Source organism: Microcebus murinus, chromosome 5 (genome assembly GCF_040939455.1).
Source record: "Microcebus murinus isolate Inina chromosome 5, M.murinus_Inina_mat1.0, whole genome shotgun sequence".
Taxonomy (NCBI): domain Eukaryota; kingdom Metazoa; phylum Chordata; class Mammalia; order Primates; family Cheirogaleidae; genus Microcebus; species Microcebus murinus.
The window spans coordinates 7,411,655-7,553,759 of NC_134108.1; the positions used below are offsets into that span (position 1 = coordinate 7,411,655).

Genomic DNA, 142,105 nt, shown 5'->3' on the forward strand with positions numbered 1-142,105 from the left:
AAAAAAAAAAAAAAAAAAAAAAAATTATGCTTTTTAGAAATGGCCAAAGGTCTTGAACAAATATTTTATAAGAGAAGATATACAAAAGAAATATAAGCTCAGGAAAAAATCATTAATCATCAGAGGAATGTAATTAAAACCCTAATGGTGAGGCCGGGTACAGTGGCTCATGCCTGTAATCCTAGCATTCTGGGAGGCCGAGGTGGGAGGATCACTTGAGCTCAGGAGCTCAAGACCAGCCTGAGCAAGAGTGAGACCCCATCTCTGCTAAAAATAGAAAATAATAAAAATAAAACCTTAATGAGATACCATTTCAAACTTAGTAAAACATGGGTACAAAAGATTGTTCACACCAAATGTTGGTGAGTATGTGGAATAATTAGAACTCTAGCATAGCTCTAGTGGGAGAGTAAATAGCACAGCCACTCTGGAAAACTGAGTGGACGTTCCCAAGGCATTAAACATACATATACATTATGACCTAGAAGTTTCACTCTTAGGTATTTATCCATCAGAAATTAAAACCTATGTCCACGGCCAGGCATGGTGGTGGCTCACACCTGTAATCCTAGCACTCTGGGAGGCCGAGGCAGGAGGATCATTTGAGCTCAGGAGTTAGAGACCAGCCTGAGCAAGAGCGAGACTGCATTTCTACTAAAAAAATAAAAAGAAATTAGCTGGACAACTGAGGGAAAAAAAAAAAGATATATATATCTTTTATATATAAATATATATATATAAAAGTAGCTGGGCATGGTGGCTGGCATCTGTAGTCCCAGCTACTTGGGAGGCTGAGGCAGGAGGATTGCTTGAGCCGAGGAGTTTGAGGTTGCTGTGAGCTAGGCTGATGCCACGGCACTCTAGCAACAGAGTGAGAGGTCATGTAAGAATGTTCATAGCAGCCAGGCGCGGTGGCTCACATCTGTAATCCTAGCACTCTGGGAGACTGACACGGGTGGATCGCTTAAGGTCAAGAGTTTGAAACCAGCCTGAGCAAGAGTGAGACCCTGTCTCTACTAAAAATAGAAAGAAATTAATTGGCCAACTACAGGAGTTCAAAACCAGCCTGAGCAAGAGTAAGACCCCACCTCTACTAAAAATAGAAAGAAATTAATTGGAAAACTAAAAATATATAGAAAAGGCTGGGCGCGGTGGCTCACGCCTATAATCCTAGCACTCTGGGAGGCCGAGGCAGGTGGATTACTTCAAGTCAGGAGTTCGAAACCAGCCTGAGCAAGAGCGAAACCCCGTCTCTACTATAAATAGAAAGAAATTAATTGGCCAACTAATACATATAGAAAAAATTAGCCGGGCATGGTGGTGCATGCCTGTAGTCCCAGCTACTTGGGAGGCTGAGGCAGCAGGATTGCTTGAGTCCAGGAGTTTGAGGTTGCTGTGAGCTAGGCTGACGCCATGGCACTCACTCTAGCCTGGGCAACAAAGCGAGACTCTGTCTCAAAAAAAACAAAACAAAACAAAACAAACAAACAAAAATATATATATAATTAGCCAGGCATTGTGGAGCATGCCTATAGTCCCAGCTACTCTGGAGGCTGAGGCAGGAGGAACCCTTGAGCCCAGGAGTTTGAGGTTGCCGTGAGCTAGGCTGATGCCATGGCACTCTAGCCTGGGCAACAGAGTGAGACTCTGACTCAAAAATAAAATAATAATTAGTAAAAAAAAGAATGTTCATAGCCATTTTATTTATACAAACCCAAAACTGGTTATAGCCCAGGTGCCCATCAGTAGGAAACTGGATCAACAAACTATATTCATATAATGAAATATTATTTGTTAATAAAAGGGAGAAAAACCTATGGATAAATCTCAAAAACACAATGCTGATTGGAAAAGGCCAGGCACTGGAAGACTACACACTGTGAATACATATATATATATATATATATATATATATATATATATATATATATATATATATATATAGTTCTGGAAGAGGCAAAACTTGCCTATGGTGATGAAAATCTTTTCATTTTTTCCTGGAATTTAAAAGATTCCAATAAAATTTAAGATTTGTGCATTTCACTATATATAAATTTTACATGAATAAAAGTACTTCTTAGTTAAAAAAAAAGTTTCATAGCTGAGCTTAGTTGTTGAAATCGTCACATATTTTTTCCTTAGTGGCTAAGGAAAGTGATTTGTTAATTAAGCTGTAAAATATGCGTACACACACTCATGCAAAAGCACACACTATAATATCAAATTGAAGTGCCTTCTGTACAAACTATGAGAAGAAATAAAACTCTAGGTTTATTTTCCCCGCAATTTCAAATTATGTGCTAAAATTACATGCTGTTTCCCAGCCTCCAATTTTTTCTCTCCACACTGTCCCACACCCAAATTGTGACTAAAGTAGCTTATATGTTATCTTCTGCAAGTCTTTTGGGGAATAAGATGGGTTAAAAAGTTAATTACAAATAAGAGATTTGGTATCAGCCTAACACATCATAGCATTATGGTACTTTAAACCAACTAAACCCCATCACACTTTCCAAAACTGCTCCTGGATATTGCTGGCCCATTTATATTTCCACTGGGGAGGGTCTCAAATAAATATGCTTACCGGCCAGGCGCAGTGGCTCACGCCTGTAATCCTAGCACTCTGGGAGGCCGAGGCAGGTGGATTGCTCGAGGTCAGGAGTTCGAAACCAGCCTGAGCAAGAGCGAGACCCCGTCTCTACTATAAATAGAAAGAAATTAATTGGACAACTAATACATATAGAAAAAATTAGCCGGGCATGGTGGCACATGCCTGTAGTCCCAGCTACTTGGGAGGCTGAGGCAGCAGGATTGCTTGAGCCCAGGAGTTTGAGGTTGCTGTGAGCTAGGCTGACGCCATGGCACTCACTCTAGCCTGGGCAACAAAGTGAGATTCTGTCTCAAAAAATATATATATATGCTTACCATATGGAGAACTCATGCAAATTGATGAGGAAAAAACCACTAAGACCCCAAATATAAAAATAGACAAAGGACATGGAAAATATCCAACCTCATTATTAGCCAAAGAAATGCAAATTTTAAAAATACATTTACCTTTTACACCTACCAGGTTGGCAAACATTTAAAAATTAAAATAGTGCTTGTAAGGGTGCTATGAGGCAGGCATTCACATATGTTGCTACTAAAAATATTAATAAAAATTCCTGGCAAGCAAGTTGGCCCTTCCTGGGCCATAGTGAGGTGGCCATCCACATAGACACAGGTATTGGGCAGGTGTTGCAATTTTAATAATTGAAAGTTTCCTTCTCCTCTGAATTAGTCCTTAATCTGCTACCCAGACACTTTGCCTTATAGATTCCTACCTAGATTGTAAACATGTGCTCTTCCTTGTCCAAACACCATGAAAGAAATACAGTTTATGAGAAAGAATATTTTTGGAGTATTGCCTTGGGTCATGCAGTCTATCCCTTCCTCTAGCTGTTCTAAATATTACCCTGAGTTCAGCCCTGCATGCTTGGCCAGCGTTGTTTTGGCTCTTTACAGAACTATAACCTCTCAATTATCCTTTGGAGAGATTTACCAGCTCAGCTCTACAAAAGACAGACACAAAAAGATCAAAACTGTGTTCACAGCCGTTGGCTAACACTCTTCCCTCTTTACCTGCAAAGTTCCCTCTTTGCGATGTCTGTATCTGGAGTGGCTGAGCTTCCCCTGGGCAGCTGCTCAGTTGTTTGTATTGACAGAACACTATAAATTGGGTAATTGGGATGTTTGTTTTTCTCTTCCTACTAGGAAGCCTGAGATACATATCTGACCTACCTTTGCAAATGCACCATATGGCTACTTACCGAAAAAAGTATTTGAAATTACTAATTTAGTCAAAGGTCAAATCAGGGTACCATAAATTTGTACTTGTTGTCCTTTTTCTGCCAATAACTGTGTTTTTTCACCTGTAATGCCTGTAAGGATACAGGGAAAAAAATGTGACCTCCAAATGATAACAACTTGCATATTGGGACTACTACAAGCAGTATTAAATAGCAGTGACTCTGAATCCTTGCAGAACGGAGTCTTGTGGCCTCGCTCCTAGAGACATCACGGACATGCTGGTGCCCAGCGTCTTGAGGAAGTCCAATTCCTTCTCTCCAGTTGAGGCTTCCAGTCAAAGAAGTGACTGGACAGCTCTGGATTTGTGCCGTACCCAGCTCAGAAACGTTCCATGTGCATTGCCCGGGGTGAGAGGGTTCTAGCAGGGAGCCACGGGCTGCAGTGTTGGGATTCGGGAGGTTGACTGTGCACTGAGGGTGGTCTGGCCAGTGAGTGCCAAGGCGCACACTCCCAAAGTCCAAGGACAAGCAGTCTGAGGATGTGCACGCCTGTGATCTGCTGTCTGAAGAGCAAAGTCGTCCCAGAGGTCAATCACCTTCCTCTAGATACAGCGGGGCCCAAAGCTCTCAAACAGGACTGCCATATTCTGCCACCGTGGACCAAAAATTGGCCCTCCCAGAAGTCCAAAATCGTCATTTGATGCCTCTAGCACCAGTGCACATTTCTCAAGAGGCAAGACCTGTCATTTGCCACTACCCGGGAGCGTGGCTCTGAAGCTCTCCGGGCAACAACACTCATTACACTCCAGCTCCACAGTAAAGGCCGAGGCCCTGGGAAACAAAGCATCAGCTCTTCCTGTCTGTAACTCCCTCCCCCAGGCCACCCCACCGTGTCTTCCTTCTCGTCCTCCCTTAACTGAGAGGCCCAGAGCCCCCGAGTGCCGTGGAGCTCTAGGGAGTGGGGGCTCCCACCACGCAGCCTCGGCCTGGCCTCCTCCAGGACCATCTCCCGACCTGGGCGAGTCCGAACTCCCCCAAGCCCGTCCTGGGGGAGACCGAGTGTTCTGCGCACGGGGCCCGCAGGAACGAACATCCACCCCTCTGTTGCTGCAGCCGGATCCCCAAGGAACCCTGAAATCATAGTGATGGACGCCCGCCTGGGACCCCAGCATCTGTGCAGCCCCAGCGAGGGGTCACGGGAGGACAATGCTGTCAGACCTCACCACAGAGGCGATTCCACTCCAAACTCTGGAGCCCAGTTTATAAGGACCAACCCGAGGACTAGGAGGAAATCTGCTGTGATATCGGGCTCAAGGCTCACTCTCACACAGACTTTGACACACCACACCTTCTCTTTGGAGCGTCTCTCTTCCTCTTGCATGTATTTGTTTTTACTGTGGTCAAACGTACCACAGTGAAATTAACCATCTTAACCACTAGATAAAACCGTAAGATAAAATTAACCATTTTTAAGTGTACAGTTCAGTGGCGTTAAGTACGCTCACACTGTTGTGCAACCTCCCTCACCATCCATCTTTTGTATCTTCCCAAACTGAAATTCTGTACCCATTAAACAATATCTCCCTCCCCAGGCCCAGGTGACCACCCTTGCACCTCCCTGTTTTCTGTCTCTATGACTCTGACTACTCAGTGTTTGTCCTTTTGTGTCTGGTTCATTTCACTTAGCATGATGTCTTCTAAGATCATCCATGTTGTAGAATATATCAGAATTTCCCTCTTTCTCACCAGCAAATTGGTATTGACTGATCAACACCTAACTGGACATATAGGAATAACATCTATCGGGTGTCGGGCAGGTGGGGGAGGGGATGGGTATATACATACATGAGTGTGATGCGCACCATCTGGGGGATGGACAGGCTTGAAGCTCTGACTTGAGGGGGGAGGGGGGCAAGGGAAATGTATGTAACCTTAACATTTGTACCCTCATAATATGCTGGGGAAAAAAAAAGATATAAAAAAACAAGAAAACAAATTACCCAATTAAAAATGGGTAAAAGATCTGAACAGACACCTTACCAAAGAACATACATAGATGGCAAATAAACAGGTGAAAAGAAAAATAAAAAATAAAAAAATAAAGTTCTATGTGAAGTGAGAATCACTGGCTTAGTATCCTATTTACAAATATGATGTTGAGTAGTTTCTGTGTGATTTCTTGTAATTTGAACTGTTGTATTTTCCATCATAAGTAATTCATGTGATGAATTTTATTCAAACAGAACAGAATCTGCAAAAAAAAAAGAATTTCTCTCCTTTTTAAGTTAAATAATATTCCGTTGTCTGTGTAAACCACATTTTGTTTACCATTCGTGTGTGGATGGGCACTTGGGTGGTTGGAGGGCGTCCCTTTACAGAGTGCTGCATTGAGGGATGTGCTTATAGATTATTTCCCGAATACCCTTCTTTCCATCCAGTTCTCAGGAGCCCTCTTGCAATCAATAGACTGGTAGACTTTACTGCAACTACATAGACAGTACTTTGCAGATACTTCCGCTGGCCCTAAACTGCACCTGTGCCAAGGGCCTTATGTCAGTCGGGGCTCTTAACTGCAAGCAACAGAAACAGACACCAACTAAGACAAGCAGAAAAGAGGATTTATTAAAAGGATATTATCTAGCTCACAGAATCTCCACGCGGACAAAAAAATCCAGGCTGTTCAGTTAGAATTCCAAAAACAACTGCATGAGCTAAAATTGTGCAGCATAATTAGCTCCACCAAGACGCTGCTGCTGCCTCTGCCAAACCGCGATGACTCAGTGGCACCCTGACTACCGCTGGTCCCTGCACCAATGCGCTGCCAGCACGGTCCTGCTGCATTGGGGCCCAGAGCTCCTGCCGTCACAGCCCAACCAGAGAGAGTGCTCTCCACGTCCCTGCTCCTTCTTGGAAGCAGCGGCCGAGGCAAAGTCGGGACCAGATACGTCTGGGTGGCTGTGCCAAGGCCAAATGCCCACGGCCCCCAGGAAGGGCAGCTGAGCAACTGGGACTCTCATAAGATGGGGAATTCCCTCAACATAGAAAGGGCTCAGACTCTGGGTGGCCACAAGGACAGGTGAAGATCTACTCCAGGTTTTCATGACCTCTCCAGCCCCATCCCAGTCCTCATCACGGATAGTAAGTGTCCCAAACTCGCCAGGATTCCCTTAGCCTGATGAAGTGGGGCCCCTGCCGTGAGCCCACACTTTAAAGGCCCCCAGTGGCCTCCCCTTCATCATGTCCTCCCACTGGGTCAAAGTCCTGGGGGCCCAGGTCTTGTGCCTACCTGCAGCCTATGACCCTCCCCCTTTAGGTCGCACTCTGGGTGCCCAGGCCCCTGGTGCTTAGGGAGAAACAGCTCTGAAACCCTGGCTCTGCCCTCCTGAGGGCAAAGCATGCTGCCCGTGGGTAGCCTCCGGGCTGCGGGGTGGCCGAGTTGGGGCCGTCTGCAATGGTGTGCATGGAACTTGGATGTGTTCCCAGGGGTACGCACACATGTGCACGTGAGGCCCCCGCAGTGAGGGACAGAGCCAAAGTCAGGAAGAGAAGAGGGCTGGGCCATAGGCCAGGGGCCAGCTCCATGGCTAGGTTCTGGCAGAGAACTCCAAGGAGTCCAAGAATTCTAAACATGAACCTGGCCTTCCAATCATTGCAAAGGCATATTTGTCAAAAAAATAAAATATCTAAAAATAAATTTAACTAAGGAGATGAAAGATCTCTACAAGGAAAACTATAAACACTGATAAAAAAATTTGAGGACACAAACAAATGGAAAGACATGGATTAGAAGAATTAATATTACAAAAATGACTATACTACCAAAAATGATCTACAGATTCAATATGATCCCTGTCAGAATAGCAATGACATTCTTCACAGAAATAGAAAAAACAATCCTAAAATCCTGTGGAATCACAAAAGACCTCAAATAGCCAAAGTAATCTTTAGCAAAAATAACAAAGCTGGAGGCAACACACTACCAGACTTCAAAATATACTACAAAGCTATAGTCACCAAAACAGCATGGGAAATATCTTCCATAAGGTCACATTAAAACAAAACAAAACAAAACAAAACAAAACACCAACAGCATGGTTCTTGCATAAAAGCAGACCAACAGAACAGAATAGAGAACACAGAAATAAATTCATTTATTTACAGCCAACTGATTTTTTTTTTTTTTTTTTTTTTTTTTTTGAGACAGAGTCTCACTTTGTTGCCCAGGCTAGAGTGAGTGCCGTGGCGTCAGCCTAGCTCACAGCAACCTCAAACTCCTGGGCTCCAGTGATCCTTCTGCCTCAGCCTCCCGGGTAGCTGGGACTACAGGCATGCGCCACCATGCCCGGCTAATTTTTTTTTTTTATATATATATATCAGTTGGCCAATTAATTTCTTTCTATTTATAGTAGAGACGGGGTCTCGCTCTTGCTCAGGCTGGTTTTGAACTCCTGACCTTGAGCAATCCGCCCGCCTCGGCCTCCCAAGAGCTAGGATTACAGGCGTGAGCCACAGCGCCCGGCCAGCCAACTGATTTTTTAACCAAGGCACCAGGAATATTCATTGCAGAAAAAATATTCTCTTCAATAAATAAATGCAGAAAAATAAAACTAGACACTGGGCGTGGTGGCTCATGCCTGTAATCCTAGCACCCTGGGAGGCCGAGGCAGGAGGATTACTTGAGTTCAGGAGTTTAAGACCAGCCTGGGCAAAAGAGTGAGACCCCTGTCTCTATAAAAAAAATAAGAAAAATTAGCCAGGCACAGTGATGCATGCCTGTAGTCCCAGGTACTGGAGAGGCTGAGGCAGGAGGATAGCTTGAGCCCAGGTTGGAGGTGGCAGTAAGCCATAATGTCGCCACTGCACTCTGGCCTGGGGATAGAGGGAAACCCTGGTTCTTAAAAAAGGGAAAACTCTGTACCCCCATAATATGCTGAAATTAAAAAAATAAAAATAAAAAAAGGGAAAACTGACAGGTGCATTATTTGGTTGGTGAAAGGAGGAGCATCTTTTGTTACTTAGAAGGATCGCCCTTGCAGCCATACCTGAGTATATGTTAATGAGGTAGCTTTTGGAAAGCCCTAAGGATGGGAGCTGTTTGCCAGAAAAGCCAACTGGGGCCAGGCGCAGTGGCTCACGCCTGTAATCCTAGCACTCTGGGAGGCCGAGGCAGGAGGATTGCTTCAGGTTAGGAGTTTGAGACCAGCCTGAGCAAGAGCAAGACCCTCCTCTCTACTAAAAATAGAAAAATTAGCCCAGTAAGGTGGCATGCACCTGTAGTCCCACCTATTCGGGAGGCTGAGGCAAGAGCATCGCTTAAGCCCGGGAGTTTGAGGTTGCTGTGAGCTATGATGATGCCACAGCACTCTAGCCTGGGTGACAGAGCGAGACTCTGTCTCAAAATAAATAAACAAACAAACAAAGCCAACTGGGTGATTAGAAGGTTGGAACTTTCAGCCCCTCCCCAACCTCTGGGAGGACAGAGGAGCTGGAGGTTGGGTTCCTCACCAGCGGCAGTGACGGGACCAGTCGCGCCTTCCTGATGAGACGGGATCCCTCGTGCCTTCCTGACGAGGCCTCCGTAAAATCCCGAAAGGAAGGAGGTCCGAGAGCTTCTGGGCTGGCGAACACACAGAGGCGCTGGCAGTTTCGTGCCCCTTCCCCCACGCCCGCCCCTGCGCGTTTCTTCCGTTGGGCCGTTCTGAGCAGCATCCTTTATAATAAATGGGTGAACCTAAGTCCGGCGCTCCCCTGCGCTCCGTCGGCCATTCTAGCAAACCCTCAGACCCGAGGAGGAGGGCGTGGGGAGCCCGGTTCTCAGCCGGCCAGTCAGAGGTCAGCGGGGAGGCCCCCTTGCCCGTAGCATCTGAAGCGGGACAGTCCCGACCCTGGACTCCGGGACTGAGCCCTCACGCGGGGGGATCTGCCGCTGCCTCCAGGTAGACAGTGGCAGAGCTGGGTCCCACTGCAGGACGCCCAGCTGGCGTCCACACAGAAATGGAGAATTGGTGTGTGAAGGCTGTCAGAATCGAAACACAAGCCACTAATGGTAAAAAAAAAACAAACAACCCTGACAAACAGCGCCAGGGAAGGCCAAGAAGGCAGGGTTCCTTCCTATTCTCCTGTGCCTGGTGACAGAAACTACGACAAGAGCCTGCAAAACCACAACCGTGCGCAAAGGCCACCACAACCTTACACAAAAAATACTTCTGCGAGGACGTCGGCCCAGCAGTGCCTGTCCAACCTCAGACGGGTGTCACCTTGTCGTGGATCCCTGCAGCTGCCTCCGTCTGTTTAGGGTTGCCGTAAGGGAACGACGGAGGCTGAGCACGCACAAGGAGGAGAGGTCTGTGTGGCCCATGGTCCTCCAGTATCTACGAGAAATGTGGCGCCAAATCTGCTCCTGGCGAGGGCATCAGGCTGCGTCCGCTCGTGGCGGGAGGGGCGCAGAGCCGGCGTGTGCAGAAATCTTGCGGCAGGAGCGGCAGCGGCAAAGGCGGGGAGACACCAGCTCCTTTTGACAAGCATGTGGCAGGAAGTAACAGGGGGCACCCTCTCGTTACCAGGAGGATGCACCAGGCCATTCATGAGGGATCTGCTCCCATGACCCCAAAAGCCCCCATAAGACCCACCTCCAACACCGAGGATCAAATTTCAACGTGAGGTTTGGAGGGACCAACATCCAAACGATAGCAGCAGCCGAGGATAATTATTTCAAAACAATTATGTAAGCCTCCTCGTTTTTCCCTTTAAAAACCTTTGTCTTCCTTTACCTTCCTGAACATGCACTTAGTTTACTAGGGCATGCGTATTCCATGGCAACGCTTTATTCTTAAAGAAACGTCTTTTCTTTTAAAGAGCCTGTCTCTATTTGCTATTGATGTTGAGAGGTTGGGGTCAGATGTGAAGTGTGGGGGACAGAAGGGAACACAGTTTCCCCATTCTGGGGCTCACCCCCCCTCCCCCGTCATCCCCAAGTCTCTCGTCTGTCTTACAATAAAATAAACAGTCCCTGCCTTAGTCCTTCAGGCTAGACCCATCGCTACTGACAGCCCAGCCTTAGACTAAGTTGCCCGGACACCTGTCCTTCGACTGTCCCTGCAGCTAGCCGCCAAACTCTGTCACACGCAGCTGCCAGCGGCGTCCGTCCAAGCCCCGCGCCCCCTGCTCAGGCCACAGCCTCAGCCGCGGGTGGAGAGCCTCGAAACAAGCTCTTCTGAGAGTAAAAATATCAAAACGTGTTTCAAAAAACAGCATCGCTCCCTCACATTTGGGAAAACGGAGTTTTGCCTGGTGCCACCAGAGGGCCCTCGAGAAGCCCCTTTGAGTTCCTTATTTTTTGGTGCCATCAAGTGGTGAATCAAGGTTTTTTCCTCAGGTGGGTTTTGCATAAAAGCTGCTTGGAAGGCTGCTCAGGGATAAAGAGACAAGAGTTTGTGGCGCTAAAACAGCTGCATTGCCAATTAAGAACAACTTCCAAAGTTTACTGCTCTAGAACTCGGAGTTAAACACTGTAAACTGGCCGCACACAGTCATGCCCCCCAAGACCGCACTAAGATGAAGTAAAACGACAGGAATAATGGGAGAGGTACCATTAGTGGACAAGTAGGAACAAAACGTGGTGACAGCTGACTCGCGAGGGGGAACAAGGGGCCGTAATCACAGGTGCGTGCAGAGGACAGGAGAGTGCCGTGGGCTGTGAGAGGCAGAACTGTAAGGTGGCCCCAGATGCGTGCCCCCTAGTGTACACACCTTGCAGAATTCCCTCCCCCCTGGAACGTGGTCCCTAATCAGATGACTTTGAACTAGTAAAAAGAGACCTTATCCTGGCGGGTGCAGAGGTGAGAGACGAGGGCACAGCAGATGTTCCCTTCCCTTCCCCGCCGGCCTTGGGGAAGCAAAGAACTGCGCAGAGGGCTACGTGCCAGGAAGTAGAGGGCGGCCCCTGGGAGCTGAGGACCTCAGCCCACAACTGTAAGAACCTGAATTCTGCCAACAACCTGAATGAACTTGGAAAAGGACCTGGAGCCTCAGAGAAGACCCCAAGCCCAGCCCCAGTCGATGCCTTGGTGTCAGCTTGGTGAGCCCAGACCAGAGCCCATGCGCCCCTCCGCCCCCAGCCGTGCGGCAGCCCTCTCCCCCAGCCCGCCGTGCGGCCCGAGCCACACTTCCAGCATCAGTGTCAGGCCGTGTCTCTCCCCACTCCAAGCCCTCCGATGGCTCGCACCTCTGCCAGGTGGAGTCGTAACGGTCATGAGTGCTTTCTGCATCCCACCTGACCACCTGACCCGCCTCTGCATGCCTGAGCCCCTGTGAGCAATGGCACCCTTCCCCAGGCCGGTGCACCCCCAGCCCTGCGCACCCCTGGGGCTGTGCCACCCAGAGCTCTGCCCACACCGGGCAGGCGGCTCGGCTCCTAGCCTCCGCCGGGCCTCCGCTCAGACCGCACCTCCTCTGGGCGCCCACCCTGAACACTCAAAGACTGGGACAGACGGCTCCTGCTCCGAGTTTCTCCACAACTAGCATCCAGTCACCTAGGAGGCTCTTCCGTCTTGCTCGTTGTCTGGTTTCGCCACTCCGCCGTGAACTCCTGCATCCGCGTGTCTCATGGCTGCAGCCCCAGCACCTGGAGCCCAGCCTGGTGCACAGCAGGTGCACTCGCTGGGGAACGGAGGACACTGCGCTCCAGGGGCCTTGCAGGGGGTAAAACAAACGCGTATTCTAGAGAAGGAACAAGTCCAAAATGACAAATTAGTGGGAGAATGGGTGTTTCCCTTCCTTTCCTCCGGTTTTCTACAACATGCTATTCCTTTTTTATCTTTTAAAAAAGTATAACCTCTGGCTTCCAAGAGTTCAAAGCATCCATTTGACCATGAACGCAGGTCTCAGCAGGGTCACAGGGACAGTGGCTGGGGACGGGGGCTGGGCAGCTCCGTGGGATGGGAAAAGCAGCATCGTTAAAATTCACACACAAAACAAAACAGCCAGAGCTAAGTTGAGAACAACTTTGGGCTTGTGGTGTCCAGAGAATACTTATTTTTGGTTCTCTACTTTCTCCGGTCTTTGGCAGAGCGTGGCACTCACTGGGGGGTGGGGAGCAAAGTCTACAGCAGGCGTGCCCTCCCAGGGAGACCAAGGTCAGAGCGGCCAGTGGTGCAGGAGAGTCCCCTGTGGCCCCACACCTGCAGCAGCTGAGCCCCGGGCTCCCCTCCACGTCCCTTTCCCAGGAGTGCTCCCGCTGCAGGCAAACGTTAGGATCCCGTACTCCTCTGTAGGAAAAACGATAAAGGCAAACAGCAGCAAGAGCTGGGACACTGGAGAGGAAAGAATGAGGGAACTGAGTGTGTGTGTGTTCGCACGCATGATTCTGAGTGCGAAATCGAGCACCGTGGCAGAGCTTTAGGAACAGTGTCCCAGAAGACCGCGCCCACGGCCGTGCTGGGCCACAGCCATGGCCCTGGCGTCTGCAAGTCTGCACGCGGCTCAGCCTGCCTCAGCCTCTGCCTCGTAGACAGGGACAACAGCACTTACCTGAGAAGTATCTGGCAATACCTGACAGGACTGCAAAGAGGACCAACCTCTGCAGGGGCTTTGCAAACATGCTCCTGGAGAATGCAGTACACAGAGCAAGGGCTCCCCAAAATGCCCATTTCCGATTCCAGAACCTGTGAATATGGCACCTACATGACAAGAGGGGCTTTGCAGATTCGATTAAGGGCCCTGCGAAGGGGAGATGATCCTGGGTCCCCCAGTGAGCCCCACCTAATTACACGGGTCCTTAAAAGTGGAGAACCATTCTGTGCTGTCAGGAAGAGACCAGCTGCAGGAGGTCAGACAGGGTCATTGTTGCTCCCTTGATGACAGAGGAACAGCCACGATCCAGGGAACGTGGTGACCTCTAGAAGCTGGAAGAGGGAGGACAGCGGATTCTCCCGTAGGCCTCCCGGAACCACGACTCCGAGCCACCTTTCAGTTCTTTCACCCGAGCAGCAAAGGACTCAAACGTCTTTCTAAAAGCGCAGCACCCGGGTTCCAGCCCCAGGAAGGGCTGGTCTGTAAGGACGCTGAGAACCCCTGCAGTCTCCAAGGCCAGAGCTCCAGTGCCTGGGGCACGCAGCCGTAAGAGCTCCAGTAGGGGCAGGTGAGAGGCAGCCAGAGGCAGGACCAGCCCCTGACACCTGACAGGTGCAGCAGGATGATGACCTAGAACCTAGAGGTGTCGATTGAGCTGCATCTCCGGGTTAGTGGAGTGAGGCAGGCAGAGGCAAGAGGAAGAAAAACCATGAGCCCAAGGACAGGCAGCCACTGGGGACAAGGCAGCAGGAGCCCAGCCTGAGGGCAAGGACTTGGGATCTGGTGCAGAAGGGCTGTGGGCAGGACAGGGACAGCCAGATTCGTCTCCCAGACCCTGCTCGAGTCTGTGCGGGCCACAGCTTGTGGGGACAGGCAGGCAGGGCTCCGCCAGAACCACAGCAGTGTTGGTGCTGTGCAGACGGGGTGGAAGGGGCTGGACGGGGAGGAAGGCAAAAGTGTAGGCGGGTGACCGGCCAGAGGCAGGGGAGAGTCTGGGCTGGAGGCTCCAACTGCAGTGAAGGTCACTGCGTTCATCCAGCGGGTGGTCTGGGAGGAAAGACGTTCTGTCCCGCCTGTGTGGAATTTGTCACATTTGTGGGGTGATTGGAAAGGCTCGGTGGGTGGCCTGGGACCCAGGAGAGACCTCAGCTGGAGAACAGATTTGAGTCGCACTAGCCCAGAGCTGAGTGCGCCGAGACCTTGAACATGAAGGTCTGAAGGACGGAGGGGCAGCAGAGGGAGAAGCAGAGCGAGGCCAGGAGCAGCCTGCAGTGGCAGCTCAGGGCGCAGGCATGAGGGAGCCTGAGGGAGCCCAGCGCACAGACGCCCGCCCACTGGGGCGGCCACCGAGGGCAGGGGAGGAGGAAGAGCGGCTGGCTTCTCCACTTGTTTTGGTTTTAGTCATTTAGCGACACAAGCGAGAACAGGGGCACAAGAGCTAGGCAAGGTGGGGGGCAGGATGTCTGGGGAGCGCAGGGAGGGGCCGAGGGCAGGAGCCCAGGCAGAGCCCTGTATCATTTGGACACCCACAGACCCACCACGCCAAGGTGAACTTGATCAGAACCGCTCCGTCCCGAGTGCCTCCAATGGCATGGCCCCCGTCACCGTCCCTGGGGCAGCCGCAGCAGGTCACTGCAGGCGCAGGACCTGCCCCCAGCGCCGTGGGCCCACTAAGGCATGCAGCAGATGCCCAATAAAGGTGTGCTGAGCGGAGAGGTCTTCGAAGGAGGTCTCTCAAAGCTGCAGGGCACCCGCCTCACGGCGGCACGGTGCAAAGCCATCACAGCACTCGGGCTGCTCCTCCCTGGGAAGCCAGGACAGTCCCTCTTGCCCTGGGCCGAGAAGCATATTCACTTTGCGGCTGGCCTGCCTTACTGCAGGGCTTACCCAAATGGGACCAGGCCCAGAGCTCACGAAAGAAGAAAATTCTCAGCTTATTCAAAGTTACGTTCAGCGAAATAACGCCAAAGCAAACAACCCGACGGGGCCCCGCGACGCCGTGTGAGCAGATGAGCAGAACACCTGCTGCCGCCCGAGAGCCCAGCGTGGTTCACGGCTCTGGAGCCGCCCTGGGTCTCGAAGGGTTCCCGTGTCCCTCACCCCTCCGGACAGGCATGTGACCTCTAGAAAAGCAGCTCTGAAACTCGGTCTGGTAGGGTTCTGACAGGAGCAAAGAGCCCAGTCAAGTTCAGACCCTTACAGAGAAAAGCTACTGAGAAAGCCGAGTGCGGTGTAGACAGCTGCAGAGGAAACGGAACCTGATCACACCTTGGTGCTGTGGGTGACTTTGTTTCTAAAGTGAGCGCTTTATGGCTTATAACACACTTACCAAAAACATCACTGTCCCTCCCTCTTCCCAGAGGCACTTCTTTCCTTTATAAGCCAAAGGCCATTTCTCAGGCCTGAGTCACCAGCCTACTGCCCATTTGTTTTTCTCCGAAAAGTTATGTCACCTTTTGTTCGTTTGACGTCCAGCTCCTGTCACAGTGATTGGTTCGTGAGACACTCTGAAGCATTTACTTAAATCCCTGGAGGTGGTGACTGCTCACTAGTCGTTTATATTAATAGAAAGAAAAGTTCCAGCCACACACAGAGGTACCATAGCCCAGGATTTCTTTATCATTGATAGTGTTTACAGAATTTCACGTTCAAAACACAGAATTTCCAGTAAGGACCACAGAGATCCATCCGCAAACTGAATATGATTTACACAAACAGAATCCAGGACGCTGTCCCGGGGGCACGGACGAGGGGCGGCTGCAGGCGGCCTCGCTGCGCTCAGGGGCCGGATCTTCCCAGGATAAAGGCAAGGAGGGCCCAGGTGGTAACTATGCCGCAGACTCTGCAAGACAACGACACCGGTCAGGCGGACAGGGCCTGCGTGTGAGCCCGGCAAGTGTAGAAACCACCGACACAGGTTCGTCCTGCTTCCCCCCCCAACGCTCCCCCCCGACTTAGTTCACTTAGGTGTTATTTCTTTCAATCATTCTCCTGGTGCCAACACTGAACGTCTGCCTGTCAAGGCCAGACTGGCTCTGGGGTATAAATCAGAGGCTGACAGAAGAAAATAGGGGGGCCTAGGAATGAAACATTTTTCTTCAACAATGTCGTTTTCTAATTGACATGGCTCCTAGCCAGCAAGCCAAATCTTCACAAAGCTTAAGTGATGGCTCCATCTTTCCAGCTGCTCAGGCCAAGAACCCTGGACTCACTTGAACCTGCTCCAGTCTGTCAGCGCCACCGGGCTGGGCCGCTCTGTGCCCTGGCTGGTGCACCTGCCTCCCGATGCTCTCCCTGCCCTGCCTCCTCCACAGTCCATCTCAACACAGAATGGAGCAATGCTTTGAAAACACGAGTTGCAGCATGTCCCTCCTCTGCTAAAACCTCCAGCGATCTGACTGCTCCTGGGAGTGACGCCCACAGTCCTCACCTGCGTGCCCGCCCACCTGAGGCAGGACCAGCTCCTTCTCTCGCCTCGTCCCCTCCTTGTTGGCTCCGCTCACAGTGGCCGTCTCACTGGCCCCTGACAGGCCAGGCACCACCCAGGGCTCAGCCCTGCTGCCCCCTGCCTCAACCCTGTCACCCAGGTTGCCTTTCTGGGCTCACTGAGTCTTTAATGGGCCCCCATCATCTCCTTTCAACTACAACCTCCCCCTGCCCGCACCCCACCCCCTTCTCTCGTTTTTAGTACAAACTTGTCACCTGATATACTACACCGCCCACTTGTTTGCTATGTGTTTGTCATTTGTCACCTCCCATTAGCATGTGGCTCCACAAGAGCAGGGATCTCTGTCTTATTCGCTGACGCTGACGAATCCCCAGAACCTACACGGCAGGCGCTGGGCAAGCCCGTGAGGAATGCCCTGCAGACGCAGCGGCCCGCGCCAGCCCAGTCACTTACTGCAGCAGGCAGTTGATGTTCGGGGAGTGTTTCCAGTACCGATACAGGGACACCCGCAGCGTCGGGTGGCTCCGGTACTCCTTCAGGATACTCCTCGCGCTGCCGAGAGAAGTTTGCCCGGGTGAGCCACGCGACGCGACGTGGCGGCGCACGCGGGCGAAGGCGCGGAGAGGAGGCGGGCTCGGGCCGAGGCACCTACTCCTTGAACTTGTTGGTCAGGAGCAGGAACTGGCTCCGCGTGAGGCGCCTGACGTCGAACTTGCACAAGTTCTGGAACTCGCGGTACACCTGCTGCTCGTTGACCCCAGGCCACTTGCTGACGCTGAGGATGAGGATGGGAGGCCGGATACTGGGATAATCTGGACCAGAAAAATTCTAGAAAACATGGAGAACAAAAGAGACTTTCCACAATTCTTACTGACATCTTCCCTGATTTGAAAGTCCTACAAGGAACCAGGAAAGGCTGTTTGGGGCCGGGAGGGCGGAGAAGAGAAGGAAGGAACACGTCTGTGTTGGTGTTGGCAAAGACACATGAGAGGAAACAAGCAGCCTAGCGGGGTGTGAACACCCTCTGCGACTCCCGTCTCGGTTGCTATCGGAATCTCTCACCCAGCCCAGAGGATCACACCGGGCCGCTTCCCACATAAGCCTCCAAGCAGCGTGAAGGAGCAAGATGAAATCCACTCACGATTTTAGGGACCCCAGCTCGGATAAGATTCACTTGGTTCACATAAGGGGCCAGCACGTCAAGGTACTGCGGAAAGGTGGACTCTGGTATGGGATAGATGCTACACGGACAGAGAAAAGCCCAAAGCATATTCAGGCACACGGAATCTTATTCACCTGTCCTCAGTCATAGCTAAGGATCTGGCGACAGAACAGGGGAAGGACACTGCCTCATACAACTCTCCCGCCCACCCCTCACAAGTCTCAGGGCTGGTGTTGGTGTGCTCCCCTCAGAGGCCCAACTCTGAAGAGCTTTCTCCTTGGCCCAAGCAAAGGCAAGCCTGCACATGGTCACCATCTGCCGGTGACGGTTTGGTGAAGATCCCTCTGCTGACAGATGTTAGCAATAGGCTCGGAGAACTAGCGGGAGGCCACCATGCAGAGGAAGCCCCACTCGATCGTCCCCATGGAGGGGCGTGGTGGTGCATGCCTGCAGTCCATCTACTGGGGAGGCTGAGGCAGGAGGATCGCTTGAGCCATTGACCTGAATGCTCTAACCTTCTACCGCACTGTTATTTCCATGGCTATGAGACTACGAGTAGAAAACAGACCAAACACACCAGGCAGCGAAGAACTGAGGAAGGTAGCAGAACCTAAGCCTAACCCCACTGTCTTAGTCTCCTGACATATGTAAATTAACCCAACGCCAAGACAGGGGGCAAAGGGGCCAGGACCCCCAGCCACCAAGGCAAGAGGTGGGCGAGGTAAGAAAGGGCTGTTCCCACGGGGGGAGGCCATCTGTCTGCACCCACCACGGTGGCCACTGCCCAGCCAGGGTGAGACAGCTGCACCAGTGACATTCTATGTTCTCCCTCTGGTAGGGCCCTGGACTGCGGGGTCTTGGCTTATAGCAAGGGCCGGTAAGTCCTGACCACCGACTGACCGACAGGATGAAAGGAAAGAACACTTACCCGTGCACCTTCTCTAGGAGCAAGTGTGCCACTTTCAAAAGAACTGGGGGGAAAAAGTTAGAAATGTAACAGATCTTATCAAAAAATGCAAGCTTATGCTTTATTTCCATTATGTGCAACCTATCTGGAAATACATGGAAAACCCAGGGAGGGCAGGGGCTTGCCACCAACAAAAAAGAGTTTCCTTTAAGAAAACAGGAACTCTTACCTGATCCACAAAGGAAGGCATCATACGCAGCCTCGTGGGGGTACTTTGTCTCGACTGAAGCATTTTTCCCCAAGTGGAGGATTTCGAGCAGCCATTAGAAACACAGCCTGGGAAGGGAAGCACCCTCACCCCTGGCGCCACCCCCACCGCACGGCAGCTGTGGCTCAGACAGCCTCCAGCTGTCCCACTCTCACGGCATCTTCACTGAGGTTCTCCCCTCGGTGGGGAAACCGAGAGCTCAGGGCTGCCTGGCAGACCAACCCCACAGCAAGGGGGAAAGGGACAGCCCCCAGGGCCTGGGATGCAGCCCGGGCTCACTTGTCCTGGGCAGCAGTCACATGAGGGGAAAACCTGCACAAACCCGTCCCCTGCCAAGTGGGGGCCAGGGCCAAGAAGAGCCCCAGCCACGCTCTCCGTGCTCTGCCACCCGTGCCAGGAGCCCGGGCTCGCGGAAACGTACCATATTTTTCACACTCGTTTGAGTGAATAATCTCTGGTCCAGAATTCTTGGTGGGATTCAAGTCACTGTTAGAGAAGAAAAACAGAATAAAGAACAATTCACTGAAAATAATCCCTTCTTGCTCTACCCTCAGTCCCTTAAATTAACATAATTTAAAAAAACACAGAGGATACAGATGTAAGAGGCGCACATCTGGGCACGGGCAGATGGGATCCTGGGGGCTCCAGCTGGAGCACGCTGAGCATTCGAAGCCCTGAGACAAGCAAGACGCCATCTCTGCCCTCTGGAGCCTACTGTCCCTTGGCCTGAGTGACAAGTGCAGAGACTCAAGCCTGTATCCTGCAAATGCAACACCTGGAGCATGAACAGTGCACCCGCGTCCTGCGGGCAGGGGAAGCCAGGTTCCCGAAGCAGGTGAACACAGGAACTGACTAGGCTGAAGAGACGAGGTGACATCGGGCATGTCAAGCATAGATGGCCAGGGAAGCCAGCTCTGACTCCGGGCCCTTGTGGGAAGTGCGGCTGGAGCCCCTGTGCGGAGGGCAGGGCCGCTGGCCAGGAGCCCCTGCGGTAGGCGGAGCCACAGGAAGACTTTGGCCAGAAAAAAACGGCCCAGTGGAACTCACTAAGTCATCACTCAGGGGCAGCGTGGGGAATGGAGAGAGACAGGCCACGAGGCCAGGACACCAGGAAGGGGCCGCTGCCATGCCGAATGAAACATAAAGGCTGAACACAGGCACCGATCCCAAGAACACAGCGAGAGGGAGAGATTTTAAAGAGTAAAATCAACAGGACTCGACTAGACACGCTGACAACTAGACTCGACACGCCGTCCACTCAGCTCCTGGGCCACTTCCAGGTTATGGGTCTGGGACTCGGCTGAATGGTGGTGGCATTTAACAAAGAAACCTTTATTTTACCTGTTTTCCAACAAAATTTTTTAGAGCCCCATGTGTTTAACCTATCTGACCCTCATTTTCTCACTTGGAAAGCAAGCAAGATAATCGTGCCCCTGCCACACGACGGCTGTTAGGATCGGGAGAGGGGCAACGACGGCCACTGATATAGGGCACAGTCCCAAGCCCTGCCACACGATGCATGTGTTTAATCCTCACAAAACCTTGGTGAGTTGCACATTATTATTGTCTCATTTCAAAGACGGTGAAACTGAGGCACAGAGAGATTAATTCTCTTAAGGTTACTCACAAAGCCCGTGAGTAGCAAACCTGGGATTAAAACCCAGGATTGAAGCCTCGAATCGGAGCCTGTGCATTTAAACGAAAGAAAACCAGGTTCTGGTGTCATGCCTGGCCCCATGAAGACGTTACAGGCTTTCCAGGCACCAGAGTGGGTGTGAGGGACAAAGACGAACACCAAATTGAAGGCGCCTGTGATCACGCAGGGTAGAGGACCGAAAAGACAGCCGGTAAACGGGGCATCCTGGCGCTGCGGAGCTCCGGACCACGGCTGCACACAGCAGTGGCAGCGAAACCCCAGGCGTGGATAAGGCCACTGGGGACACGGTGACAAGCAAGACAGGGGCTGAGGAGGGACCTTGCATAGAAAACTTGAGACAAGCAGAGGAACAAGAACCACACACACCAGAAAAGAGGAATCCAGGAGAGAGCAGGACGCAGGACAAGGGGGGAGACAGAGGCCAAGGGTACGAACATCTGCGCAGGCCTGCGCCTGCACGCCCCTTCACCCCATTCACACGCCTGTTCGGAGGGGCACATGACCGGTGACGCTGGGCGGGTAACGCGTGCAGGGGACTGAGTCCAGACTGCAGGAGGCAGCAGAGGGAGGCCTGCGAGGAGACCTGCTGCAAAGAGCAGAAGGAACTCGGCGGCAGTGGAGAGTGAAAGGGGTGCCTGGGCTTGTTAAGCGAGAGGAACAAAAGGGGACAGTGACTGCAAGACTGTTGGGGGGCTGAGAGATCTCCGGCTTCCGGCCTCTTACTTTCTGCTCAGAAATGGGGGCCAGGAATGTCATCAGAGGAAGGAGGGGAATCAGCACGGGGGCCAGAGGAGACATCGGGGCCCGAGTGAACAGGGAGGGCACCCAGGGGCCCCGCAGGCCTGGCGCACGCGGGGAGGCCGCAGGGCTGCAGACCACGCTCCAGAATTGTAGCTCCGGGAGACGCCTCCTTACCTGTTCAGGACTTCATACACCTCTGAAAGGTTGGAAACCCTTGGGAAGTTCAGTTCCTACAATTATGGAAAACAAGTCAGGGAGAGTAAAACATCTGCGCTTTCATTTATTCTGTGCTTCAGGTGTTGTTAGCAAGTGGCCATTAAAATGAAATGGAGGCCGGGCGCGGTGGCTCATGCCTGTAATCCTAGCTCTCTGGGAGGCTGAGGCAGGTGGATTGCTCAAGGTCAGGAGTTCGAAACCAGCCTGAGCAAGAGCGAGACCCCGTCTCTACTATAAATAGAAAGAAATTAATTGGCCAACTAATATATACAAAAAATTAGCCGGGCATGGTGGCGAATGCCTGTAGTCCCAGCTACTCGGGAGGCTGAGGCAGGAGGATTGCTTGAGCCCAGGAGTTTGAGGTTGCTGTGAGCTAGGCTGACGCCACGGCACTCACTCTAGCCTGGGCAACAAAGCGAGACTCTGTCTCAAAAAAAAAAAAAAATGAAATGGAATATACTAACTCCAACCTCCTCTTTCTCTTCAGAGACAGTGTAACCACCTTATTCCTTGACGACAATGTCAGGGTACCTCATACCCTTGGGTTTCCTGGAGGGGCTCCCCATAACCCAGGCTGAGAAGAAACTCTGCACCCAAACCCACACGCGGCGTCTCCCCTAGCAGACATGTGTTCCAGGGAGTCTATGAACAGGCATCCGAGGCGCTAGGACAGGAGCCAAGCACACACGCAGAATACAGGCATTCTAAGGACCAGAGGGCCGTGGGGGCAACGCCAGGTTACTAAATCCCAAGAGTTCATAGAAGCTAGAAACTGGTACAAACAATACAAGCCTGTCTGGGCAGAGATGTGCCAAGTAACCCATCCCGTTTCTGGCTCCCTTCTTGAGTAATTGCTCTCAGTGACTGCCTGAGGCTCTACAGCATTGATCCGATTCTTTCTCCCTTCCTCAGTTCAATTTCTAAGCAGCACTTAGACCACTTAGGTCCTTCCCCCCTCCACATGGAGGGAACAGCCCAGACAGGACAACAGAACCTCCTGGGGAGCTCTAGAAATACACGTGCCCCGCTCCGGGCCAGAGCAGGTGCTGCCAGCGGGGCCGGCTGTCGGGATTCAGCTTCCCGAGTGACTCTAGCATGCCGTCAGGGTTGGGAACCCACGACCTCAGTAAAGATGCTTAAGATTTTTGAACAGGGGATCCTCCCTACCCTGGTGCTCTTTATGCAAGTTGCAAATACTTATGAGGTACGTTATCAAGCTCTGAAATAAGTTGTTCTTTTGCATGATCTAAATAAGCACATGAGCTATATGCAAATCAAAACATGGGGACTTGAATGAGAGAGAAAAAAATAAAACAACACATGAGTTAATACAATGACCCAAAAAACAGAAGGAAACTAATATTGGTTTTTAGAAGAGAAAGGAGTTCAATAATTGCAAAAAAAAACAAAAAACAAAAACAAAAACCAAACACCACAAAAGAAAGCTCAGTGCTACAGGTATGGACAAAGCAGTCCTTAACCCGAAGCAACTCCATTCCATACCTTCCAGATATCCTTTGTTACGTTCTTGGTGTCAATGATAACAGGAAACAGGTTGTGGATGTTCTGCTTAAATTGATCGTAGCTTTCTGAGGGGAAAGACACAAATAGTCAAAAGTTAGTTGGTTCACAGAAATGGAAAGGAACATTCCCTAACTAACGCTGATGAGTAAAGCAAACTAAAACAAAATAGGACTTGAAAACAAATCCCAGCCATTAAGGGATTCTAATCTCAAACCCACCTTCCATCACCACCTTAAACAGTAAAGGCCAAATGGTTTTCCATTAAATCCAGGGTGCTTTCTGTTGCCAACATTAGTTAATGCAGTTTTCGAGGCTCTCTAGCCAAGGGGATAAGAATGGCAGTGGTATTGGCAAGGCAGGCACGAAAGTCATTTGTAAGTGACTGTGCAGAGAAAAATCCAAGAAAAAAAAAATCAACTGAATTATTATAAGAGGAAAGTACCCTGATAAAAGAAATTTAAGAAGAACTATTAGTTGATGGATTTATCAAAGTTATACCTGCATATAAAGAGGTTTATTACAAAACACACACACACACTCTGGGGGAAAAGAAAAAAAAAAAAAAAAGATCTGCAACCCTCTTCCCACTACCCTTCCGTTTCCTACTCCCCCAATGCAAGTATTTTCCATTCTTTCCCTTGTGGTATCTATTCCCAGATCTAGCATGTGCATGTGGCGGTTTTAGGCACTTCACTGCGGACCTGAGGTGACAACCCCCTTGGTCCCCCGCCACCAGCACAGACTCCCAGCGTCACAGCCACACACACGCCACCCACAAGGGGGCTCTGTGGCACTGCGAGGACTCTTCCTTTTGTTCTCCTGTCGATTATTTTGTTTTGCTGTTTTGTTCTTTGGTGAGTGTGCGTTATTAGTCTTACCTCAAGTGTTCTCCCTCAAACTCAGGTGTTTTATCATTTCATGGGGAAACTCACTCCTAAACCTTTCTTACCCTTTTTATTATAGACTGGTGATCTCTGTATGTTTATTAATTCCTTTAGTCTCACCACTCTGATACTGGTACTATTATTCCCCTCTTAGGAGTGAGATGGGGTAATGTCACTCGCTGGAGATGACACACATGGCGAGGGGAGATGGGGAAGCCACCCTGGCTCGAGTGCTGGCTTTAACCACCACGCTGCACCCCTGCCTGTGCATCCAACAGCTCAATCAGCCATGAAAAAGCAGGGTACAGCCGTAAGATGGTACCATACAATATTAAAATGACATTTATTAAGGTTATTAATGACATAAAATAATGCTTTGGTATGTCAAAAAAAGCCAAAAATAAAAATATAAACTGTGATCGAATATGTAAAAACTCAAAAAAAAAAAAAAAAAGCAAAACCCATTACGAGTATGGCTCAAAGGCGACTTTCTCTGTCACACATTTCTGATTTTGCCTAGTTTCATAAAATGAGCCCGAACAACTCCAGTGAAGGGGGAGGGGCATCCATCCAAGTTTGTTCTTCTGCCTTGGTAAAGCGTCCTGGTCTTCTACTCCAGGAAGACGGAAGCAGACAGATCAGAGTACAGCCTCTGCCTAAACACCCCAGAGACCTGCCGGTGCTGGGGAGGAACGTCCATCTTAGGGGCCGCCTCAGGGGCATGTGTCTGGACCAGCCCTTCCACCAGATGGCACATCAAGATGAGAGGAAGGGGAACGGCAGGTGTGCCCCTACCTGGGAGAGGTCTGTAGAACTTCTCGTGGAGATGCAGCAGATCCATCATCATGTTATGTCCCACTAAGGGCTACTTGGAGTAAATCAACAGGTGAGAGGAGTGAAATTTTAAAAAATGAAGACAGACATCATACACTAGTAGTTTCCTGCAAAGGATGTAGCTTTAGAACCCACTACAATTCGGTCAACTGGATAATTCCACCCTCACCCTCAGTCCACCCCCAAGAAAGGCAGCTCAACTGCTTAAATGCAAAATAAAAAAGAAAGCAGTAAGTAGGAGGAACTTAAGGCACAGTCCACTTTGGGAATCTAAACTGGAGCAGACACATGCAGTTCGCCACCCCACCCCCAAGTAATTTTAGGTCAATTAGTATTGAAATGCCTGTGTTACTGAAAAGGACAAAGAAACAGTATTATTTTCTATGGATAGTCATTCCCAAATTAATCTATCATGATTTGGTGAAAGCAGGGTTAGATCCACCAAGCCAGTTATAAATGAGAAGAAATCACTTATCTTAAGGAATCTAATTTTGTTGTTGAAGGATCCTTTATCTATGACCAGAAATACAAAATACTGCCTTTAGGCCAAGAAAAGAAATATTTTTTCCTACCTTCTGGGCTTTCACCAGCATTTGGAAAAACACAGAAAAACCCTTTGCAGAGAGAAGAATCTTGTCCCTCCAACAGCTCGCTCTGTCACAAGAGGTGTTCTCAAGATACCAGCGATGCTGTTTACTCACTTTCTTCACTATCACCTGAAATGAAAAGTACTGTAAGCTATAGTCTTGTTTAAAAGAAGAAAGGAAAAAGGAAAAGAGCAGAGGCAAGTTCCTTTAAATCCTGGGTTACTGGGAACAAAGCTTAACGAACTGGCTCTTTATCTCAAAACAAAAGTAAGGAGGGAAGAAAAGAGTGCAGGGAGAAAGCAGTCTTTCAGAGAGGCCAAATTCGGGAGAATGAGAGAGAAATAACGGAGCCACCGGTGCCCCATTCTCAGGCGAGAACTCACCCCTTCCTCTTTCAGCACCGTCCAGACGTTGGGCAGGGCCTGCCTCAGCACTAGCTCTACCTCGAAGGCCTGGAAGCCTGCGGCAGGGAAACACAAGGCACACGCAGCCCTGGAACGGCACTGTGCTTCCCTCCACAGAAGCTAAGGGGTAGATGGGTCAATCGGAAAGGCGGCTCTCAGGGGCTCAAGAGCCTGTGAGCCAGCAGCAGGGCACGGCCTTGCTTTGACGTGACCTAGGGCAGGACTCCAAGTTTTTGATCTCAGTGCCATTCTTACATTGGGGATGCCAACGAGTTTATGTGAGTTACAGCTATTCATATTAACCATATTAGAAATTAAAATTCAAAGCTTAAGTTTCTTTTAAACAAAAAACCCATTATATATTAACAAAAGTAACACTTATAAAAAAAATAACTATTTTCCGGAACAAAACAATTTAGTGAGAAGAAAAATATTGTTTCATATTTCTGCAAATCTCTTTAACATCTGGCTAGAACTTCATATCTGCATCTGCATTCCATCTGTTGTGATACATCGTAATTGCTGAAATATATGAAGAAGATCCAGCCTCAAACAGATGTGTAGATGGAAAAGGGAACAGAATATCTAAAAATCAAGTGACTGGATATTCTTAATAGTGCACCAAAATTCAACAAGCCGTAGTTTCTTAAAGAGGAGTTGTAATGTGGAATGATACCATGTTAATGAATTTTGTTTTGTTACCTTAAAATTCACTGGCCTATCTTATACCTTGAATCTTTTTTATCCATGACTTTGTAACATCATGCATTGGTTATTTGGAAAGCACCAATTGGCAGTTATGCAGATCTTTCAAATGCCCACACATTTCATTACACAACACATCAACTAGGCATTTGTGAATGTGACCACTGATTTCAAATAGGTCTTGGTACGGGAAGTTGTCAAAGCTTATGGTAGCAGGTGCAAGTTCTGCAAAATTCCAGTTTTTGATTGAAAGCTTTAATTTTATCACTAGCAAATACTATGAGTTAGTTTCCTTGAAGTGACAGGCTCACTTTATTCATTTGAGAAAATGATTGCAAAATACCCAAGTCTAAATTGATCAGTCAGTCTTTCCAGTAAGAAATCACATTTCATAAAAAACAACAAACAAAACAAAACAAAAAAAACAGGCTGGGCACAGTGGCTCACGCCTGTAATCCTAGCTCTCTGGGAGGCCGAGGCGGGCGGATTTGCTCCAGGTCAGTTCAAAACCAGCCTGAGCAAGAGCGAGACCCCTTCTCTACTATAAATAGAAAGAAATTAATTGGCCACCTAATATATATACAAAAAATTAGCCGGGCATGGTGGTGCATGCCTGTAGTCCCAGCTACTTGGGAGGCTGAGGCAGAAGGATCGCTTGAGCCCAGGAGTTTGAGGTTGCTGTGAGCTAGGCTGATGTCACGGCACTCACTCTAGCCTGAGCAACAAAGTAAGACTCTGTCTCAAAAAAAAAAAAAAAAAAAACAGCTAATTCAGCTCTCAACTCAAGAAACTGCACAAATGCTTTTATTCAACACAACCGCTGTATTTTGGTATGCAGCAGTGTTTTCTGTGTACTTATTTTTTGCATCCTTGTTGACATAATATTAAAAAGGTGCGCAACCAAAGGTTGAGATTTAATAAAACTAAGAATAATACTTCTTCACCAAGGAAGTTCTTAAGCAAAGCTGGCCTTTTTTGAACTGAGAGAGAGAGAAGCAGCAAATACAATGACTACCACCAGCACACTTTGGTGCTCCTGCCTTAATTTGTGCTGAGGTGCCAGCAGGTTTGCCCACCATTGCTTTAGCACCAGTGCAGACGGCACGATGACAACAGCAAGTGACAGCTGAGTGATACTCGGAAAATAGTTTTGACTTTGTGGACCCCTTAGGAAGAGTCTCAGACTCCCGGGATCCACAGACCAGGCTCTGAGAACTGCTAAGCTAGGGCATGTTCATCATGGTGCTGCACTGCACTGTAGGAGAAAAAACTCAGATTAACAAGAGTCAATAAAATAGGAGTACATAGGGCACTCCAGCTCAGGCACCAAAAGGATAGCTCATGAATGTAACTTGACCTCCTCGGCCTTGAAATTCAAAGTAGGTTGAAAAGTCCTCAACTTTTGGATTCAGGTCGGAGTTTTATCTAACCACAAGACCACGTATCTAGTGAACAAATGCTGCACCAGATTCAGTCATGACGCAGTTGGGACGAGGATCCACGGGAAAGAGAGGGTGGCCCATGACAGTGACCTGTCCCGATGCTCCCAGGTGGGGAGGAGCAGCCTCCTGCCTACCAGCGATACCCGGAAGAGTCATCCATTCTCCTTCCTCGGCCAGGTCCAGCCACCGCGTCACTTCATCAATCACCACCTTGATTTGGTCTTTATCGAGAGAGCTAAAAGACGGGCACATAAAAGCAGGAATGTTGGAGGAAGCCGCACCAGGTCCCTAAGACAATGTTAACACGAGTGGTTTCTGAGGTTCCTGGTTTTAATGCTGCAATCTCATGGAGAAAATGCACCAAAGACCGTTTATCCCCCTAGTCTTTCTATGCAATAGGAAGCCAAACAGCTGGCCTACATTCCTCTGTAGGCTCACAGGAATACATTCCATCCCTTTCTATGTCTCTGGGATGCGTGGAGGAGGAGATATTGGTATCTAACCATTACTAAGCATTCTACCAGAACCTGCTTCTTTATTCAGTTTTCAGAGGTGACAGAGAACTATCTGGGAAAATAAGGAAAAGACAGGGACTTTGGTAAATGCATTCTCTGTGTTAGAAATAATATTATTTTGAGATAAGACCTTCTCCAACATTTGAAAATAACAGGTTAAAAATCCAAATTTCATTTTTCCCTTATCAAAAGCTACATTTTTATATGAAAACCAGCACCAAGAATACAAAAAAAAAAAAAAAAAAAAAAAACCCACCCCAACCAACAAAAACCCCTCCAACATTACGTAACATATTTAGACCAGATAATCAATCCTCACATTTCAGAGTTAACCACTTCGGTACCAGCGTCGACTACAGTCGACAGCCACAGATGAACGCGCACAGCAACTTTAGCTGACAGCCGTGATATGACTTTTCTAATTTTTCATTTATCAAAATAAAATTGTGAACATTTAAAAATAATGCAATGAAAACATATATGTATATGTTACCTATTCTGATTTCCATTACAATTAAAGCTGCCTGTAAAGTAAGACAAGCTTTCAGTGCTTTCAAGCTTTCCTCATCACCCAAGAGCAAAACGGAGTCGTCGTCAATGCACAGCACACACTACCGTGCGGACTGTGAGTGCCGGCTGTGGGCAAGGTTTCGTGGCCAGTGAGCGCCGTACCGAAGTGGTTAAAAGCTGTCTAATTTAGTCCCCCTTCCTGATAAAGGCAAAGAATCTAAAGCCTGAAGAGCTTAAATGATTTGTTCGAACCAACCACTAGCTAATAGCGCTGGGCTCCAGGCAACAGCACTGGCTCCCTGGCCACCAGCTCGGTCTACCCACAGTGCTGCCGCTCGCACTCTGGTCACTCCTGATCCCAGCTCTATAGGGATACGAGGTTGCAGGACCTCGGACTGGCACAAGAGGCCAAAGAGGCAGAGCCTCTGCCCTTGGGGAGCACAGGCAAGTCTCATGCATGCCGGGGCAGACATGGCCAAACCAAGGCTCAAGTCTAGAGTCGGTGCCCAGCATGACCGGCACAGTCGAGGCTACCTGTGAGATACCATTGACAAATGCCTCAGGATCACACTGGGGACCAACACCTGACAGCAAGTCCAACAAAGCCATTTTAGCCCTCTAGTACTGGAATGGAATTCCTGTTTGGGTACCAAATTAAGAGTCAGTTTCTTTTTCTTTGTTTTTTTGGGTTTTTTTTTGAGAGAGAGTCTCACTCTGTGCCCTGGCTAGAGTGCTGTGGTGTAGCCTAGCTCACAGCAACCTCAAACTCCTGGGCTCAAGCAATCCTCCTGACTCAGCCTCCTGAGTAGCTGGGACTACAGGCATGCACCACCATGCCTGGCTAATTGTTTCTATATATTTTTAGTTGGCCAATTAATTTGTTTCTATTTTTAGTAGAGACAGGGTCTCACTCTTGCTCAGGCTGGTTTCAAACTCCTGACCTGGAGCCATCCAGCCACCTTGGCCTCCCAGAGTGCTAGGATTACAGGCGTGAGCCACCACGCCCGGCCTCTTTTTTTGTTTTTAGACATTAAGATCACACTCGATGCTGTGAGGTTCACACGGAAGCTGAAAGGGATGGAGGAGACTGAAGGGCATGCGCAGCTCAGGCCAGGCAGAACAGCCCCTGGGCTGTCTTGGGGCTGTCTTGTCCAGCTGAGCACAAGCAGCAGAGCCACCCAGCTAAATGTGCACAGTGAGGCTACCACACTCTGGAAACAGAACACCCACCCGTGGAAATGCAGAGAAAACAGCAAAGAAACTAAAGAAGTTCTTGGAGCAAAGGCCATACCTGCGAACTTTCCAATTCCCACACAGAATGTTGTGCTTAATTTTCTTCTCTTGTTCTTCATTCATATATGGGATTCCGTTTTTGAGAAACTAAGGACAGAAACAGAACGAGGGACTAGTCAGAGGTATCCTCTGTACCAGGCAGCAGAGGGAAGGGAAACCTTCTGTCTTACGTGGACAAGAGGAGAAGGGGAAGGGATGGGCTACACAGGCCGGTGAGACTGGAACACACTTAAGACATGCCCATTTCCCTCCTCGATGCCATACCTTGTTGTAGTTGAAGCCATAGTGATTCAAAAACTGAACACTAGAAGCCTGGAAAGAGAATTCTGAATCCAAAATCCCAAATGTTGTAGGGAAGAGAAAGAAGTTGCACGAATGGGCTACATACCTATGAAAAAAGAGACATAAGGAGAAAAAGCCAAGACCATTTTATAAACTCTGGCTCACAGAGCAGACTCCAGGGTGAGTTCTCTTACATAAGTGGTATCTGAACGTCTGCCGAGTTGCAGGTCCTAGGCCTAGCACTGGGCACCAGAGGAAAAAGGCAGACATCCCGCCCTTGGGGAAGAGGATCTGCTGCAGAGACAGGCCCGCCCTCCACAAGCCCTCTGGAGCTGTTGGCAAGTCAGGACGCCCAGCTCGGCAGCCGCAGCAGTTCACAGGTGGGGGCCACCCCACAGATCAGGCATCCTTTCTGACTGTGGGTGCCTGTGAGCTACCGTGTAGTTTAAACACCCCTGTCTCCCACCGTATTGTATTAACTGCTTTAACACAGGCACATGGCAATGGAAACGGGGAAAGGAGCCCTCAAGGTGCAGAGCGGCACTGGCGGGAGAGCCCCACAGGAACGATACTGCTACCAGAGAGGAGCAAAGGGTAAACCGCAATCTGCTGGGGCCAGTGCAGGCGGAAAAGTAGACATAAGTGAGAGCCTGAAGCACCCAAGGCAAAAGTGACCGGGACACCCCAGGCAGAATCTGAAGGGGGCAGTTGTGGAACACAGGTGAGAAGGAGCCATAGGTTTCACAGAAGCTCTTTATACATACTTGTTTGCCTCTCTTTCCATACTGGAGAACACAGACAATCCTAGAAGAATGATAGTAGATGGAATGAATACCAAAGAAAAGCTACCTGAAGTTAACTACAGAGACAAAACATTTCGAACAGTACTTTGTATCCAGAGATACTGTGCCGGCCGAGGAACAGTAAACATCTTTATTGATAAACAAAAAGGGGAAAAAAAAAAAAAAGAGAGACCAGAAGCACAAGAACTTTCAAACTGTAATTCATACTGAAATTACTATTATAAAATGTAATTGTGGCCCATTCTTCAAACACAGAATATTAAATTCACATTTTCATAGTTCTAAAACCAGAGGCATCAAAAACCACGAAATCTTATAAATTTAACTGCTTTAAAATGTGTTTTGCAAAAAAAAAAAAAAAAAAGGAAAAATCATGCAGAGTAGACGACTTCAAATTGGGGTAAAACAATAGAAACATAACTAAGCTGTTTTCCATACTTCTGAAAGAGTTCCTATAATTTAAAAAAAATCCACCACCGAAAGTCAATAGAAAAATAGCAAAACAAAAAAACAGGAGAGGAAACACACATAAACACACACACACAACACACACATATCCCATTCAGAGTAAAGGTATGGGCCAGTAAAATCTGGCCCAGGGTCTGTTTCTGTAAGTAACATTTCACTGGAATACAGCTATGCTCATTTGATTTTGTATTAACTATGGCCGATTTCAAGTTTCAAAGGCAGGATTGAGTAGATGTAACAGAAACCACATTGCCTGCAAAATCTAAAACGTTTATATCTAGCCCTTTATAGAAAAGGTTTGTTGACCCTCGTATTAAAAAAAGTAAATCAGGGCCATGCATGGTGGCTCACACCTGTAAACCTAGCACTCTGGGAGGCCAAGGCAGGAGGATCACTTGAGCTCACAAGTTCAAGATCAGCCCAAGCAAGAGCAAGACCCCATCGCTAATAAAAAAACAAAACAAAAAAACAACAAAACAGTAAATCAGAACAATTACATCGTTTTTCTTTTGCTAGGCAAACAAACATTTAGAGACTGATAGTACCCAGTGTTAATAAGGGAAACAAGCACATTCACTGGAGTTGGTATAAATCACTTTAAACTTTGTGGATAGTTGGTAGGAAGAGGAGTAATTTAGCAATATGCGTCAACACTTTAATACACATACTTTCTAACTCTGCAATTCCACTGCTGTAAGTATCCCAGATGGTTGTACTCAAAAGGACAGTAATAATATATAAATTCCAGGATGGTCAATGCAAACTTGTTTAGACACAAACGCTAACTGAAGTATGCATTGTTAGGAGACAAAGTTAATAGATACGTTCATAGTTTGGAATACTATGCAGCTGAATTGATCTGTATGAGCTGCTAAAGAAAGATCTCTAAACTCCATCAATTGGAAAAAAAAACAATTTTTTGTGTAAGTTTTCTTTAAAAAAAATACACATTTTTACTTAAGAGACAGAACAGCAACTGCTCCTTAACATTGATTTATCTAGGCACAGAAACAATACTGCTAAATATTCTGCTCGCTCCAAAGTGTTGATCCCATAAGGCATAATACAGTCAAAAACAAAACAAGCATATAAGATGATACCCAGTATCTTTGGGAAAACCTCAAAGCTGTCTCGACCAGTAGGAAACACACAGACAAAAATATCTTCCTGAATAATTCATAAAAAAAACCAAAACACCTGAATCTTAAACTCACCAATTTGACAGATTGTAAACTGCTGAACGCTCTGGCGGGTCTTTATATACCACTCCGATGGCAAATCAAAAAGACTGTGAAAAAACAAGCATCTCATTCCACGGCTGAGGAGAGCAGACGCAGGCGCTAGAATCAGCCACTGTCAATCAGAGGCAGCATTTTCCCCTTGTTGCAACAACTAGGGAACTGCGTCCAGTGGACAAAAGCCAGCCCCCAGCACACACATGGGGAAGCAATCCACATCAATCTCATCCTGCCCCCCCAGATGCCGACAGGGTGCCCGTCGAGAACCAACGCTGGCCTGGCCAGGGCCTGGCACAGAGGGGACACAGGCGAGGCGGCTCTTGCCTGGCTCGAAGACCACGTTGGCTTTACCTGATCTGCTGGGGCCCAGTCAGGTTAGAACGAAGGCCGGTGAACTCTATGTCCAGACCTGCGGGGAAGGCAAAAAAGACGAGAGTCCCCAGGCGCGGGCCACAGCCTCCTCTCTGTACACTGTAAATGCTGCAGGTGCCCAACTCGTGCTCAAGAAACCAAGTGAGGTCCAGAGGGGAAATGTGGAGAAAGCCGCGCAACCGGCCGGGCCGTCCCGGCTGTACGGGGGCCCTGGCCGACACGCCCGCGGAGCTCAGGGTGTAATTGCTGCGTAACGTCCACCGCCCACGGGCCCCAGGAGGGACCCCCGGCCCTCCCCGAGGGGCCGTCTCCGAGCCCCCGTGGCCCGGCGACCGCCTGCCGCCGCCCGCGCCCAGGCTCGCTCGGGCAAGGCCGATCCCAGGCGCCTCACCCACGAAGTCGGCGTCCAGGACGAGCTCCTGCAGCAGAGGGAGGCTCTGCTCGAACTCATTGGCGCCCACGTCCATGGCCACGCAGCTCGGGCGAGGGCGCCCAGTGCGACCACGTGCTGCCCACGCGCTTCCGCCGCGCCGCCCCGGCCTTAAAGGGCTCGCGCGTGGAACCGGCCACCCGCCCCACGTGCCCCCCGCCCCACGCGTCCCCGCCCCACGCGCCCCTCCTCCGCTTGGGGCGGCTGGCAGCGACCGCACCTGACCGCGGGTGTTTTGATTGCTCAACTTGCTGCAAAGGTGAAGTGTGCTTGCAGTCAAAGCCCCTTTACTTTGCTCTTCAGCAATTTCTTTGCAGTCCTCAGGATGAGGATGTCATTTACATGGACGTAGAATGTAAGTGGCATGGTAGGATAGCAGGAGCAAGTATAGCCTGGGAAGGGATAATCGGGGTAGGAGCAGCACCTGGCCTGGAGGAATTTCAATAGGCAGGTACTGTAGCTGCCACTCATCCTTTTTTAAATCATCACCTCTTGCCAACTTCTCTGTCAATGCCAATATTGGTGTCTTCCTGCCTTCTCCTACCCCGCCCCCCACATCTTTTTCCTCACTCTTTGTCCACCTCACCACTGTCTTGACACTTTGTATCAAACTTCCCACACAAAACTTCAAATTGCCCCTTAGATTAAAGGAATTATTGGTGTCCAGAGATTCTCTAGTGCACTCCTACTCCTTGCAGAAATTCCTGCCTACAGCATTCCTTACAGGTGAACCCAATTTTTGTTATTGTTCCCAAAGCCACTAGTCCATGGTCTTCCATACAATGTCCTCCCTTGAATTCCAGACTCCCATTTCAACAGCCTCCTAGAACCTTCGTCCTCAAAGTTAAGGTACTCAAATCAATCCTTAAGGTGAAGGAAGAAAATATTAGAACTACACATTTTTAAATGTCTCCATTGGGATATTTATTGATCAAAAGGGGCCTATCAAGCCACTGGATTCTGAAGTCCTCTCAGAACAAATGATACTTTTAAAAAATGTTGGTGCATACAGATTTGTCTTTCTAAAATAACATACTGAATACCCAAATTGGCAGTGGTAACATTTTATTTCTAAATAGATGTATAATTGGGGTATACATTTAAAAATTTGGAAGATAATGCTCTTAACTGCTTACAGGTTCTTCCTTCTCACAAGGAAGCCAGAAAGTTAACACCTTTCTTTGATTTAATCAGCTCCTTTCTGACAACTGCCGTGGTTCCCATCAAGCCAGGCTCCAATTTTAGATTAATTTGCATGCACTTCGAGCTTTATATCCTACCTAATAAATGTTCACATCATGGCAAGTTGAGCACACACTCACCTTGTTTCCACTTTTGATTTCAGCTACTCATGGCACACCTTCCCTCTTTCAAATTTTTTCTATATTAGGAACCAATAGGCCAGGCGCAATGGCTCACGGCTGTCATTCTAGCACTCTGGGAGGCCAAGGCGAGTAGATTGCTTGAGCTCAGGAGTTCAAAACCAGCCTGAGCAAGAGCGAGACCCCATCTCTACTAAAAAAAAAAAAAATAGCTGGACAACTAAAAATATATAGAAAATATTAGTCAGGCATGGTGGCGCATGCCTGTAGTCCCAGCTACTCAAGAGGCTGAAAAAAAGTTTGAGGTTGCCATGAGCTAGGCTGACACCACGGCACTCTAGCCCGGGCAACAGAGTGAGACTGTCTCAAAAATAAAAAATAGGACAGGCGCTGTGGCTCATGCCTGTAATCCTAGCACTCTGGGAGGCCGAGGCAGGATTGCTCGAGGTCAGGAGTTTGAAACCAGCCTGAACAAGAGCGAGACCCCGTCTCTATTATAAATAGAAAGAAATTAATTGGCCAACTTATATATAGAAAAAAATTAGCCAGGCATAGTGGCTCATGCCTGTAGTCTTAGCTACTCGGGAGGCTGAGGCAGCAGGATCGCTTGAGCCCAGGAGTTTGAGGTTGCTGTGAGCTAGGCTGATGCCACGGCACTCAATCTAGCCTGGGCATCAAAGTGATACTCTGTCTCAAAATAAATAAATAAATACAAATAAAATAAGGAACCAAGAGCCCAATGAGGTTAGCATTTGCCTCTTTTTTCTTCACATAGTGTTTATAATAAACTTAAACTGATATTGCCATTTCCTATTTTAGGAAAAGACCCTCAATACCCTGAGGAGCAAACTGTCATTTATTGGGATCACTAAGCATGAGCCAAACATGCTAGTAAGTGCTTTACATAAACCTCGTGTGTACTCTTGCCACAGTGAGCTCGAAGGCAAAGAAAATTTCACACAACCAGAAAATAAGAGTTCATAATATGCCTTTATTTTATAACTGATAAACAACTTTTAATTTATCTTTCAAAGTTAATTATAATTGGTGACTGCTTTTCTTAGATACTTCTCTCATATCCAAGAGAGGGGAATAATTTAGCCCTTGATTTTAAAAAAATATACACATAAGGGGAAGGGGTATGACCTTAACTACAAATAATATTCCACTGTGACATTATTGCTATAAACTTCCAATCTGGTTGTTCTTCCAGATGTTCTGGTTGTTCTTTTGGTGGCTGTAGTAGCTGACAGTTTCATCACATTCAGAACAATTAGTGCTTCTGTTTTATTCATAGATTCTCCGAGGTTCCCGTAGAACCACACCACCTTCTGTCATGGCACTCTGTAGTTGTTTCATCTAGTTTTGAAGATTAGAAAAAAGGAAGCTTAAGTCAACACGAGTAAGCTGAAAATAAAAAGTTCACTTTCCAAGAAACAGAGAAATAAGCTGATTTGTTTTTGCTAACTTCCCAGCCTACATCGTTTCTCAGACAGTGATCCTTATACTGACACAGGTAAGAAAAAAGGATATGTAGAGGTGTCAAGGATTAGCATTTAAAAATATTATACAGACAAGATATCAACATATGAACATTAAGTACAGTGGCTGACATCACAGAACAAAGAATCAGTCACCCTGGATTTGAAATCTACACAAACTGACTCCGGGCAAGTCAGCCTCCATTTGTTTATGTATAGAATGTGTATACCAGTCCCTACCCTAAGGATTGATGTGAGGATTGCATGAGGTAACGCTATCAGTACTCACCAAAGGTTCTGACACATGGGAAGCACTTGGTAAATGGAAGTTGTTATTATTATGTAAGTATCTAATGTCAAGAATTAACACAGTATCTTTAAAATAAGTACATGAAAACAAAAATACCGATTCTGAGGCTGCCTCCCAAGGGGTTGGTTGGTAGACCATGAAGTTGATCCCTGCCTCTAAGCATCTCTGTGCCAGCACTCGTCCTATACTCTCACAAGCCACCACATTTCTGGTACTATAAAGGTGCTTTTTAATAGCCCATTCACGAGTTGATGCTGAAACCACAACCTGGCCATGTCGATGCTCAACAAGCGCTTCTATATGATGCTGAGTCCTTATAACTCGCAACCTACATGGGGTGAGAAGAGGATAAAATCATAAAAGAATCTATCTATCCTAAAGTTAAGCTACTTCAGGTTAACACTTTTCACATTTGGCTAAAATTTCTCAAGAATTCAGTGTTTGGTTGATTTACTTCAACATATTTAACCTGGATTTTTCTTGGGAAAAATATTTTTCCTCTGCCTTTATGAGAATATCTTTAGTAACAATCAACCAAATATTTCCACTTAACCTCAAGTATCAAGGAGAAATTTATCATTTCTGAGGAGCTGAGTTTTATTTATTTACACATCTACTTCAAAAAAGGGCTTTAAGGAGACAGAACTAAGTTGCTGACTATATACTGGATGAGGATATACTTACTCTATGCCTTTATTTTCCAGATAACACCAAAATATAATAAATATAAGGTAGAGCAAAACTTTTAAGAGTAAAAACCGAAATCATAGGAATACTAGAAGAAAACATGGGAGAATTTTGTTATAATCTCAAAGTAAGGTAAGCCTATTTAAATATGATATCAAACCATGTCATATGGCTTTTATAAAAGATAGATACAGTTTTCTGCATGGTTAAATATTATGTGCAATTAATAGGTTTGGTGTTTCAAAAGATTTTTAGGTCAGGCACAGTGGCTCACGCCTGTAATGCTAGCCCTCTGGGAGGCTGAGGCAGGAGGATTGCTCAAAGTCAGAAGTTCGAAACCAGCCTGAGCAAGAGCAAGACCCCCGTCTCTACTATAAATAGAAAGAAATTAATTGGCCAGCTAAAAATATATAGAGAACAAATTTAGCCAGGCATGGCAGCACATGCCTGTAGTCCCAGCAACTTGGGAGGCTGAGGCAGGAGAATCGCTTGAGCCCAGGAGTTTGAGGTTGCTGTGAGCTAGGCTGATGCCACGACACTCTATCCAGGCAACAGAGTGAGACTCTGTCTCAAAAAAAAAAAAAAAAAAAAAAAAAAGATTTTTTAGACTTAAGATACAGATGATTCAAAATTGAGCTGCTTACTGCCTTTGACTCCTCCCTATATACTCTAAGTAAAAATATATCACAGCAACTGTAATACATTATTATTCCTATTCCACCTTGCACTATGAAACTGTTAAGACCTTTAGGAACAGGAATGATATCTACTTTATCTTTGTACTTTCTACATCTGGCATTATGCCTAGCAAATGATAGACAGCCAATGTTTGTTGAATAAATACATCACACAGTTATGATTTCCAACTTGCTTTATAACTTGATATAGTCCTTAACAAATCTAACAAATCTTAGAATCTAAGAATCTTAGCTCTAGCATTTATTAATTATGTCTCCCTAAGCCTCAATTTCCCTTCTGTAAAATGACAGAAATTATTGTATCTGGTTCATAGAGTAGTTTTAAGGATTAGATGAGAAAATAAATATAAAGCAAATAGCGTAATTCCTGGCAAATAGAAATAAACAATCATCTTTATAACAAATCATCTCATGTCTGTAATAACAGATTTCTAACTGGTCATCCTTCTTCTACTCTTTCCACCTTAAAAATTCTCCTAAAAAGCAGCCAGTATGATCTTTAGAAACCAGATCATTCAACAGAGTCTCACTCTGGTGCCTGGGCTAGAGTGCCATGGCATCAGCCTAGGTTCAGTTGAGCCTAGTTGAGTTGAGCAACCTCAAACTCTTGGGTTCAAGCAATCCTTCTGCCTCAGCCTCCTGAGTAGCTGCAACTACAGGCATGTGCCACCATGCTGGGCTAATTTTTCTATATATTTTTAGTTGTCCTGCTAATTTCTTTCTATTTTTAGTAGAGACCGGGTCTCCCTCTTGCTCAAGCTGGTCTTGCACTCCTGACCTTGAACAATCCTCCCACCTTGGCCTCAGAGAGTGCTAGGATTACAGGCACGAGCCACCCTGCCCAGCCTAAACTGCTTATTTTGATTTACAAAGCTATCTATCTTCTGCATGCCCCTCCTCTTTCATCTTAGGCCATTCATTCCTTTGCTTATTGAGCTTCAGATACACAGGCTTTTCAGTTCCTCAAATGCACCAAGCTCATTCCCATCCTAGCAGTTTCCTCAGCTAGGAATGCTCTTTCTGGCAGGTGACCTGCCTTCTTCCTATCTTTCAGATCTCAACTTTTCCTAGGCGCTCAGTTCCCTCCTCTAACACCATGTTTACATTTTCTCCATGACACCTATTGTTTGTTGCTGCCTCTCCGCTAACCCCACTTCTATCCACCGCATGTCAGCTTCCCAAAGAGTCTCAGACAGTGACTGGATCGTTGGCTGAATGAGTTAACCAAAACCATCTGTAGAGTACTCTGCACTATTCTGTCGGCCAAATCACAAGCGGCCTTAATTACCTGTGCCAGAACTCATGGGAGGGCCACACTGTCCCCCAACCCCGCTCTTTCCTGGCTACAGATAAGAGCTCCAGATTCCGGGGGTTCCGGTTGGTGAACTCTGGGGCAACAGCTTCATTGTCCTGAGGGTCCACTTCAGGTTTCACTGTCGGCTTGGAACTGGTTGAGAGGGCTGCGAACCTACATTCTAAGAAATGGAAACAGGAAACAACCACACGGATCTTTAAAAATGACTAAAACGGACAGAACAGGAACATGCTCTACCCTCATGCATTCCCCTGACCTTCGGGCCCTGCAAGCAGGATGAAATGTACGCTTGTCCGCAGGGTGCAGTCATCAGTGACTCTGGTCCTTGATGCCCTATTATCACAGTGCTCTTAGCGCGTTTACTTTTCGGTAGGGTTCCTCGACTATAAAATAGGACTTGCTCATCAATTTTTATCATGCAGGCCGTGGGGAGTAACCCGAGAGAAGTGGGGGAAGAGTAGTTACCCGGGTTCCTGCAAACCGGCAGTAACTCCCAGAACCGCGACCGAAGCGCCATCGCTAAGACGATCTCGGGCAAAGCCTTGCCTCCTGTTTCTCAGCGGCGGCCAGCCGCAACCATGTTAACTGAGAGAAAATGCCTTTGGCTCGCAGTCACCGAACCCTCCCGGCGAGAGCCGCTCTCGACCCGGAACTAACAAGCCTCGGGCCGCTGAGTGGCCGAGCGAGCAATCTGTTCACGCCCCCCCGCCAATCATCGCTTTCGCCAAAGCGCCTCGTAGCAGCGCCCCGGGGCATGGGGCGGGATCCCATTAGTTGTGGGCAACACCTAGCGCGACTTTCGCGTGCGCACAACTTCAGGGCACCACGTTTGGGTACTTAAGTCGTAGGGCTTAAGACATATCACTGTCAAGTATACACGCCCCAACTGGGCACCGGGAAGAAATGGGGCGTCCTGAACAGGGCGTGGTTGTCTTCTGCGGACCAAAAATTTTCCCATAAGGCCCACAGGGAAAACTGCCCCACCCCACCCCGATTCAGGCCCCTAGATTTATGCTCGTGAGCTGTGGAACAAAGCCGCTGACTTGCCTCATGCTCCCCGGACGAGCATTTAAGGAGGACAAGGAAGAGAGAACAAAGCTAAAACGTGAGGCTCGTTCGTAACTCCAGCTCGGGCTCGGCCCCTCCCACCACACTCAGTCTCCATGTTGCACCCTTCCGACCACCTTTTCTAGAAGGCGCTAGAATGTCCGAATGCGCATGCGCACCCTTGCCTGAGGCGGACGTTCAGCGGAGCACTTCCCTCATCCCAGAGGTCTCGGAATGCCTGACTTCCGTTCTCCGTTTTAGCGCTCTTCTCACCCGCTCTCTAATTGGACAAGAATACAGAGCCAGCCCTTTTCCGGTCTCCTCGGGTATATTTTCTTCCCTTCTTTTCCCCGCCTCTTCCTTTTTTCCCGCCATGCTTCGCGGTCGGGCCGGGAACCGAGCGGAGCGGTGTTACCCAGCAGCCCCCGCGGCGTCGCTCTGGTCGTCTCCACGCTGTCGCCAGCGTTGTAGTGGCCACCGCTCCGCTGAGGCACCGGGATAGTGGCTGCCCGCGGCGTGAGTAAAACTCGACGTATACCCTGCCGCGAAGATGGAGGGGCCTTTGTCCGTGTTCGGGGACCGCAGCACTGGGGAGGCAATCCGCTCCCAGAACGGTAAGGGCGGGCGAGGCCTGTGCCGGGCCTGCGGGCGGTGCGCGCCGAGCCCTCAGCCAGGCCCGCGGCCCGCGCTGCCGTCCTCGCACCTTTCCTTCTCATCCTCCGCGGAAAGGGCCCCGGGGGGACCCGCGGCCTGACCCGCCCCACCCGCTATTCTCGCGGGGCGGAGCGGAGCTGTAGCGCCCTCTCCCCATAGGGTAGACTCGTGAGAGCGCCGCACGTTTTCGAGAGCTGCTGGGGAAGGGCGTGGGCGGCCGAGGCCGGCAGTTGGAAAAGAGGTCCTGCGCCTGAAAAGCGAGCCTCCCGCACCGACGCGTGCCAGCCACGCCCCGAATCCCCTTTTGTTCCTATTCCAGCTAGGCGGAGCGTTTATCTCAACTTTAGGGCTTCGTTTTATAACCAGTAACAGGAAAAGGCCTACATTCAGCAGCTCACTTTGCAGATGAACAAATGGCAACTGAATTTAGGTGCCTATACCCTGTTGGTTATCAACTTTAGTGATGTCGGGGGCCCAGATGTCCAGATCCAATCTTTACCGCGTCTGTCCTTGTCAGTTTCTCAGGGCAATATTATGTGTTAAAATGTCAAGTGGATGTATTTACCCTAATAAAGGTTGATACTGATGTGCAAAGCATTTGTTGTTGTTGAGCCCCTTTTGAGAGCTTTTACGCTTTCTTTTTTTTCTCTGCTCTGTAATCCAGTGTGTCTGGTAGAGCATTTACACTTTAAAGTCATGGATGCCTGTCAAGCTTACTGATTTTCGACAGATTGCTGGTTTTTTTTTAATTGAACAAATATTTAAGTTAAAGCACCTTCTCGGTTCAACTGCTGTTTTTTAAATGTCACAGATAAGAGATTGTGCTAATTCAATGAAAAAACCAAGGAAGTGAAGGAAAAAGTTGACAAATGTAACTCTTTTTTGCCTGTATGAAGTAGTAGAGCATGAAATTGTGGCTATTTTATGTAGCAATGAACGTTCTCCCCCAACTAGACTTTTAATAGGCGATTTTAAGAATAGGACAGATTTGTAGATTGGGAAAATTCAGGGCTTTTTGTAGTCTTTATTTTCTTTAGGCTTAAATGATTGTCCTTTGGAGCTGTGGGTTTTTCTAATTTAATTTTTTGTTCATTGGTTATTTACAGTTATGGCTGCAGCTTCTATTGCTAACATCGTGAAAAGTTCTCTTGGTCCAGTTGGCTTGGATAAAATGTTGGTGGATGATATTGGTGTAAGTACACCTGTTGTGTTGGTTGCCTTAGGGGGAAAAAAGATATTAAATACATTGCTGTGTTAAATTTGTTTTGATCAGAATCCTGGAATTTGTTGTAAAGGTGAATGTATATCTTGATGAGCCTGTATAAGTTGTTTATTTTGTCATTTTTTTCCTGTGATTTTCTTAGGATGTAACCATTACTAATGATGGAGCAACCATCCTGAAATTACTGGAGGTGGAACATCCTGCAGCCAAAGTTCTTTGTGAGCTGGCTGATCTGCAAGACAAAGAAGTTGGAGATGGTACTACTTCAGTGGTAGGTAGTCTGGTAGAGTGGCTAAAGAATGGTCATTTTTCTTTAAAAAAAAAAAAATCAGAGTTGAAGCCATGAGTGAATCATTTAAATAGGAAAGAAACTTGAGGTCATTTAACATAAGTCCCACCATTTTAAATGTTGGTGTTCACAAGTGCTGAGGGCTTTTTTCCCCCTCAACTATGACAATATTCATGCATCACACAAGTTTTTTATGGCTTTTGTAAAGGTTTGTATTTCTCTCACCGCTTGAGACTCGGAAATTTCTAAAATTTTTATGACTATCAACAGGAAAAGATTTTACCAGTTTGGGGGAAAAGTATTCTTATATATTAAATATTGACAGTAACCTCAGGAATTCAAAATGGAAGTGTGAAAAAGTAATTCAGTTTCCCCAAAAGAAGCCGATGGGGTTTTAAAAGCCTTTTTTATTAAAAATTAGTTTTTAGGGTATATACATACATAAAGAGTGAGATGTGCACCATCTGGGGGATGGTCATGCTGGAAACTCAGACTTGTGGGGGGGGAGGGCATTTATTGAAACCTTAAAATCTGTACCCCCATAATATGCCGAAATAAAAATAAATAAATAAAATAAAATAATAAAAAAATAAAAATTAGTTTTTAGTGTTAACAGAACAGTATTTGTAATAAACCAAATAGCCTAATAAAAATCGTATGAAGAGTCAGGCTCTTAATTTTGCCTATACTGAGCACTTAATCTTTAAAGGTAATACATGTGTTATCTTCCATTGTACTGCTGAACTAGTTTCTTAGCCAGAACATTTTTCTGGCTCCTCTCCTGTTTTGGCTGTTTGCATTTAGAATGCAGTGAGTCCTTCCTTAAGTTGTTGATAGATTTCCTGGAATCTGTGACTTTAGAGATATGACATGTAACAAAACCATTTTTTTTCCATCATCAGCATAACAGTATTCAAGGACCTGCTGTATGTTGTTTCAGTTGAAGTTGCAGTTTCTAAGAATCTATTGATGAAGTTCAATGATAAGTTAATGTGCTTTTAGAGTTCTCTTTTTTCAAGTTTCCAGTAGTGACTTATTCATTTCATCGCCACCTTTTAATATCTGACCATTATAGTGTTGTTTTTACATATGCGTTGCATATATTGAACGTCAGCTGCACTTAGAGCAATGAATGTTTTCTTGACAGGTTATTATTGCAGCAGAGCTTCTAAAAAATGCAGATGAACTAGTCAAACAGAAAATTCATCCCACATCAGTTATTAGTGGCTATCGACTTGCTTGCAAGTAAGATTCTTTGTATTCAGAGAAAAATGTTTTACTTGATGTAATAGTTGTAAATAGTCTGCTCTGTTAATGTTTTCATTAATGACCAAATTTTAATTTGAAAAGGTGGTATTTTAGCATTTAAGTAGCAATATTTGAAGTAAGAACTAGGGCCAGTATCTTTTTCCCATTTGACTACCACATTTTCTCCTAATGATAGATTTTAGTGGCTATGCTTATGGGATAGATTAAAATTGCCATGATCTGAAGAGGGATGATCTTTTGGTGTCTTCCTTCTATATGAAATGGCTGAACAGAAAGTTATTGCCTATGACATTTTGATACTACATGTTAAACATGATGAAAGCAAAAGATTAGAGTAGTGAATTTATAAGTGTTTTTCTCTCCTGTACTTTAAAAAGGGAAGCAGTACGTTATATCAGTGAAAACCTGATTATTAACACAGACGAACTTGGAAGAGATTGCCTGACTAATGCTGCTAAGACATCGATGTCGTCCAAAATCATTGGAATGTATCCTTGTGTTGGTCCAATAAAGTTTAGGGTTTTTTTTTTTGTTTTTTTGAGACAGAGTCTCACTCTGTTGCCCGGGCTAGAGTGCCGTTCGGTCAACCTAGCTCACAGTAACCTCAAACTCCTGGGTTCAAGCAATTCTACTCCCTCAGCCTCCTGAATAGCTGGGACTACAGGCATGTGCCACCTTCCCTGGCTAATTTTTTCTATACATTTTTAGTTGGCCAGTGAATTTCTTTCTTTTTAGTAGAGATGGGGTCTCGCTCTTGCTCAGGCTGGTTTTGAACTCCTGACCTTGAGCTATCCTCCCGCATCGGCCTCCCAGAATGCTAGGATTACAGGCGTGAGCCACCATGCCTGGCCAAGTTTAGGCTTTTTAGAAATAAGACTTTGTGTTTTTATGCAGTAAAATTTAAAATACCAATTATATGTGAATTGATGTTGCGTAGAGATGTGATGCTGTACTGGAACTGCGTGTTGGATATCCTGGTTTTCTAGGGTGAAAAGGTAATATAAAACATGTATGAGCGTGACAAATTACAGATAGTGATACATAATACTGTAGCATTTTGATGGCATAAATAATGCTGTTTATTTGATGAATGAGATTACTAAAAGTAAGTTCCTTGAAATTACCCTTGCTTTTCAGTTGTACCCTTTTTTTTTTTTTTTTTTTTTGAGACAGAGTCTCGCTTTGTTGTCCAGGCTAGAGTGAGTGCCGTGGCATCAGCCTAGCTCACAGCAACCTCAAACTCCTGGGCTCGAGCGATCCTTCTGCCTCAGCCTCCCGAGTAGCTGGGACTACAGGCATGCGCCACCATGCCCGGCTAATTTTTTTTTTTTTATATATATATCAGTTGGCCAATTAATTTCTTTCTATTTATAGTAGAGACGGGGTCTCGCTCTTGCTCAGGCTGGTTTCGAACTCCTGACCTTGAGCAATCCGCCCGCCTCGGCCTCCCAAGAGCTAGGATTACAGGCGTGAGCCACCGCGCCCGGCCTTCAGTTGTACCCTTTATCTTTTCCATGTCTTCTTATCCTTAACTGTTGACTTAGAAATGGTGAATTCTTTGCTAATATGGTAGTAGATGCTGTACTTGCTGTTAAGTACACAGATACAAGAGGACAGCCCCGATATCCAGTCAATTCTGTTAATATTCTGAAAGCTCACGGGAGAAGTCAGACAGAGAGTATGCTGATCAGTGGCTATGCACTCAACTGTGTGGTGGGATCCCAGGGTAAGGTTGGTTCAGGATTTGATTATAAAAGGATTTCTGCAGGTTAAAACTATCTTTTGGGGGGTTGTATACAGTACATCTTTTTGAAACTGAAAGCACATATAACATGTTTGGATGTAAATTGAATAATGTATGTTTAATACCATTAAATTTTTGTAAGGTTAAATGTAATAAATTACCCTTTAAGTTTATATTATCTATGTAATTCAATATCTTTATGTTAGTCTTTTATGCTTTTAAGGCTAGTTGTGTTTTATGAAACAGAGCCTTATTAAATTTACTGTAAAGGAAGTTAATGTTATGTTCAATTATAGGTATGCCCAAGAGGATAGTTAATGCAAAAATTGCTTGCCTTGACTTCAGCCTGCAAAAAACAAAAATGAAACTTGGTGTACAGGTGGTTATTACGGATCCTGAAAAATTGGACCAAATTAGACAGAGGTATGTTGAGAGATTGATTTGGGCCTTTGAAAGGGGTGTTTGTAAGTTACCTTTCTGTTGGACCAGGTAACAGTAAAAAGAATGCATGCTAATATCTTATAGATAACAGCAAGTTATCAGAGCTACTCCGTAGCAGAATATAATGTTGATGGAACTGGAGTTTTAAGTGTGAGTGGCATTGAGGACTTTAAAAATTAACAATTTTTAGCCAAGTCAAACTATTTTACATCAACTTTCAGAGAAACTAGCATGATGGTGTTAAAAGACAGATTGAAGGTGATAAAGGTTAAATGAAAATTGGCCTAAATTTTTATTGAATTTTGGGTTTATGAGTCTGTTGTTGATATGATATAAAAGCCAGAAATCTAATTTTCTCCAAGAAGTAGTGCAGAACTCAGCAGTATAGTATTGACTGTGCCCACTGTATGCAAGGTACTAGGGGCTGCAGGTGGTGGTACTACTGAGTGACATGCTGGAAGAGCTAGTCCTCAAGATACTTTGACTACTGCTAAAGGATTTTGACTGTTTACCTGTGCTTGAACCATATCAAATATTATTTTTAACAGTTGCTTGAAACAGTAAATAGTTTTAAACAGTAGTTCAATCAAACCTACAAGAAATCTTTGCCAAGAGTCTCTCTTTCTTCCAGGTAACAAAATCTCCTTTCTTCTATCAAAAGCCAGTCTCTCTATAATAAGTGTCACACAGTATGTTGCCTTCTGCCTTAGAGACTTGCTTCATTGATTTGTTTTTCTCGTTTGCATCTTCAAATAGTTCTATCTACTCTTACCTTCCTTCTTTCCTGGATTTCACTTATAATTCTCCTGCCCTTAAATGAAAGCCTCTTCACACATCCTGCTCCACTTACTCCCTGTCCTTCCACATCTCTATAGCCAGATGGCACAACAGTGATTTACACAGAACTGTTTTCTGGGTGCTTTTCTTATCATCACCTTTTCAGCCCTGTTCTCCACTGGAGGACTGCTTGTTAAAGTCACTAGTGACCATTAGTGTGAAATTCATTAGACATTTTAGCCTCCCTTTTCATAGCAAGCCTTTTTTTTGGAGACAGTCTCACTATGTTGCCCAGGGTAGAGTGAGTGCTGTGGTGTCAGCCTGGCTCACAGCAACCTCAATCTCCGGGGCTCAGCGATCCTACTGCCTCAGCCTCCCGAGTAGCTGGGACTACAGGCATGCGCCACCATGCCCGGCTAATTTTTTGTATATATATTTTTAGTTGGTCAATTAATTTATTTCTATTTTTGGTAGAGACAGGGTCTCGCTCAGGCTGGTTTCGAACTCCTGACCTTGAGCAATCCGCCCGCCTCAGCCTCCCAAAGTGCTAGGATTACAGGCGTGAGCCACCACGCCCAGCCATAGCAAGCCTTTATTTACTTCATTCTTGAAGTGCTTTTTAGGGAGGCATACATCTGTCTAACTGAATGTTGCTTAAGCATCTTGTCAAAGTCAGTATGTCCAAAACTGAATCATGACGATACCCCAAATCTGCTTTTGGCCATAATGATAAGGACCCCTTCATTCAGGCAGAAAAACTAGGTAATTTCCTCTCTTGCCTAATACCTTTCCCATTCTAATCTCTCACCAAGACCATTTTTTTTCTGCTCCTTACCTACAAATTAAATTCACTTTCTATTTTCTTGCCCAGGCTATTGGAGAAGCACCTCAGCTCTCACAGGAGCTTTCCTTTGTTCCTCAATCTAAATTATATTCTGTTGTGACTCCTTACATGTTGTTTTCATGGGACTTACCAGTTTCTACTATTATGTTTGTGCAGCCAGTTTGTGAACGCTAAAGGTAGAGGCAATGATTTCGTTGGCTTTGTAGCCCCAGTTTTTAGTACAGTGTGTGGCACTAAGCTGTACTAAAGTGATTAACAGGGACCCTCTTAATCTCTAAGGAGTTTGAGTATGATCTTTAATTCATTTTACTTTAAAAATCCTTTGAATGATCTTATTTACTCACATGGCCTTGATTATATAATCAAATTACATAATTTGATTGTATAATCAAATCTATATATCTTTCCCATAGTTTGTTGGGGTTTTCATACTGTAAGAGACTACTTTCTGGCAGCTTCACCTGAATAAGCAACAGAGGCTTTGTGCTTAATCTTTTCCCAAATTTAACCTTGATTTCTCATGCTGCCCACAACATGCTGGTATTTATTTGACTCAAGTAGTCACTGGCTGTATTTACCATCCACCCAAGCCATCTCCTTGCCTTCAGCTATTCATCTTTCCAGTGCAGTTTCCCTATTGATCTGAGGGGATCCTTTTGAAAACAAAGATTTGCCGATATTGGTCTTGCTTAAAAATAATTAAGCTTCTTATCCATCTAGACTCTTTTTTTTTTTTTTTTTGAAACAAGAGGCTCACTTTGTTGCCCAGGCTAGAGTGAGTGCTGTGGTGTCAGCCTAGCTCACAGCAACCTCAAACTCCTGGGCTCAAGCAATCCTGCTGCCTCAGCCTCCCAAGTAGCTGGGACTACAGGCATGTGCCACCATGCCCGGCTAATTTTTTCTATATATTTTTGGAACATATAGAAAATATATTTTCTATATATTTGTTTCTATTTTTAGTAGAGATGGGGTCTCGCTCTTGCTCAGGCTGGTTTCGAACTCCTGACCTTGAGCGATCCTCCCGCCTCAGCCTCCTAGAGTGCTAGGATTACAGGCGTGAGCCATGGCGCCCATCCATATTTCTTTTTATTTTTTTTTTGAGACAGTCTTGCTTTGTTGCCCAGGCTACAGTGAGTGCCATGGCGTCAGCCTAGCTCATGGCAACCTCAAACTCGTGGGCTTAAGCAATCCTCCTGCCTCAGCCTCCCAAGTAGCTGGGACTACAGGCATGCACCACCGTGCCCAGCTAATTTTTTCTATATATATTAGTTGGCCAATTAATTTCTTTCTATTTATAGTAGAGGCGGGGTGTCACTCTTGCTCAGGCTGGTTTCGAACTCCTGACCTCAAGCAATCCGCCCACCTCGGCCTCCCAGAGTGCTAGGATTACAGGTGTGAGCCACTGCACCTGGCCAATATTTCTTTTTTTTTTTTTTTTTTTTTTTTTGGTTTTTGAGACAGAGTGTCGCTTTGTTGCCCAGGCTAGAGTGAGTGCCGTGGTGTCAGCCTGGCTCACAGCAACCTCAAACTCCTGGGCTCAAGCGATCCTACTGCCTCAGCCTCCCGAGTAGCTGGGACTACAGGCACACGCCACCATGCCCGGCTAATTTGATATATATATATATTAGTTGGCCAATTAATTTCTTTCTATTTTTATAGTAGAGACAGGGTCTCGCTCAGGCTGGTTTTGAACTCCTGACCTTGAGCAATCCGCCCGCCTTGGCCTCCCAGAGTGCTAGGATTACAAGCGTGAGCCACCACGCCCGGCCAATATTTCTTGATTATTAACTTAAACTGGGATTGAGAAAGAGCTAAGTGATTTTGTAAGGTGGTTTTTTTTTGACAGAGTCTCTCTCTCTGTCACCTGGGCCAGAGTGCTGTGGCATCAGCCTAGCTCACAGCAACCTCAAACTCATGGGCTCAAGCAGTCCTCCTGCCTCAGCCTCCCAAGTAACCAGAATATAGATGCACACCAGCACATCTGGCTTTTTCTATTTTAATAGAGATGAGAGTCTCACTCTTGCTCAAGCTGGTCTTGAACTCCTGACTTCAAGTGATCCTCCTGCCTCGGCCTCTGAGAGTGCTAGGATTATATCTGAGTGAGCCACTGTACCCAGCCCTAAGTAGTTTTAATTCCTTGAACTTTTCCATAAATTGGACTAATTTAAATTCTGGTCATAGGAAAGAAGGGTTAATATAATTTAATCTATGGTTATCTTGTGATAAATATTTAATAGAATTTATGGGTGTATTATAAAAGAAAATAGTAACTTTGGGTTACTAAAATACTTTACAGAGAATCAGATATCACCAAGGAAAGAATTCAGAAGATCCTGGCAACTGGTGCCAATGTTATTCTAACCACTGGTGGAATTGATGATATGTGTCTGAAGTATTTTGTGGAGGCTGGTGCTATGGCAGTTCGAAGAGTTTTAAAAAGGGACCTTAAACGCATTGCTAAAGCTTCTGGAGGTATGTCTTCTACCCGCTCTCACATAATTCTTGTGATACTATTACGTGACTTTGCCAAAGGTCCTTTTACATTGTATTATTGACACCAAGCAGCTTCAAAAACTTTCATACTCCCTAATGCAGGGGTCCTCAAACTTTTTAAACAGGGGGCCAGTTCACTGTCCCTCAGACCGTTGGAGGGCCGTTGGAGAGTGTGGTGCACATTCCACACATGCGCACTGTGGGCCCAGGACGAGTCGGCTGCTAACCAGGACAGGCAGCGGCGACAAAAACACCCAGCCGGCTGGATAAATGTCCTCCACAGTTTGAGGACCCCTGCCCTGATGCTTTGTGCTACAAAGCCATGAGCTTCATTTAACTCAAAAATGACATAGCTCCATCTTAAGATAAAAGGACAGTTGCTTGTCTGATGCCTAGCCAAACCTTAAACTTGTAATGTATCATTTTTGTCATAAAAGTTTCTGAATCTAAGGATATTAAAACTATCATGAAAGAACAGTATTTATAGATCCTTTTTAACTCTTAATAGCAACTATTCTGTCAACCCTGGCCAATTTGGAAGGTGAAGAAACTTTTGAAGCTGCAATGTTGGGACAAGCAGAAGAGGTGGTACAGGAGAGAATTTGTGATGATGAACTGATCTTAATCAAAAAGTAAGAGCTACTTTGTAAATTGTAAAGCTATACAGATTTTTTTGTATTAGTAAAAATAGATTTTCTTCCCATTTATTTGCTGCCATAGTCTTACAATGATATGGGCAGTTATACGCATGGGATAAAATAATACTGGTCCATCATAAATTGAGGTGAAGTAACCATTTTCATCTCTTGTACATGGACTAGACATTGTTTTTGGTGCAGTCTCAGTGTCCTATGTAAGCCTTTTTTTTGGAGACAGAGTCTCTGTTGCCCAGGCTAGAGTGCCAGGGTGTTGGCCTGGCTAACGGCAACCTGAAACTCCTGGGCTCAAGTGATCCTCTTGCCTCAGCCTCCCTAGTAGCTGGGACTACAGGCATGTGCCACCATGCCCAGCTAATTTTTTCTATATTTTTTTTTAGTTGGCCAATTTTCTATTTTTAGTAGAGACGGGGTCTCGCTCTTGCTCAGGCTGGTTTTGAACTCCTGACCTTGAGCGATCCTCCTCTGCCTTGGCCTCCCAGAGTGCTAGGATTAAAGGCATGATCCACCGCACCCAGCTGTGTGTAATCCAAATTTAATCAAGGGCACTTGCAATCAATTACTATGTACATTTGTTTTATAAAAATATCATTTAAAGGATTTTTTTTGTTTGTTTTTAATAGCACCAAAGCTCGTACGTCTGCATCAATTATCTTACGTGGGGCAAATGATTTCATGTGTGATGAAATGGAGCGCTCTTTACATGATGCTCTTTGTGTAGTGAAGAGAGTTTTGGAGTCAAAATCCGTGGTTCCAGGTGGGGGTGCTGTAGAAGCGGCCCTTTCCATATACCTTGAAAACTATGCGACCAGCATGGTAAGAAGACTTACTTATTTCAAGGACAAAGGAGATAATCTTTGGCATTTTTTTAATATACTTTGTCTGAGACCTTAGCTGCTGCTGTGGGCTTCTAATTTTTTTCCATTTATTTAGATATCTAATTGTCTTCTTAGGGGTCTCGGGAACAGCTTGCTATTGCTGAGTTTGCAAGATCTCTTCTTGTTATTCCTAATACACTGGCAGTTAATGCTGCCCAGGACTCCACAGATCTGGTTGCAAAGCTAAGAGCTTTTCATAACGAGGCTCAAGTTAACCCAGAACGTAAAAATCTAAAATGGTAAGCATACAATTTCCCTTTTTTCTTTTATATATTGTATATAGTAGTTTGGTTCTATTTAAAATGTGACAAATAACCTTTTAGCCTTTAGTCTAAACATTTGGAAAATGGTACATTGAAAAGGATAATAGTCCACTACAGGGGCTAGCAAACATAAATAACAGACTTGTCAAACACTGTATGTAAAAATACATTACAGCAAATGTTCACTCTAATTCAAGGGATGATGACTAATGATTATTAGCACTGGAGAGTCTTAGTTAACAACTCTGATTCCTAACCTCTCCCTCCTTTTCTGGATAGTCACTTATCTATAGGAAAGTCCTACAGAGACATAGGTGAGATGACTTTAGGGTGATTGATATCCATTTTCAAGCAGTCTTGTATATAAAGTTTAGAGACAGAGTTTCTTTACTACCATCTAGGCTTTTGTGCAACTCGATGCTATGTTTGCTCTTCATAACTACTTTTGTTTAACTTGCAAGGTACAAACATTTCTTAAGGTTAACATTTGAATGGAATAGCTGGAACTAATAGGCTACCTAATCAATTTGTAAATGGCCAATTAATATTTTTTTTCTTGGTTGCAGGATTGGTCTTGATTTGATCAATGGTAAACCTCGAGACAACAAACAAGCTGGTGTGTTTGAACCAACCATAGTTAAAGTTAAGAGTTTGAAATTTGCTACAGAAGCTGCAATTACCATTCTGCGAATTGATGATCTTATTAAGTTACATCCAGAAAGCAAAGATGATAAACATGGAGGTTATGAAGATGCTGTTCACTCTGGAACCCTTGATGACTAATCTGATTCTTTTATTTATAACAATGTTAGATGCAATTGTCTTGTACATTGAGTATTACACATTAAAGTACAGTAAGCTGTCAGCTTGGGTTCACATAGGAGATGGTTTCTTTCCTTGCTTTGGTCCTCTTATTTCACATTTTATAACTTAGTACTTTATTGGTTTAAAGAGAAATGAAGTTTCAAGTTTAGTTTAAGCAATTCCTCCTCTCTGAACACACATTGCTATTCCCATCCCACCCCCGATGCACAGGGCTGCAACACCACGAGTTCCGCCTGTTCTCTCCAGTGTGTGTAATAGGGTCACAAGAATTCGGCAGCCAGATGCTCCAAGAGGGTGGCCCAAGGCTATAGCCCCTCCTTGAATGTTGACCTAAGGGGAGAAAATATTTACCTTAGATTTTTTTATGGCCAATAGCTGGAAGATATTACCATTTTTGATCTTAAGATTGCATTGTGAAATTGATTGGCAAGGTCTCCTGGGGAATACTTGCTCATATTTACCTTCTCTGGGTTTAGTCCAAGTTCTTTAGCTATTGCAACAGAAAGGGCTGCAAAGGCTTCATTGATTTCGAATACATCAACATCCTCCAGTGACCAACCTGCTTTTGCAACCTAAAGGAAAGATTAAGAGGCCTCAGAAATCAGACTAAAGTTAAGCCCTTTATTTCTTCATTATAAACATAGATACTAAAAAGCCTGCTGCACAATATTAAAGGATCTCTAAAAATGGCTGCTTTGGATTCCTAGTTTAGCCCAGTGATATCTCAGGTTTCATCCAAAAGGTTAAGGATGTGCCCTAAAAGATCTTAGAAATTTTAAACTGTTGGGTGGGTATGGCGGCCCAAGCTTGTAATCCTAGCACTTCAGGATGCCAAGGCAGGAGGAGCACTCAAGCTCAGGAGTTCAAGACCAGCCTAAGTAAGAGTGAGATCCCTGTCTATATAAAATAGAAAAAAAATGATGGGCATGGTGGTGCTCACCTGTAGTCCCAGCTACTTGGGAGGCTGAGACAGGAGGATGGCTTGAGCCCAGGAGTTTTAGGTTGCTGTGAGCTAGGCTGACACCATGGTACTATAGCCTGGGCAACAGAGTGATACTGTCTCCAAAAAATAAATTTCTAAACTCTTAAATTTTGAACTAATTGTATTTGTTACTTGTATATAATCATTTCCTTTAAAAAGCATGATTTAAATGTTCTTGGCTACTCTTCCTGGTAGAGAAAGACTAGAGACACAACTAAATGAACAACCTCATTTAAAGTTTGACAAGTTTCATAAAAGAGGAACAGCAAATAAAACCTGATCGGAATAAATAAAAAACCAGCCCAGGCTGGGGCAGTAGCTCACGCCTGTATTCCTAGCACTCCGGGAGGCCAAGGCAGGCGGATTGCTCAAGGTCAGGAGTTCAAAACCAGCCTGAGCAAGAGTGAGACCTCGCCTCTACTATAAATAGAAATTAATTGGCCAACTAATATATATAGAAAAAATTAGCCAGGCATGGTGGCACATGCCTGTAGTCCCAGCTACTCGGGAGGCTGAGGCAGTAGGATTGCTTGAGCCCAGGAGTTTGAGGTTGCTGTGAGCTAGGCTGACGCCATGGCACTCACTCTAACCTGAGCAACAAAATGAGACTGTCTCAAAAAAAAACAAAAACAAGCACAGTCACAACATTTTAGAGTAGAAAGGAAATCTGAGCAAAGGTTTATGACGGGAGGACTTAATATAAAATTGCAGATTATTGCTGTGGTCCCAGAAAATTAAAAACAAAGCAAAGGATGAGATCTAACAGTTAACACTCACAGCTTGTTTTATGGCTGGGATTGGTCCTGCTCCCATAATGGAAGGGTCCACACCTGCTTGTGACCAGGAAATTATCTGTGCTAAAGACGTAAGCCCACGCTTATCAGCTTCTGATTTCTTCATAAGAACCACAGCTGCAGCTCCATCATTGATTCCTGTAAAATATCAATGACTAATTTCCATGATGCTCATTCACCTCAAGTACATATCTGTGGCTACTTTCTTTTCCACCTGAAGACATGAGTTGTATCTTGGCAAAGCTATTTGTCATAATTCAATAGACTACTGTGTAGTTAGAAATAGTTAAGTTTGGTAATATGATGATTGGCTAGAGAAAGTGGAGAGGTTATAGCAGTATGGGAGGGAAGGTTTTCAAGAAAATGTAAGAAATAAGCCCAGGCTTCCCAAAGAGGTATTGAGAGTTTCCAGTATTGGAAACGTACAAAGATATATAAAAGTTCCCTAAATTCCTTTCTCGTTTGTATGTCTAGTTGGGATGTCAAGAAACCAAATCAGTTCTTTCAGTATGGGTTTAAGTCAATGATCAAATATAGAGAAACTACGTTTTCCTTAAACTGAGCTTTAAAAATAATTTTCTATATAAAATTTTTTTTGAGACACAGTCTGACTCTGTTCCCCGGGCTAGAGTGCCATGGCATCAGCCTAGCTCACAGCAACCTCAAACTCCTGGGCTCAAGCAATCCTTCTGCCTCAGCCTCCCAAATAGCTAGGAATATAGGCATGCGCCACCATGCCCAGCTAATTTTTTCTATGTTTTTAGTTGGCCAATTAATTTCTTTCTATTTTTAGTAGAGATGGGGTCTCACTCTTGCTCAGGCTGGTTTTGAACTTCTGACCTTGAGCACTTCGGCCTCCCAGAGTGCTAGGATTACAGGCATGAGCCACTGCGGCAGGCCTATATAAATATTTAAATAAAAGAAAAAAAATGGTATTCACTTGGTAGACCTTGCAGAAGATGGAATTCCCCCAAATGCCCTTCAGAAAATCTAACCTGAAGCATTAGCTGCGGTCACTGTTCCTGTTCCATCTGTAAGAAAGTAAGGCTTTAGCTTGGACACGGCTTCCATGTTGCTCCCGTGGCGAGGAAACTCATCTGTTTTAACTTCAATAGGACCTGAAAAATGGAAAACCAAGATTAGTACAGAGATGGAAGTGAGTGTGCTGGGAATAGGGTTCTCACACATGGGACATGAGGATTCATATTTGGTAGAAAAGTTAATTTATAACTACTTTCATTCCAATAGGAGGAAAGTACACACTACCAAGAATTACTGTCTGTTAAAACATTTTATGAGAACTGAGCTAATAAGACATTTTCAATGTTATCCAAATTCCTACCCCTTCCTAAAGTAGTTAATAGGGAGCTGTTTGTGCAAAAGGTTGCTATGGTTTGGATCATAGCACTTGGTGGTTACAACTGAGTGGATTAGGGAGCCTCAAAGCCAATCTTGTAGAGGCTAAACATAAGAAATGTCTGTTATCAATAACAGAACTTGGCTAGAGCATTCATTTGTCAATTAAAATTGACAAACGACCCCAAAAGATCCACCCTCTAGAAACGTGAATGTGAGATGCACACAGAAGGAACAGGAAGTAGTGGATGTTCACTTCTGAGAAAGTTTAGCCTGTATGGGGAACAGGTCAGCTGTTGCCTCCTAGCAACCATGAGCCAATGCTCCAGTTTCTCATGAAACCTGCTGAATATACATAGCAGCCTCGGACACTCTTGGACCAAGAATTTCTCAATGCTGGCATACTTCCCCATGTTACGGCATTCCATAACCAGCCCTCCTACACATTCACGTATCCAGGACATATCTTTGCAACCTTAAAAACATAACTAAGATGTAACTTATAATTCTTTTGGATTTTACTCTGAACTTATAAATAGGCTGATGTTTAAACAATTATAATTTACATACTCACCTTTTCTAGAAGACACAAAAACTGGTACAATCTCTTTATCAAAATGACCAGCTTTCTGTGCACTCTCTGTCCTATTCTGAGACAGAACTGCAATCTTGTCCTGATCTTCTCTACTCACTTGCCATTTTTTGGCTACATTTTCAGCTGAGAAAGGGGGGAAAAAGCAAAAACCCAACATGTTAATAAACTGGCTTTTGGTAGCTCAAGTTATCCACATTTAACCAAGCACTGACTACACACACTAGCATGCTCACAGGTGGGCTAAAAGGCAATGCTCTGGGTGGAGTCGTCCTGCCTTCCACTAGCAATGGATTTAGAAATGTTACAGTGACTCTCAGGAAGCCATTTTCTTTCTTTCTCTTTCTTTCCTTTCCTTTTCTTTCTTTCCTCTTTCTTTCTTTGTCTCTATTTCTCTCTTTCTTTCTTCCTCCCTTCTCTTTCTTTCCTTTCTCTTTCTTTCTTATTTCTTTCTTTCCTTCCTTCTCTCTCTTTCCTTTCTCTTTCTCTCTTTTTCTTTCCTCTCTTTTTCTTCCTTTCTTCCTTCCTTCTCTCTTTCCTTTCTTCTTTTCTTCCTTCCTTCCTTTCTTCTTTCTTTCTTCTTCCTTCCTTCCTTCTTTCCTTCTCTCCTTCCCTTTCTATATAATTGTAAACTTTCAGAAATTTCCTTTATCCAGATTCACTGTTTTTATTTTTGCCCTTTTTGCTTTAACATTTCCTTTCTGAACCATTTGAGAGAAAGATGGAAATAGCAATGCCCTTTTGCCCCTAAATTTTAATTTCAGTATACATTTCCAAATAACAAGGTCATTTTCTTACATAAGCACACTTATAAAAATCAGGAAATTTAACATGCATTCAACTATTATCTAATCCTTGGTCCACTTCAAATTTTACCTATTGTCCCAATAATGTCCTTATAGCTCCTTTATTTGTTCAATCTAAGACGCATTTAACCATCAACCTCTTTAGTTTCCTTTTATCTATAACAGTTCTTCAGACTATGTTCGTATTTCTTAAGCTTGATATTTTTGAAGAGCCTGGGCCAGTTCTTTGGTTTATTTTTATTTTTATTTTTTTTTATTTTAAGACAAAGTCTCAAAATAAAAAAAACAACAAAGTCTCACTCTGTTGCCCAGGCTAGAGTGAGTGCTCTGGCGTCAGCCTAGCTCACAGCAACCTCAAACTCCTGGGCTCAAGCAATCCTCTGCCTCAGCCTCCCGAGTAGCTGGGACTACAGGCATGCGCCACCATGCCTAGCTAATTTTTTGTATATATATTTTTAGTTGGTCAATTAATTTCTTTCTATTTATAGTAGAGATGGGGGTCTCACTCTTGCTCAGGCTGGTTTCGAACTCCTGACCTCCAGCGATCCGCCAGCCTCGGCCTCCCAGAGTGCTAGGATGACAGGCCTAAGCCACTGCACCCAGCCAGTTCTTTGGTTTAAATGTCCCCAATTTGAGTTTGTCTGATATTTCCTCAAGATTAGATTAAGATTATTCAGAAAGAGAGGCATACCACCGAATAATTAATGGTACGATCTCAGTGAATCTTTTTTTTTCTGAGACAGGGTCTTACTCTGTCACCTAGGCTGGAGTGCAGTGGTGCGATCAGAGCTCACTGCTAACATTCTCTGAAGATCAAGGATTGACAAAGTAGAGAAAGACTACTCACTTCACTTCAGTTCATCAACAAGAAACTGTGCCTGTCAGCAGGGATACTAAAATGCTTACGACAGGGTCTCCACACACAGGAGGAAAGCAGATTATTATATAATCTTTTTCAACCTTTTTAAAGTTAATATATTTTCAGCTATGTTTGCCTTACCTGTAATACCCATATGATAGTTGTGAAATGCACAGGTAAGACCATCACAGAGTATACTGTCAGCTAGTGCCGACTCACCAAGCTTTACTCCTGTTCTCAAGTGAACCAAGTGGGGAGCCTAGAAACAAGAAATAAAAACAGATTTAGGCTTGGTTGTAATTAGTCATCTCCTTAGAATCCTACTCAAAACTAGTTTTTCCTCAGTTTTCATCCAGTCCCCTTTGCAGCCCTTCTCCCCAATTCTAGCTCCTCCACCAGGCCAGAACCTGCAGACCCCTGGAAATAGCAGACTACTCCCTCCTGCCTGCTCTTGGGAACCCATTACTCTCCTACCTACCTATTTCTCATTCTCGCTCAAACCTATTTATTCTATGTCCTATTTCATTAAGAATCCCATTTATTCTTTCCAAAGAGGCAACTAATTATCTGATAAATGAAAAACTCATCTAAGTGCTTAAGTAATGCTAACAATGTTACTTATTTTAATAGGAGATATAGTGCCTATAATGAGAATAAATCAAGTTGCCTAATTAACTAATGAGGAGGGGTTTCTGAGTAGGTGCTGTTCTTAATTCCTATCAACTCAATAGTAACTATAACAGAATAGAAAGAGTATTGGGGCCGGGCGCTGTGGCTCACGCCTGTAATCCTAGCTCTTGGGAGGCCGAGGCGGGCGGATTGCTCAAGGTCAGGAGTTCAAAACCAGCTCTGAGCAAGAGCGAGACCCCGTCTCTACTATAAATAGAAAGAAATTAATTGGCCAACTGATATATATATAAAAAATTAGCCGGGCATGGTGGCGCATGCCTGTAGTCCCAGCTACTCGGGAGGCTGAGGCAGGAGGATCACTGGAGCCCAGGAGTTTGAGGTTGCTGTGAGCTAGGCTGACGCCACGGCACTCACTCTAGCCTGGGCAACAAAGCGAGACTCTGTCTCAAAAAAAAAAAAAAAAAAAAAAAGAAAGAGTATTGGACTTAGAGTTAGAAAAGCTGCATTTGAATGATGACTCTAGGCCTGTTTCCTTACCTATAAATTGGAAATATCACCTGCCCTATATGGGCTGTTGTGAGCATGTACAAAAGTACCTGGTAAAGCACTACACTGATACTAGTATTGTTCAGTCAAAATCACTGATTGTTTTGCTGCCATCAGCTTATCTCCTCTTAAGCCTCAACAATGCCTGGGCTGATCAGCCTCTAACCAGGGAATTCCTGGGTCACACCCTGAGCTGTCTCAGTAGGAAATAGGGGATATATTATACTTTTTCCTTTTCATGGCTGTACCAATTTGAGGGATGGAATGCAGTGAAACAAATCCCACCTGGCAAACCTATTGGAGAAGGGCACTACTCAGTGGTCCTCTTTTCCATGTTTATACCTTGCAAAGGTTAACAAAGTCTGGTCCCTGGGATCTTCCTTGTCATGTACAGGAAGGTAAGTGGCAACATCTGTTTTTGCCTTTTACTCACAATGAGAAAGAAATTTAAAACCAACTGTATTAACCAACTAACATTATGGGCTTAATTCAGAAAATATTTTATGCTTCATTAACAACAGTTTAGAAAAAAATATTCTGTTCCAATCACACTGGCTGATAGGCTTTTTCATCAACCTGGATTTCCCATCCAAATTGAAGAATAATTAACGTTCAGGTAGGGCTCAAGATTGAATCTATTTTTGTTTCTTTCTTTCCTGTTTGGTTCCAGCTCTGATAGGCATCAGTTTACTTTGCTGTGGCAGACATGAGTTTCTCAGAGAGAGGTCAGTAAGAGCTATCTCTGCAGAGGCCTTACTTACCTTGCTCATATTTTCCATGCCTCCTGCAACCACAATGCTGGAGTCTCCTAACCCTATGGACTGGGCTGCAAGGCACACGGCTTTTAGGCCTGACCCACAGATCATCTGGCAGCTCCACGCTGGAACGGAGTAGGGAATTCCTGCACCCACACTGGCTTGTCTCACGGGATTCTGCCCGCAACCTGCAAGAAGGAACACAGAGGCCTGCTGGCAATCAAGGAGAAAGACAAAATGTCAGGGCGAAAGCGTGTGCAAAATTGCCACCTGGGTCACCTGCCATTTCTGAAAGTCTGCAGGCCAGCTAAGTTGCCACCAGAGGCAAGAAGCCCTGTCTACATTCTCCACCTGTCACAGTCTAGCCCTTTAAAACACACTGCCTTGTGTTGCTCTCTAGGAATTTCATAGATATTAAATATAAGCTTTCTCCTCCACAAAAGGTTATTAATACCTTAAAACAGAACTGTCATCCTCATCTTTTGAGAGGGCTTGAATAAGCCCTATCAAACTTCCTTAGGCATTATTAATGTTTCTAACTAGGGACATTTGCTCCCATGATCACGGCTTAAAACAATTGGGAAAAAAAGAGGAGTTACTTGAAGAGGAAAACCTCTGTTAATAAGTAGTTCTTTTCTTCCTTATTATTCATTACACTATGGTTAACTGGTTATGTAATAAGATATGTTACATAGTCAGAACTGACAAATACCGTTTTATGTTTTTTGAGACAGTCTCACTCTGTTGCCCGGGGCTAGAGTGCCATGGCGTCAGCCTAGCTCACAGCAACCTCAAACTCCTGGGCTCAAGCAATCCTTCTTCCTCGGCCTTCCAAATAGCTGGGACTACAGGCATGCGCCACCATGCTAAATTTTTCTCTTTTTTTTTTTTTTGGCAGAGACGGGGTCTTGCTCTTGTTCAGGCTAGTTTCGAACTCTTGAGCTCAAATGATGCGCACACCTGTTGGGGGCTGATTCTGGTGTTATGCCTTATACTAATCATTCACTATAGTCTGTAATGTACGTGTGCTGCCTGACACAGCAGTAGTCAGCATTTTCTTCAGATACGGTTGCTGCCTTGTGACATGATAAGAGGCCTGAGTTGTTGCACATAAGCAAATGCTCCCAACTCCCACACGGAGGGCCCCTGTGGTGGGAGTCTAGAGGCTATGAGAATAAAAACAAGAAACACTCTCCCCAAAACTGGCCCCTGATTGATAGTTAATAGTCAATGACGGGTAAGACTCCCCATGGAAGGGAGCAACCTAAGACAGACACAACCGTGGAGGCCAGGGAGGAGCCACCGCCTAGGAATGAGACCAAAAAGCACTTCAAATGGCTACATTGTTTTAGTTGCCTATCTCAGCCTTGGCTTTTAAGCTCTGTCTGGCACCTTAACTTTAGTAACCGTTTGAGGTCTGAGACCATGGGAAATTATTCCCTTTTCAAACAACTCCAAAATTAACTAATATCACTGCTATGCTGAAATGCTCACATACAAAAAATTAACCTTGGGTCTAGGGAGATATAAAAATAAAGCGACCAGTACATTAGTCACTCAAGTCATTGTCACGTCCATGTGAGTCTGTGTCGTTATTTTATGTTCTGTGTTCATCCCCCGTCCCAAAATCCGGCCACGTCACACACCAGCCTCCCAGAGTGTTAGGATTACAGGCGTGAGCCACCGCACCTGGCCACAAATACCTTTTGTTTTTTTTGAGACAGAGTCTCACTCTGTTGCTCAGGCTAGAGTGCTGTGGCATCAGCCTAGCTCACAGCAACCTCAAACTCCTGAGCTCAAGCAATCCTCTGCCTCAGCCTCCCAAGTAGCTGGGACCACAGGCATGCACCACCATGCCCAGCTAATTTTTTATATATATATATATTTTAGTTGGCCAATTAATTTATTTCTATTTATAGTAGAGAAGGGATCTTGCTCTTGCTCAGGCTGGTTTTAAACTCCTGACCTCGAGCGATTCTCCTGCCTCAGCCTCTCAGAGTGCTAGGATTACAGGCGTGAGCCACTGCGCCCGGCCACAAATACCTTTTTATAAGTCAACTGTGGGGACTTCCTTCAGTTGGGAAGAAATATATCACTTACTTGAAGTAGCACAGAAGGCGATGGAGTAAAAGTTTCAAATATTCTCAGTCACCACTGTCTATTATCAAATGGTCAAATGTAATGTTACAGGCACAGTGGCTCATGCCTGGAATCCTAATACTCTGGGAGGCCAAGGCAGGAGGATTGCTTGAGCTCAGGACTTTGAGACCAGCCAAAGCAAGAGCAAGATGCGGTCTCTACTAAAAATAGAAAAATAAGCCAGACGTTATGGTGCGCACGTGTAATCCAGCTACTCAGGAGGCTAAAGCAGGGGTATCGTTAGAGCCCAGGAATTCAAGGCTATGGTATGCTATGATCACACCTGTGAACAGCCACTATACTCCAGCCTGGGCAACAGAGCAATACCACATCTCTTAAACACACAAACAAACACACACACACTAAAAACAAAGTATGCCATGAACCAGCTAGCTGTTAGTGTGCACCTTTAAAGAGAAACCAATAGTACAGTACCCTATGACAACTGAACAAGTCTGAGTCAAGGGCGTGGGGAGGCAGAAAGGAGGGAGTGGCCAGCCTAACAGTATTGCATGTGTATTTTTTAAAGCCTTGGGGCATGACAAGAAAGTGGACTAGTTCATACAAAACCTTAAGACCCAGAAGGACAAGCTGAGAAAAGAGAATCAGGAATAACTACAAAACTACAAAGTAAGGCCGGGCTCGGTGGCTCACGCCTGTAATCCTAGCAATCTGGGAGGCCAAGGGGGATGGATTGTTCTAGGTCAGGAGTTCGAAAGCAGCCTGACCAAGAGCGAGACCCTGTCTCTACTATAAATAGAAAGAAATTAATTGGCCAACTAATATATATGGAAAAAATTAGCCAGGCATGGTGGCACATGCCTGTAGTCCCAGCTACTAGGGAGGCTGAGGCAGCAGGATTGCTTGAGCCCAGGAGTTTGAGGTTGCTGTGAGCTAGGCTGATGCCACGGCACTCACTCCAGCCTGGGTAACAGAGTGAGACTCTGTCTCAAAAAAAAACCAAAAAACCAAAACTACAAAGTAAATACACAGAAAAATGGGCCACATCTCAGAAAAGACAGAAGTTGGTTTTGAGTGAGCATTACCAATTAACACTACAAATAATTAGAATTTATGTTACTGAGTAAGCACAAAACTAGTTATTAATAAATAATGTAGGCTGGGCACAGTGGCTCATGCCTGTAATCCTAGCACTCTGAGAGGCTGAGGCAGGAGGATCCCTCAAGTCAGAAGTTCAAAACCAGCCTGAACAAGATCGAGACCCAGCCTCTACTAATAAATAAAAAGAAATTAATTGGCCAACTAAAAATATATGTAAAAATTAGCTGGGCAAGGTGGCACACGCCTGTAGTCCCAGCTACTTGGGAGGCTGAGGCAGGAGGATCACTTGAGCCTAGGAGTTTGAGGTTGCTGTGAGCTAGGCTGACTCCACGGCACTCACTCTAGCCTGGGCAACAAAGTGGGACTCTGTCTCAAAAAAAAAGAAAAAGAAAAAAAGAAGCTGAGTCTTGCTTGCAGAGGTTGGGTGTGCCTGTAGTCCCAGCAACTCAGGAGGCTGAGACAAAAAAATTACTTAAGCCCAGGAATTAGAGCCCAGCCCAAGTAATATAGCCAGACCTCAAAAAAATTAACTGATTATTTTGTTTGTTTTTAAAAAGAGGTTCTTCTAAGCTGCATAGAAGCTACTGACAGGGCCGGGGGGAGAGGCTGTAGGGGGAATCCTAACAGGGGGCTCTGAGCAAAAGGATGGAGGCAATAACTTAAGTGAACCTGAGTGTGCGCATCTGTGTCAATGGGCTGTTTCTGATAAACCTGACCTCTCTGGGGTCCTTGAAGAGTTACCTGCTGCCAAAACATGTCCGAATATGACCTCAGACACGTCTTCTGGAGCCACAGCGGCCCTCTTCAGGACTTCTTTGATGACAGTCGAGCCCAGGTCCTGGACAGGAACGGTAGCTAAGGCACCATTGAAGGAGCCTACAACACAACGGGAGACCGCGGACATCTGAAACCCGAGGGCAACGCAGAAGCCCCCACGCGCTGCCCAGCGCAGTCTGGAAAGATCCCCCTGCCCCGGGGCGGCGCCCTCTGCCTCCACAGGTTCCCCCGCCCGCTAGTCTGGGCCACGGGCAGGGCGTGCGACACACTCGCAGCGGCCGAGGGCCGGACAGGACACTCCCAGGGCGACCTCTTTGGACGCCGCCGGACCCCAGCTCTTTCCCCGAAGACGAGGGAATGCATGTGGCCCCATGCTTCTAAAACAAAGGGAGCCGCGGGTCAAGGGCTTTCAAAACTCTGGGGCACTGAGGGGACGGAGGTAAAGACCACAGATTGTTGTTCCAGCACCCAGACCCCTGCCCCGCGCCCAGCTCAGACCACCGAGCAGCCCCGCCCCCGCGACCGCAGGGCTGACCAATGCCGCCTGCCGGAGCTGGCCAATCATGAGCCTCGCGAGAGAGCTCCTCCGCACGCCAGCCAATGGGGCAGCCGGGCGGCACGGTGGCTCCACCCCGGGAGCCAATCCGAGCACGATGGGCGGAGCGCGCCCACCTGGCGAGAAGGGGCGGGGCTGCCGCGCCGGGCCTGAGGAGGCACAGGCGCCTGGTCCCGGGAGTTCCTGGGTCCTCGCGGCCTGGCCGGGCCGTCCTCCTCCGCGCATGCCCCTCTCCCACGCCACACAGGTCTGGCCCTCGGCACTCCTGCCGCAGTGGCGCGCGGCTCAGATCCTGCGCGGGGCCCGCCGGCCACTCACCTATGATGGTCCGAGCTGCCGAGACGATCACCACAGGGTCCGAGCCTGCACTCATCCTGTCCACAACCGCCTCTCCCGCTTCTGTCGGCCCCGCGCTGCCCGCGAGTGAGGCAAAGCCCTTGCTCTCCGCCCACAAGTCGCGCCGGTGGGCGGGACCTGGGGCCGCCCCGCCCCCCGCCTCCGTGCGGCCCGCAGGGCGCAGGCGCGAGGCCGGAGCTGGGGATGGCCTGGGGGACAGGCGCTCCCAGAGCAAAGACGGGCTAGGGGCCCGCGACGAAGGGCGGATGGCCTTTGGCTGAGGATCAGGGGTGTGCAGGCTCCAGGGGAGAGGGTCAGGGAGGATTCCGGAGGCGCAGGGCGAGGGGTGGGGGCGGAACTGCGCGCCTCGGACGCCGCCAGCCACCTCCACGCCCATTTTCTGGACACCCCAGTGTTGTAGTCTCCTGTCTTAACGTTTTGGGGAGTTTTTTGTTTTTAATCTTACGGTTTTTCAAAACAAAGGGGGAGGTGATAAAAGAATATATCGCGTTCAGCCCAGGATTTGGATCCCATGGCGAGAATCTTGAATGGGAATCCTGCCAACTGCAGGACCGAGGACAATTCTGATGTTTTTGGTTTGTTTGTTTGTTTTTTCTCTCAGGGGCTTCGAAAGTTCCTCTACAGCTCGGATGTCAGTAAGCATTCCTTACGTCAGGAGTTACCTGGGCTCGCCTCTGTGCGAGACCCCATGGGGTTGGCCACACTTGCCTTCCTTGGGGAAGATCAGCTCTTAGCCTGAACGAGTGAGGAAGCTGGGAGTATCTTTTTTTTCTTTTTTTTTGAGACAGAGTCTCGATTTGTTGCTCAGGCTAGAGTGAGTGCCGTGGCGTCAGCCTAGCTCACAGCAACCTCAAACTCCTGGGCTCAAGAGATCCTCCTGCCTCAGCCTCCCAAGTAGCTGGGACTACAGGCATGCGCCACCATGCCCAGCTGATTTTTTGTATATATTTTTAATTGGCCAATTAATTTTTTTCTATTTATAGTAGAGGCGGGGTCTCGCTCTTGCTCAGGCTGGTTTTGAACTCCTGAACTCGAGCAATCCGCCCGCCTTGGCCTCCCAGAGAGCTATGATTAACAGGCGTGAGCCACCGCGCCCGGCCTGGGAGTATCTTAATGTCCTACTAGTCAGAGTTCCTTTGGTTGAGAAGTTGACAGTTTGGTTTTTTGTTTGTTTTTAGTTTTTCAATTCTGTAACTTTTTGTTTTGAAATTATTTCAAACTTACATACAAGTTACAAGAATAGTACAAAAAAATTCCACATGTATCTTTCACCCACATTTCCCAATAAACATTTCACCAGATACATTTGATCATTCTCTCTATACACACATACATACACACAAGAATATTTTCTTCTGAAACATGTGACAACTTGCAGACATTATGCCTTTTAGCTGTAAATATTCTAATGTGATTTCCAGAACACAAGGATAATCTGTTATATAACTACTATACTGTGATCAAAATTAAGAAATTAACATCTATATAATATTATAATCTACAGACAGTATTCCATTTTACTAATTGTCCACATATGGCTTTTAAAGAGAAAAAAATCTGATTCAGATCCAATCCTGGATCACATATATTTGGTTATCATATTTCTTTTTTTTTTTTTTTATGAGACAGAGTCTTGCTCTGTTGCCCAGGCTAGAGTGAGTGCCGTGGTATCAGCCTAGCTCACAGCAACCTCAAACTCCTGGGCTCAAGCAATCCTCCTGCCTCAGCCTCCTGAGTAGCTGGGACTACAGGCATGCGCCACCATACCTAGCTAATTTTTTCTATATATATTAGTTGGCCAATTAATTTCTTTCTATTTATAGTAGAGATGGGGGTCTCGCTCTTGCTCAGGCTGGTTTCGAACTCCTGACCTTGAGCAATCCTCCTGCCTTGGCCTCCCAGAGTGCTAGGATTACTGGCATGAGCCACTGCGCCCAGCCAATTATCATTTTTCTTTAGACACATGGTTTTTTAATTTATTGAAGGCCAAGTTAGTTAAATTTAATAAATCCAAAGTAAACAGCGCCCAACAATATTGCCCTACTTCATTTCTTAGTTTTTTTTTACATGCTCCATTATGTTTTTAAAAAATAAAATTTGGAGAGTCTTACTTATTTAAGTATATGAAGCATAGTAAATTCTTTACCACCCATAATAAGATTCACAATACCATACTGGACTCTTGTTAGTTGTGTTTATTCCCATTTCTCATTTAACCTCTAATACCTTGAGAGTAGCAAGTCTCAGTCATCTTTGTATCCCTAATAATTTACACATAACTTTGAAGGGCAAAATATGTTTGATGTTTGAAAGATGTTTCAACAAGACGGAGAGAAGGGCTATTCGTTTCAGGTTAAACTTTCCATTAATATTCTCCATGGATGAGAAAAAGCAATTATACATTACAACAATTAGAGAATAATAGTGTCTGAACGTGAAACAGTATCTTTCATTGTTAAAGAAATGTTAGAGGTTAAATGATAAATGGGAATAAACACAACTAACAAGAGTCCAGTATGGTATTGTGAATCTTATTATGGGTGGTAAAGAATTTACTATGCTTTATATACTTAAATAAGTAAGCCTCTCCAAATTTTATTTTTTAAAAACATAATGGAGCATGTAAAAAAAAAACTAAGAAATGAAGTAGGGCAAGAAATACTCCATATTCCACACCTCCATTATTAACCTCTGGATAGTTATTCCTTGATCAATGTCCCTTTTACAGCTAGTGTGCTGTGCCACATCGTATTGATTCTAAGATGCACATTTGTTCACATTTTAACATCTCTGATATTGATGGCATCTTCCTGTTGCCGTGGGTCAGGTGGTAGTCATCACATAGTTCATGGCATCGTTATTTGGTTGACAGCTGGGAGGTCAGTGGATTGATTCGGAATACCTCTGCTTGCAATAGGAAAATGTACATTTGAGACTCCCTTGGCCAATTTATTTTCAGAGCTCTGGGCCATCCAGGTGGTGCCCTCAAAGTCCGAGGTACCATCAACACCGGAATACCGCGGAGACTTCGAACCAGATGGAGAGGATTTCTTCATTCGATCAATCACATTTTCTGAAAGCCGGATGCCCTTCACCACGGTGATGTTCTCACTCTCGTCCCGACGGGTGCTGGCGGTCCCGCCCGTGGCTCCCGCTCCTGCCCCCGCAGACACCTCGTGCGGACCCACGAGCGCCTCAGAGCCCCGCGAACACTCGTGGGGGCGCCGGGATTACTTCCCTGCACGGCGGGGCAAGGCCACGACCCCAGCTGCAAGGAGAACGCCGGGTCTCGAGCTCCGGCCTCCTCTGGCGAGAAGTTGACAGTTTGGACAATGAAGGAAGGCAAGCTTTTAATGAGTTGGTGGCTTCTGTTTAAGCCATTAGGACTACGTATCCCCTACTGGGCAAAGTTCTGAATCTCGCCGAGCTTTCTAGGAACCTAAAACCTGGCGCCAGTTACTTTTCTAGTCTCAGCTCTGGGTGTTCCCCCTGGACACTCCCCCAGTTAGGCTACTAGGGCTCCTGGAGAGAACACCAATCCTGTTTTCTGCAGCTTGGCCGGCTGGAGAGAACTCCGCCTACTCCCTGATGGAAAGTGGAAGCCTTCAGTCCAGCTAAAATTCCTGTCCATTGTGAAAACTTTCCCCTTTCCCCTGCCTGCAGTATCAACCCATTCCCTCCCCGTGCTCTCCCTAGCATATAGTATACAACCCTGGGTGCCAATGACCTCTCCCCCAACCCGCAGTACAGGCCTCCCCTTTCCAGAGAGAGGTCTTGCTTTCTCTTGTTCTCTTTAGCACCTAGAATTTACCACATATCAAATAAATGTTAGTGAATTTTCATGATTATCGCCCAAAAGCTTTCCTTAACCATTCCCAAGAGCTGCATGAGGCCCCATTAGAGAGGATACAGATAAGGAGACTTGCAAATATTTGAACAATAATTAACATTGAACAGAACAATCATCAACTGTCAGTATCAACTAGGTTTGTTTGAATAAAGGGTAAGGACTTGGGTAGGGTACTCAGTGATGGCTAGAATTTCATGTCTATTTTCAATGGACTCAATATATTTCACCTCTCCCCTAATTAATCTTAGCCTTGGTCAGTGAATGGTTTAAGAATGGACATGTGACTCAACCTTGGCCATAAAGATGTGAGCAAAAGCTTGGGTGGCTCTGAGAAAGGTATTCTCACTTCTAAGAAATAGAGATAGATCCTTTTCCCCTTTGGATGTTAGGGTTTTTGGTGAGGCCTCGAGGGGGGCCAGCCCAACTGCAAGGCCAACACACTGAGGACAGCAGAGTGGAGATGGAAAGAACCAAGGCCTTTAAGGACATCTTTGAGAGCAACCCTAGAGTCCACTCAACCTCTGATCTTTCAATTATGCAAGACAATTTTCCTTACTGTTTAAGCCAGCTTAAGTTAGGTAGGCTGTTCTGTCACACATAGCTGAAAGCATGCTATACATCTAGTCAGACTTTCTGGTAGGAAATTAAGAATGTTAGAAGGTATTTTGTAAATCAAAGAGAAACTAATATGCTAGGAAGGAAAGGGTTTCTAGGCAAGCAATGCAACTTATTGGAAACACTGCACAGTGGAGTGCAAGGTGCAATGTGGGGCAGGCCTCGAGGAGATCAGCCACTTCTCTCCACAAAAGCCAGGTCCCTTAGGTAGTAGTAGTCACAGAGGATAAGAAATTGATAGGACATAGAATAAAAGAATACACAGAGACGAAGGTATAGTTTTATAGGTTTATATAAAGAAAGCAGGATAAAGCAGGGGTACTCAGGAGTCTACACTACCCTCTGTCAGTAATGCAACCTTGAGGTTAGATTCACATAGGTTTTTATAATCACAGATATCAATTACCAGTTGCCATAGTAACAAATTTACATAACAGGTAATGCAGTTAGGGTCAAATGTTCTTTCAAAGGGCTTCTAACAAATTCTAATCTATCTAGGTGAACAAACAGTTACAAAGTCTTTCAAGGACTACCTTCTAAGTTCTAAGAGATAGTCATCAATTAACATAAGAATAACAAAGAGGTATAGTGGCTCTATATTTCTTTGATCTGGTTATTGTCGACTTAAGGCAGGCAGACAGGAGAGAGCAGGAAGCCCATCTCTATATTCTAAATAGCTCATAACCACAGGGGTGTGTCTCTTGCCTAGGGCACTCATTGTCTCCAGCTCCCACCCTGTGAGCCAGATATTTACCTGTCTTGTGTCTTTCAAGAACCGGAGGCTCTCAGACCTGAGATAAGCGAGAAGCCTCCAGGAAAGCATCCCCACAGGAGCTCTGAGAGCCCTCCCAAGGCGAGGCAGCCCTTGGTAGGTGAACTAATGAGTTCACATACTCCTTCAGGGCAAAACCCTGCAAACTCCTGTTTCTGTTTTTAATATAACAATATTGGGCGATACAATAAAATAATGATCTTATGAGCAACATCTCATTCATTCCTCGATCATATTTCCTCAACAGTGGAGCAAGAAAACTTTGTCACAAGGTTGTGAAGGGGAAAACTGTTGACAACCCTGGAGAAGCCTCTCGAAGAATTTTAAAGTAGATTTTAAAGTCATTAGGCCCTGGGAAACTACATTAAGACTTTGCAGGCCAGACAGGGTGGCTCACACCTGTAATCCTAGAACTTTGGGAAGGCCAAGGCGGGAAGATTGCTTGAGGCCAGGAGTTTGAGACCAGCCTGAGTAACACAGCAAGACCCCATCTCTACAAAACAATTATTTAAAAAATTAGCCAGGTGCTGTGGCACATGCCTATAGTCTCAGCTACTCAGGAGGCTGAGGCAGGAGGATCGCTTGAGTCTGGGAGTTTGAGGTTGCAGTGAGCTATCGACGTCACTGCACTCTAGCTTGGGCAACAGAGACCCTGTCAAAAAAACAAAAACCAAAAAAACCTTTACAGAGATATGTGGATGGGTCAAATAAACCAGAGATGACTAGAGTGTAGGCCCCAGAGTTAGGGCAGTAGAAAAGGAAAAAATTGGGTAACTGTTTCCTTCAGGAGAAATCCTTAGGGTCTGGGAAGGTGATGGAGTCAGCAATCCTCCCTGCTAAGAACTTAGCAGCACACTATAAATCTCTTCTTTCCAGTAATCTGGAATGTGGTTCCTATCCCCAAACATATCAGAGTCCAAGAAATTCAAGGAACTTTTCCCTTGGCTTAGCTCTATTCTATCTCATTTTCCACTTACTCTTTGGCCATTCCTCAGCCTCCTTTGTGGGCTTACTCTTGATGCCCCTTAATATATTCCCCAAGGTTCCTACTTTGTTTGCACTGGCTCCCTGGGTAATAACAGTCATTCCCATGGCTTCAGTTACCACCTATATGTGGACAACTCTGAAATCCTTACATCTAAGCTAGTTGTCTCCTGAGCAGACTGGTCCTCTCCATTTAAATTTCATATAAGCACATCAAATGTAACATATCCAAACCAAACTCTTCTAGCCTTTTTCTTTTTTTAAAATATCAGTGAGCAGCATAACTATTTTCTGTTAACCAAGTCAGAAATCTCTCTCCAAATCCACTTAGATGTCACTTCCTCTAGGATGCCTTCCTATCTCCTGCATTTGGTATCTCCTCAGCATCTCTGCTAGACTGTATCAGCTTTGTTATATATACTGCTTTATGCACAGCTCCTTGTGCATTATAGGCATCATTTATGTATGAATATATCTTTATGGCTAATGCCTAGCACATTTGAATGAATATAATATATTCTTTTAGAGACTAGGACTATATTGTTTCCTGCCTAGAGGATCTATTCTAGCCAGAGTAAGCTCAGTAAATCTCAAGACAGTAATTGCTTTTGTTGAGAGGCCACACAGTATCTGTTCTACTCAAAGCTCCGTAAAGGCCAGATGGAGACTAAGAATAACGAATGGAAGAGGAATATATATTTTTAAATTACATCTGCATCTATAATCATTTGCTACCTGGGCTGGTAAGCAAAGTGCATGGGTAGGTAGACACCAAAATTTCCAAGTGCTTATGAGGGGCCACCATTATAGCAGTGCAACAGAGCCAGTCTATCCTGAGGGGTACTTGCAGCTGTTCTTTTTTTTTTTTTGAGACAGAGTCTCGCTTTGTTGCCCAGGCTAGAGTGAGTGCCGTGGTGTCAGCGTAGTTCACAGCAACCTCAAACTCCTGGGCTCAAGCAATCCTACTGCCTCAGCCTCCTGAGTAGCTGGGACTACAGGCATGCGCCACCATGCCTGGCAAATTTTATATATATATATATATATATGTTGGCCAATTAATTTCTATTTATAGTAGAGACAGGGTCTCTCTCAGCCTGGTTTTGAACTCCTGACCTTGAGCAATCTGCCCGCCTCAACCTTGTTCTTGGTTAAGTTTCATAAACAGGTACAAGAGTCCTGGCCAGGTTTTAGCCAGAAAGTAGAATTCACCAACCTACCATGTAGCAAATTCCTTCTTTGGTCTCTGTGAGGGGAGCAATGAATCACCAAAGTGGATCTGCCATAAGCTGGAAGGAGCAGCAAACTCTATGATGGGTCCTGAGTAGAGGTAATGACATTAGCCAGGGATGAATATTTATGAAAAATACAGGGATAAGTTAACTTCCAAGACAGTGTTATCAAAGAGCAGTAGGCAATGACTGAGTACAGGGGAAAACTATTCATGAGAGAACGAACATCGTGGCTTTGCATTATGTTTTGCAGAAGTGTCTCAGGATCTAGAGTAGTCGATTGTATTAAATACAGCTGAGGGGGCCAAAGACACTGACATCTACTGAGCTCTCTGTATGACTCCCGTCAGAAACCAAATCAGTGGGCACTGTGATCTCAGGCTTCCCAGGCTCCAAACTGTGAGAGATGTGTTTAAGTCACCAAGTCTGTGTTTTTTAACACCAGCACCAGGCTCACATTGCACTGTTATAAGCACTTTACATGTATTACTAATTCATCAAATGCTCTTTCCAGGTAAAAACAAGCCACAGACAGATTCAGTAGTCTGTGCAAATCACAGATAAGTGTAATGCCAGAATTCAAAGCAATTAATTCCACAAGCCACTCTCCCAACTTGAATATATGACCCATCACCTCTCTTACCACAGTCACAAGTAAAGCATCCAACCCCAGAAATGGGAAATACTGACTAGGTACAATCATTACTCCCTATGTTACTCATCAAGGTGTATTCAACAGAACATGAAAATTGGTAACATCACATTAGCAGGTCTATATTAATTTAGTCATAAATTTATGTCATTGGTTGAAGTTTCCTATCGCACACCAATGATTACATTAATACCGACAGAGAATTCCGTTTTTGTTTGAATTGGGCAAGTTGAAAGGACATAACAATCAAAAGCCAAATAATATTTAATAAATCAAGGGACTATTTTAGTTCATATCCAAATGTTTAATCATATGCAAATTTAAAAATGTGTAGGATTTTTTATTCACTTGAGCACACTGCACAAAACGTTAATCAAAAAGTGTTATTTTTAACACACTACTGAAGACCAGATATACTTTGTCACCTAAACAAGCAGAACAGTTATTTTCAAATAACCTGTACCTCAGTTTCAAGTAGTATAACTTCAATTCTGAGGTCCTTGATTATACTATAAGTTACGTCTAAAACAACTATTTTGCTTTTAGTGAAAATGATGTTTCATCTTAACCATATATGAAAAGCTATAGATTCAAAAGCCATTCGGTATCATAGACCTTGATACTTAATGTTCAATTAACAGAGAACATGGAACAAACTTTTAAAGTCTTCTACCTTAAAAACATTTCTTTGGCCAGGCACAGTGGCTCATGCCGTGATCCCAGCACTTTGGGAGGACCCCTTGAGCCCAGGAGTTTGACAACCTGGGTAACATAGCAAGACACTTACAAAAAACTTAAAAACTGGCCAAATGTGATTGGTGTGCATCTGTAGTTCTACCTACTCAGGAGGCTAAGACAGGAGCATCACTTCAGCCCTAGAGTTCAAGGTTGTAGTGAGCTAAGATCTCACTACACTGGACTACAGACTGGGTGACAGAGTGAGACCCTGTCTCAAAAAAAATTTCTCCTACATTCTAACACCCTATAGGCTTGCTGACATAATATTAGCAGATATGTTAGTAAAAATCAGTAGTACTGGCCAGTGTTTTACAACAAACATAACTGACTACAGAGATATTCTACCTGAAACCAGGCCACAAAAAACGAACTGCTGTTCAATTAAAACCTAACACATACTGAGGTGACTTTTTACTTTTCTGCATTTCAAATATTTTATAATAATTATTTTTATAAATCAGGAAAAATTTTAAAGTGCAGTCCTAAACTCCAACTTCATTTTGCAAAACAACACATAAAGTAAATTTAGAAATTAGGTAAACTCCAACTTCATTTTGCAAAACAACGCATAAAGTAAATTTAGAAATTAGGCAAATAATAAAAGTCATTGCATGCACTGAAGTTTCACTTTTGTGGTATGTTGAAGGATAATGAATAGAAATTCAGCAATTCAATGAAAATAAGTGACAAATGCTAAGCACACACCCCAAACAAACCAAAAAAAAACAATGAAGGAGTTACAATAAAAATCTTTATTTAGGTTTGGTCAGTACAGGTAAGATATACTGGAGTCACAGAGCAATATGCATTAACAGGATACAACAGTTCATAAAAACTGAGTAACTATGCACACAAATTTCTTAAACATTCAGTCACCTAAAGAGAAAATGCACAGATGTGTGGTGGAAAAAACTGTATCTAACACTGAAACTACTATAGGACTCCATCAACAAGTCCAACTTTTAGTGATAAAAAAACTACTGTACTGGGCAAACTTGGCAGTCATAAACCCACATCTATTCTAACAAGTCTGAATGGTGCATAAGTATAATAACAGCATGAGTAAGAATGCCCTTACACAGCACAGGTTCTAGATAGACATAGATTTATACAGACATCATTGTGTTATACTTTACGGAAAGATTTCCATTTACAACTTCACATTAACTCATATAAAAATAACTTGACCCTACACAAAATGTCCTTTTAGCAACATTCAAAGTAATTAACTGTTATAATTTCCAAAGTGGCAGAGGTATTGAAGCAAAAAAAAAAAAAATAAAATAACCAAACAAACAAGAAAAAAACACACACCAACAAAAAGGCAAATTGTGACAAAAGTATGCATTAATTTTCTAGACAGTATCCTCTCCCAAATTAAATGACACTGTATAAAAATTTGCTGGAAAAATATTACAAAACTGAACCCTGTACATTTACACTTGAGTCCAAGCCATTCTGAACGTGGCGGGAACCCACAGTTCGGTTACCTTTCCCACTCACTGCTTTCTCCTCTTGAGGGTCATGATTGGAGTCTGTGTCATTTGAGTGGTGTGTGAGAGAGTTTTCACTGCCCGTGGGAGAGTCTACACTTTCATACCCCGCACTGAGTTGGTTTACGTAACTACTACCTCCTCTGCCAGTTCTCTCCTCTGAGCTGTTGGAAGCCTTATTGCCATTCCCTGGAGAAGAAGGAAAGTCATCTTCAGCTGTGTTCCCCTCCCTGTGAAATCCAGACCCAGACGTCCTCTGACGGGAGGAGCTACCATTACTTGGTCCGTTTGCCAGACGGCTGCAGTCTTTACTTGTGGCCTCTGCCTGTTCTACAGGTTCAGAAGTTGTAGTCCTGCTGGTACTTGGGGCTGAGGCTTGAGACTGCTGCTGTTGGTATTGAGCCAACTGCTGGCGTGTCTCCTTCAGTTGTTGCTGAAGAACTAGAATGGTACTCTGCATACCCTCTACTTCTTCGTCAAGCTGGATGATGAAGTCATTCAGTTCTGTGCAAAGGAGAGTCAAACCTGCTTTAATATCTCTTATAACACTGAAAAATATTTAAGTGCCTGCCACAAAGCAAGGCATTCAATAAATGCTTGTTAAGTAAATAAATACAATTCTAAAATCACAATATATTTTAAAATTTTGCTTGGAATTTTAAAATAGCCATTCAAGAATGAGTTTGTTTTGGGGGAAGCTGGATGCTTAAAATGATATGCATACCTGTGGGTCCTAGATCCATGAATTCAATCTACGGCAGATTGAAAATATTTGGGAAAAAACTGCAGCTATATTGAACATGTACAGACTTTTTTCTTGTCATCAATCCCTACACAATATGGTATAACAATAATTTACATAGCATTAACACTGTATTATGTATCATAAGTAACCCAGAGATGGTTTAAATGTTAAGATGTGCAAATACTATACCATTTTATATCAGGGACTTGAGTATCTGTACATTTTAGTATCTGTGGGAGTTCCTGGAACCAACCCTCAAGGGATGATTGTTATTAAATTGATTTGAACCATCTTGCTACACACAACTGATTATAGCACTCCAAATGTGACTCAGGTTTACCTGCGGGCCCACTATGGCCAAGCTCTATTCCTCATCCTCCTGCCCAGTGTCTTAGCTCCACAGCAGGTCTGCACCATACAGACACAGTGTGGTCCTCTACACTCCAAAGAGTCCTAGCCTCGAATCAAGGACTGTTCCACATACAAGGACAAAGTCATATAACTAATACTTGAAGATGTTAAAATACATATGTCCACTAAGTTCTATAAAAAGGTTCAAAAAGAAAAAGAAAAAAAGGCCTTCACAGCTATATAAAATCTCCTATTTACATGTTTGCAAGTAGTGCAACAGCTAAGGAATACCACTTTGAAACTTGGTTACTGATCTTTGCAATTAACCATCAGTCTTACTAATTTTCCATTTAAATTTTCAGACTGGATATTTTCCTAACTATTAATGTTCCTCACAAAGAGGAGAAACAGCACAGATGCTGCTATACTTGCACAAAAATGGATGGAGGCTGGCAATTTTTGTGTTTCTTAACAAATCTTTTTCTTTTTTTTGAGACAGGGTCTCACTCTGCCACCCAGGCACGAGTGCAGGGGCAGCATCATAACTCACTGCAATCTCAAACTCCTGGGCTTGAGGGATCTTCCTGCCTCAGTGTTCCAAGTAGGCTAGGTCTACAGACACACGCAACCACATCCAGCTAATTTTTGTATTGTTTTGTAGAGACTGTGCCTAACTATGTTACTTAGTCTGGTTTCCAACTCCTGGGCTCACATGCTCCTCCAGCCTCTACCCCCACAAAGTGCTAGGATTACAGGGGTGAGCCACGACAGTCAGTCTGTTTTAGCAAATGTAAATATTAAATCTCTCATTCACTAAATAGGACATCAACAGGTACAATTATATTATTTTCAAACCTCTACAAATTGCAAATGTTTCCAAGATTTACACTTACAAGAAACGGTCAAAGACAGTCCCTCGTTCAAACACTGAATATAAATTTGTACATCTTAGCAATACAACATCCTTTTTATATTTCACCAAACCCTAGCCCACTACAAAAAAAAAAAAAAAACTGTAAGAAATTTGCACAATAAATGAGGAGAGTGGAAAAACACACTAAGATGCCTTTGTTTAATGACTCAACTAGAAATGTATCATTCATAATTCTATATAATCATAGGCAGAGATTAGCATGTACAGAACCTAACCTATAATTTCATGCCTGGCAGCTTTTTTTGAGTAAACTTTTCAAAAAAACCCCTTACCATCCTGACTGCTTTTAAGCTCCTCACTATATTTCTTCTGTAAAGCCAACTCTGCTTCAAGTTGTGCAATACGTCCCTGGGACAGCTGCCTTCCAAGTTCTTGATTCTCCTGGATAAGCATTCGACACTTCGCCATTAACTTTTTCCCTGTTTGGCTGCAAAGGAAAGAGCCATCCATCATAAAATGAAGATAAAACTCTATATAACCTTCTTTGCTTACAATTATTACAGTGATAAATGTAGCACATACAGAATATAACTATGTCACAGCAGATGCCGCCTATAATTACCATCTTCTCTTCTGGAACATGTCCATCTTCCAAATTTCAGTATTTTGCCAATATAGCAGCATAAATAAAAACTAAAAGTGCCCAAATGGACACTCTTGTTTCTATTACATCAATAATCAATTCTGAAATCTGTTTTAATCACAAATTATCTCTTGAAACAAACAGGCCAGTTAATTCACACACACCTTGGATACACCAATATTATTACAATACTAAGGTACTTAGCGATTTATCAAACAGAAAAGTTCTTTAAGTTACATGTAACATCAATCACAAATGTATGCTTCTCTAAAATACCTAACACATGAAAATCAGTATCTAGAAATATAAATGATTGAGAGTATATTTATTCTTGCTAAAAAACATTTAATAAAAATTCTTAATAGGCAGTTCTCTAATGTATCCATCTTCCGTATCTCTTGAGAATGTATCTATTACATTAAGCGAGGCATGCTTAATTTTTTTTTGAAGCCTTAAGACTCTTTCTACTCATCAACCCCTTAACTTTTTAATGTTTTATATATTCAAACTGGGATGTAAGTTTCAAACGTGGAAATATCTCCCATATTAAGAGTGGCATACTTTCAACAAACTAGCTTCCAAATGCTAGGGCAACATATTATAGGACCTATGTGCGCACACATAGCAATGGCAAAAATTTAACCAAAAGGCCAAATAAGTTTCTCAATTAAACTTGACTGCTTTTCTTTAGCTTTGGCAATAAAAGTAGCAACTATAGCTTTTAAAGGGATCTGATTTAAGTATATAATTGCAATATTACCTTTGAAGCTTGGATAGAAAGTTTGAAAATTCTTGTCATTGGGTTAAGTCCAGACTGACTTTGTTGGTTTTTTATTTTATTTTGGTCTCTCCTTCTAGTGGGGCTTTCACTTGCCTGATCTATTACCTCAGTATGTGTTAGAACTTTAAAATGGAAGCATTTTGTAAATAACTCTCATTCTTTTAAGTAGTGCTCCAAGGTTCTTTTACCTACAGCATGTGTTCTAACCTAATATAATTCAAAACAGGTTTGTAATTGAGTTTCCTTATAGAAATCTGTAGAACAGTAAAACCTGGGTTACTACTGTTCAAGGTGCCCAAAATGAAAGCCATGAGCTACCAGGAGGTAAGGGTTTTATTCTTTTACGTGGCAATTTTATTAGCTGGTGTGCTTGTTCCTTGCTACTTTAGCTCCAGATAGTCCCCCATTTCCAATTATCGCTCTCAGGCTTTAGCCTCCAGTGAACACACACTTAGACATCAAACAACAAGGAAATAAGAGACAGACATGATTGTCAAGAACAGTGGAATCCCTTCCACCTTACTATGTTCCCACAACTTTGTTTTCCTGCAAAGTATATAATATCAGTGTTTCTAACTACCTAAAAATTCTTTTATATGAATTAAATAAAGATTAGAAAAAAAATAGACAACTGTAAAATACATTAATTTGTGACCTGGGCCAGTAGGGGTGGCTCACGCCTGTAATCCTAGCACTCTGGGAGGCCGAAGCAGGTAGATTCTTTGAGCTCAGGAGTTTGAGACCAGCCTGAGCAAGAGCCAGACCCCATCTCTACTAAAAATAGAAAGAAATTAATTGGCCAACAAAAATATAGAGAAACAATTAGCCGGGAATGGTGGCGCAAGCCTGTAGTCCCAGCTACTCGGGAGGCTGAGGCAGGAGGATCACTTGAGCCCAGGAATTTGAGGTTGCCGTGAGCTAGGCTGATGCCACGGCACTCTAGCCGGGGCAACAAGAGTGAGACTCTGTCTCCAAAAAAAAAAAAAAAAAAAAAAAAAAAAAATTGTGACCTGACTTAATCCCATATAAAAATGCCACAAATTCTCAAGCAAAAAGGTTTCATTTTAACAAGTCATATTTGTAATAAATGCCTGTGCTAAGATAATCCTATCATATCTAAAACTAGCAGTTACTAAAGTAAATCTCAACAAAACCACAGTTTTAAACATTCCATAACTTTATGTTATTTTATTAACTATGTAAAATTTGTGTTGTGCTCATCACATCACAAAAAAATGAAAATTATAAGTAACTGGTTTTGGAATGATTTTTTAAACTTACAAACAAAAATCTAACCCATTCCTAAAACCAAATAACCCATAAAGCAAATATAACAGGAAACACTTCTTCAACGAAAGGATTTATAAAAAAAATGATCATACATTGCTTTTAGAAATCAAGGGGAAGGGAGCCAGATTATTTTAGAGAGACATTCAGACAATTACTCAAATGATTAAATGCAAACCGGAAACTGCCAGAATACTGAAAGATACCCCTATAAACACTCTAAAATATATGCACAATCTCATGAATGAAATATTTTAACTAAAGTGGACATGATAATTCAAGGAATCTTTCTTCCTCAAAATTAAAACAGAAAAATAGGCAAGTGAAAACACCCACCCACACTGGCACAGAACAAAACTAGATCCATTCTATTTGAAATATTCCAGATAGGGGATTGACTGAGCATTGCTTCAAATTAATGATATATTTATAGAACTTGACATATTTTGGCTTATAGTCTAATTTTACAGAACAAAAGTCCATTTATAGATGATTAAATTGTGATTCATAAATATAATGGAAATACTATGTAACCATTAAAAATGTAGCCTATATGTACTAAAAAAATGGAAAAATGTCCAAGAGATAAAGTAGAAAAAAAACAAGCTGCAAGTCATCTATTTTTATGGCATGATCACATTTAAAACATTTTATATACATAAAATGATTGGATATGCATAGAAATTATCTTGATGATACCCAAGTAATTTAACAGTGGTTACTGCTCCTAGAGAACAGAATGGGGAAAGTCAAAGTCACATCCAGAAGTGACACTCACTTTTCAACTCCACCTTTCTCTCCAGTATTTCAATTTTATACACAAGCATGTATTATCTTATTAATTAAAAGAGAAAATTTTAACAATGACAAGAAAAATAAGCAGAGACTTCAAAATGACTGTTACCTAAGTAGCAAAGAAAGGTGCTGGCTAAATCTGAGTACATATTAATAATACATTTTATGAATTACTGCTTGACTTACTAAAAATATACTTAGGCTATTTCTAATGTGATTGTAAATGGCATAAAATATACACAAAAGCCTTAATTGCAGGCACAAGAAGCTAATTTCAAACAGATTTGGTTACTTACCCTGCAACCCCCACAAAACAGTGAGAATTTTAGAAGCAGATGTCTTGCTGAAAAATCATACAAACCACTTCTTCAACCCACCCTCTGCCCCACAATCAGTTCCCTAAAGCACAAACATACAAGATACTTACAATTGATTTGAATGATTAAGAGAGAACTTAAGTCACCCTTGTTAAAACTGCACTTAAACGTTGGGACAAGCTGGAACATTTATCTTCCACTCATCTTAGACTCCATTATCACCAAGCGAAAATTTGAACTGGTGACTTATAGAATGATCTGACGAAAAAAATTCACCTCCAGGATTGGATGGAAGCATGAAGAAATAATGCCTTTTATCTAAATGATCAAATGAAATCTGCTAGAAATGATCACTATACCTTTTTTCAATTCACAAAATGTCTCACTTAGGCCAGCCCACAGTTCCAACACATAATCTTCTGGCAGGCACCCTGTGAAGCTGTCCCACATTAATTTCTACTGCAATATCCTGGGACAAAGTGTCAAAAAGTAACAAGTGTCAAGTCTCCTTGTCTTTTATGATATCAGTTGGAATAAAGTAGGTCTTTCAAAAATGAGACACAGCGCCTTTTCCTTCACTTTGAAGAGCACAGCAACAGTATTTCCAAAAGCAATCTGCTCTCCACAGCCGCCCCCCAAATTAAAATGTTAAGAGTACAACAAAATCATCATATATTCCTTTAACTTAAAAAAAACAACTATTTCAAGGCACATTTAATTTAATATCAAGAGTGCAATACAAAAGGCCCAAATACAATGAAGGAACACATTCCCCCATTAACACCAACGACAATGCTCTTTTAACATGTGCCTGTTGAATGGAATGTGTATTTCATAGTTTGCTACTGAAAAAAATAACGCAGTGAGTCTCATCACAGCCAATACCCTTATACAATCTAGTTGTGAAATGAATGTTTATAATGCTTCAAACAGTTTAAACCTGAAGTTTGATACCACACCTTCATGTTTGTACAGTCCTCAATAAGATTATCTACAGTTTTTGCAACCATTCAAAGAACAAACCATTGATTAAAACCACATTGATATAAGGCTCAATCAAGTAACAGAGCCCCAAACTAAATGGTTAAATATATGTACTACTTGTACTGAAAGCTATCATTTGATTCTCTCATGACTATTAAAAGTTGGTTCTTAGTAAATAATCCCTTTAAGGCAAAATTCACCTCATTTGAGTTTTGACCCAGAAGTTCAACAACAATCATGAAGTCCACAGTCTTATTGGCAAAACTGATATACAGTGTCTCTAAGTCACTATGCTCAAGGTTAAGAGCGATGCATATTCCATTATTACATTTTACTGGAATTTTACATGTTCAATTCATGATTTAAAATCTCTAGGTTTTCATTCCTCCAAATTGTCTGAAGACACACTGTGCCACAGACTTAAGACTTCTGTTTCTCCCTCTATTTTCTTCAAACAGAAACAATTTCTCAAATGTCTACATGTCCTAGAAAGGGAATTTTTCGGAGGTGGCCACTTCTTCGGAATAGTCCGACGGCATCAGGCCTCTGAAGCAAGGGGAAGGGGAAGAGAAAAAAGCTGAAACACAAGGTTCATCTGGTAAGTTTTACATTAACCATTACAAGCTGGACAGTATAAGAATGTGGCTTTTTTTGGCTCAAAAAGTCTGAGTCTTGGTGTGGAAACGAGTACTTGGCTGTCCCACCACAGCTTTCTCGTAGTGGGACTGTCAGGGAAGTCTTGACTGGGGAGTATGATTTGTTTACCTATCAGGCGTAAACTTCCAGGCACTCAGTTCATTTTGGGCTTGTTCCAGTTTGTCTTTAGTCTGTTCCAGTTCACCTTTCATTTTTAGGAAAAACAAGTTGATCGCTGGGTCCACCATTGTTGATCTCAGTTGGGCAACGCTCGGCTGCTGAACTTGCTTGAGGTACTGGATTTGAGTCTGTGCAAAGCAAAGCAAACAATTACTAACAAATCAAAGAAAACATACATTAGGTGGGGTAAACTCCCTTTCATTCACTTGATTTACCAACTCAATTATTAAGCACCTTCCCCCCCTTTGATCTTAAAATTCTCTAGAGAAAGTACAAATTAAAACAACTTATTTAAGGCTATTCATGTAGGAATTAAGGCCATTTGGATTGTGTCTCCATATTTGTGGTCTTTAAATAAAAAGACTGTATCTTACTTTGTAACTAAAACAGCACACAAAAAAGTCAACATTAAAACTAAAAAATTAAAAAACAAAAATCTAAATAGGTTAATAACCCACAGGAAAAAAGCTAAGTTTAAGATATTAATTATGTAAGAGTTATTGGAGTCTCTTATAGTTTACTTTTTCTAATTTTTTGCCTATAGAAATGTAAAAGTCCCCTAAAAATATACCAGGTACAAGATTATAATTTAAAACACACATTTGCACTTCTAAACTAAAAAATGGATAGCATTTATACCTACATAAGTTACATTACAGCTTTATAAAAGCAAAACTCAATAGAACCTTAAGCCAAAATAAAACAAATTCATTTGTTCCCCTTCTGAGCAGATTTGAATTGCAGAATTGTAAAGTTAGAAGTAACTGACCTAGTCTAAACTACTTATTTTTTAGAGATAAAATAAGCCAGTTGTTAAAGCATATAGTTAGTTCAGTGGCATAGCTGAACTAGAATACTAGTTCTTAGGCCTCCTGACTCCTAGTCTAGAGCTTTTTCCACCATACCAGAACCCCTCTACTTACATATGAAACCTTCAATTTCGACTTCAGTTGTACTACTTACTAGCACACTAAAAATATATTTCTAAAATATGAAATACAGTTATTAGCATTAAAATCATCATTTTCTTCATACCCAAAACAGATCTGGTTCAAGATTTCATTCCATGTTAAGGCTTAAACAGTATCAAATTTAAAATTTCTTACTACAAATTTAGTAAAAGTCACAAATACACTAAATGGACTGAGAATACTGAGCAAACAAGTAATTTTTATTTAATTCACAAAAATTTTTAACAATCTTTTGTTTGATTCATTTTAAACAGAAAAGTACAACTGCTTATTCAATGTAAGGCCAGCTGCTGAGATAATTTAATACAGAAAGAATAAAGTATGTCTTTATACCACACACCATGTGCTGATATCACTAAACAAAATGCAATCTTACAACACTGACTGGGATTCAGTTACTATTTAGGTTTACAAAGTCCCAACAGTCAATGCTTTCAGTTATGAAAAGAGAGACAAATTTGAGTAGAATAAATTCCACGTGCTAGGAAATAGAAAACTGAGTGCAGTGTTTTAAAAGTCAGTTTTAAGGCCGGGCGCGGTGGCTCACGCCTGTAATCCTAGCACTCTGGGAGGCCGAGGCGGGCGGATCGCTCGAGGTCAGGTGTTCGAAACCAGCCTGAGCAAGAGTGAGACCCCGTCTCTACTATAAATAGAAAGAAATTAATTGGCCATCTGATATATATAGAAAAAATTAGCCGGGCATGGTGGCACATGCCTGTAGTCCCAGCTACTGGGGAGGCTGAGGCAGGAGGATTGCTTGAGCCCAGGAGTTTGAGGTTGCTGTGAGCAAGGCTGACGCCATGGCACTCACTCTAGCCTGGGCAACAAAGTGAGACTCTGTCTCAAAAAAATAAATAAATAAATAAATAAATAAAAGTCAGTTTTATTCCAAAAGCTATTTCAAGTGGACTGGCAAAAGACTAAATGAAAAATGGGAATACTAGTGAGGAGAGAAAAAAATGACAGATTTATAAACAAAATAGTTAATCAAGTATTATAAAAAGCTAACAATGGCAATGGCCGGGCGCAGTGGCTCACTCCTGTAATCCTAGCGCTCTGGGAGGCTGAGGCAGGAGGATCGCCTAAGGTCAGGAGTTCCAGACCAGCCTGAGCAAGAGGAAGACCTCATTTCTCCTAAAAATAGAAAAACTTAGCTGGGCAACTAAAAATAGAAACAAAAAATTAGCCCGGTGTGGTGGTGAACACCTGTAGTCCCAGCTACTCGGGAGCCAGCTTGAGCCCATGAGTTTGAGGTTGCTGTGAGCTAGGCTAATGCCACAGCTCTCTAGCCTGGGCAACACAGAAAGACTCCGTCTCAAAAAATAAAAAGCTAACAATAATAACTATTTCTTTGGCTAACTTATATCTTATACTCAAATTTAACTAAATAAATGGACTACTGATGAACTTAGCAAAGACTGCATGTTGACAAAGAAGAAATAACTACATAATTAAAAGATCAAAGAGATGGAGCTAGTATGCTAAGCAAAACACAAGAGTTATCAAGAAAGAACACAGGCTGGGTACGGTGGCTCACACCTGTAATCCTAGCATTTTGGGAGGCTGAGATGAGAGGGTTGCTTGACCCCAGGAGTTTCGGGTTGCAGTGAGCTATGATCACACCACTATGCTCTAGCCCAGGCAAAAAAGTGAGAGTGATAGTGACAGGGAAGAAAGCGAAGAATAAAGAAAGAAGAAAAGAAAGAAGGAAGAAAAAAGAAAGAACATATATATTGCTGAGGATGCATTTTTTCTATGCTTAGCTTAATTTGAAACACTGAGGATAAATGCAGCTAGGTTTTAAAAGGCAGATATCCAATACAATCCTTACCACTTTTATTCCATTTTCAAGAGGATAAGGAACCTCTCATCTTCAAGGTTAATCCCTCCAGCTATTTCTTTAACCTTTCCCCCCCTGCTTCCTCTGGTATCTTACTTCTATCCTTTCTATCTTTTAAATTCTATTAATGTTATCTCTAAACTTCCATTTGTCAGTTCCTCTAGAGCCTATACATTTTCCAAACTGTTTCATCTTTTAAAAAAAGCTCTCCCGGGCCGGGCGCTGTGGCTCACGCCTGTAATCCTAGCTCTTGGGAGGCCGAGGCGGGCGGATTGCTCAAGGTCAGGAGTTCAAAACCAGCCTGAGCAAGAGCGAGACCCCGTCTCTACTATAAATAGAAAGAAATTAATTGGCCAACTGATATATATATAAAAAAATTAGCCGGGCATGGTGGCGCATGCCTGTAGTCCCAGCTACTCGGGAGGCTGAGGCAGAAGGATCACTCAAGCCCAGGAGATTGAGGTTGCTGTGAGCTAGGCTGACGCCACGGCACTCACTCTAGCCTGGACAACAAAGTGAGACTCTGTCTCAAAAAAAAAAAAAAAAAAAAAAAAAAAAAGCTCTCCCAATCTTGCCTAATTATCACCCAGTAACTCCCAGTTTCAACCTAACCTCATTAAAAAAATAATCTTAGCCACGTCTACATTTGATACATCTCCTTCTACTCAAATTAATACAATCTTGCTTCTGCCCCTGAACTGAAAGAGGTTTCACTAACTGGCCAACAGCCTTCCTAACTGCCAAATCAAATGAACAATTTAAAATTCCTATTTTACTGAACCCAATGCTTGCCTTTGACATTATTAATCACTTTATTTACCTTTTGAGGGGGCAGGGGGATGTTGCATTTCATTAGTTTTCCTAAAACCACACTCTGCTCTTCTTTTTAAATTTGATCTATTTTATTAGCATTATCACTCAACACAGAAGACAAACCTGAAAGCCATCTGTGATTCCTCCCTAAATTTCTTCATTATTTCCCCAACAACATCCGACTCATCACGTCTACTGACTGTGCCTCGAAAACACTCATCCTATGTTCCCTCCTCCCTGCCACCACTGGCTTTATTATCTCATCTGGACTATTTTAAGAGCTTCCCAACTGGTTTTCTTGGTATAAGTCCTGTTCTTCTCAAATTCACCTTCCATAATCAAACCAGAGTGGTCTACCTAAAATGTAAATCCGATCAACCTTATAAATCTCTTGCTTAAAAATTCTTCAGGGTTACCCTCTCACTTAAAATAATATCCAAGATCCCTGGCCCTGACCCTCTCTTTTCACTCTCACCTGAAACTTCATCCTCATCTACCACATACAATCTTGCCCTTTCCTTGTGTTTTTACTCCTGTTGCCCTGTCCACAAAACCTTACTTTGTATTATAACTGAAAGAACATCAGCTGGCCTGAGCAGAAGAGAGCTATAAAAAAAATATGGCTGGAAAAGGTTAGGTTCTAGCTGACAGAACCTTAAAATCCAGGTTTAGAAGACAAAAAAGTGACGGAGTATTCAAAGGCTTTGACCAGGCATGATAAGATCAAAACTGCCAGTGTACACAGGACAGGTGGAGAATCAGAGGTACATGAATAGCATATACTGTCTAGGAACGTGCTAAGTAGTATTTGAACTACCATGTCAAGAGGAAGATTCAGAAAGAGAGAAAGAATTCAAGACACTCTGGTCTTATGAGATAGTACCATCAGCATTATCTATTCACACTCTATCTCCCAGGTGTTAGCACTCTGCAGAAAGATTCATTTTTTGCATAAAAGTGAAAATGGAAACTGGTAGAAAGAGAAGGAGAAAAAGTAGTGAGAAAGTAGAAAAGATAAAAGCTACTCTTTTCTTTAGCAAAGTAACAAGTGAAGAAGTTACTTTATAAAAAGTGAAGGAAGAGAGAATAGGGACTTTTGTGGAACTACAAATAATCTCTGCACAGGAAGTGTGACTGAGCCCAAAGGAACATTTTACTGGCAAGAGAAAAAATAGAAGACTGTGCCGGTGTATTTTTAGTATTTCCAGTGACCAGAATAATGGCTTACACATTAGAAGATTTAATAAATATGTACACCAAAAGAATGGAGAGGATACAAAGAAAGTGAAGAAACATTCCGATTTTAAAATTAGAAACAAGGATAGAGCTGCCTCTAATTTTTTTGTGTATTTACATATATATATATATACACAAAAGGAATAGCTGTCAAAGACAGCATACGATTCAATCTAAATTATCAGGGCTAGATAATCAAATGTCACTAGATTTCAGATCTATGTAGACATGGTAAATGGTATGAATGAAAGTTTTAACAATTAAAAAGGATATACTGTAAAAGTTGCTGTATATACAGTAGAAAAATAGTTCTACACAGAAGGATCTAGAGAGCAGACTGTAAACTAATCAGATGGCTTGCCTAGCCAGCGGAAGTAAAGCTGTAAGGAGCAAATGCCCTTTTATTGATTATGCCCTCACACATCTACCTGAAATATACCTGGAATTGACATACTAATTCTCAGAAAGCATGGAAATTTCAGAGAATAACTTAAAACTTCTGCCTTCTTAGCCACAAAAAACGTGTATCATCTAGGCTGGGCATGGTAGCTCACGCCTGTAATCCTAACACTCTGGGAGGCCAAGGCTGGTGGATTGCTCGAGGTCAGGAGTTCAAACCCAGCCTGAGCAAGAGTGAGACCCCGTCTCTACTATAAATAGAAAGAAATTAATTGGCCAACTAATATATATAGAAAAAATTAGCCGGGCATGGTGGCACATGCCTACAGTCTCAGCTATTCGGGAGGCTGAGGCAGCAGGGTTGCTTGAGCCCAGGAGTTTGAGGTTGCTGTGAGCTAGGCTAATGCCACGGCACTCACTCTAGCCTGGGCAACAAAGAGAGACTCTGTCTCAAAAAAAAAAAAAAAAAAAAAAAAAAAAGTTTATCATCTAAATGATGGATGCTATCTATCAAAATTGTATATCTAGTAAGTATATCTGCAACGTAAAGAATATGTAGGTTAACAAAATATGCTCTTCTATTTAGCATCATTTAAAATTAACATGTGATAATGTGAATTAAAAATCAATTCAATTACAGGCTTTTATAACTTTAAATACTTACAGTACACTCTTGCATCTCTTGTTCCTTGGTTGCTAGTCGCATTACAAGGATGTTTTCCCTGCGTGCAGATTCCTGCTGTTGTTGCTTTAGTTTTTCTTCAGATTCCCTTAAGCCAGTTACATCATTAGCTGATGTTTAAAAGAAAAAAATGCCAAAATATTACTATCTAATATCAGGCTGAATTGTATTTTTATAGTCTCATCTGTTCCCAAGAGAACACAAGAAACTGCATTATCTGCATTTGTTTATATCATACAGTATTCACAAAATCCCAATTGGTATTTTTTTTAACCTATTCAATATAAAAACACCAATAACTGCATGGACAATCAGTATTTTAGATGTTCATAATGTCCATAACTTCCACAGATGATAACACAGTCATGTGATTATTAGAACTTCATGGTATTGAGCTTTGTGAACTTGGAAAATAATATACATATGGTTTTAATACTCACAAACAGTATGTTATTCAAATTCCATAAAGAGTGAGACTAAAATGGCTTAAAATTATAAACTTTATTGATATTATTTTCAACAAATTTGAAAAGATCTATAAATATATAGGTATGTCCTAATGTTATAATTTAGCTCTGTATCTATTACTGGTTGCTGCTATGTATCTCTCGTCTAGACTAATAACTCATACTTCAATTCAAATTCCTACGTAGAAGGGGTTAGGGACAGACCAAGAAGAGTTTCAAGTAGTTATAAGTTATTCTATCTATACTCTCTCAGAACCTTGCACATAATTTTGCTAAAATGATATCATTATTACATGTCTGTCTTCCTCGCTGACTGAGGACTCCTCAAGAGAGACTGTCTCATTCACCCTTGTATTTTCCAGCACTCAACACAGAGCCTAGACATAGTTCTTATAAACAAAATGCTGAAGTTTAAGCATTTGCTTTGATAAAACCAATTATTCCATGTTTTTGTAACAACAATTTAAAAGGAGACTATTCATAGTCCTTAAGAAAGCTAAAATTCATACTTACAGTTAAGATCTGTGTACTTGCCCTCCAAAGCTTGTACATATGCATCATACTGCTTCCATCTAGTACAAAAATCCATACATTAGTTACATTGAAATTGCTTTTATTAAACAGATTAGAAAATCATATCCATAAACTTATACATTTAATGAGAATTCTTCTGATTTTTAAATTTGAGATAATTATAAATTTAGCATAATCAATAATAAATTTGTCCCTTCATTATTCTTTCTCAATTTATAGGAAACAGTTAAAAGGAGATATAAAGAGAAAAGTATTCTCTGCTGAGAACATGTCAAGCATGCTCCTCCGGGTGAGATTCATTCTGGTATCACTGGTCCCAAGGACCAATGCTTGGATTATAAAGGCTGAATCAAAATGCTACTACTATTTTCAAATATGCTGTCCACCTAAAACAAAAGGCATATAAAAATGTGCTTTATTGTCTGTGCGAGGTGGTTCACGCCTGTAATCCTAGTACTCTGGGAGGCTAAGGTAGGAAGATTGCTTGAGCTCAGGAGTTCGTGACCAGCCTGACAAGAGCAAGAGCCCGCCTCTACTATAAATAGAAAGAAATTAGCCAAACAACTAAAAATATAAAAAATTAGCCGGGCACAGTAGCATGTTCCTGTAGTCCCAGCTACCTGGGAGGCTGAGGCAGGAGGATCACTTGAGCCCAAGGAGTTTGAGATTGCTGTGAGCTAGGCTGACGCCACGGCACCCTAGCCCAGGCAAGAGAGTGAGATTCTGTCTTCAAAAAAAAAAGAAAGAAAAAGAAGAAAAAGAAAAAACTGCAGAGACTAATAATAAGAATCATATAAGGGATAAAAGGCAAGGAGTGTACCGTATCAGAGATACAAAAAAAAAAAAAAAAAAAAAAACAAAAACAGAAACAAACAAACCCAACATGTGAATGGTAGTATATCACAAGCAAGAGAGGATAAGAGTGTTCTAGAATACTGAGGATTTAAATTTTATGTGCAGGCCGGGCGCTGTGGCTCACGCCTGTAATCCTAGCTCTCTGGGAGGCCGAGGCGGGTGGATCGTTGGAGCTCAGAAGTTCAAGACCAGCCTGAGCAAGAGCGAGACCCCGTCTCTACTAAAAATAAATAATAATAAAAAAAAAGTTAATTGGCCACTGAAAATGGAAAAAAAAAATAAAGGAATAAAAAAAAATTTTTTTAAAAAAATTTTATGTGCAGGGAGATAAATTATGTTAATAGAAACTGTCCTATGCATGAGATTATGGCAGAGGAAGATCAAGAGCATGTCCACAATAGAACAGCTAAGTACAAGTGAAGGTGGGAAATTATCACTCTAGGAAACAAAGAAACATGTCATCTATGCCTCTTTATCTTATAAAACACCTATCTTCCACTCAGCCTATTAAATTTGCCTAATTCTTCAGATAAAAATTCCTCCAAATTTCTAGAGAAAGCAGAATGGCTGCCCTGAAAAATACTCTATTTTTATCTAAAAGTTATCAAGTATGAAATTTAATAACATACTAATAAAAAAACAGAAAAAGCATTACTTAAATTATAAAACACAACACAGCCCATTTTCTGATTTCTTACACATTTAAAAAAAAGAATACTATTATGCTGCACTTGACAATCTGCTTTTGTAAGACATTTACAAGATAATCACAGATATTTAGAATTGGAAGTAACTTTTAAAAATAATTTAACCCAATTCCTTCAACTTACAGATGAGAAAATGAAGGACATTAAATTAAATGAGCTAGCCAAGGTCACTCTCACAAAGTAACTTCACTTCATTAGTAAATAATGTTTTTTTCCCATAACCGGAAGTGCATGTTTTAGGATTAGAATTCTTTTCAAATGCTAAACACAGAAAGGAAAAACTATACAAAATAAGTCTATATATTTGTTAAACTGAAAGCTTCCCGAGAGGAGAGTCTTTCCCTATAGCAAGTTATACATTAGTAAGTACAATGCTTCCCAGGTAGCAATTTTGAACACTTTGCCTGCATGAGAAAAAAAAATTCAGATTACTTGTTACTCTAGAACAGGGGTCCTCAAACTTTTTTAAAGGGGGCCAGGTCACTGTCCCTCAGACTGTTGGAGAGTGCGGCGCACATTCCACACATGCGCACTGTGGGCCTGGGACAAATCGGCTGCTAAGCAGGACAGGCAGCTGTGGCAAAAACACCCAGCGGTGGCGGGCTGGATGGCTGGATAAATGTCCTTGGGCCACATACAGCCCTCCCTCGGCCTGTAGTTTGAGGACGCCTGCTCTAGAAGCAACTCCAGCTAGTGCTATAGGTCTTTAAGGTGCTGTTTTCCTTAGTGTTTACATAATAAAGAAATAGGCTACAAGAAGTATGTTCAAAAACTACATTAAATGATTTGAGGATTAACATTAAAAACAAAACAATATTTGGCATAAAGACAAACATATATGTTTGTCACAACATAATGTTTTACAGAGTTATATTTTGGATAAAAGAACATTTTACCTTAGACTTAACTCATCTCGTGGCATAACTTTGAAGTCTATCTCACTCAGTCGAACCTATAAAGAGAATTACAATATAAACTACTGAGTACTCTTCCAAAAGACATACAAAGTTTCTCCCAAAATGGCTCAGTACAAATTACCACTTTTTCAAAAAAAATTTTATTGCAAAGAAGTTTTAAAAAGGTGAACTATCTGGTATCTTAACAATGGGCATCATCATTAGGGAAATGCAAATTAAAACCCCAATGAGGTATCACTACACACTGATTAGAATGGCTAAAATACTAAGAATTAGTGGCAATACCAAATGCTACTGAAGTTTCAGAGAAATTGAACTTTCATACACTGCTTGGAAGAATATAAAAGGGTACTGCCACTGACAGTTCCTTTTAAAATTAAAATCCGATGTGCCAGAGGACCCAGCAGTTGCACTCAAGCATGCATCCCAAAGAAATGAAAATGTCCAAGGACTTTTATTTATAATAGGTGAATGGGTAAATTATACTACATCAACACCATGTAATATTGTTCAGTAATAAAAAGAAACATTAGGAAACTGTTGTCTTTATAAAAAAAAATAAAAAAAAAATAAAAAAAAAAAAGAAAAAAGAAAAAAAGAAACAGACATGAAATAACTTGGATAAACCTTAAGGAAATTATGCTGAGTGGGAAAAAATCTTTTCAAAAGTATACATATTACATGTTTTCATTTATACAACACTCTGAAATAACAATCACAAAAATGGAGAACAGATCAGTGGTTGCCAGGGGTTAGGGACAGAGAGTTGGTGAATGTGACTATAATAGAATAACACAAGGAAGCCTTGTAGTGAGGGCTCAGGTATGTATCTTGACTGATGGTGGTTACACAAAGCTACATGTGATAAAACTGTACACACACCTACAGATTGCACATATAAACGATGAAATCTGAATAAGCTCTGTGGATTATACCAATGTCAATTTCCCAGTTTTCATATTGTTATGCAAGATGTTTGAAAATCAGTTATACAAGATGTTAACACTGAAAGGGGCTCAGTGAATGGTACACAGAACCTCCCAGTACATTTCTTTGCAACTTCCTGTGAATCTATACTTGCAAATAAAGAAGTTATAAAGAAATGGGGCATAAGCTGAAATTGCTTTATAAATTGAGGAATATTAAGTGCATTTCCAATATCAAATGAAGACTTTAATAGTGAGGTTCCTCTCCTACTTTAGTATAAAATCAAGGCTTTATTTTTCCCTCATTAGACACTTAAATTTTTTTCCCTTAAAGACTGTTTCAAATTGCAATATTAACATGTAAAATAATATTACTATTACGTTAAAGATTATGTGAAGAAGGGGAATCACTATAGCAGAATATATTAAAAGACTAACAGGAAACAGAAAAAGACTACCAGAAAAAGCACACAGTAATTCTCAACATTACTAATGCACAGTACAAGCCTTTATTCATTTCATGAATAATTTGACCCCAAAACTAAGACAGAAATTTCTGTAACATATTATCTAAATTCTTCACTAAACTATTCACTACTATTCAGTTTAGTAAGCGCATACCCAGCTTTCAAAACTGATTCACAAATTCCTCCTAGAAACTATGTTACTCCTTTTCTAACACACACTGTGTAATAGTGACTGAACTCAAGGAAGAAACTGTAGAAACAGGGAAACTGACATAGGACAAAACTTCAGAGGTAAGAGTAGAACTTAAAAACTAGCTGTAATCTTTTTATGAAAAATAAAAAATGGTTTTAAATTATAACCAAAGGAATTTAAATTAGGAAAAAAAGAAATAATATACTTACAGGAATTTATAATCTCTTTTAACATTATTTGCAGTCAAATGTTCTATCAACCACTGAGCTATATCCCCAACTTTTGACATTATTTGTATATATGTAGCTGGAAACATTCATATAATAAAGGCTAAGAGATCATGGAAATATCATTATAACAAAAGTTTACCAAAAGCTGAAAATATTCTAGAAATACACTATATATAAGATACAGTATCTAGCACATTGCACACTCCCAAAGCTATTATTGTTACAAAGACAAAGGGGTGAAAAATAAGCAAATAATACAGATAATTCTTTCAACTCTAGTATTAAAAAAAAAAGTGATTAAAACTGCTTAAGAAAAAAAAAAACATACCTTTTTGGGAAGAGGTTCTTCGTTGGTCATCTTGAATCCTAAAAAGGGGGTTGGGGAAAAGAGGTCCCAATTAAGATAAGAACAAAAAACACTGGCTCTTTCATAGCAATTTATTAACAAACTGAATCATGGTAAAATCATTACTTTTTTTTTTTAACTTAAAGAAACTTTTTAGAATAGTTTTAACTTTATGGAACAGTTGCAAAGACATTACAGAGTTCCCGTATACTCTACATCCAGTTCTCCCTTTTATTATAACATCATTATTATAGCTCTTAGGTAATTTTTAAAAATTGCCTTGTAAAAAAGTTGACCATTTGAATCTTTTGATGTTGCCATAAAGGGTCACTAGAAATATAATTTCTCATTATATTCTTTTTTTTTTTTTTTGAGACAGAACCTCACTCTGTTATCCAGGCAGGCTAGAGTGCTGTGGTGTCAGCCTAGCTCACAGCAACCTCAAACTCCTGGGCTCAAGCGATTCTCCTGCCTCAGCCTCCCGAGTAACTGGGACTACAGGCATGTGCCATCATGCCCGGCTAATTTTTTCTATGTATTTTTAGTTGTTCAGCTAATTTTTTTCTATTTTTAGTAGAGATGGGGGGTCTCACTCTTGCTCAGGTTGGTCTTGAACTCCTGAGCTCAAGCAATCTTCCCACCTTGGCCTCCCAGAGTGCTAGGATTATAGGAGTAAGCCACCACACCAAGCCTCTCATTACATTCTTGCAATGTAAGAAGGGTAATACCAGTTTCTAAGTCTTTCCTTTTACAGCAGTATGTTTTTATAGTAAGGTAGAATCTATCAGTGTCATGGTAATTGTCCAACGGTCTGTATGTATTGTATATTTAAATATATATATATTTTTACACTTTAAGGAAAATACTCCTACATTACTTAATTTTATTCCACAGAATAATCTGCACCTCAAAATTAGCTTCTTTATATAATCTTATACAAAATTCACTTAACCCTGTTACAAAATGTGGGTTGATGAACTCAAGTAGAGAACAGTTTATTATACTGTCTTTTTGAATGAATACTAAACCACAACTTCACACAATACAAAAAAAAAATCAAAAATAGAAACCTGTAACAAACATACCTTAAACAATGCATTAAAAGACGAAATTGAAAAAAAAAAGTGTATATAATAGGAACAGTTAACCTAACAACCATAAAATCTTTGTATGAAAATTCCATGACAACTAAAATAACTGAATTAGAGTTTTGGGTACAGTATTATTTTTTTAAAGCACCTAAATTGTATTTGGAATAATAATAAAATCTACACAAATTAAGCAACAAGTTCTTATACTGAAAACACTTCTTAATATTCAAATTTAACGACAACGGCTAATTTAGTCATTCCTAGGTATTATTTCTAATGCCATATTCACGAATGTTCCCTTACGTTTTAAAATATTTCTTTACAGGCCAGATACAGTGGCTCATGCCTGTAATCCTAGCACTTTGAGAGGCAGAGGCGTGAGGACTGCTTGAGACCAGAAGTTCAAGATCAGCCTGAGCAAGAGTGAGAAACCTGTCTATAAAAAAAATAGAAAAATTAGCCAGGTGTGATGGTGCATGCCTGTAGTCCCAGACACTTGGGGGGCTGAGGTAGGAGGATCCCTTGAGCCCAGGAGTTTGAGGTTGCAGTGAGCTATGATGACACCACTGCACCATAGCCTGGGTGACAGAACAAGACTTTGTTTCAAAAAAAAAAAAAATTCTTTACAGTTTAAGTTATTACAAATTCTAAACTACTAGAAATTTGACCAAAATATTTGTTAAACTGAATTTTTAAAAGCTACTTCATTTTTTAGTGAATACCTGCGATTTCTCAAGTGAGATCATCTTCCAATACCCTCCTCATTTCTGATAGATATGGAGGTCTCATTCTTGCTCAGGCTGGCCTGGAATTCCTGACCTCAAGCAATCCTCCCACCCTGGCCTCCCAGAGTGCTAAGATTACAGGCATAGCCACAGGCATGAGCCACTATGCCCAGCCACTGGCTTAATTCTTACAATAATCTCATGAGATGTAGTAAACAAAAATTTGAGTATATCATTTGTTTCTGAGCTGATGGTATATAATTTGTTTCATTAAGTCACTCAGAGACGTGAACATATTTCTACAATATAAAAATGTATACTTTTCATTTAAATTGGTTTCTGCCTACTATACGACCCTTGTTGCCCAGTTTATAATCTCGGCTGCAGTTATAGAAAGCTGCTTAGTGACCACCCTAATCTAGTAGCAGTTATTCCAATCACTTGGGAACCCCTCTCACCATGTTTACTTCCACAGGTCTAACTGCTTCTATTTTAGCATGACTTTAATGTACATTCACTTCATTAGACTGCAAAGTCTTAGAACCAAAAAAACTAAGCCTAGCATTTCCTTGGAATTTCCCATTTGTCCAGAGCTAAATATGAATAATCTTTTTAATTAACAACAAAAAGAAACCCTACAAAATAATTTTAGCCATTTGAACTGTATGTATTTAACCAGTAGATAAGTGTGTGTATCTACATGCCACTGTTCTGGTTAAACCCTTCTAAAGGCTTCTCATCTCATTCAAAATAGCACATGCCCATCCCTTGCTATGCTCTCATATCAGCCTTTATTTTTCTTGGTATCTCTCATCACAACCTGTCATTTTATATACTTACATATACTTATCTGTTTCTTATGAAGTAAGAATTGTTTCATTCACTGCTGATGCCCCAGTGCCTACTATACAGTAGGCAAACATATGTTAAACCAAAGTATAAATAAATGAATTTACTTCAGTTAAAGGGAAACTTATTTTATTTTTTTTTGAAACAGAGTCTCACTCTGTTGCCTGGGCTAGAGTGCCATGGCATCAGCCCAGCTCACAGCAACCTCAAACTCCTGGGCTCAAGCAACCCTTCTGCCTTAGCCTCCTAAGTAGGTGGGACTACAGGCATACGCCACCATGCCCAGCTAATTTCTTTCTATTTATAGTAGAGACGGGGTCTCGCTCTTGTTCAGGCTGGTCTCGAACTCCTGACCTCAAGCTATCCTCCTACCTCAGCCTCCCAGAGTGCTAGGATTATAGGCATGAGCCACCATGCCTGGCCTAAAGGTAAACTTATTGAAATAAGCCATCTAATTATTTTCGACAATAAGATGATCATACCATTATCTAAAAATGTTGAGAACATAGAATTTTATATAACAGATACTGTGATAAGAGTTCTATGAGTGACAGTTTGAAATCAGCTAAATTTACCACTAAGTCTAGTAGTCTACTTGTTGGCTAGTTACTAGACACCCTACCTACTCAGTATGTAGAATTTTAGTTATAAAACTTAAGTATCATGGATGTTATTCAATATAGATTAAATTCCAGTTTATAAATTTTATTATAGCTGACCCTTGTACAACACAGTCTGAACTGTGCAGGTCCACTTATACAGATTTTTTTTCAACCAGACATGGATTGAAAATACAGTATTCATAGGATGTGAAACCCGCATATACAAAAGGCCAATTTTTTGTATATGTGGGCAGGCTCCACAGGGCCAACTGTGGGACTTGAGTATCCTGGAACCAGTCCCCCCCACGTATACCAAGGAACAACTGTATATGCTTCTACAACCTGACACTTTCCCTACGTTTACTTGTTTATTCTCTTAATAGATAGGTATTCGGATTCTTACTCCATCAAAATAAATTAATCATAAGCTTAAATTAGCAATGAATGAAATGCTGCTCATCTGTTTGTAAAGGACTAGGACACTCTGGGAGGCTGAGGAGAGAGGATTGCTTGAGCTCAGGAATTCGAAACCAGCCTAAGCAAGAGCGAGACCCCGTCTCTACTATCAATAGAAAGAAATTAGCCAAACAACTAAAAATAGAAAAAAAATTAGCCAGGCACGGTGGCACGTGCCTGTAGTCCCAGCTACTCGGGAGGCTGAGGCAGGAGGACTGCTTGAGCCCAGGAGTTTGAGGTTGCTGTGAGGTAGGCTAATACCACAGCACTCTAGCCTGAGTAACACAGTGAGACTCTGTCTCAAAAAACAAAACAAAACAAAACCACAAAGGACTAGGAAACACATGAAGGAAGTTCTGATAACCCAGGTTTTTACAACAGTTACAAACTCTGAAAATAAAATCAAGTGGCAGAATTTCTGAATCTCAAGAAGAATTACCATGATGGCTCAAAATTATTGCTTTTTTTTTTGAGACAGAGTCTCACTTTGTTGCCCAGGCTAGAGTGAGTGCCGTGGCGTCAGCCTGGCTCACAGCAACCTCAATCTCCGGGGCTCAGCGATCCTACTGCCTCAGCCTCCCAAGTAGCTGGGACTACAGGCATGCGCCACCATGCCCGGCTAATTTTTTGTATATATATTTTTAGTTGGTCAATTTATTTATTTCTATTTTTGGTAGAGACGGGGTCTTGCTCAGGCTGGTTTCGAACTCCTGACCTTGAGCAATCAGCCAGCCTCAGCCTCCCAAAGTGCTAGGATTACAGGCGTGAGCCACCACGCCCGGCCTTATTGCTTTGTTTTTGAAGACAAACATTAATTTTTAGCATGGTGACTGGCACAAAATGGGCAATTAACTATTAGTTTCTTTCTCTAGATCAAAACACAGATTTGGTCAGGCTCAGTGGCTCTTGCCTGGAATCCCAGCATTTTGGGAGGCTGTGGCGGGAGCATCATTTGAGCCCAGGAGTTGGAGACCAACTTAGGCAAGATCCTGTTCTCTATGAAAAATAAAAAAATTAGGTGGATGTCCACCTGTAGTCCCAGCTACATGGGAGGCTGAGGGGCAGGAGGATCACTTCAGCTCAGGAGTTTGAGGTTGCCTCGAGCTATGATGACGCCACTGTACCCTAGACCAGGCAACAGAGTGAGACTGTCTCAAAACAAAACACATACTCTCCTCCATCAGTGCTTCTTGAAAAATCTGAAGAGATAATCCACAGGTTGAGGAAAACAATCATTTCATCTTTCTGTCTTTGTTTCTAAGCCTACCTGCAGAATTCTTGGTGATTTCCAATATTTAGAATTCTAAACAGCAGTTATTTAAATTTCTAACACTGACTTACATTCTTATCTTTTTAAAGAGTCTGATGTTGGCTAGATCTTAAATGGTGCTTAGAGGTGGGCATGGTAGCTCATGTCTGTAATCTCAGCATTTTTTTTTTTTTTTTTTTTTTTTTTTTTTTTTTTTGAGACAGAGTCTCACTTTGTTGCCCAGGCTAGAGTGAGTGCCGTGGCGTCAGCCTAGCTCACAGCAACCTCAAACTCCTGGGCTCGAGTGATCCTTCTGCCTCAGCCTCCCGGGTAGCTGGGACTACAGGCATGCGCCACCATGCCCGGCTAATTTTTTATATATATATCAGTTGGCCAATTAATTTCTTTCTATTTATAGTAGAGACGGGGTCTCGCTCTTGCTCAGGCTGGTTTTGAACTCCTGACCTTGAGCAATCCGCCCTCCTCGGCCTCCCAAGAGCTAGGATTACAGGCGTGAGCCACAGCGCCCGGCCTGTAATCTCAGCATTTTGGGAGGTATAGACCGAAGGATTGCTTGAGCCAAAGAGTTCGAAACCAGCCTGAGCAACACAGCAAGACTCTGTCTTTATAAAGAATAAACACTGCACTCCAGCCTGGGTGACAGAATGAGACTGTCTTAAACAAAACACACAAAAATGGTGCTTAGAGAATATCCAAATGTCTAAATAAATTTTTAAATCTGCATTATAAGTCAGGGATAAATACACATTTTGTATAAATGTGTGTACTTCATAAGCCAACTTTCAGAGTCACAGGTCATATAAGGTGTATGGGGTATCCAACTTGGGAAATTCAGAGCCTTAGTATTTAGAAGGAAAATCCTCCCTTAACTTTAAGCTGATGGGCTGGGCATAGTGGCTCATGCCTATAATCCTAGCACTCTGGGAGGCCAAAGCAGGAGGATTGCTTGAGGTCAGAAGTTTGAAGTTGGAGTAAGCTATGACGATGCCACTGAACTCTCCAAACAACAAACTTTAAGCCTATGGAAAGTCGATCTTTCCCTGAGAAGCTATGATATACCACAGTTAAATGCACAGTCTAGCAAAAGGCATATAAGAACAAGTGTAAAACATAAAAGCATCTACAATATTCAACTATTTAGTTAAAATAGAACCTAATTCTCAATTTTGACTTTCACATTGCATGAACGTGCTAAAACTTTTACTATTCCTCAGGGCAATTGTTTTTAAGCCCAAACGACAAGCACAATAACCATCTATTCTAGATTCATAAAGACAATGGATATTCCAGGTTCTTAGAACAATCTATCCTCATATCAGAAAAATAAGTTGACCAAAACATCGTTTGGAGTCAATTAGTTGAATCCTGAATTTTGAAGGAAAAAAATGAAGAAAATACACTCAGTGCTTAAGAGTCATATTTATTTAACAATCACAACTTTGAAAGTCAAAGTTAGCCCCCATTTTCCAGGATGAAAATGAGTTATTAGATGATTAAAACAGTTATTAATTAATAAACTGGGCATTAGGGTCTCAGATTCAGTGTCTCTCAAAAGTTGGTATTGATAATAACTGGTTTTAAAATTATGTAAAAGTTTCAGTTATTTATGTAGATAAATGTGTAGATTAATTCAGACATAATATATCTCAAATTTAGAATGTTAGAACCACTATCTACTTTTGATGCCTTAACACAGAGAAACAGCTAAGGATGTGGAGTTCAGTTTTGGTTGGCTAGGTTCTTAGCATCCCAGATCCCCATAGTTTCCTGGCTCGAGCATTATGATCCTAAGTTAGGCAACTCAGTTCTCTCCGAAGAGGCAAGCACCAGCCAGCACAACTTCAGTTAAGAAAGTTGAGACAAATCATAACTGAATGTAAAAAAAACCAGTCATCTGACATTATATATAGCCTTGGTGCTGTAGTAAAAATGTACTGAAAGATCACCTTTTCTTCACTCTTCTATCTGTTCTGTAAGATCTTGAGGAAGTCACTTAACACTCTGGGCTCAATTTCTAAGTCAGCAAAAAGAGGACACCAATTTTGCCTGCCTCACAAACTATGGCATATCTCCATGCTTTGTACATGGTAAAAATTTTATTTGAAAAAAATCTCTTATTTGTACAGCATATGTACCCGGTATGAACATAAAAGACAATTTCAATGTGCATTTAGGAAAGATTAAACTAAATTTCACCAATACCTTCAAAGGTGGAGAACATTTATTTATAGCACTGAATTCTAGTCTGATGTAACACCTTAATATTATATCCAGTGGGGTATACTATTGTGGGAATATTGAAAAGCTTTTATGTGCTAAGCTTAATAATTAAAAGAAACAAAATATTTAGAGGCAAACAAGTGGGAAATAATTTTAAAAACAAAAACAAGAATAAAATCAAAATGCCATCTTAAGTCTTGTTTTGCTAAAGGACTATCATAATATTCTGAAGGACAAGAAACAAATACAATTATATAATAATGATAAAGATTGCTAAGTAAACAATATTTTCAAGGGAATTCTATACTATATACATACAAGACCACAGCAGACTTTGAAAGCGGTAACGTACTGTACAAATGCAATTGTGACAACTCTCATCTGCACATATAGGGCCAACTACAGATTGTCTGTATCATGTATACCAGCTTAATATCTGATAATACACAAAAAAATTTTCAGTAAACATGACTTAATATTGAATTGGAATAGCTAGATAAAGATGAGCCATGTAAAAATCAGCAGCACCTGGGATACATTATTATTATTACTTTCATCCTTTAGGACTTAGAAATTTTGGAAGTTTGTCAAAGTTCTGTCACTGAAAAGTATGTGAAAATACTGGTCGCTTAACTACATATCTGATTAAGATACTGTAAGACCTAAAAGCACTCTTAGAAACACACCTAACCAAACCCTTAAAATTTAATCTCAATTTTACCACAAGCCACCTAGTGGACTGCAATCTTTCACCAACTTGCTTAATCAGATGCTACCAAATGAATTAAATAAAATTTAGCCATCTTGAAAAAATTTTCGCACATAATTTTTAATGGAGTTTTAAATGTCTACAAGATGTTTATCGGAGAAAACTTAATGGTCAAATTTTAAAATAAAAACCCGAGAACCGTAACTTCAATTAAACCTTAGAAAAAAACGAGAACTCGTGACAGACCCACGACTTTCACTTACATTCCCAAGCAATGGGATTAACCAAACTGAAAACTAGACAAAATAGGCACAAACACAACTCACGATTTGCACATGCTCATTTAAATATTTTTCTATAGGGCAAAGAATTGTTTTTTTACTTTACAATCACAGAACAGTTAGTTAAGATTTTAAAGTAGACCTTTCAGATCAAACAGCCAATTGACTTTCCTCATTAACAAAACTAGAATTTGGGCTTTTTCCACTATGCGTTCACTGACTTATGAAAAACGGTTTTAAAAATCATCTAATGACAGTCTCACAAGGATCCAAGGTAACACTTGGATTTAAAGAAACATTTCACCAAGATCTCGAAACCTTTCCACTCTTTCCCCTCAGAATGCACGCACTCATTTAAAAATGGAAGCCTTCAGGAGACGGTAGCTGCATCCACCTACTGCGTGACGTGAAATCTGGTGAACACGTTCTCCCCTGGCTGAACTCGTTTGTGCCGCCAGGTCCCCGAGCGGGCCGAGGGCGGTGGGAGGGAGCGACACCGGCGGGGAAAGGACGGGCGGCCTCGGCGAGCGGCCGGTGTCAGCGGCCACCAGAACACCCGCCTCACTCCGGGCCCAGGGGACGGGGGGCGAAGGCACAATGGCCTCAGGGCGGCGGAAACGTCTCAGCAGGCAAGAAAACAGAGCCGCTACCAAGAGACCAGTGCAGCTCGGGCCCGAGTCACCCCTGGGGCCCTGTCCGCTCCTTCCCCGGCCGGGGTCGGCCCAGCCTCAGTCCCGAGGCCCGGAGCCCCTGCGCGGCCGCTCCCGCCGGCTGGCCCGCACCTACCTCTCCAGACCGAGGCCGCGCTGGCGCCGCCAGTCACATAGGCCGAGGCTGCGCCTCTCGCCCTGCCGCCGGGCTCGTCGCACCCCTACTCCCGCTGCAGCCCCAGCGCTCCCCTTTATTTGTGGATCTCGCTGCCACAAAATGGCGCTGAGGGAGGAAACCAGGCCCGGCCGCCCGGCCCCGCCCCGCCCCGATGCTCGGCCCCGCCCCGCCCCGCCGCCGGGCCCGAACGAGCCGCAGCCGCCGCCCGCCTCCGGTCGCCCCTGCTACGCTGTTCGCGTTCCGACCCACTCACCGAAGAGTCGCCCCGGGCGCGACCGCAGTCACTCGTCCGCAACCAGGCGGGGAAAGGAAAGGAGAGGGGAGGGCGGCCGCCGGCCTAGCCCGATCGGGGCCTTGAGGCGTAATGGAACAGCAGCTCTCCCGTGGCACGCCCCGGCCCTTCCCCGGAGTCTGGCGCGCGCCCCGCGGCCGCCGGGGCTCAGCAAGCTCCGTGGGGGCGGGCAGGAAGCGGCCTAGGGGCGGAGCGGGCCGGCGAGGTCGGAGGTCAGCCGTGGGGCATCACGGGAAGACGGCCGCGGGACGGACGCGCTCGCGGGAGTCACCTACGGCTGTGGCGCGGTCTCGGGCGGAGTGATCCGGGCGAAGGCGGCGCGGAATTGGTCTCCTTCTGGTCCCAACGCATCCGTGATGCTTCCGCGCGCTGGCGGCCCAGGTGCAGTCTCAGGAGCAGGGCCGCGAGCGGGGCGCGTTGTACGCTTCCGCTTACACTTGGCTGCACCTCGCCTTGTGAATTTTGGGAACTTGCACGCCAATGCTTTCTCTTCCGTCGTGAAGTGCAGCCTCCTGGCCACTCGGTTCGTTCCGCCTAGACATCTCTGGAGGGGAAACCCGGAGCTATTGTTCTCGAGCGGTTGGAAGCTGTGCGGGTGTCAGCAGCACTAGGGGCACCTTGCAAACCCAGAAACCCCGTGAAGTTTCAATGAACCCAATAAAATAAGTTCTGTAAGTCTTAAGCAAGACTCCGTGTCTTCTGGACCATTGAGTAAGAACGATGGTGTTACCTGGTAAATGTGAAACAATTTCTTAATTCTTAGTAGAGGAGTGAGGTAATTCTTTGGCCTGGTCTGCCCTTAACCTGACTTTACCAAAACTATATGTCTCAAAGAAGTGCCCTGGAGTAAGGTGACTTATAAGGATAACATTAAAATATACTCCAGATTGTCAAAGGAGTTATGGTACAGTATATTCCCAGTAAAGCAGATCAGTTTAGGAAAAAAATACTTGCAGCTTGTATCACAGGAACTCTCAAAAACTGGAAGGAAAAAGACCAAAATCCAAAGGGGAAAATAGGAAAGGATATGTACAGATAAATCTCAGGAAAAAAAAAAAAAGGCAATGGTCCTTAAACATAAAAAGATGCTCTGGCCGCAACGTTGCTCACGCCTGTAATCCTAGCACTCTGCGAGGCCCCAGCGGGCGGATGGCTCAAGGTCAGGAGTTCAAAACCAGCCTGAGCAAGAGCGAGACCCCATTTCTACTAAAAATAGAAAGAAATTAATTGGCAACTCAAAAATATATAGAAAAAATTAGCCGGGCATGGTGGCGCATGCCTGTAGTCCCAGCTACTTGGGAGGCTGAGGCAGTAGGATTGCTTGAGTCCAGGAGTTTGAGGTTGCTGTGAGCTAGGCTGACACCAGGCACTCACTCTAGCCTGGGCAACAGAATGAGACTCTTGTCTCAAAAAAAAAAAAAAAAAAAAAAATACTCAGCCTCACTTATAAGGGAAATACACATTGAAATTATGTTTCCTGATGGGAGTGGGAAAATGATTCAGCCCTGTGGAGTACGAAAGTTACATATATATTTATCTTTATATCTTGCAATTCCATTCTAGACCTAACCTTATTTTGAAGGTATACCTCCACAAATGGAAACAATGTACAAGGTTATTCCTTGCAGTGCTATTTGTCATAGCAAAAGTTTGGAAATAACCAAAATATCTTATTAATAGAGAACTGGTTGGAAATGATATATCCATACAATGGAATACAATGCACTCATTAAAAAATTCCATGTGTTACTCTGGAATGCATCCCAGTTTATATTAAGTGAATAAAGCGAGGTATGGAAATATATGTATATGTTCATGCTTATGGGGGGGAGGGGAATTAGAAGGCTATTCTAGAAACTTAAAATAGTTACCTATAGAGGTTAATGGAAAAGAGTGGAGAGGATAGAGATAGAAAAGATTTCTCTGAGTTTGAACTTTTTGAAGGTTTTCCATAGCCAAAAGGTAACTAAAAAAGGAAACAAAGTAAACCCCAAAGTTTAAATTGTGAAACAAATGAACTTAACTGTAAGTCAAATTTGTAACCTAAGATACACAGGATTATTTTCTGGGCTTTTGAACACAATATTCGTAATGTATCTGTGGTGTCCCTCATTATATGTGGAGGATTGGTTGCAGGACTGCTCCTGTATACCCAAATCTGCACATACTCAAGACCCACAGTCCTGCAGTCAGTCCTAGGGAACTCTCCTGTACCAAGAAAAGTTGGCCTTTTGTGTACATGGGTTTGTATCCCTTGAATATTTTATTTTTGATTGGCATTCAATTGAAAAAAATACATGTTTAAGTGCAGTTCAAACCTGTGTTGTTCAAACGTCAGCTATATATTCTAAGAATGAAAAAGAAGTGCAAAGGAATCTTCAGCTCCACTCAGTGATTTATAATGTATGGTAGTTTTATTGTGGTTTTGAAACTATGTACAGGCATTTTAATGGTATTATGTACAGAGACTTTCCGTGTAAGAGAAAATAAAATACAAATACAAGATCAAAGAGGTTCACAAAAAACGTATAATATTAAGTTTAAATTGGAAATATCAATTTGACCATGATTTTTAGAATACATTTTCTAGTTCTGTGCACTGAAAGGGCCTTAAAACACTAGAGTGACCAATTACCCCAGTTTGCCAGAGACTGAAGGGTTTTCCAGGGATGCTGGACTTTCCAGTTAAAAATGGAACAGTCCCAGGTAAACCAGGATGGTTGGCCACCCTATAATAACAATGGGGACACCTAGCACCCAGATCTTGGTTTCTAAATTCCATTTCCCACTAAACAATCCATGGCTCCTTAGAGAATTGGCTGATTCCAGTTTTGGAGCAGGAAAGTACACACATGATGAGTGAAATATTTAGTTGTGCCTGAATGCAAAGGAAGTGCTTAGGCTAATGAGACTATGTCAGCAGGATTTAGGAGAAAAAAAACAAAACTAACCCAACAGTGATAAACTTCATATCAGTAGTTGGCTAAGAGGGGAAGAGAGAAGGAATCAACTGGTAAGGATAATGGGAGAACTGCTGGGGGTGATGGAAATGTTCTGTACCATGGTTGAACAGGTATATCCATTTGTTCTGTATCATGATTATCCAGCTATATACATTTGTCAAAATTCATCAACCTGACCCACTAAAGTGGATGCATTTTACTGCATGTAAATTATACCTCAATAAAGTGTGGGAATAAACCAAGACAAGCCAAATGAGAAAATAAAAAGCTATTTATTGAGAACTTGCTAAAGCAAGGTAGTCAGTCACTGTCACTTAGGTCTTGGTAGAGGCTCAAAGGCAGGCAGAGAGGTAGGAAAGCTCAGTGGAAAGGGAAGGCTTCGGGTGTGCCCTGATTAGAGGCTGTTGGCCTGGGGAAGCTAGAGGCTAACTAGAAGCAGGCTTCCTCTGTGCTGGGTTTGAGGAGCATATTTGACTTTGGCTGGTTTGTCATAAGTTGGAAGTAGGGACAAAAATTAGAGAAACTGTCAGTTTTTAATCAAGTCCTGGGCCATTTCGACCTGATTGTTGTAGAGGTTCTTGTTTAGTTTCCTGGATTGTTGCTAGAGATAGCAGTCTGACTTCCTACCCGTCGGGTTGATGGCAGGTTGGCTTCCTGGGCTGATGATCGTAGATGAGGGGTTGGTATCCTAGGCCAGTTGTTGCAGGCAATGAGTTAGAATTCTGTTTTTCTGTATGGTCTGGCTATTGTCTGTTTGTATGTTCAGTCTCTCAGAAGTAAATTTTAGAGATACTGGAGCCAGCTTGAAGAATCTCCCATAGGCCAAATTCAGGGCAAGTTTAGCATCCAAAAGGAAATTAATACAATTGGTTGCAAATACTGAATAAAAATATATGGCTGTAGTTATAGAGAAGAGAGAATGAAAGGAAGGAAAACTATTTTTCCATCATTGAGAGTGACTATTATACCAATTTATTACTCTAAAAATTAGCTATTAAAGGGAAAATAGCATTTACCCTGCCTTTTTTTGTTGTTGTTTGAGAAAGGAATTTTGGTTCATGCCTAGTTGGTGAGGAAAAACTCCTCTTTACAATAGGGTGCCTGCTAATAAATATGGAATAAATGATAGAAAATAACCATCATGCAAACCCTAATTAAATACTTGGCTTAGAAGAGGATTGTCAACGGACCTTAAAACCTTTAGATGAAAGATTTCTCAGAAGTGGAATATTCCTGTGGCACCAAAGTATCACTCCAAAGGCTATTTATCTAATTGCAAAGAGAACACACTGGTGGTCACTATCTGAAACAAACCATCAAATTTAGTATCAGTAATAGTGGGACAACCTTCAACTTACAGAAAATACAGGAGACAGGGTTATAGTGCACATCTAACAATACTATCAAAATTAATCCAAAAAATTTATGAAACTATTAGCAACAAATATTTACTGAGCAGCTGAGTTAGGCCTACTTTATAGTCTCTCAGTATGAATATCTAACCAGCATCAAGCACCATTTTAAATAAGATATCAAAGTATGTGGAAAGTTACATATTACTGTATCAAGTAGCACATACTATTGAGTTACATTGATATTAAGTAAGTTGCCCACTTATTTCCCATCAGCCTAGTACTTAGTCTATAAGTTACATTCCTACTACTTTGACTTAGGAATCACTGAATAAAGTATTAATTGGGAGGAGTCTTAGTCCATTCAGGCTACAATAACAAAGTACCATAGCCTGGGTGGCTTATAAGCCTCAGAAATATTTCTTATACTTCTAGAGGCTAGAAGTCTGAGATTAGTGGGCCAGCCTGGTTGGATTCTGATGAGAGCCGTCTTCTGGGTTGGTAGGCTGCTGACTTCTCATATCCTCACATGGTGGAAAAAAGATAAGAGAGCTCTATGGGGTCACTTTTATAAAGCCACTAGTCTTGTTCATGGGGTGTTCTACCCTCATGACCTAATGACTTTCAAAGGCTTTATCTCCTAATGCCATCACATTTGGGGTTAGGATTTCAATATATGAATTTTGGATGGACATAAACATTCAGGTTTTTGCAGGAGTACAGAGGGAAAAAATATTTTTTTAGTTGTAATAAGTCTAGCCTTAGTTATTGTCACTCAAGAAATCCAGGGAGTCTGGAGAGATAGTCCAGAATTGGAGGTTGAAGAAGTTAACAGGAATTCATGATGCTCTCCTGAGCTCAGAGCTGGTGTGCCTATGACCATGACATGCTATTTCACCAGTTAGTACTTTTACTGGATCCATTTTTTTTCTGTCTGGAATGCTTCTTTTCTTCTATACCAGGTGATCTCTTATTCCTCATTAGCAATTAGCCTAAGAGATATTATTTATTCAGCTTAGTTTGTGTCAAGCATAAAGATTCATGGTTTTATAGACTGGGAACCAAACCAAACTTTCTAGCCTACTTTTGCCTTTCTACTCTAGTGGGTTTTACACTTACATTCTTATAAAGTACTTACTGTGAATAACAATGCAACATATCAACCCAATATATCTAATCTTTCAGATTTAGTTAACATTTAAATTTTTTAACCATAATCAGAGCTAATAATGTTTAGTCTTCATTGTCTTTGAAGACCACAAAGACTTCTACTGGCATTCTAAAAATTTTTTAAAATAATATAATTAGATTGCTATTATAATTTTTACTAGTGCTATTATTAAAATACTATTTCAGAAATCAGTATATTGAAGAGATATCTGCACTTCCGTGTTTCTTGCAACACTATTCACAATAGCCAAGATGTGGAATCAACCTAAGTGTCCATCAGTGAATGAATGGATAAAGAAAATAAATATGGCATTGGCTGGGTGCATGGCTCATGCCTATAATCCTATCACTCCAGAGGACCAAGGCAGGAGGATCGCCTGAGCTCAGGAGTTCAAGACCAGCCTGAGCAAGAGCAAGAACAAGACCCCGTCTCTACTAAAAATAGAAAGAAATTAGATGGACAACTAAAAATATATAGAAAAAATTAGCCGGGCATAGTGGCACATGCCTGTATTCCCAGCTACTTGGGAGGCTAAGGCAGAAAGATTGCTTGAGCCCAGGAGTTTGGGGTTTCTGTGAGCTAGGCTGATGCCATGGCACTCTAGCTGGAGCAACAAAGTGAGACTCTCTGTCTCCAAAAAAAAAAAAAAAAAAAAAAAAAGACCAGCCTGAGCAAGAGCAAGACCCTATCTCTACTAAAAATAGAAAAAATTAGCCTCTACTGAAAATAGAAAAATTAGCTGAGCATCATGGCCTCAACCTGTAGTCCCACTTGCTTGGGGGTCTGAGGCAGGAGGACGGCTTGAAGCCCAGGAGTTTGAGGTTGCTGTGATCTAGGCTGATGCCACAGCACTCTAGCTGTCTCAAAAAAAATAAAGAAAATATGGTATATATAAACACTGGAATACTAGTTAGCCATAAAAAAGAATCGAATTCTGTCATTTTCAACAACAAGAATGAACTTGGAGGACATTATGTGAAGTGGAAATAAGTCAGGCACAGAAAGATAAATACTGCATGTTCTCACTCATAGGAAAGCTAAAAAAGTTGATCTCATAGAATTAGAGAGTAGAGAGTAGAACAACAGTTACTAGAACCTGGAAAGGGTGGCAGGGAGGGAGGAGATAGCCAGAGGTTGGACAACAGATGCAACCAGACAGGAGGAATAAGTTCTAGTGTTCTATAGCAATATAGGGTGACTATAATGAACAACAGTTTATTGTATATTTTCAAATAGCTAGGAGAGTAGGTTTTTAATGTTCTCAACACAAAGAAATGATAAATATTTAAAGTGATGGTATGCTAATTACCTTGATTTGATCATTACACATCTATCAAATTATCACACTGTACCCCGATATGTACAATTATTCTGTGTCAATTAAAAATAATAGTAATTAAAACATAAATAGCTCTTTATAAAGATTTTTAAAAATGCTATTTCGTTGTACCTGCTTCCTTGAACATAATGCTGAACAATTTTCCAGGCCTCATTTGTATAGTTTTGAGTCCAAGTATTTGTCCTATACCCAAGAAACATTTACAAAATCCCTGCCACATTATGCTAGTAGAGGGTCTGCAAAAGACATTTTATTCCCCCAAATATTGGCTGTAGAGTTTGGTTTTAAACATTCTGAATTCCTTGGTGTGGTAAGGGGCAAGGAGAGTCCATTAGTCAGCAGAGATTGCAACAGAGATTCGGGTAACTAACTCAGAGTCAATTATTCTTGGAAACAGGCTTTTTCAGCTACTGGGAAATCCCTGCATAAGGAAAAATGAAGACACCCTCTGCAAGTAATTTTCCTGTCCCAATCCCTGTACATTTTTTCCTTGCAACCCATTTAGTACAAATAACAGCAGCTTTCTGAAGATTTAGTGTGCTAGAATGACTAAGCATTGCTGTACTCCTTCCAACTTTCAGCCCATGGCACACACTGCTGGGAGCCATGTTCCTCTTCTTGCACAATCTAGGAATGTAGTATCTTCAGCCCAGGGATGAATTGTGGCTGGTATACACCAATTTTCTTCCTTCTTTTCTTTGTTTCTTTCTTTTTCTTTTTTCTTTCTTTCTTTTTTTTTAATCAGCTGACTTTAAGATCCATATGCCAATTTTCTTAACAAGCATACTAGTGCTATTTTGGACAGGACAATTTTTTTTCCCTGTGCATTTTAGGATATTTAACGTTACAAGACCAACCCACTAAATACCAATAGTGCCTTTCTATGCGAGTGACAACTGAAAGGGCCCCTCCCCCCCAATATTTTCAATACCACCGGTGATAAGAAACCCTGGTCTGTGGCAAGTGTGCCATCATGGTCTTCTTCACCAAATAGCCGTGCTCATCAGTCTTCTTGCAGGCACAGTTGGCCAGTTGACACTTGAGCAGTTCTGGCTTCTGAGAAACATTTTCTTCCCTGGTAAGAGAGAGGCATGTGAGGAGAAAATGTTTCCTCTGCCATTTCTTCTTGTCTCTTAAAAGACTAAAAGAGGCTGTGATGCTTGCACCTATGGACATACCATCTCATAGACCGGGTGCTGTGGCTCACGCCTGTAATCCTAGCACTCTGGGAGGCCAAGGTGGGAGGATCGCTTGAGGTCAGGATCAAGACCAGCCTGAGTAAGAGCGAGACCCTGTCTCTACCAAAACTAGAAAAATTAGCATAGAAAAATTATCCAGGTATGATGGCATGTGTCTGTAGTCCCAGCTACTTGGGAGGCTGAGGCAAGAGGATCACTAGAGCCCAGGAGTTTGAGGTTGCTGTGAGCTATGATGACACAACTGTACTCTAGCTGGGGCAACAGAGAGAGACTCTGTCTCAAAAAAAAAAAAAAAAAAAAAAAAAAAAAGGAAAGACCATGTTGTGACTATGAGGCAACAAGTTAGAAAAACAAAAAACCAAAGTAGGCTGTGAGAATGCAGAGCCAAGCATGGAAAGTCCCTGGTTCTGGATGACGTTGTTAAGCTTCCAGCTTCACCCAAGACTGCTGGTTTTGGGCTATTTATTAAGTAAAACAGAAATGTCCTTATATTTAAACAACTGTCCATCAGCATTCCCATTACCCATAAACACTTTCTAACTTACATAGTTAGAGAGGAAGGACATTTACATGATAAACAAGTTAAAGAAAATGGAAACGTGCCAACAAAGCTAGGTTTTTCTGTTAACATTTTGCTTCATTGTTGTTGTTTTACTTTATATTATCATGTCCATACCCCTCATTGTATGGCAATATGATAAAGTAAAAATTTAAGAACCATTGTTCAGTTCCAGAAAATCAAACTTTCGTAAGGCAAAGACCTAGTGACACTAAAAATATCAGAGACATCTGGGTGCGGTGGCTCACGCCTGTAATCCTAGCACTCTGGGAGGCCCAGGCGGGCGGGCAGATCGCTCTAGGTCAGCAGTTCAAAACCAGCCTGAGCAATAGCGAAACCCCCATCTCTACTAAAAATAGAAACAAATTAATTGGCCAACTCAAAATATATAGAAAAAATTAGCTGGGTGGCGCATGCCTGTAGTCCCAGCTACTCGGGAGGCAGAGGCAGGAGGATCACCTGAACCCAGGAGTTTGAGGTTGCTGTGAGGTAGGCTGACGCCATGGCACTCTAGCCAGGGCAACAAGAGTGAGACTCTGTCTCAAAAAATAACAATAATAATAATAAGAGTCTTAGAGAATCTTATAGTATTTTCAGAACTTATCAAAATACTACTCTGTTTACCTCTGATGCTTGCTAATTGTGTTCATTAACCTTATGTCTGCAATAGGTAAGATACTGTCTGGTAGAACACTCAGTGAAATCTCTTCTAATTTTTTTTCTTTGCGATGAGCTCTCACTCTGTCAACTATAGTGAGGACCCAAAATTAGCTCACACAGCTTGGAACTCCTGAGTTCTAGCATCCCTCCCATTTCAGCCTCCTGAGTAGCTAGGACTACAGGCACATACCACCATACCCAGTTAATTGACATTTTTTTGGTATCGACATGGTCTGGCTATATTACCCAGGCTGGTCTCGAACTCCTGGGCTCAAGCGATCCTCCCACATCAGACTCCCAAAGTGCCAGGATTACAGGCATAAGCCACTGTGCCCAGCCTCTTCTAATTTTTAAAAAGGATGATTCTCTTTTCCCCACAAATTAAAAACCCACTAGCTCAGGAGACAATCCATTCAAAAAACTACGTGCCTATTTACAAGTTACAAATCTGTACTGCTGCTAGAGGAGAGTACTGGGCATTAAGCAGTCATTCTACTATTGACTACGTTGACCACCCACTAGACTTATTATTATTTGCTCTTCCCTGACCTTATTTATTTATTTTTGTTCATCCAGTTAATGTGCTTTCTCATTAGCCTTTATTGACCACCTAAATATTTTCCTCTCTCCCTCTCATCTGCGTCCCAGTGCTACTGGCCAGTCCAGGTCTTCTCTCATGGACTAATGCAATGACCACTTCATTGGTCCTCTGCTACCCATCTTTGCTTCTCATCAAAACCATCTTCCACACAGCAAGCCCTTTCTAAACACAATTCTGCAAGATTACCACTTCTGGAAAAATGGAGTAGACATATTTTTACACATTCCTCTCATTAAGTACAATTAATAAACCTGGGCATTATTTATAAAACAAGCACAAGAAGACTGAAAGGTGGAGAGAAGGAGGCAGACTGGCCAAGGACCTCAGGACCTGAGGACTGACACAGGGGTGAGCTCCCTGGGTTTTCCTTTTGCCTCTTATCTCCCAGAAGTTAGCCATCTGGAAACACCAACAAGCACAGATAAAGAAATGCCCCCGAACAAAAGCCTGCTTCCTGTAATCAAAGAACCAGCAAAGGTGACAGCTTACCAAGACAGAAAACTTTTAGATAATAACAGCTCTGCTCCAGCCAGACACCAGAGAAAAATCTGTGACTCACTCCCATTCCACTCCATCAAAGGCTTCTGATGAAAACACTGGTGAGCTGTGATGTGGCCAACCAGGCGAGGCCCCGGGGTAGGATTATTTCACAGTCTGGGCACACGGACTTGCAGGTGTTTGGTACATACCTTTTCAACAAAGTGCAAAGCGGGAATGCCTTTCTTGTACTCTAGAAAAGAGCACCACCTGGTGATGAAACAAAAGCAAAACAGCTAAATGCTGTGCCTCTGAGCCTGCTGGCCAAAGTCAAGTCCATGTGGGTTCCTAGAAGGTCGCTACCGAGGCCCAGCCTGGGGAGGGGGTGGGGCGTGCAATCAGGATAAAGGACTGAGGAAGCTGGGATGGAATGTGCTTGTCAGTTCCAGGTCAGAGCCAGGCTTGTTCCTGTATGATGGAAAAGTCAGTATGAGACATGTCATCTAGTGCAGGACTCGGCAAAATCCGAAGTCACTGGGTTTGGAGAGGAAAAAGAATTGGGGATGAGGAAGAAGCAGAAAGACAGATGGTAAATGATGCTGCTTTGGTCCTCACAACCAGACATCTAAGGAAGTGAAGGCTTTGATTAGTCTTATTTGACGCATGGGACAGCAGAGGCCCAGAGAGGTTGGATGACAGCACAGTTAACAGTAAAACCTCAACTTGGATGAAGTTAAGCTGATTTCAGAGTCCACTCTCTGAAACATACACAGCAGGGTTTCCACAGAAACATATGCAAAAGCAGAAGCCTTTAGCAACATAGTGGAACAACTACTACAGAGAATGTGACATAATGTGTGTGTTTTTTTTTTAATTTCGGCATATTATGGGGGTACAGATTTTAAGGTTTCAATAAATGCCCATTTCCCCCCCTCCCCCCAATTTTTTTTTTTTTGAGACTCAGTCTTGTTTTGTTGCCTGGGCTAGAGTGACTGCCATGGTGTCAGCCTAGCTCACAGCAACCTCAAACTCCTGGGACGAAGCGATCCTCCTTCCTCAGCCTCCCAAGTAGCTGGGACTACAGGTGCGAGCCACCACGCTCGGCTAATTTTTTGTTTCATTTTTAGTTGACTGGCTAATTTTTTCTATTTTTAGTAGAGATGGGGTCTTGCTCTTGCTCAGTCTGGTCTCGAACTCCTGACCTCCAGCGATCCACCAGCCTTGGCCTCCCAGAGTGCTAGGATTATAGGCATGAGCCCTTAAAGTATGTTTAATCTCATCAGACCGATATGATAAAAGGAAGTATCTCCTACTTAAAGCATCCTTATGTTTTCCCTGTAGACTCTTGAACTGAATAAGTTTCCCTCTCAGTAGGAGAAATCTTAGACATAGGGGAAGGGGATTTTGTTCTTGCTCTCTAGGAAATAAATGAGAGAGAAGAAAACATTTAATACAACCAAATGATCCAGTAAGTTTGAGTATTGCTGCTGCCCCTGACAGAGGAACGGCCAGATGGTAGTGAGGGCATATTTGGAGAGGAGGCTACTGGAAGTGATCAGGGCCATAGGCTTCCTTCCAAACACACCAAACTTAGCTGTGTTTGAGGCAAACAAATATTCCCAGAGTTCCATTCTCCTACAGGGCTCAGCAGTGAGGGAGCACAGGAGGGGAGCTGGATATGTTTTATTCTAAGTAGGACACAGAGATGGAGACTTGGCCCGCAGAAGAGCGGACTGCAAGGACTAGGAAGTGTTTGGGGGCCTCAAACACTGAACAGAGGAAATGAGCAAGATATACAGGATAAATGCCAGTGGACAGGTATGTCTGTTCTGTACAGGAATCTTACTAGAAAGCATAGAAAAGATAATCTATATTCAATAAGAATTTTAAGGACAAACCACGGCATGAGTTTGACCTGGGAATTTTTCCAAAATCCGCCAGGACAGGGGTCCTCAAACTTTTTAAACAGGGGGCCAGTTCACTGTCCCTCAGAATGTTGGAGGGCCGGACTATAGTTAAAAAAAAAAAACAAAAAACAAACTATGAACAAATTCCTATGCACACTGCACATATCTTATTTTGAAGTAAAAAACAAAAGGGCAAACACACCCGCATATAGCCCTTGGGCCGCAGTTTGAGGACGCCTGCTCTAGGATTCAAGGCTTCAGCCTTGGCTTTTGGACAGCTGCAGTCAAGTGCTCACTTTAATGTCATTGGGGCCATCCCTGACCTTGTGCTAGATGAGTGATTATATAACAGCATAAGTCACCATCGTATTCAGCTGGGGTAGCAACATAAATCACAGAACAAGGCATGCCATTCAGATTATTTTCAATAACTAGATAGTTGATAGATGGAGTATGAGTTGAAAATCTGACATTCTATATTCATTGAAATTCTACTGGTTAGTTAAAATGTAAATGTGTATTTATTATGCAAGAACTTTAAAAACTCTAAATACATCCCTCTTATTTAATATCATTATTTAAATTTTCATAAAGATTTGTTGACTTAAAAGAACTTGATGGTCTTCCTAAATTTGTCTAGCTAATGTACTCTTTTAATACTTTTATTAACTTTTAACTTATCTTCAAATGTATTTAGCTTTCAGAAGTGTTTTCTTTTTGCCTTTTTTTTTTTTTTTTTTTGAGACACAGTCTCACTCTGTTGCTCTGACTAGAGTGCGGTGGCATCAGCCTAGCTCGCAGCAACCTCAAACTCCTGGGCTCAAGCGATCCTTCTGCCTCAGCCTCCCGAGTAGCTGGGACTACAGGCACGTGCCACCATGCCTGGCTAATTTTTTGTATACATTTTTGGTTGGCCAATTAATGTGTTTCTATTTTTAGTAGAGATGGGGTCTCCCTCTTGCTCAGGCTAGTTTTGAACTTCTGACCTTGAGTGATCCCCTCCCCCCCCCAGAGTGCTAGGATTACAGGCATGAGCCACCGCGCCCAGCCTCATTTCCTAACTTTAAAGGTCACACTGGGCTGTCAGGAGGTGCGTGCTCCTCAAGCAAGATGGGGGATTCTAGAATCCCCACCGAAATGACCCATGGGATATACTCATTGGGGGAAAAACATCCATATTAGAGGTGGAAATCTTGGGGCCCATTCAAATATCAAAATGTGGGAAAATTTGTAATTCTATCCTAACATGGATGTGTGACTAGTACATTGAATAACAATGACTCATGGGACATGATCATAAAGTGATATTCCTTGTGTTGCCCACTAGGTCATGAAATTTGCCTGGTGGGCTTGTTTTCTCTTTGCCCCTGGATCAAATGCTGGTCTCGTGACTTTTCAAAAGAATATTCTTCAGTAATAAAAAGTCATATCATTAAGTCAGAACACAGGCTTAATTCACTATCTAAAATGCTCAGACCCCTGTGAGAATCAAAATCCTGATACTGATTTAAAGTCAAGACTTCTCCTCCCTCAGCACAAGCTTCCGGCAGCCTGCGGTGGAGAAGGGGTGGGAAGCTGGGTGTTTCTTTTCTTCTGACCTGTCTTCTTTTGCTGCTCCTCCTCTTTGAGCATCTAACGGTGATTTCTGACTTCACCAAGTTTGGGCTGTAGGGGAAGGAGTGTGGGGTTATATTGGTCATGGTGGTGGCCTGAGGGTGGTACACAGGGAAATCTTACTTGACTGCTGTCGCCTTGCCTGGCAGTTGTTTCAAGCAGACCCTTTGACTTGTGGTCTTGGAGACCACCTCGTCACTGAGGATTTCTCACCCAGAGTTCAGTCTAAAAACTGAGAACCTACATTGTGTTCCAGGGAAACTTAAGAAAAGAAAATTAAGTCTGTGCATTGGACTTGAGCTTAGACTGAACCTAAAAGAAAACCAGGCCAATGAAAAGTCAAAGTTTAACAAAAATAGACATTATGTCCCAAAGATCAGACATTCCAATACAACTTTCACAGTACACTCACAGAGATATTTGTTCTTCATGTCATACTTAGAGACTAAGTCTTTTTATCCATGCCCTTAAAAGAGTGGGAATCGGCCAGGCGTGGTGGCTCATCCCTGTACTTAGCACTCTGGGAGGCCGAGGCGGGCGGAGCGAGACCCCGTCTCTACCAAAAATAGAAAAAAATAGCCGGGCATGGTGGTGCATGCCTGTAGTCCCAGCTACTCGGGAGGCTGAGGCAGAAGGATCGCTTGAGCCCAGGAGTTAGAGGTTGCTGTGAGCTAGGCTGATGCCATGGCACTCTAGCCTGGGCAACAGAGTGAGACTCTGTCTCAGAAAAAAAAAAAGAGTGGGAGTCAGAATAAAACGCCACATACATACCTTAAAAATGCATTTTAACTTACAACATATAAATGGGTATTCATTCAATACTTTTCAGATAAAGCTCCAGAAGATTACTGGAGCTACTGATCATGACACTAATAATGCATTGTCTCTAATTTCCATTTTCAAGTCTCTAAAGTGGAGTTGGACATAAGACAACCACAAAGCAATCTGATCCTTTGTTTAATGATTGTCTGAAACTTATATATTTGTTTTGTTCACTTCACAGCGATCATTTTTAGTGGCTCAAAGCATTCAATTCACAAAGCACTCAATTTAGTTTTCATTATAATAACTTCCTTTATTTTCATACTCATATTTTATCAGTTTACTTAAATTACATAATTTCAATAACTGGAAATTAAGTGAAACTAGGCATAAATCTGTTTGGGGAACAAGCATCCCTGACTCTCGGTAAGCATGCTACTTAACAGTTAGGGGTGGTAATGGGTGATCTAGCCCTGATCCTTCATGGGCTATGAGCATCTGTCCGTTCCCTACAGAGGAACAGAAGGGTATCTGTTAATCTGGCAAGTTGTTGAAGTGGAATGTGTATTAAAAATCTTCCACTACATTTATTCTTCCTGAAACAGCATGGTAGAGTGGAAAAACCATGGTCTCTTGAGTCAAAACAACCTAAGTTTATATCCTGTATTACTTATCTAGTGTAGTAACATTGGGAGAATTATTTAATCTTTCTTAATCTCAGTTTCTTTATCTGTAAAACTTGGTGAGGATTGAACAACATCAATTAGTAAGGATTCTGGCAGGTAAGTACTCAATAAATGATAACTTATTATTATTTTTGTGTGTGGTGATTTTATGTTGGTTTTTTCCCAATTGAAAAGCTGATTCATTTGCATGATATCTCAATGTTTTGCAAGCAGTACTCAATAATGCCTGCTGCATTATATTAGTGATTTTTCCCAACTGTGTTTACCTTTTAGATAAAGGAACTTGTGGGTGATGGTGTACCTATTATTTTCTTTTTTTTTTTTTTGCAGGCACACCAATTCTTTCCAAGATTGTTGTCATCATTCAGTATAACTTTGCTCTAATTTATTGTGTTTTTTTTTGTTTGTTTGTTTTTGAGACAGAGTCTCGCTTGTTGATCAGGCTAGAGTGAGTGCCGTGGCGTCAGCCTAGCTCACAGCAACCTCAAACTCCTGGGCTCAAGCAATCCTTCTGCCTCAGCATCCCGAGTAGCTGGGACTACAGGCATGCGCCACCATGCCCGGCTAATTTTTTTCTATATATATTAGTTGGCCAATTAATTTCTTTCTATTTATAGTAGAGACGGGGTCTTGCTCTTGCTCAGGCTGGTTTCGAACTCCTGACCTTGAGCAATCCGCCCGCCTCAGCCTCCCAGAGTGCTAGGATTACAGGCGTGAGCCACCGCACCCGGCTTAATTTATTGTTTTTAACCAACTATTCTTTCTTTGTAATAGATCTTAGGAACTTGTTTATTCTCCCCTATAGGGTTTTTTTTTTTAATCTTCCTACTAATTGTAAACTCATCAGACCAAGCTTCAAGCCATGACTGTTTTGAGGCCAAGAAGACTTGGACACCGGGGAGCTGGAGCATCATCACATTCAGTGAGCAAACTGCATCAAAACCTTAGGGTAGAGCCTGAACTTCTCTGCTCTTTTTCTAAACCCTTCATGGTCATTTAGCCTACTCTTCAGCTTTGCCTTCCATGGTCTGGCATCCTTTGCTAACTAACACACCTGGTTTGATGTTTTCGTAATAGTTTTATCGCTACAACAGTGGTACTCAGGAGTGATTTGCCCCCATTTGGTGACAACCAGAAATGTCTCCAAACATTGTCAAAGTTACACTGAATGATGACACACCATTGCTGTCAAGTCCCTGTATGTATCCTGAACATTGGGGTGAACTTGGGCACTGCTGCCCACTTTCATCATTGCACTCTGAAGGTGGAAGCATCAGCTGGTCTCAGGGAGCAGGCATGAAGTGCCTGAGAAAGGAGGTTTGGAGACACCTCCATGTCAGTTCCCTGTGGCTGCCAGCATTGCAGAAGATAGCCCCATTCATACCATGACTTCATGTGAGGAAGCATAAGCCAGGTGTCCCTGGTGGCTGCACAACTGATCAAGGGAACGCTTACCCAGAAGAGCGGTAGGTGGGACCACACAGAGGCACGACTTCTGCACGGGCAGAGCTGGAGTGAGGGATCTCCATGACCGAGAGCCAGTTGGGGTGAACCTGGACACAGTGCAAGAAAATACCAAAGAAGTCACCTGTACAGAAAGTCCCACATTAGTGCAGGCCACTAAAATTAAAGTGAACCAGACCCTTTCCAAAGTCCCCGTTTGTGGCTGGAGCTGGTGTCACTAGTAACCTGGGCCAGATGACACCAGAGCAGGAGCCAGCTGAGAAAGGCTGTCCCTCCTGCATATAGGCAGGTCAGAGGCAGGGCAGAGAGGGGCAGGGGAGCAGTGGGGGAAGTCCCAGGAAGGAAGGAAGCCCAACGATTGTGATTATAACCTCAACAGTGGCTGAAACTTTGATAAGCAGATCAGATTACAGAAATCTCTGAACTGGTATATTTGTTTGCTCAGGCTGCCGTAACAAAATACCATAGACTGGGTGGCTTAAACAACAGACGTTTATTTTCTCACAGTTCTGGAGGCTTGCAGTCCAAGATCAAGGTGTTGGTCCTGTTGATTTCTCCTTATGCCTCTCTCCCCAGTTTTCAGATGGTCACTTTCTTTCTTGTATCTTCATGGTCACCCCGTGGGCTGTTGTGTGTTCCGTGTCCTAATCTCTTCCTATAGGGACACCAGTCATATTGGACTGGGGCCCACCTACATGATCTTATTTTAACTTAATTACCCCGGTAAAGGCACTATCTCCAAATATAGTCACGTTTTGGGTCACTGGGATTAGGACTTCAACATATGAATTTTGAGGGACACAATTCAGCCCATAACAGCCCATAACATAAAGATTAAGTTCTAAACTGGTCTGGGACAAAACTAAGATGTCTGTTTGAGAGGGATCGGAAGGTTCAGGGTCAGTTTTGAGATGAAAGAGAGTTCCATGTTTGTACGTCACAGAGAGAACACTCCTCAAGCCCAGTACAAAGAACTGATCAGCCTTCTTTCATAATTAAGTGGACCGTCTCATACCAACGTGTAGCTGACTAGCTCCTCAAACTAAATTTATACCTTAGTATGAAAACACAGTCTCATTTTACATGATTTTATCTAACTTCTTGTTGTTAAAAGGTTACTTCGAGATGTAAGCTGGCACTAGCAACTTGAGATGTGCTTAAAAATGCTGGTTCCTTTTTCTCTTTATGTATACAACGGACTCATGATTACCCACCATGATTGCCTGTTTTATCGCTTTTGTTCAAAAAAACACTTCTGTTCTGAGCCAAGCTCTTCTCTTCTTTTGTAACAGTTAATGTGTTCTTTGAGGATGCAATCTAATTATAATTTTGCCTGAAGTAGGGAAAAAAAGTAAAGTTCACTTTGAAAGTGTTGCCAATATTATATCTTTATCATCACATTCTCCTTTAGCCTAGATCATTTAATTTTAGAAATTTAGGTATTACTCTTGGTCCTATTAACAATCACAATCATGCAAGGTGCAGGTTGGCACAAGCAAGTCTCTCGTAGGTTCCTGCCTAGGTAAGATCTGTGACATAAAAGGAAAAAACAAACAAACCCCAACCCTGGGGGGGGGGAGGGGAAGAAAAACAAGATAATGTAGCTAAGATCATCCCATTAATGATCAGAGTTTATTTCCAGGTATGTGGAAATAATGCCTTATTAGTTAAGGATATGTAGCAAAGACTGCTATTTTCCAATCTATTACTCAGTTTCCCTTTAGTTACAGAATTCCAAGTTTTTCAGACTTAAAATATGCACAGTTAAATGAATACATTTCTCATCCTCCTTTGTGGCTAGGCTAGACGAGGTTGCCTGGTACTTAAATTATGGTTAGTGAGCTGTGAGTGGAATTTGTTGGGTGAATCTACCACAAAGGATCCTTAAAGGGAGACAATGGGGGCCCAACCTTTTGTCCTTCCTCTCTCCTGGAAAGGAGATGAGTTGGCTGGTGCTGTGGAAGCTATTATGGACCAAGAAGCAGCTTTGAAGATAGAGGAGCCTGTATCCTTGATGACTTCTTGGGATTGTCATTTCATCCCTGGACTGCCTGCCAGTGTTTAAGATGCTGTGTTTAAGACACTGTGGCTAGATCTGTGTTGCTGAGATATGAATGCAACTAATAACTGGCTCAAAATGATTTTATCTTAACCCGCTCTCTAACCAATATGCAGGTCTGCATTGTGGGGATCTCATGATAGCTATCAAGTAGACTTGGGAAGTTTATTCAAGGGAAATCTATATTTATGGTGCCCTGATATTGCAGAGGCATCCTGAGCTGGCTGGAGGGATTTGGGACAGACCCTGGTCAACTGTAATCTAACTCCTTGGGCCATCAAGTTTTCCTTACAGTGACTACCTAAAAAAGAAAAAGAAGCCTGTCTATCAGATATGGTAGAGAAGGAAGGTAAAACTTCTTTTTACCTTCCAACCTGGGTCTCAATCTTGGTTGCTCTTGCAGCCAATCTTCTGTAAGGATGTAGCTGATGGTGGATGTGAGGTTAGAGATACTTCTACTTGGCTGCTGCTGTCACTCCCCTCATCCCCATATTTGTTGCTTGTTCTAAAGGGCATTTCCTAGGGATCACTTTAAGTTTCAAAGGATTATTATCTATATAAGCAAGAAGTGCACTGAAACAGCCTGACTGGGCTCAGTTTGCTTTTAGGGATTTTGTTCTCACTTGATCAAGCCCTTTCGTTACAGTGACTGACTTGTAACTGAATCCTGTTGTTTCATCCTTCAAAATGCCCTTTTCTTTTTTCAAAAGAAGACACAATAATGGCCAACAAACATATGAAAAAATGCTCAACATCTCTAATCATCAGGGAATTGCAAATCAAAAGTGCAATGAGATATCACTTATCTCTAGCAAGAATGGCCTTTATCGAAAAGTCCCCATACAATAAATGTTGGCATGGATGTGGAGAGATGGGAACACTCCTACACTGCGGGTGGGACTACAAACTGGTTCAGCCTCAGTGGAAAGCAATATGGAGATACCTTAAAGCGATACAAGTAGATCTACCATTTGGTCCAGCAATTCCACTACTGGGCATCTACCCAAGAGATCAAATGACACTCTACAAATGGGACACCTGCACTCAAATGTTTACAGCAGCACAGTTCACAATTGCAAAGTTGTGGAAACAACCCAGGTGCCCATCAATACATGAGTGGATTAATAAAATGTGGTATACGTATACCATGGAGTACTATTCAGCTTTAAGAAACAATGGTGATATAGCACCTATTGTATTTTCCTGGATAGAGCTGGGACCCATTCTACTAAGTGAAGTATCTCAAGAATGGAAAAACAAGCACTACGTGTACTCACCAGCAAATTGGTCAACATCTAAGTGGACATATAGAAATAACATTTATTGGGTGTCAGACGGGTGGGAGGGAAGAGGAGGGGATGAGTATATACAAACATAATGAGTGAGATGTGCAATGTTTGGGGGATGGTCACGCTTGAAGCTCTGACTCATGGGCAATATATGTAACCTTAACATTTGTACCCCCATAATATGCTGAAATAAAAAAATGAAAAAAACCCAACAACAAAAAACCCAAAATGCCCCTTTCTTCTAGTACCCATAGCTAGTACCCTAAAACTGGCCCACAGCACCCCATATGGGGACCAATGCAAAGTTTCCTAACTAGCCTGCCCTCATGGTATCAGCGCCAGACTACCTTGCCTGAAAAAACACTGGCTAAAATGTTACCAATCATAACAAACAGATGTTCTTGTCTGAGTCGTTTTGTTTTTTTTTATCTTTTGAGACAGGGTTTCCCTCTGTAGGAGTGAACTGGCGAAATCATAGCTTACTGCATCCTTGAACTCTTGGGCTCCATCCTTGAACTCCTCCCCAGTAGTTGGGACTACCACCCTGCCCAGCTAATTAAAAACATTTCTTTGTAGAGATGGGGTCTTGCCATGTTGCCCAGACTGGTCCTGGGCTGAAGTGATCCTCTCGCTATATATTTTTTTTGAGACAGAGTCTCACTTTGTTGCCCAGGCTAGAGTGAGTGCCCTGGTGTCAGCCTAGCTCACAGCAACCTCAAACTCCTGGGCTCAAGCAATCCTTCTGCCTCAGCCTCCCAAGTAGCTGGGACTACAGGCATGCGACACCATGCCCGGCTAATTTTTTCTGTATATTTTTGGTTGGCCAATTAATTTATTTCTATTTATAGTAGAGACGGGGGTCTCACTCTTGCTCAGGCTGGTTTCGAACTCCTGACCTCAAGCAATCCACCTGCCTCGGCCTCCCAGAGTGCTAGGATTACAGGCGTGAGCCACCACGTCCAGCCTTATCTGAGTTTTAAGGATGTCCTTAACCTGGTCCCAACCTGAATTTCCTCCTTCACCCCAACCCAACCTCTTAGTTACATTCTCCTGATGTCTGCAAACAAGCCTCAGCCCTTCCTGTTGTGAAGCCACGCTCAGGCAGTTCCTCTTGGCTTGAGTATGTTTTCCCATTCTGCTTACCCAAAGACTAGCCATCCTTGGGAGGGCTGTACGGGGAGTGGAAGCAAACAACTGATACTCTTTATTCAGTACCTGCTGCCTGCTTCCTTCCAGATTGTTCTATTCAGTAGAGTGACACCGTGAGGCTTTCCTAACTTCTACGCAGCAAGGATTCACACAATTCAGAACTGTTATTTTTAATAGTTAAGAAAGCATTTGATACTTACAGCTTATTTTTAGACTATAAGACAGCATAGGAGAGACTCCTTTTATTATTAATATTATTCTCCTCAGCAGTTGGCTCACAAAAGTTACTCTAAACACGCAAACCTGACTGGCAGGAAAGTGTGAACTTTGAGTTCTAGTCCTGACTCTTTTTCTTATTAACTGCGCGACCAGGACAAGCTGCTTAACCTGTGAGACGATTTCATTAACTGTTGTTACCAAGCGTCAGCCATACCGACCCTAGTGGTAGAAAAAGATAAATGTATGGAAATCCTGCGGTGCAGTCTGGGGCACATCATAGGTGCCCAATAACACTATCATTAGGCAGCCAGCGGGGATAAAAGTCTGTATGGCTCCTGTCCTGGCTCTGGCTTGGAGGAAGTCCCAAGGTCAGCTTACTTGCAAAGCAAAGTCACTAGGGCATGGTGCACAAGGGCTAACTAAATACAGGTTAGCCGGCGCTGGCCCCGAGCCCTCCTCCAACACGCTCGCTGGGGGGCGTAAGCAGCGGCTCGGCCCTGTCTCCCCTAGGAACAGTCCCCAGGGCCCCAGGGGAGGCACGACAGCCTCCCCCGCGGGAGGTGCCCAGCCCACGCCGCCCCGCGCGCGGACGAGAAGGGCAGGGAGCAGCCGCCGGCGCCTCGACCCCCGAGGCAGCCGGGAGCGGCGGAGCAGGGGCGGGGCCGCGGGCCGTACCAACGCCACAGAGGGCAGGGGAGGCCTCCCTCCGGCCACTCGCCACACAAGTACGGCAAACAGGCACCGGAGTTGCCGTGGCCGAGGGCGGACTTGCATTCCCCTTTCTGCTGTCCCCGCGGCGAAGGGTGTGCGGCTAGCGCGGGGCGGAACTGACCGCGGGGCAGCCCGGGTCCCCCCCACCGGGTTGGGCGCGCCCGGGGCGGGGCGTAGCGGGCCGCGAGGCGAGTGTCCTTGCGGCGCTGCCGGGGACGCCGCGCAGTCCCGACTGTCGGCTCGGTCGGACCGCTCGGGCTAGGAGGAGGCTTGGAGGCGGCGGCGCGGCAGTAGCAGCAGCATCATGTTGTCCCGCGCGGCAAGCAGGTGAGAGGCGGGCGCCCGCGGCGGGGTCTAAGGGGCGCGCGGCCGGCAGGGCCTCCGCGGCGACGGCGGCCGCGCGGGGCCTGGCGGGTCCCGGCTACCCGCGGGGCTTCTCCCTCAGGTGCCGCGTGTGGCGGCCGGCTGGGGCGCCTCAGGGAAGCGCTGCGGACGGCAGGTGTCCCCGCGGCGCGCCGCCTGGGGCTGTGGAAACCTCGCGTGTGCCGTGGCGGGCGTCCGGGCGCGTCGGAAGCGAGCGAGCCGGGGAGCGGCGAGTCCGTGACGGGGCCGCGTCGGTCCCTTGCATCCCGCCTGCGAGCACCGCCCGGCCCGCGGGACCGACGCTCTGTGTCTGTGTCTTCCAGCGCGAGCAGGGGGCTGGCGCCGGCCCTGGCGACTCTGGGCGCCAGGCAGAAGCACAGCCTGCCGGATCTGCAGTACGACTACGGCGCCCTGGAGCCCCACATCAACGCCCAGATCATGCAGCTGCACCACAGCAAGCACCACGCAGCCTACGTGAACAACTTGAACGTCACTGAGGAGAAGTACCGCGAGGCGCTGGCCAAGGGTAGGTGCCGGCCGAGGCAGATGTGACAGTGGCCAGGGTGTCCGTGCAGAAATGCCTCCCCCCGGGGAGCACACTTCATGTTTGTACCGCTTCTGAGTTTTCCAGGCACGAAAGGCTCTTTTTTTTTTTGAAGTAATGATGTCTCATTGTAGAGTGAGTGTCTGTCTTGATTGGTTTGTATACACTTCTTTTATTACCTCAGAAAACTTAGGTTCCTGTCAAGGAACTTGTATATGACTTTTGCAACTGTAAGTCACATTTTTATTACCCATCTTGCCAGCATTGGTGAATTGTAGAGCCTTTAAAGAAAGCTGTAATATGTAACCTGTTTTTGCACATTAGCAACTAAAACTGTTCTTGTTATGTCATGTGCTCCTGGGACAGGTTTGGTCTGTCAGGTCTGCCAGCCAGTGTAGGGGGGCTGAGAGTGCCTGTCCACTCTGATTGAGATACTGCCAGGTACGCAGGTGTGCTTGAAGGTCCGGGTAACCTGATAAAAGTAGGATTGGAAGCTGGGCTCGGTGGCTCACGCCTATAATCCTAGCATTTTGGGAGGCCGAGGTGGGAGAATTGCTTGAGGTGAGGAGTTTGAGACCAGCCTGAGCAACAGTGAGACCCCGTCTCTACTAAAAATAAAAAAAATTAGCCAGGCGTGTTGGTGCACACCTGTAGTCCCAGCTACTTGGGAGGCTGAGTCAGGAGGATTGCTTGAGCCCAGGAGTTTGAGGTTGACGTGAGCTGTGAAGAGACCTCTGCACTCTATTCAGGGCGACAGTGAGACTCTCTCCAAAAAAACCCCCAAAAAGTAGAAGTGGAGATTTGCTGTCAGCAACTAGTGTGTGTGTGTGTGTGTGCGTGTGTGTATGTGTCTGTCTTTACAGCAGGTGGGCGATGGACAGCCTCACCACCTCCTTTTTCAAGTGCTGTATAGCTATTGAGGCCTCTGTCACACTGACAGGAGGAGATAGAAGAGGACTGTTTCCTGGTAGGAACTAGGGAAGAGGCAGAAGTTAGCATTATGATGTTCATTATCAAAAAGCAATTTCCTAACTGTGGAACCCTTCAGGCCCTTTAAATTTGATACTTCTCTTGAATTAACTTAGGGGTCAAAGTTCACAAGGAAAACAGTTATTTTGTGGGAAATTGAAACAGGCTTGTATCTATTTACTAATATTTGTAATTCTATTAAACTATAATATGGAGTTACCTATTTTTTTTTTAAAGAGCTTGGTTGACAAAACCACGCTATGTGTGAACTTTTTTGTGTTTGTGCCTTTGGGGATGTGTCTGGGAAGACTGTTTTAATGTCTCTACAAAATAGTAGTGTCCTTTTAATCCATAAAGAAAGTAATTGACAGTCATGCTCCCAGACTATTTGTATTGCATGATGAGCTATACAGTAAAAAAAAAATTTACTGTCTTAAATGTATTTTTATTGAATTTCAGGCCTATGAAATTTGCGGAGTAATTTTTAGACAGTGACATCTTGTTGACTGGGGACATCTAGTGGGAAAATTTAGTATTTCAGCCTGATTGTGTTTCAGGTAAATGACTAAACTCAAAGAGGAGGAAGTTACCACATTCTGGAAGATTATTTGCAACAGAGGAACCTTGAATGAATCTTGAATACGGGAAAAGGCCCCGTGATTTAGGAAATAACAAACGAGTGAAGAATGTGGTAATGGGAGAGACTAGGGAATATCCCAGTTGTGAAAGTGCTTTGAAAAATACAGTATTTCAGCCTATTTTGTTTGAGGTAGATGACTAAACTCAAAGAGGAGAAAGTTGCCACATTCTGGAAGAATACTTGCAACAGAGGAACTTTGAGTGAATCTCCAATACTGGAAAAGGCCCCGTGATTTAGAAAATAACATAACATGTGGTAATGGGAAAGGCTGGGGAATATCCCAGTTGTGAAAGTGCTTTGAAAAATACAGTATTTCAGCCTGTTTTGTTTGAGGTAAATGACTAAACTGAAAGAGGAAAAAGTTACCACATTCTGGAAGATTACTTGCAACAGAGGAACCTTGAATGGATATAGGAGAAGGTCCACTGATTTAAGAAATAATATGTGGTAATGGGAGAGGCTGAGGAGTAATATCCCAGTTGTAAAAGTACCCCCTGCAGGGCAGCATCTGACATCTGGGAACCTTTTTCTTAAAAACAACTTAATTTCAGTCCTTTTCTTGTGGAATCAAAGCTTGTTTAATGAAAGCCATTGAAAAAAGTTTTATATTTTAGTATATTGCCTGTAAGTTAATGAAGATCTGCAGAGATTTTTTTTAACTTAAATAATATTTTTAAAATTACTAAGTTATATTTTCATGTTTGAAAACTTGGAGAAAAAAAGAAGAGGATAAGTAAAAATAACATCATAATCTTATCACATGTAACTCACTCACAAATACTTTTCAACCAAAAGTAAATACCAAAAGTATTTAACTTTTATTGTGTTTGTGGAAAAAAAACTGAACTGAAACCCAAAGAAAATGTTTAGTTTGTTCTTAAAAGTGTTTTTAAAAGCAGGTGCTAAGCCCTCAAAATTTCTTTTAAAATTTTAAAATGATTAAGCAAACTTTTAAGACTATAAAATTGTCTCTCAGTAAGCATGTTTTTTCCCATTGGAAAATTTAGTTACTACTGTTTTATTAAAAAAATACAAAACCTACATTTATTTTTAGGGTGACTATAAGAAAAATTAATAAGGGAAACACTGATCTGTAAGAAAATTATTTTGTAAACATAGCAGAAGAAAAAAAAGTTGATATCTAAAAAAGGAAACCACTAGGAGATTAGCTGTGTATTCAGATGTCATTTGGTTCTCTCCTCCTTTCTGAATTGCTAAACAGTTGGAGACTGGGCCTTGTTTTAGAAAGCAACATTTCTTGCATGTGTTTTTAGTATACACTTTCTTTCATTTATTTATTTTTTATCCCATATCTCTTAGTATACACTTTCATTTATTTATTTATTATCCAATGTCTCTTAGTATACACTTTCAAGAACAGCAGTCAAGAACTTTCCTCAGGTTGGGCGCGGTGGCTCACGCCTGTATTCCTAGCACTCTGGGAGGCTGAGGCGGGCAGATTGCTGGAGATCAGGAGTTCGAAACCAGCCTGAGCAAGAGCGAGACCCTGTCTCTACTATAAATAGAAAGAAATTAATTGGCCAACTAATATATATATATATATAAATAAAAATTAGCCGGGCATGGTGGCGCATGCCTGTAGTCCCAGCTACTTGGGAGGCTGAGGCAGCAGGATTGCTTGAGCCCAGGAGTTTGAGGTTGCTGTGAGCTAGGCTGACACCAGGGCACTCACTGTAGCTTGGGCAACAAAGCGAGACTCTGTCTCAAAAAAAAAAAAACTTTCCCCAAAATGAAAGGTCCTTGAGAGCAGAGTTATCAGTGATTCTGTGTTCTTCACGTTGCCTCTCTTGGTATCTTGTGAATAATAAGCACTCAGCATTTATTGAACAGAAGAATTTCCATTTTTTTCCAGTAGTTTAGTTAATCTTTAGCTTCTTGAAGGCATAGAAAAGAATATCTCATTTTGCATATCTTATTTTAGTAAGGTAGAAAATTAGAAAATTGTCTTTTTGGTTTCTATTTACTTTTCCCAGTGTTTCAGGAATACGTTCAGATAATTCAAATGTGACATTCTGTTTTTCTTTTTTAAACTATGGAGATTAGAGAATTGATTTTTTTTCTTAGAAACTACATTCATTATATTCAATCATCTAGTAAATCAGCAAAAAATTTACGAGGGGATATATATTAGGCACTTTGGGGACATAGCCGTGCAGGGAAGTCCTTGTCCTGACAGGCTAGCAGGGAGATAGTTGGACAGGCACACATACAACGTGCTGGGAGTTACAGGGCGTGCTGAGAAAGGCACAGTACGGTAAGGGGTCTGGGAGACTTGGCTGGAATTGCTAGTTTGTATATTGTGGCTAGAGAAGGCTTCACTGATGAGGGTGACCTCTCATTGGAGACTTGAATGGGAAATGAAGGAGTGAAGTGTTAGGCTCTTGGGGAAGAGCGTTCCAGCAGAGGTAGCTCCAGCAGAGGCAGCTGAAGTCCCTCAGCCCTGAGTCGAGCAAGTGGAGTTGGTCATGTGCAAAGGCCAGTGTGGCTGCAGCTGGGTGAGCGAGGGCTTGGGGTGGGGTTAAGAGGAGTCAAGTGTAAGGACTCAAGGAGTTCACTGCCACTGAGAAGGGAAGCTTTGGAGGGGGTGAAGCTCCCCACCAGTGAGGGGATGGTGGCACTCATGTGGGTGGGAGATGCTGGTGCTCTGCCTCAGTGGGTGGCAGCCGAGTTAGCAGAGGGGCCTGGATTCTGGCTGTGTTTTAGAGGTCGAGCTGGCTCTGTTGATGCGTGTGCTGGCAGACTGGATGTGGAGTGAGGGGAGAGGAGTCAACAGTCGATGTCATATTACCACGGATGTCCTGAGGAACAGAGCTACATTTACTGAGATGAGGAAGGCCATAGGAGGAGTAAGATCAGGGTTGAAAATCACATGTTCAGTTTTGAATATATTGAGTTTCTTGTTGATGTGACCTTAAATATTGCCCAATGAATGGTTGTCTATCTTGAACATGGGAATTGAAAGTTTTCCCTGTAGTCTGAATATAGAGCCATACATTTTAGCATTCTATTATTTTCTTTGATTACTCTTTTTGGCATTTTTTTTTTTGTTTGTTTTTTTGGATTTTAGAGACAGCATATTTTTGGCATTTTATTTCCTGAAATCTTTTCCATCCAAGAGAACCCTGAGTTTCTTAGCAGTCAGGAGTAAATTTTCTAGCTTTACCTCCCCTGCTGGGCCCCTCACCAGTTGTTTAGCATGTTATTAATTGAACTGAAAGTCCTATGAGACAGATAATTTTGGGAGGGTCCCTTTTTTTTGTAGACTCTGAAATTGCTGAATTTTAGGACTAACAAGGATGTTAAAGATAAGCTGGTGTTGTTATCTGGTGTCTTACAAAGAGAAAAAAATAGTGTATAGAGTGGTTGAAAAAGTAACAATTTTAAAAAATATATTTGCATTTTCACTTTTCAGGAGATGTTACAGCTCAGGTAGCTCTTCAGCCTGCACTAAAGTTCAACGGTGGTGGTCATATCAATCATACCATTTTTTGGACAAACCTGAGTCCTAATGGTGGTGGAGAACCCAAAGGTTTGTATATATTGGTGTACCCTTCTCTACATTTTGTGTACAGTAGATTGTTGATTTTAAGTCTTTAATTTTCCCTGAGGTATCAGTGGCATATTTTTCATAGCAAGGAGACAACAAAGTTGTAACTTTCTTTTTTTTTTTTCTTTTTTTATTTTAGTGTATTATGGGGATTCAAGTGTTAGGATTACATATATTACCAAAGTTGTAACTTTCAAAAAGACATAAGTAGGAATGGAGAATGCATTTAGGCAATTATGTCATCAGATTTTATATACATACTCATGTAATATCATATCAGCTCCACTGTAATATCATAAACAGCTTTTAGTTTCATTGGGCTGTACTTCATGTTAGGGAAAGACTAAGAAACTTAGTTTTTAGAAAAGATGAACTTTCCCCTTAATTAGCTTGAGAGCCTAGGTTAGATACTTATCCATCTGTACCTTACTTTCTTCATCTGTGTTACAGGGATAATAATGGGGCTGTTTTGAGACTTAAAAAGGTTTTTTTTAGACAGGATCTTGCTTTGTCACCCAGGCTAGAGTGCTGTGGCACCATCATAACTCACTGCAACTTCAAACTCCTGGACTTGAGCAGTCCTTCCCCATCAGCATCCCCAGTAGCTGGGACTATGGGCGTGTGCCACAATGCCTGGCTAATTTTTCTATTTTTTGTAGAAATGGTGGTTTTGCTATGTTGCTCAGACTGTCTGTGTTGCTCCTGGGCTCAGTGATCCTCCTACCTTGGACTCCCAAAGTGCTAGGATACAGGCATGAGCCACCATGCTCAGCATAAGTTACAGTGCCTTTTGCTATGATTTTATTATTCTTGCTAACTGATAAAAATTAATTTGTCCCAGAAAATTAGATTTTCCAGGAAATGAGGAGAATATAGAGCTAGACAGTCTTGTTCACCATCTTTTTTTTTTTTTAATATTAGTTGGCCAATTAATTTCTTTCTATTTATAGTAGAGATGGGGTCTTGCTCTTGCTCAGGCTGGTTTTGAACTCCTGACATCGAGCAATCCGCTCCGCCTTGGCCTCCCGGAGTGCTAGGATTACAGGCGTCAGCCACCGTGCCCAGCCCACCATCTTTGTTTCCTTGATTTCCTTTGTGGCTTGCAGAGGCTCAGGTGACTTTAATTATCCTCCTCACCCCAGGAAAGGTGTGGAGTATAAAACATAGTTCTCCTCCCTTGTTTCTGGGCTCCTTGCATGTACCCCAAGTTTCTGTGGTTTGCTTTTATTTATTTATTTACTTTGAGACGGTGTCACTTTGTTGCCCAGGCTAGAGTGAGTGCCGTGGCGTCAGCCTAGCTCACAGCAACCTCAAACTCCTGGGCTCAATCGATCCTTCTTCTTCAGCCTTCTAAGTAGCTGGGACTATAGTATGTGCCACCATGCCCGGCTAATTTTTTTCTATATATTTTTGGTTAGCCAATTAATTTGTTTCTATTTTTAGTAGAGACGGGGTCTTGCACTTGCTCAAGCTGGTTTCGAACTCCTGACCTTGAGCGATCCACCCGCCTTGGCCTCCCAGAGTGCTCGGACTATAGGCGTGAGCCACTGCGCGGCCTGTGGTTTGCTTTTGATTGTTGTTGAAGGCAGCATATCTTTTACACTTGAAATATGCAGTTTCATTTTGAGGTAACAGTGAATGAGGGAGTATTGGAAACCAGACAATTTATTATTTCCGAGTTAGGTCTTCAAATCATGACTCAGTACTTTTGAGGTTTTGTCAGTTACCAGACTATCAGGTATACCCATGTGCAACCAATGGCTTTGGTACTCTCTGCCATTTTTTATCATCTGTACCACTTTATTCCATCATTTGTGCTTATAAAACATTACTTTTAAACTGGTAGAATAAGAGAAGTGAGATTTTTGACCTACTTGATTTAGTTGATATGCTTAATCTAGAATTATATTCTATATTGCTACAGAATAAAAGGACTATAGCTCTTAAAGTATACCCTTAGTTCATTCATAGAAGAGAAAAATCACCCTTTTTAAAACAATTTAATTAAGATGGGAAGATCTAGGCTGCATCGGAGAAGAACCAAATAACAGTCATAATTTACTCCCAAATGAGGACGTAGAGTGAGGTAGAAGTCAAAGTAACTTTTCTATTCTGGGAAAAGAAGACAGCTAATAGAAAGTAGTATTTTGTTCTTGATGAAAAAAGCACAGTGAGTGAAGAAATCCCTTTAACAACCTTCATTAAAAAATGTGAATTAGGCTGGGCGCAGTGGCTCACGCCTGTAATCCTAGCACTCTGGGAGGCTGAGGCAGAAGGATTGCTCAAGGTCAGGAGTTCAGAATCAGCCTGAGCAAGAGCGAGACCCCATCTCTACTAAAAATAGAAAGAAATTAATTGGCCTACTAAAAGTATATAGAAAAAATTAACCGGGCATGGTGGTGTATGCCTGTAATCCTAGTTACTTGGGTAGCTGAGGCAGGAGGCTTGCTTGAGCCCAGGAGTTTGAGGTTGCTGTGAGTTACACTGATGCCACAGCACTTTAACCTGGGCAACAGAGCAAGACTCTGTCTCAAAAAAAAAAAGTGCATTAAAATTGCGAAACCTTAGATACTGTTGTCAGGGTAGGAGTAACAGTTGTGTTATGTAGGTTCACTGGGTTTTATTGTATCTTCTGTATGATGTCTGTTTGTTTCTTGGGCTATATGACAAGAATATTTTAATATATGTAATGTAATATTTTAATTGTTGAAATCTGTTCATTTGTGGGTGTTTTTTGGATTTTTTTTTTAACAGGGGAGTTGCTCGAAGCCATCAAACGTGACTTTGGTTCCTTTGGCAAGTTTAAGGAGAAGCTGACAGCTGTATCTGCTGGTGTCCAAGGCTCAGGCTGGGGTTGGCTTGGTTTCAATAAGGAGCAGGGACGTTTGCAGATTGCTGCTTGTGCTAACCAGGATCCATTGCAAGGAACAACAGGTTAGATTTAATAATTGTTACACATTTCATTTGGGAGAGATGGTTAACTATACAGCATTTAACTAGAAGTAAGGAAAACTTGCAGTGTTTAAACTTAATCATGAACATGTAATAATTTGAGCACATCTTAACAGATAGTACCCAGAGTCTTGTGCAAGTTAAAATGCTTTAAAAGTCCTTGATATTTTGTAAAATAAGCACATGTGATTTCATGGATACATTAACAAAAATGTTTTAATCATAAACCCTGCCTCATTCTACAGAGAGTTAGTATCAGCTTAAATAATTATATGCACTAGACTAAAAAAACTAAAATTAGCTAACGAATAAGGATGAGGAAAAGAAATATAGGCTGAGTCCAATTTCAAAACTTGTACTCTTACCTTCTCTGCTGAGCACTTGCAGTTAAACTGGGACTAGAACTCAGGTTTCCAGACTTCTGCCTTTCTAGGTAGGGGTCTTTTGTACCATATATGAAAATATTTGACTTGGAAGCTCTGGGCTGAGCTCACCAAATCCTTTTTTTTTTTTTTTTTTTTCTGTTGAGCCTAATTAAATTAGAAACCTTTTATAAAATGTCACTGAAGAGTATGGGAAATAGAGTCCTTTGAGTCATTCCACAGTTAGCTGGGACTTTAACTTAAAGTGGCCCCCTAACATCAACCAATAGCAGTCCTTTGCCACTTTTTCTACCTCTACCCATCAGAATACTCCTGCTCATGTGGCTCACTTCCCTGGATATACTCAGATTTTGCCAGAATCTAAACAGCTCTTTTGGGAAAGTGAGAATCCACAAACATTTGTAAAAGCCACAAAAGATTTGTGAGCACTAAATGCTGTAGAGTCAGGTATATCTATCCAGGTACCCGACTGGAGAGGCTGCCATCCTAGCTACACTCCTTTCTCTCTCGCTTGAAATGAAGAAAGCCTGTTGTAATGACAAAAAATGGAAGTCACGGCTTTTTATTTATGGCAAAAATCATTCATAAATTTTGCTATTTTAATTATTAATAGTAAATTACTAGTGACCTACCTCACAACTGACCAACACATTCTAGTTAAGTATTATTTTCATAGAGGAGAGCTATCATTTAGTTTGAGAATTTTTTTTAAGTGAATGTTTTATAGATAGAACTAAGCTTAAGATTTACACAATTTAATTTCTGAAAACACTGTGTCTTTTTCTTTAGTCCTATTCAGTTTTCCTTGTTGACTTATTCTATTAATGTCTCATAACTGCTGTGTATTCCCTAAGATTAAAATTAGCCTTGCGGAGCAGAGCAGCTTTCTTTTAAACCCCCATTAGTGTCAGCCCTTTAGGAAGAGAAACTGGCAGGCCTCAAGCACTCCCATAGGTGTAACACACTCTTCCTGCGGCTCAGTCCTCTAAGACTAGGAGGAAGGCTGGGAATTGACTCTTGGATGAATCTATTGTTATTTCAAGAACAGCTATTAAAATACTGTAGTTAATTGATTTTCCCAAGTTTATCTTAATTATTTTTACTATTTGTCATATTTTCTTATGAAAAAGTAAAGTTTGAAATCTTTGTATTCATTTTTTTTTTTTTTTTTTTTTCAAGACAGAGTCTCACTTTGTTGTCCAGGCTAGAGTGAGTGCCGTGGCATCAGCCTAGCTCACAGCAACCTCAATCTCCTGGGCTCAAGCAATCCTGCTGCCTCAGCCTCCCGAGTAGCTGGGACTACAGGCATGCGCCACCATGCCCAGCTAATTTTTTCTATATATATTAGTTGGCCAATTAATTTCTTTCTATTTATAGTAGAGACGGGGTCTCGCTCTTGCTCAGGCTGGTTTTGAACTCCTGAGCTCAAAGGATCCACCTGCCTCGGCCTCCCAGAGAGCTAGGATTATAGGCGTGAGCCACCTTGCCCGGCCATGTATTCATTTTTTTGAGACAGAGTCTCACTTTGTTGCCTGGACTAGAGTGAGTGCCACAGTGTCAGCCTAGCTCACAGCAACCCCAAACTTCTGGGCTCAAGTGATCCTCGTGGCTCAGTCTCTCAAGTAGTTGGGACTACAGACAGGCATGTGCCATCATGCCCAGCTAATTTTTTCTATTTTTAGTTGTTTGGCTAATTTCTTTCTATTTATAGTTAGAGACTTGCTCAGGCTGATCTCGAACTCCTGAGCTCAAGCAATCCTCTCGCCTAGGCCTCCCAGAGTGCTAGGATTTATAGGCAGGAGCCACCGTCCTGGCCTTTTGTATTCATTCTTATACAAATTTATTATTTACATATAAACAAATGAGATTGTTGTAAAAGTTAATTTTGTGTGTAAAGAATAATGAAAGTTTAAATTGAGAAAATGTAATGTTTTAGATTGAAATGTATAGTTTTTTTTTTTTTTTTCTTCTTTCTGGTAGGTCTTATTCCACTGCTGGGCATTGACGTGTGGGAGCATGCTTACTACCTTCAGTACAAGAATGTCAGGCCTGATTACCTGAAGGCTATTTGGAATGTGATCAACTGGGAGAACGTAACTGAAAGATATGTGGCTTGCAAAAAGTAAAACAGGATCATTATACTGAGTATGTTAAGATCTTTATGACTATTTTTGTAATAGTGTAGAGTATTGCAATATGCTAATAAGCTACTCTAATATAGCATTTCTTGATGTTACTTATTCACATATTTGATAAACATGTAATGAATAATTTCTTATTTGAAAATTTTATTATTGGGCAGGTGATTGAAAATAGTAAATGCTTTGGATGATTGAATCTTTTGATTGAACATTTTCTTCAGAGAGCTAAAATAGCTAAGAGGTTATGATTATCATCATAAAACTATCCAAAATATTCCACTCCTATATTTTAGGCCCTGTAGCTTTTTCTTTTCTTTTCTTTTTTGAGACAGGGTCTTGCCCTGTTTCCCAGGCTGGAGTGCTATGGCACCATAGCTCACTGTAACCTCAAACTACTGGGCTTAAGCAATCTTCCTGCCTCAGCTTCCTGAGTAGCTAGGACTACAGGTGCCTACCACCATGCCTGGTTAATTTTTAAATTTTTTGTAGAGATGGGGTCTCACTATGTTGCTCAGGCTGGTCTTGAACTTTGGCCATAAGTGATCCTCCTGCCTTGGCCTCCCCAAATGCTGGGATTTCAGGCATGAGACACTGTGCCCAGTCCAGAAAAGGCTTTCTGATCCTGTTCTATTGCAGTTATAGAAAATCTAGTATTTTACCTTACTTGTTTAACAATAAAATATTAAATATTTACTAAGGGAAATACTCAGCTTTCTATCAAAAATTGCTTTTTTGGGCAAGTAATCCTCTGTAGTGGTACTCCTGGTAGATATCACCCAGTAGTCCTTAATTATTTGTGGTCACATGTTACAGAGGGTTAACACCATTTTGTCATTTAAATACATGTGATTTGATTGCTAATTGAGAACTGCTTTATTATGAGGAGATAATTATGCCTCTGAATTTATCTGACTTTAACTTGATGTTTTATCCTCAAACATAGAACTATATATTGTGTAATAGTGCTGAAAATGGACAAATTAGGGCATAGCTGGTAAAATCAATGCTAGAGTTTAGGCCATGGGTCACCCTGACTGGGCACTTGCATCGCCCTCACGAGAACTGGGCCCTGGGCCAGGTACTACCCTTCCACATAGAGGCAAATTGATTTCTGGACGAGATCAGCAGCATGCTTCCCTGAGGAACATTTATTTTCTATGACATGATTTTGATTTATTCTGTCCTTTTTCATGTTTTCTTTTAAAGAATATATAGCCACTCTAGAAGCTTTATATTTTTAACTAAAGATATATCCATAATAATAATCCAACTAAACTATATCCATAATACATTGACACAGCATGTCAAATTGTGTTCCTGTGTAGTTTTTGCAAATAGAGGTGGGTACTGTTTAAATGTAGCAGGGATCCTTTTTGTATTTGGCTTAAAAATCATCATGCATTTCCCATGTTGTTTCATTTTCCTAATTATCTTTAGTGGCTATATAACATTTTATCAGTTGGACATTTTCTAGTTTATTTTATAATTCTATTATTGAATATTTCATTTGCTTCTAATTGTTATTACAAATAATGCTGCAGTGAGCAACCCTGTGCACATAGGTTTTACCTTCTATTGGAATATTCTCTTTATATAGTTTTTTTTTCCTTAAGCCTATTTGGTAATGTTTTCCCAAGTTTATTTTCTTAGTTTTAATTTTTCCTAACTTAATTTTTCTCATGGAAAAATGGGGTAACTTAGAAGTTTCAATATTGAAGACTGAAGTTTTAAGAAAAATTTAAGGCATGTTTCTTCTAAAATTCAATTAGAGAAGTGTTTAGGCTTTCTGAATTGTCAACAGTGTTGGCATGAGACTATTGAAAACTGTGTGTGTTTTTGCTAGTGTATTGAAAAAACTTTGAAGATGCGATTGCCATTCTTTAAGTACCACAGTGAAATGACTTCCATGGTGTGCACATAGCAGTCATGTGATTATCACTTGACTCTATAAACAAGGTAGTGAACTCTGTTTAAACAGACTGGGCAAGTGGAATGTTTTGAAAGATGAGTTTTTAAATACAAGTCGTCTGCTAGATCATGGTTTGTACTGAACTAACGAAGATTTGCAGAGACTACTGACTTATATAAAGCTTTTTGATTCCTACTAAGCTTTAAGATTTAAAAAAAAAATTCAATGTTGAAATTTCTATGGGGCTCTATTTTTGCTCTGGCTTTCTATTGAGAGAACAGGAGGCATACTGTCCTTCACTAAATTTGTTTTTCCTCACTGCTGGGTAGATTTTAAGAGGCTAAGAGAAGTTACAAACTAAAGATTTTAATCATCTGGTAGAAAATGAGACTTTAAGATTGTTAAGCCCTGTTTTTTATAACAGGAAAGAAATAGAAAAAGTAAAATGGCCATTTTTTTCTGCAAAGAACAAGTATTGTTTATCTGAGAAGGATTTTTGTGACTGAATCGGCAGTGCCTGCTCTAGTCAATATAATTGTGCATCAAAAACCTTAGCAACGTTAGTGCTGGAGGAAAACAAGGAAGGATAACAAATACTGTCTTTCAAATACTATCTGTTGCTTGATCTGTAGTGTAATAATTAAACTTAGATGTTGAGAAATTAAAACTTTAATGCACACCTCAAATTTATGGCCTTAAAGTAAGATTTGATTTTCTATGGAGCACCTTTAAAAAGTCATACCAAAACCATAAAATTGAGATTGATGTGTATTGTGAGTCATATCTAAAACTAGGTATAAATGTGCATTTTATTTTCTGTTTTAATTTAAGAGGAATGACTGTTGCAAAAGCTATTAGGAAAATGTTTTATAAATTTTTTACTTTTTCTCATTTTCAGTCATGCCCTAATGATGTCAGCAAGCTAATAGCCTTTTCTAAGATGTGCATCAAACCTAGTACGTGCTGAAAATCCTATAAGGTCCTGGATAGTTTTCATTTAATTAGTCATTGAAGAAACATTTATTTTCCTATTGTAAGTGTGAAGGTTTTTGACTGTTAATAAAAGAATCTATCAACCATCAAAGAAGTCAGCATTATTATGTATGCTTGTCAAAACGCTAATAATCCTATAACACTGTATCATTTTTACTGCTTTTTTGTGGGAAAAGAATAATAAATAAGTAGTTGAAATTTTACTCTAAAAACCCAGAAGGCGTATGAACTATATCTCTATTCATATCTGTAGGAACATTATCTGATAATATAAAAGCATAGTATTAGAGATATACACATACCACTCAACACTTAAAAAATTTTTTTATTACAGTAAAATACACATATATAATTTATCATCTTTACCATAAATATATTTATATTCATTTCCCCCCTTTATCTCTCCTTTCTCCATCCTCTTCCCCAGCCTCTGGTAAACACCAATATGGTCTCTGATTTTGTGAGATCCACTTTTTTAGCTCCTGCATATGAATGAGAACATGCAGACTTGTCTCTCTGTGCTTAGTTTATTTCATTTAACATAAGGACCTCCAGTTCCATTCATGTTGCTGTAAATGACAGGATTTAATTTTTTTTTTTTTATGGCCGAATAACATTCCACTGGGTATATATACCACATTTTCTTTTTCCATTCATCTGTTGATGGGCACTTAGGTTGATTCCACATTTTGGCTTTTGTGAATAGTGCTGCAATAAACATGGGAATGCAGATATCTTTTTGATATATTGATTTCCTTTCTTTCGGATATATACCTAGTAGTGGAATTGCTGGATCGTATGGTGGTTATATTTGTAGTTTTTCACGGGATCTCCATACTGTTTTCCATATTAGCTGTACAAAGTTACATTTCCATCAACAGTGTTTGAATGTTCCCCTTTCTTCACATCCTCACCAGCATCTGTTATTGCCTATCTTTTTTTTTTTTTTTTTTTTTTTGAGACAGAGTCTCGCTTTGTTGTCCAGGCTAGAGTGAGTGCCGTGGCGTCAGCCTAGCTCACAGCAACCTCAAACTCCTGGGCTCGAGCGATCCTTCTGCCTCAGCCTCCCGAGTAGCTGGGACTACAGGCATGAGCCACCATGCCCGGCTAATTTTTTATATATATATCAGTTGGCCAATTAATTTCTTTCTAT

The 142,105-nt window shown here is 42.8% G+C and overlaps 6 protein-coding genes and 2 non-coding genes across 19 annotated transcripts; 4 read left to right on the forward strand and 4 right to left on the reverse strand.

Annotated features, from left to right (window-relative positions):
- Positions 1-15,957: 15,957 nt before the first annotated feature.
- On the reverse strand, positions 15,958-34,122 carry PNLDC1 (PARN like ribonuclease domain containing exonuclease 1). Of its 4 annotated transcripts, XM_012759661.2 has the most exons (19): positions 34,013-34,122; positions 33,601-33,658; positions 33,226-33,299; positions 31,505-31,544; positions 30,723-30,846; positions 30,457-30,545; positions 28,275-28,375; positions 25,973-26,049; positions 25,575-25,718; positions 24,964-25,033; positions 23,264-23,349; positions 21,719-21,774; positions 19,568-19,632; positions 19,108-19,161; positions 18,900-18,942; positions 17,951-18,050; positions 17,462-17,637; positions 17,263-17,361; positions 15,958-16,203 (listed from the first exon to the last, which is right to left on the reverse strand). In XM_012759661.2, exons 1-19 carry the CDS (start codon positions 34,086-34,088, stop codon positions 16,140-16,142), a joined length of 1,596 nt encoding a protein of 531 aa, XP_012615115.1. In that variant the 5' UTR covers positions 34,089-34,122; the 3' UTR covers positions 15,958-16,139. The 4 variants fall into 4 exon arrangements, with proteins under 4 accessions (XP_012615115.1, XP_075858832.1, XP_075858833.1 ...); XM_076002717.1 differs by lacking the exon at positions 33,226-33,299 and having other exon boundaries at positions 34,013-34,034; XM_076002718.1 differs by lacking the exons at positions 33,226-33,299; positions 34,013-34,122 and having other exon boundaries at positions 33,601-33,669.
- A 2,222-nt stretch (positions 34,123-36,344) lies between these two features.
- On the reverse strand, positions 36,345-40,539 carry MRPL18 (mitochondrial ribosomal protein L18). Of its 2 annotated transcripts, none has more exons than XM_020287299.2 (4): positions 40,330-40,539; positions 39,838-40,024; positions 37,410-37,492; positions 36,345-36,732 (listed from the first exon to the last, which is right to left on the reverse strand). In XM_020287299.2, exons 1-4 carry the CDS (start codon positions 40,379-40,381, stop codon positions 36,665-36,667), a joined length of 390 nt encoding a protein of 129 aa, XP_020142888.1. In that variant the 5' UTR covers positions 40,382-40,539; the 3' UTR covers positions 36,345-36,664. The 2 variants fall into 2 exon arrangements, with proteins under 2 accessions (XP_020142888.1, XP_012615121.1); XM_012759667.3 differs by having other exon boundaries at positions 37,261-37,492; positions 40,330-40,535.
- A 589-nt stretch (positions 40,540-41,128) lies between these two features.
- Positions 41,129-53,324, forward strand: TCP1 (t-complex 1). 4 transcript variants are annotated; one of them, XM_076002816.1, is made up of 12 exons: positions 41,129-41,237; positions 42,672-42,757; positions 42,930-43,058; positions 44,224-44,321; positions 44,723-44,833; positions 45,890-46,071; positions 46,386-46,512; positions 50,448-50,623; positions 51,153-51,276; positions 51,924-52,116; positions 52,254-52,417; positions 53,008-53,324. In XM_076002816.1, the coding sequence occupies exons 2-12, from the start codon at positions 42,674-42,676 to the stop codon at positions 53,222-53,224; spliced, it is 1,605 nt and encodes a 534-aa protein (XP_075858931.1). In that variant the 5' UTR covers positions 41,129-41,237; positions 42,672-42,673; the 3' UTR covers positions 53,225-53,324. The 4 variants fall into 4 exon arrangements, with proteins under 4 accessions (XP_075858931.1, XP_075858932.1, XP_075858933.1 ...); XM_076002817.1 differs by lacking the exon at positions 41,129-41,237 and adding an exon at positions 41,288-41,525; XM_076002818.1 differs by lacking the exon at positions 41,129-41,237 and adding an exon at positions 41,977-41,995.
- LOC142871306 (small nucleolar RNA SNORA29) lies at positions 44,484-44,623 on the forward strand. The gene has a single exon (XR_012919556.1). It is a non-coding gene; the product is annotated as a small nucleolar RNA SNORA29 (small nucleolar RNA).
- On the forward strand, positions 51,341-51,471 carry LOC142871294 (small nucleolar RNA SNORA20). The gene has a single exon (XR_012919544.1). It is a non-coding gene; the product is annotated as a small nucleolar RNA SNORA20 (small nucleolar RNA).
- Positions 53,214-65,594, reverse strand: ACAT2 (acetyl-CoA acetyltransferase 2). The gene is made up of 9 exons (XM_012759666.2): positions 65,439-65,594; positions 64,529-64,663; positions 60,593-60,774; positions 58,797-58,914; positions 56,973-57,116; positions 56,038-56,160; positions 55,026-55,180; positions 53,728-53,838; positions 53,214-53,596 (listed from the first exon to the last, which is right to left on the reverse strand). The coding sequence occupies exons 1-9, from the start codon at positions 65,491-65,493 to the stop codon at positions 53,417-53,419; spliced, it is 1,203 nt and encodes a 400-aa protein (XP_012615120.1). The 5' UTR covers positions 65,494-65,594; the 3' UTR covers positions 53,214-53,416.
- A 9,456-nt stretch (positions 65,595-75,050) lies between these two features.
- On the reverse strand, positions 75,051-104,890 carry WTAP (WT1 associated protein). Of its 5 annotated transcripts, none has more exons than XM_012759650.3 (8): positions 104,271-104,890; positions 94,969-95,006; positions 92,804-92,859; positions 90,325-90,383; positions 89,327-89,454; positions 83,353-83,531; positions 78,113-78,267; positions 75,051-76,314 (listed from the first exon to the last, which is right to left on the reverse strand). In XM_012759650.3, exons 2-8 carry the CDS (start codon positions 94,996-94,998, stop codon positions 75,731-75,733), a joined length of 1,191 nt encoding a protein of 396 aa, XP_012615104.2. In that variant the 5' UTR covers positions 94,999-95,006; positions 104,271-104,890; the 3' UTR covers positions 75,051-75,730. The 5 variants fall into 5 exon arrangements, with proteins under 5 accessions (XP_012615104.2, XP_012615103.2, XP_075858936.1 ...); XM_012759649.3 differs by lacking the exon at positions 104,271-104,890 and adding an exon at positions 103,976-104,144; XM_076002821.1 differs by lacking the exon at positions 104,271-104,890 and adding an exon at positions 103,540-103,718.
- A 21,768-nt stretch (positions 104,891-126,658) lies between these two features.
- On the forward strand, positions 126,659-141,046 carry SOD2 (superoxide dismutase 2). The gene is made up of 6 exons (XM_012759655.3): positions 126,659-126,817; positions 127,177-127,379; positions 132,440-132,556; positions 135,329-135,508; positions 137,890-138,054; positions 140,858-141,046. Exons 1-5 carry the CDS (start codon positions 126,795-126,797, stop codon positions 138,033-138,035), a joined length of 669 nt encoding a protein of 222 aa, XP_012615109.2. The 5' UTR covers positions 126,659-126,794; the 3' UTR covers positions 138,036-138,054; positions 140,858-141,046.
- The last annotated feature ends 1,059 nt before the right edge of the window (positions 141,047-142,105 follow it).

Coding starts and splice junctions, on each gene's coding strand:
- PNLDC1 (XM_012759661.2), bottom strand. CDS start 34,088: ATGGACGTGGGCGCCAATGAGTTCGAGCAGAGCCTCCCTCTGCTGCAG. Junction 25,719..25,972: donor CGGTGCTGAAAGAGGAAGGG/GTGAGTTCTCGC, acceptor TTTTCATTTCAG/GTGATAGTGAAGAAAGTGAG. Junction 25,034..25,574: donor TGCTGGTGAAAGCCCAGAAG/GTAGGAAAAAAT, acceptor TACTCCAAGTAG/CCCTTAGTGGGACATAACAT.
- MRPL18 (XM_012759667.3), bottom strand. CDS start 40,381: ATGGCGCTTCGGTCGCGGTTCTGGGAGTTACTGCCGGTTTGCAGGAAC. Junction 37,493..39,837: donor TCCCATGAGTTCTGGCACAG/GTAATTAAGGCC, acceptor CACCCCATGTAG/GTTGCGAGTTATAAGGACTC. Junction 36,733..37,260: donor GGGAGGCAGCCTCAGAATCG/GTATTTTTGTTT, acceptor CTTCAAAACTAG/ATGAAACAACTACAGAGTGC.
- SOD2 (XM_012759655.3), top strand. CDS start 126,795: ATGTTGTCCCGCGCGGCAAGCAG. Junction 126,818..127,176: donor TTGTCCCGCGCGGCAAGCAG/GTGAGAGGCGGG, acceptor TGTGTCTTCCAG/CGCGAGCAGGGGGCTGGCGC. Junction 132,557..135,328: donor TGGTGGTGGAGAACCCAAAG/GTTTGTATATAT, acceptor TTTTTTTAACAG/GGGAGTTGCTCGAAGCCATC.
- WTAP (XM_076002821.1), bottom strand. Junction 92,860..94,968: donor AAGAACCTCTTCCCAAAAAG/GTATGTTTTTTT, acceptor TTCTCTTTATAG/GTTCGACTGAGTGAGATAGA. Junction 89,455..90,324: donor CAAGTACACAGATCTTAACT/GTAAGTATGAAT, acceptor TTTAAACATCAG/CTAATGATGTAACTGGCTTA.
- ACAT2 (XM_012759666.2), bottom strand. CDS start 65,493: ATGAGTGCAGGCTCGGACCCTGTGGTGATCGTCTCGGCAGCTCGGACC. Junction 60,775..64,528: donor CGGACATGTTTTGGCAGCAG/GTAACTCTTCAA, acceptor TCCTTCTTGCAG/GTTGCGGGCAGAATCCCGTG. Junction 53,597..53,727: donor TTGGACTAAACCCAGAGAAG/GTAAATATGAGC, acceptor TTCTCCCCTTAG/GTCAACATTCAAGGAGGGGC.
- TCP1 (XM_076002817.1), top strand. CDS start 41,462: ATGGAGGGGCCTTTGTCCGTGTTCGGGGACCGCAGCACTGGGGAGGCA. Junction 42,758..42,929: donor TGTTGGTGGATGATATTGGT/GTAAGTACACCT, acceptor TGATTTTCTTAG/GATGTAACCATTACTAATGA. Junction 44,834..45,889: donor TCGTCCAAAATCATTGGAAT/GTATCCTTGTGT, acceptor CTGTTGACTTAG/AAATGGTGAATTCTTTGCTA.